General features: G+C 45.7%; 1 long non-coding RNA gene across 1 annotated transcript; it reads left to right on the top strand.

The window, feature by feature from the left end:
- Positions 1 to 71634: 71634 nt before the first annotated feature.
- LOC137304289 (uncharacterized) lies at positions 71635 to 137185 on the top strand. Its single transcript, XR_010958538.1, has 3 exons — positions 71635 to 71732; positions 115075 to 115139; positions 136967 to 137185. It is a non-coding gene; the product is annotated as an uncharacterized lncRNA (long non-coding RNA).
- The last annotated feature ends 6994 nt before the right edge of the window (positions 137186 to 144179 follow it).

Here is a 144179-nt window from a genome sequence, read left to right as displayed (position 1 = left end):
ATTATCTAACAGGGACATGTGGATGTCCTGGGAATGTTACTGATTGCACTCAAACAAGTTCAGCTGTGGAAGCTGCTACAATTTAAATGTTTTTTTTATTCATTCACGGGATGTGGGCGTCGCTGGCAAGGCCGGCATTTATTGCCTATCCCTAATTGCCCTTGAGAAAGTAGTGGTGAGCCGCCGCCTTGAACCGCTGCAGTCCGTGTGGTGAAGGTTCTCCCACAGCGTTGTTAGGAAGGGAGTTCCAGGATTTTGACCCAGCGACGAGGAAGGAACGGCGATATATTTCCAAGTCGGGATGGTGTGTGACTTGGAGGGGAACGTGCAGGTGGTGTTGTTCCCATGTGCCTGCTGCCTTTGTCCTTTTAGGTGGTACAGGTCGTGGGTTTGGGAGTTGCTGTCGAAGAAGCCTTGGCGAGTTGCTGCAGTGCATCCTGTGGATGGTGCACACTGCAGCCACAGTGCGCCGGTGGTGAAGGGAGTGAATGTTTAGGGTGGTGGATGGGGTGCCAATCAAGTGGGCTGCTTTGCCCTGGATGGTGTCGAGCTTCTTGAGTGTGGTTGGAGCTGCACTCATCCAGGCAAGTGGAGAGTATTCCATCACACTCCTGACTTGCGCCTTGTAGATGGTGGAAAGGCTTTGGGGAGCCAGATGAGTCACTCGCCACAGAATACCCAGCCTTTGACCTGCTCTTGTAGCCACAGTATTTATGTGACTGGTCCAGTTAAGTTTCTGGTCAATGGTGACTCCCAGGTTGTTGATGGTGGGGGATTCGGTGATGGTAATGCCGTTGAACATCAAGGGGAGGTGGTTAGACTCTCTTTTCTTGGAGATGGTCATTGCCTGGCACTTGTCTAGCGCGAATGTTACTTGCCACTTATCAGCCCAAGCCTGGATGTTGTTCAGGTCTTGCTGCATGCGGGCACAGACTGCTTCATTATCTGAGGGGTTGCGAATGGAACTGAACACTGTGCAATCATCAGCGAACATCCCCATTTCTGACTTTATGATGGAGGAAAGGACATCGATGAAGCAGCTGAAGATGGTTGGGCCTAGGACTCTATCCTGAGGAACTCCTGCAGCAATGTCCTGGGACTGAGATGATTGGCCTCCAACAACCACTACCATCTTCCTTTGCGCTAGGTATGACTCCAGCCACTGGAGAGTTTTCCCTCTGATTCCCATTGACTTCAATTTTACTAGGGCTCCTTGGTGCCACATTGGGTCAAATGCTGCCTTGATGTCAAGGGCCGTCAATCTCACCTCACCTCTGGAATTCAGCTCTTTTGTCCATGTTTTGACCAAGGCTGTAATGAGATCTGGAGCCGAGTGGTCCTGGCAGAACCCAAACCGTGCATCGGTGAGCAGGTTATTGGTGAGTAAGTGCCGCTTGGTAGCACTGTCGGCGACAACTTCCATCACTTTGCTGATGATTGAGAGTAGACTGATGGAGCATTAATTGGCCGGATTGGATTTGTGCTGCTTTTTGTGGACAGGACATACCTGGGCAATTTTCCACATTGTCGGGTAGATGCCAGTGTTGTAGCTGTACTGGAACAGCTTGGCTTGAGGCGTTATCTGTTTATTTGTGAGCTGCATGGATCACAATATTGGTTCTGATCAAGAAGGCTCTTTAACTAATCTCACCCTCCGAGAATACCTGCTCTGCCATCTTCCCATTACAGCATCTGGCGTTTTAAAAAAAAATCCAATTTCAACCTCAAATCACTCTCCCTAGTGAACTGCTCCAACTGTTGTTCACACTCTGCGTTAAGAAATACTTCCTGGTGCCTTCTCAATCTGTGCAATCCCGTCCTGTTGGTTTGGCCTGTCTGAGAACATTGTTCCAGCTTTGTTTTCTCTTGTTATCCAGTGGCTTCTGCCCGGATATGGCGACTGGGTGAGTTCAGGAATGTGCTCAGCTCTGAAGCCCCCCCCCCCCACATTGTCAAATTGCCCACAACCCCTTGCAAAGCTCACCAATGAAAAATGGCCACTTATGCGAGGTTACATAGAATTTACAGTACAGAAACAGGCCATTCGGCCCAACTTTTCTGTGCTGGTGTTTATACTCCATACGAGCCTCCTCCCTCCTTACTTCATCTCACCCTATCAGCATATCCTTCTATTCCTTTCTCCCTTAAATGCACCTATGCTATTTGCCTCAATCTATGATATTCACCTCAATTCTATGCTATTAGCCTCAACTATATGCTACTCACATAGAGGTACCAGAAGATAACTGGCTTCTGTCTAACCATACCCCAACACAAGTGAGCGCCTTCAGGAAAGGAGGGGATAAAATATATTTAAGACAAGGACAAAAGGCCGTGAGCTACAAACTGAGTGGGATAACGGTGGACTATCGAGAATATGTCGCTTGTCATGTGGCTGGCATGCCTCATTTGGGCCTGTGTCACTTGCACTGGGGAAGCTGCCTCTACCCGACATGTGTCCTCCATCTAACAAACTTGTACATAAAATGTTTTGAGCAGCCAAGCAAAGGAGGAAAGAAACACACTGTGGGCTTTGAGAGAAACATGTGGGCTTGCCTCAGTGGGCACAATGTTCGTTTCCACTACAAAAACACAGGCGGGGATATCGCAAGGAATCTTTGAACTGCTGGACAAACGAGATTTTCTGTCATGCAGCTCACTGTACAAACCCCCGTCTATTACTCACTGCAAATGTATTTGACATCCCCTGTTTTAACAAAGGCTGCTCACACGCCTGCCTCTGGCTTTAGGCCCAAGCCAGTAATTCCTGAGCCGCTGAGTCACACGCCTGTGACTCACATGTGTCATAGTTCCACAGGGAGCAACAAACACTGCGTTGCCGAGGGCAACCAGGCCTTTCACATTCCCATACAGAAACTCAAGTGCAGGAAACTGTAGCTGCATTTACATGATACACATTTTCCAAGGACATACTTGAGTGGTACACGCTGGGAGCAGACAAGAACTATATAATTGCTGCAATATGCTTCAGCCTAGCTATGAGAGTCTAGCACTCCTTTTCCTTTAACCATTATAACTAACTCCTCAGGGTCAAGAATTTTCCAAGATGAAATTATAAAAAAAACCCTTGAGTGTTGTGAATTGCAGATTCACCTATTCTGGTTGATCCCCAGGACTGGTGAGGTGATGGTGATTCCAAACAGCTCAATTATTTTTCTTCAGGAGGAAAAAAAATCTGTTGGGGTCCAACACATAGCAACAGGAGGAGGCCATTCAGCCCCTCGAGCCTGTTCCGCCACTCCAGTTAGATCATGGCTGATCTGTATCTTAACTCAGCCTTGGTTCCATAACCCTTCGTACCCAGTGTCATTTATCACCTCTCCCGTTGACTTGCTGAGATACGTGGTGGGTGGGGGAGGGGGTGAAATTGATCCTCGTGCGAAAGGGGCAATAGCGAATCAGAAGCTCGTCTTACATACGTCTGATTTCCTTTCTCGTAGAGTTGACAGGTTGGAGCCGCTGGAGCCTTGGCCAAGTGACCCTTCACCCTCCGCGTGAATGTCAGCAGGGATCTCATTGGCAGCTTACCCAAACCCTCTCCGCACATCTGCGCTTCCCTGACTGGATAGTGGGTCAAGAGCAGCTGATTTGTCCCCTCCCTCTGCGCTGAAGGCCATCCTTAGCAACCCCCAAATCCCTCCCGAGCTGAGATCAGCTAATTCAGCACAGACTGGCTGTCGAAGGCTGGGACCTTCGTGGTCTGGATGAGTTAGTACCACATCACAGCCAGCCACCAGGGGAGCAGTGGCCTACTAAAACCAACAAGCTCCAGCAGCTAGTTAACAAGGCAGAACCTCATACTTAGGCCACCACACACCGCAGTTCAGTCAGCACCTCAAACAGAAAGATAAATGAACATTTCATATGGGACTGATGTGCTTCTGAGTCATACAGGCCAGAACTATATTCTCTGGAGTTTAGAAGAATGAGAGGTGATCTCATTGAAATGTATAAAATTCGGAGGGGGCTTGACAGGGTAGATGCTGAGAGGTTATTTCCCCTGGCGGGAGAGTCTAGAACTAGGGGGCATAGTCTCAGGATAAGGGGTCGGCCATTTAATACTGAAATGAGGAGGAATTTCTTCACTCAGAGGGTTGTGAACCTTTGGGAATTCTGTACCCCAGAGGGCTGTGGATGCTGAGTCATTGAATATATTCAAGGCTGGGATAGATAAATTTTTGGACTCTAAGGGAATCAAGGGATATGGGGATCGGGCAGGAAAGTGGAGTTGAGGTAAAAGATCAACCATGATCTTATTGAATGGCGGAGCAGGCTCGAGGGGCCTTATGGCCTACTCCTGCTCCTATTTCTTATGTTCTTAGAAAGATCCACCACCTTAAACACCCACTCCCTCCCCCACTGGTGCACCATGGCTGCAGTGCGTACTATCTACAGGATGCACTGCAGCAACTCACCAAGGCTTCTTTGACAGCATCTCCCAAACCCGCGACCTCCACCACCTAGAAGGACAAGGGCAGCAGGCGCACAGGAATAACATCACCTCCAAGTTCCCCTCCAAGTCACACACCCCATCCCGGCTTGGACATATATCGGCCATTCCTTCATCGCTGCTGGGTCAAAATCCTGGAACTCCCAACCTAACAGCATTGTTGGAGCACCTTCACCACACCGACTGCAGCGGTTCAAGAAAGCGGCTCACCGCCACCTTCTCGAGCGTAACTAGGGATGGGCAATAAATGCTGACCTTGCCAGCAACGCCCACATCCCGAGAATGAATAGGCTAGTCTGTGCTGAGTTAGCTGATCTCAAGGGGCGAGGTATTTGGGGTTATAGTCAGTCTTGGCGCTCCTGATGCAACACGAACTTCTCTCTTCTTGTTCAGACGCTAGCCACCCTGCTGTGCCCTTCCAGCATTGCCTGCTTTTTATTACTGGTTTTCTTCTTAATCTCGACAAGGGAAGAAAATAATTCGCTTCTATCAGGACGAGCCAGCTCTCGTCAGGGAAAGTAGTGCAGTTGAAACGAGTCGGGAAGGGTGGCGAGAGGTTTTGTGAACTTTGTCTGGACCAGACATTTTTCTTAAATGAGGCCCGCCTGTTTCAGAGGAGAAATGTCAGCTCTCACGGTGAGCTTATCCAATGAGCAGCTCGGATAGAGAAGGTTCCAAGGCCAACCGCCAATCAGTGCTGAGGTTATTGACAGGGTGGTTGTAGGAGGCCTTGGAGTGACTGGTTTTGGGGTGAGGGGAACCAATGGGCCACGGTTCCCCCGCGATATTGGTGTCCGGAGGCAACGGAATTAGGCTCGGTTGTGAAGATCTCCACATTTGAGTGTCCTGCTGATACTAAATGTTCAGACATCAATAATTCCCAGTTTTGGAGAGATGCCAGTGGCCGTGCAACTGAATTCCCTAGAAGCAATCAGCACCTTCAGGAGGGGAGGAGAGAAAACTAAAACAGGGGGAAAAATAATTGTAAATGTTCTTTTTTTTTTAACAAAAAACTGTAGTGTAAAAGAAGAGAGGTCCCACATATCTGATGCTCCCCCCTCCAACTTGGCTGTAATGAATGACCTGGCAGAGGGTTGGCCTGCCTTCCTGTGCAATGAGGCCATTTTGCACAAGGCCCTGTTAGAGTTCATTATTCCCATTAAATTATAAAGTGTACGGGGGTCATTTTGACTTAAAATTCTCATCTTTGTTTTCCATGGCCTCGCCCCACCACCCCCCCACCCCATCTCTGAAACCTCCTCCAGCCGTACAACCCTCTGAGATCTCTGCGCTCCTCCAATTCTGGCCTCTTGTGCAGCCCAGATTTTCATCGCTCCACCATTGGCGGCCGTGCCTTCAACTGGCTAGGCCCTAAGCTCCGGACTTCCCTCCTTAAACATCTCTACCTCTCTCTCCTCCTTTAAAGACACTGCTTAGAACCTACCTCTTTGACCAAGTTTTTGGACACCTGTCCAAATATCTCCTTATGATGCTCGGTGTCAAATTTTGTCTGATTACGCTCCTGTGAAGCACCTTGGGATGTTTTACAGCGTTAAAGGCGCTATATAAATGCAAGTTATCGTTATAGTGTAAAACGGGTGATAGCAGATCGGCAGCCCCTCTGCACCCCCGTACCCCCCACCCCTGGCACAACTACCCCTCGCACAACAGCCCCCCCACCTCCAAAAGACTGCAGATGCTGGGGGACAATTTGAGCTTCCAAAACTAAGATCGATAGATTTCAGCTCGGTAAGGGTGTCAAAGGATGTGGAATAGCGATGGGAAAAAGGTATTGAGGTGCAGATCAGCCATGATCTAATTGAATGGCAGAACAGGCTTGAGGGGCTGAATGGCCTCCTCCTGTTCCTATCCTGCAACGCACAGAGAAATCGGGAAACATTTCTTCGACAAAGTTGATGGGGCAGAGAGCACCCTGCATTGAAATCATTTCTCTCTCAGAGGAATAAGAGTAAATGTTTTTTGTAGCGATGGAGAGTGGATAGAGAATTTGCATTGGAGTTATTTCAGTTGAGAACGGTTCATTTTCTCTCTCTCTGAAGGGAAGTTCCATGGGATCCAAAAAGAAGTTGTGTGGGACACTCTGGGCTCTGTTTCAAGGGAACAGTTCGAGTGAATGCAGGAGCCTGCCAATAAGCTGTTCTGCTTTGTTTGGGAATGCAAATTTGGTAGATTGTATGGACAGATGAGGAATCGGCTTCCTTTGCCACTTGCCTGTGCTGCTAGTGATCAGACTACAAGGAGGTCCACGAGGGCAGCCTGAGATTCAATAGAAACATCCAATGGGGAATTGGATACGTACTTGAGAAGGAGACATTTGCAGGGCTATGGGGAAAGAGCAGGAGGAGTGGGACGAATTGGATAGCTCTTCCAAAGAGCCGGCAGAGGCATGATGGGCTGAATGGCCTCCTTCTGTGCTGTAAGATTCTATTAATTTTAGGAACGTAGGAACAGGAAGAGGCCATTCAGCCCCTCGAGCCTGTTCCGCCATTCAATTAGATCATGGCTGATTTGTACGTCGATTGTAAGTGTCGTGAATCGACTGTGCTGAACCTGGCTCCTGATTTTCTGATCTGATATGGGATCAGCAATTTTAATGGCTTATGTCTCACAAACATCCAGGACAACGCAATCTGCTTGATCGACACCCCATCCACCAGCTTAAACATCCACTCCCTCCATCACTGTAGCTGCAAGTGTGCACTATCTACAGGACGCACTGCAGCAACTCGCCAAGGCTTCGTCGGCAGCACCTCCCAAACCCGTGACCTCCAACACCTAGAAGGACAAGGGCAGCAGGCGCATGGAAACATCATCATCTCCAAGTTCCCCTCCGAGTCACACACCATCCCGACTTGGACATATATCGGCCGTTCCTTCATCATCGCTGGGTGAAAATCCTGAACTCCCAAACCAAACAGCGCTGTGGGAGAACCTTCACCACATGGACTGCAGTGGTTCAAGAAGACGGCCCATCACCACCTTCTCAAGGGGCAACTAGGGATGGGCAATAAATGCTGGTTTTACCATATCCCGAGAATGAATAATAGAAAAAATTGTTAAAAGTCCTATCTTGTCACCTGTAGGTAATCTGGATACAATATTACTTCACGTCTCCAATCCCATCCTCTGCCGATAATGTGCTTTTATCAGTTATATGTGCGTCAGAGAGGGCCAATAATGGTCTTGGGGTTCCCTCAGACTGTACCATGTGGTGAGGGGACCTCCGATTTGCGTTCACACTTCCCCACATGGTAGTTTCTTTCTGCTTCCAGCTGTGCTGATGTGAGGATGTGCCAAGAAAAAGTCAGCTGGCTCCTCCTCACGTGAAGGGGGAGAAGATCCAAATAAGTCATGCTTAACCCAGCCGCCATTCCTACTGCTTTCCTTGGCAGCAGAGGGTGCGTTGCTTGGGCAGATTTCAGGGAAATAGGGAAAGAGAACAAGAAAGGAAATACGTACAGTGGTTAGGTGGTGCAACAAATGCCAGATCATTTGGAATCATACGAATGTATCACCTCAAAAGGTAAGAAGCCAACGTAAGCAATTGAAAAATTTGGGTCTTTATTTGTACTGAACATCTATCTATCTGTGCGAAATTGGCCTTGGTAGGAGAATTAAGTGGACGATAATTTCAATGGAAAAGAATAGGGCGGAGTGTAAAACAGGTGGCCAATTCACTGTTGCCCGTTTTTGCGTTCTTGCCTGAGACCAATTTTACCCCCTTTGAGATATCTGTCACAATTCAGGTGTCGCACTTAGTCCTGTTCTCAATTTTCCTGGAGTTTAGAAGAACGAGAGATGATCTCATTGAAACAAATAAGGTTCTAAGGGGGCTTAACAGGGTAGATGCTGAGAGCATGTTTCTCCTGGCTGGAGAGTCTAGAACTGGGGTGGCATAGTCTCAGGATGAGGGGTCGGCCATTTAGGATTGAGATGAGGAGGAATTTCGCTCAGAGGGTGGTGAATATTTGGAATTCTCTACTCCAGAGGGCTGTGGATGCTCAGTCTTTGAGTATATTCAAGACTGAGATCGATAGATTTCCGGACTCTAAGGGAATCAAGGGATATGGGGATCGGGCAGGAAAGTGGAGTTGAGGTAGAAGATCAGTCATGATCGTATTGAATGGTGGAGCAGGCTCGAGGGGCCGTATGGCCTACTCCTGCTCCTATTTCTTATGTTTCCTTGCCGCAATACAATGAAGTGTAAAATAAAGAGAGAGAAAACCAGTCATTTCCTGCAACACCCTCTAATTGACCTCAGGACCTGCCTAAGAGCAATTAGCCTCTAACTGACCTCAAAGTGTGTGCATCCTGTGGCCTTAAAGGGACAGACTAGATTGCATGTGGTTACCCCTGAGAAGCAGTATTGGTCGTGCCGCAGTTTAATACTCCTGACCTTATAAAACAGAGTATCCTCTGCCTTTACCGTGAGCGACATCACAGGAGATCAGCTAGCCTTTTAATAAAATGGTCAACTCCCTGAGGCCTAGCAGGTCGTAGCACAATGTGGCGAATGGAGAAAATTGTGGAAATAAAAAAGCTCAAACACATTCTGCTTCATTCCCACACAGGAAATAATACCTCATGCGCGGCCTGGCAGACCCTCCCCTTCTCTCCACCACCCCCCCCCGCGCCCCAAATGAGGTTTGGACTGTCTGTGGCCTAGGGTTGCCTCAGCGACCAGCGTCAGCATCGATCTCTGGGATCAGCTGAGGTGCGGGAGTTTTTTGAGGCCTGCTGAGAACTGGACTTTAGTCAGTGTTCCCTAACTGGAGACAGCCACCGGGCAACTGATCTCTCTGCCACGTGTTTCCCAGATGTCATTCCGACTGACAGTGCTTCCTAAATTCACAGTGTTCTTAAAATAAGCAAAACTGTCTCAATCCTGTTATTTGTTATTCTTTCTATACAAGTTGAAATTCCTCTCTATCAGTCAGGGTGGAAGAGCATTTCCTGTCACTGGTATTAATGTTTCCACCGATTCATGTCAGTCACCAAACGGTGGCTTTTTTTGCTCAATTCTTTTTTTCTCCGTTCTGGAACGATACCAGGGATGAGGGATTTCGGTTATGTGGAGAGACCGGAGAAGCTGGGCCTGTTCTCTTTAAAGCAGAGAAGGTTGAGAGGAGATTTAATAGAGGTGCTCAAAATCATGAGGCGGGGGGGGGGGGGGTCTGGAAAGAGTAAATCGGGAGAGACTGTTTCCACTGGCAGGAGGGTCGGTAACCAGAGGACACAGATTTAAGTTAATTGGCAAAAGAACCAGAGGCGAAACGAAGAGAATTTTTTTTTACGCAGCAAGTTGTTATGATCTGGAACGCACTGCCTGAAAGGGCGGTGGAAGCAGATTCAATAGTAACTTTCAAACGGAAATTGGATAAATACTTGAAAAGGAAAAATCTGCAGGGCTTTGAAAGAGCTATCCAATTAGTCCCACTCCCCGACTCTTGCAAAGAGCTGGCACAGGCACGATGGGTCGAAAGGCCTCCTTCTGTGCTGTATCATTCGATGATTTGTTGTCCAATTAATTTTCTGCCCTCCACTGCTGATTCACCCATAGGTGCTGTTCCCGTGGGAGCTGACAGACCTCGATACCTCTCCCAAGTGGCCATCCTTCGCACGTGAGCCTCTGGGTAGTGAGTGACTGCAGGCTATTCGACTAGTAGGGGCATCATTGCCACGTTCACGGGTGTACTCTCCAGAAGGGAGTCAGTGGATTGCGAGCAGGAGTTGCCGAGGCTAATTGCCCAACTAAGTTCAGCTCAGTACAAACCAAAGTTCAAATCTGGGACTAACCTGTCTGTTATGGCCCGGCGTCAAATTTTGTCTGATAATCGCTCCTGTGAGGTGCCTTGGGACATTTTACTACGTTAAAGGCAGTATAAAAATGCAAGTTGTTGTTGCTGAATGGCTCAGTAGCACATGAACTCATCTAGCAGGGGGTGAGAAAGATTAAATTAGTGGCATTTGTCTCAATTGGGCCTAGTAAGCATTGGATTACAGTGAGGCCTGTATGAGGCTGTGTTGCCTTTACTGGTACACATACAGACCTGCCTGCCAGCATGCACTTTGTTCGTTTAACCAACGGGCTACACATTTTACTGGTAGAAGGAAAGAAGAAGGAAATAACTTGCATTTATATAGCGCCTTTCACGACCTCAGGACGTCCCAAAGTGCTTTACAGCCAATTAAGTACTTTTGAAGTGTAGTCACTGTTGTAATGTAGGAAACGCAGCAGCCAATTTGCACACAGCAAGTTCTTATAAACAGCAATGAAATAAATGACCAGATAATCTGTTTTAGTGATGTTGGTTGAGGGATAAATATTGGCCAGGGCACTGGGGAGAACTCCCCTGCTCTCCTTCGAAATAGTGCCATGGGATCTTTAACACCCACCTGAGAGGGTAGAAGGGGCCTCGGTTTAACATATCATCCGAAAGACGGTACCTCCGGCAGTGCAGCACTCCCTCAGTACTGTACTGGGAGTGTCAGCCCAAGTCTCTGGAGCGGGGCTTAAACCCACAACCTTCGGACTCAGAGGCGAGAGTGCTACCCACTGAGCCGAGGCTGAGAAGCCCAGTTTTTGAACAAGCTGCACTGTAAATGGCATTAAGGGGGCAGAATTGCCCATCGTATTAAAACCTCCAGGCAGATCGGACTCCAGGAATTATCAGGTGTTCCACCCCGCCTCAGATGCTTATATCTCAGCTGCCGTGCAAACGATTCCAATGCGGTTTCGTGATTTTTGTGTTGGTTTTAAAAATACATTTGGTCGGCATAGACACAAGACCTGTTACCACGGCAACAGCACACCTTCCGTCCCAGATTCCACTTCGCGTTACTTTGTCTTTATTTTTGGAGCTTTGACTGAGCCCTGGGGTGGTGCAATAATCCGCAAATGAAGTTCAGGTAACTCAGACGAAACTCAACAGGAAATTCAGGAAAATTATCCAATTGGCAGTAATTAAAGAAGATCACCCGAAGGGGAATCGAGGGGGAGGAGTGCAGAGGGTGCGGTGGGGACGGAGGGTGGCTGTGGCAGGGAGAGGAGGGGGCGGTGTTGCATTGAAGAACTTTCAATGTAAATTGCTTCCTGCCCAAAGGGACTGTTAAGTGGATTGATTTACACGTTGGCTTCTTGAAAGGAGGCATTTCAATTGGTGCAGGTCCAAGGTGAAGCCTGCGGACATGTACATGGTGACGTGCTCCCCTCCCACCAAAATCCCGCTGGATGACTCATCCCATAAGCTTGTCTTAAATTGGTTGGATAACTGAACAGAAACCGTCACTTTTCCACTCTGTGGATGCCATTCCCAAACCTTAAATCAGAGACTCCGTACTGGTCAGGTTAGACTCCTGGAGATTATATAGAGAATAAAATGAGGGCAGATTTTCCTGACCCTTCTATTCTGCCCTCCACTCTTCCAACACCTGTCCTGGGTCCACAGAAGATCCAAAGGTTGAGGTGCCCAGTCAACATTCTCCCAAAAATATGAGGTGGATGCCTGGGGATGGTACTCGAAAGAGGGACGATGTTCCTTTTTTTTTACCTGTCGATGAGGGTGAAAATTCATCCATTTTTTAAAAAATTCTAATCGTTAATTTTAAAACTCAGACTGGCGTTCCAATGCCTCAATATCTACTCCCTCCACCACTGGCGTACTAAGGCTGCAGAGTGTGCGATCTACAGGATGTACTGCAGCAACTCGCCAAGGTTACTTCAACAGCACCTCCCAGCCCCCCAATCTCCATCACCAAGGAGAATAAAGAGCAGCTCATGGGAACACCAACACTTCCAGGTTCCCCTCCAAGTCTCACACCACCCCGACTTGGACATATATCGTCCGTTCCTTCATCGTCGCTGGGTTGAAATCCTGGAACTCCCTGCCTAACAGCGCCGTGGGAGCACCTTCACCACATGGACTGCAGCGGTTCAAGAAGAAGGCCCATCGCCACCTTCTCAAGGGCAACCAGGGATGGGCAATAAATGAGGCCTCGCCAACGCTGCCCAAAACCTGAACACAATTTTTTTTAAAAGTCACTTGTCTAAGGCACCCCGTTCTAATTTCGATGGGCTGAAGGGGTGATGGCCATACACACCCACACACCTGCAATCTAAGCCCTGTTACCCAGGTATAGGCCCACTATTGAGCCTGTCATTGTATTTGGCTCCTGTTTGGAGACATGCTGAGGGAGATGGGACCAGTTGCGTTGAAGGAGGAGCTGCCCTGATTCCCTTCTACAACACATAATCTAGAAGTCAGGACGTGTGAGTTTTTAAGCCAGGGAACCGATGATCCTTTGGCATGCCTATCAGAGCAGTTGACTTGGACCAAATTTGGTGCTTTGTAAGGTTATGAGACTCAATAACAAAAGTCCTGGATAAACAGAGATGTTGTGTAGTAATGCAATATACCTCACTAAAATAGGACTGTAAATTCCCCTTAAAAGGCTTGACAAATAAGTTTTTTTCCCCTAATTTTCCCTTTTACATCTCCAGCTCATGCTGGGTGGGCTCCTCCTTCTTGGATAGCAATCAAGAATGGTGTTCCCTGGGAACCCCTCACTGAAGTACAGTCTACACCAGCGGTTGAATTTGAAAGGTGAGGCAGGACTTGAATTTCGCCATGGAAACAGAGGTCATAGAGGTCGTACCATTGGGTCAGATTTTCTGATGAACAATGACAGACAGGAAAAGACTCTCTGGTCCATCCCAGCCTGTCCCACACAATGGAGATACCTTGTGAATCACAATATATACAATATATTAGTCCAGGTGATCACTTTGTCCCTCATTATTCCATGCAGTACCTCCCTTTTGTAAGAGGCAAACTCCTCCTCGGCCAGAAACAGGCCCAGCTCTTGCTTGAAGAGATGCAGGGAATTGGCATTCACCACATGAGCCAGCAGTCTGTTCCAGAGGGCCACTATTCCAAAAGTGAGGGTGTCCATTCGAAGCAGCCTCCGAGCTCACCCGATGGTCCAGGGGGTAAATGAAACCTCTGCCAATGGCACTGAGCTCCAGAGTGAGCGATCTTTGATCTATATTACATTCACGTGGGGCAGTAGTAGGTGCGTTACCATGGTTTCGGTGTCCGTGGGAGAGAAAATCGGCAAGGTTCCCCACTCCTGATTGCTGTCCAGTGTAGGGGTGGTGTACGACGATCAGATGGACACAATCAGCGACAACTATGATTCCCCCCCTCCCGTAGTCAGAGAGCCCGCTGAGACTCACCAGCCCGGCTCACACATGAAGAATGACCCTTTTGGTGGGGTGGGAGGGGTGGGTGATGGGGGCGGTCTCTGAGGAGCCTTTACAAGCTGCCTCAACATGGGTTGAAGGAAAAATTAAGGGGGGAATAAAATTATTTAGAAAGAAAACCGCCATCAAGTGAGGTGTTATTTGAAGGAAGAAGAGTCCCACGGAATATATCCAGGAAAAGGGCCAGGTGCTCAGTTACAACTTCTGAAACAAATTCACAAACAAGTAGCACTGCAACTCTGAGCAATTCCTTGTCAAGTACCAGTTCTGGTGTGAGGTGATCATATAACCATGATGTGGAGATGCCGGTGATGGACTGGGATTGACAATTGTAAACAATTTTACAACACCAAGTTATAGTCCAGCAATTTTATTTTAAATTCACAAGCTTTCGGAGGCTCCCTCCTTCACCTGAGGAAGGAGGAAGCCTCCGAAAGCTTGTGAATTTAAAATAAAATTGCTGGACTATAACTTGGTGTTGTAAAATTGTTTACAATCATATAACCAGTCAGACCTGTTATAACCAGTAAGTCAGTGCGTTCCAGGGTCATGTACAGCTTGAGTCTGAGTCCTGACCTGTTGCCCATAACAGGATTGCATCAGTTGCCTTTCAAATATGGATTATCAGAGCAGTGCAACGAACAGTGTCTGTTTATACTAGTCCGAGTCTCCAGGAATTGAAGATTAATCTCCAGGACGAGCAGCACCTGGGAGAAAAATCATAGGGCATTAAAAAAAATGGTGTGTTTTTTTTTTCATTTTCTGTTATAAAAATATAGCAGATGGGAAAAGAAAAGGTTGTTTGACTGACATTCAAGGATCATCCAATCGGGTAATGAAGAGTCGTTTTTGCTTTCCAATTGGCCGTGAGAAGGCGGTGCTCTGCGAGGATGGATGTGTTGGGCGACCAATAGTAGGAGCGTGTGGGGGCGAGGCGGTTGGAGGCAGGAAGTCATGTGATAAAACTTTCAGAATTGGCCACCCCTAGTTTCTACCCATATCGCGCAATTGGTAAAGGGTGAACTCCGCCTCAGCCGGAAGCAGGTCCACCTCTCGCTCGAAGGACTGCAGCGAATTGGCCAAATCCACCAGTGACCAGCCTGTGGCACGGGGCCTGCTGTGAGGGTAATTCCCAAGCCAAAAATAAGGTGCTGTTCCTTTGAGACCTTTGCACAGCTACTTTTATTTTCTCTCCCTTTTCTCCTCTCCTTTCCGGAAGGCGCTGACTCATTCTGGATTACGGCTCTACGGGCACTGACCGCTGGCCACCCTCCAGTACCTCAGCCAAGTGGCCCATTCTTCACACGGGACAGCGAATGTTGGCAGGCTATTTGACCAGAGGTGACCGTCACAGTCCAGCCTGACCTCGCCCAACTGGATGACAATCAGGAGCAGAAGCCCCGATCAATTCATTTTAAAAGCCTCCTGAACGTAGGAAGCATAGGAACAAGGAGGAGGCCACTCAGCCCCTCGCTGCTGCTCCGCCATTCAATTAGATCATGGCTGACCTATACCACAACTCCATTTACCCATCTTTGCTCCATAATCCCTTGATACCCTTACCAAACAAAAATCTATCGATCTCAGTCTTGAAAGTTCCAATTCTCCCCTCAGCCTTTTGGGCTGAGAATTCCAGATTTCTAGAACCAGGGGCACTTATATCAAGCATAGTATCTTTGTTTCTGCCTTGGCTGCGATCACCTGACTCAGCTCATAAAAAGAAATGATGTGGAGATGCCGGTGATGGACTGGGGTTGACAATTGTAAACAATTTTACAACACCAAGTTATAGTCCAGCATATTTTATTTTAAATTCACAAGCTTTCGGAGACTTCCTCCTTCCTCAGGTAAATGTTTCAGGATCTCCTCGAAGCCTACGCATTTATACATATAGAACAATACATGGTGTTTACAGACTGCCCCTGCAACTGCCCGTTGCCAAGGCAATCACCGTGTTCAGACAGAGAGGTGTCACCTGCAGAACCCCCGAATACACATTTAACAAAAAAAACAAACAGGGAAAAAAAACAGAGAAGAAAAACAGAGAGAGGCAGAAACATCCGGAAAGAAAGAAAGAAAGACTTGCATTTATAGCCGCCTTTCATGACATCAGGACGTCCCAAAGTGCTTTAAAGCCAATGAAATACTTTTTTGAAATATAGTCACTTTTGTAATGTAGGAAACGCGGCAGCCAATTTGCGCACAGCAAGGTCCCACAAACAGCGATGTGATAATGACCAGTTAATCTGTTTTAGTGATGTTGGATAATTATTGGCCACGACAATGCGGAGAACTCCCCTGCTCTTCTTCGAAATTGTGACGTGGGATCATTTCCGTCCACCTGAGAGGGCAGATGGGGCCTCGGTTTAACGACTCATCCAAAAGGCAGCACGTCCGACAGTGTAGCACTACCTCAGTGTCGGCCTAGATTATGTGCTTAAGTCTCTGGAGTGCGACTTGAACCCACAAAGAGAAGGCTGATGTGTGACCTAATAGAGGCTTTTAAAATTATGAAGGGGTTTGATAGGGTAGATTAATAAATCCAATAAGGAAATTCAGGAGAAACTTCTTTACCCAGAGAGTGGTGAGAATGTGGAACTTGCTACCACAAGGAATGGTTGAGGCAAATAACTTATCTAGCTTCCCCTTAAATGCATCTAAGTACATGAGGGAGAAAGGAATAGAAGGGTATCCTGATAGGTTTAGATGACGTAGAGTGGGAGGAGGCTCGTATGGATCATAAACACCAGCATGAACCAGTTGGGCCGAGTGGCCTGTTTCTATGCTGTACATTCTTTGATTCTATGATAACCTGCCTGTTCCCTTTACAGATGCTGACTGACCTACTGGGTATTTCTGGCTTTTTATTTCAGATCTTCCAACAAATTTGAAATGTCTGTTTGCACAGATTTTACTCTCAACAGCACTGGAAGGCTCGGCTAATGTTTTGAGATGTGACTGTTAAAATCATCATTCTACTTCGACCGAGTATTTTGTTTTTGTTCATTCTTCCTAGGTCAATCTGAGAGGTTCAGCTCCTCATTGAAGAACATGATACCTGACCAGTTGATTCCATACTGATCACAGATGCCCATCTCAGGTATGTAGCATCAGCGGTTAGGTTTAATTTGGATAGTCCATGATTAAAGACCACTGTCCAGAGCCCAGGTTTGCAACAGCTTTGGTCGCAATGGAGCATTTCTCTTTTCTATCTGTTCTCGGGATGTGGGCATCACTGGCAAGGCCACATTTATTGCCCATCCCTAGTTGCCCTGAGAAGATAGCGGTGAGCCTTCTTCTTCGAATGCTGCAGTCCGCGTGACTATGATGCTCCCACTATAGTGTTAGGTCGGGTATTCCAGGGTATTGACCCCGCGGCAATGAGGGGATGGCAATGGACATCCAAGTCATAGGAATACAGGAACAGGAGTAGGCCATTCAGCCCCTGTCAGGATGGTGTGTAACATAGATGGGGAACTTGGTGTTCCCATGATGTTGCTGCTCTTGTCCCTCTTGGTGGTAGAGTTTGGGATACTGGGAGATGCTGTCAATGCAAACTTGGTTAACATGATTCACAAATGTTTAAAAAATTTACTGCTTCAAGTAAACAAGTGGGAAAAAAAAGTCAGCTTATACAATAGGACGTAGAGTAAAATATTTAGAAAATGCTGCCTTTTATGATACAAAAACATGTTAGTACTTTTTAGGGAAGGTGAGGGTTACCTTCTCATCTTTAGACTGTCCCATAAATCAGGAACACTTTATGCCATCCCAATGCATCAATCAGGGACATTGCACAGTTTGTTCCTCTCACTCGTCTCCACTGAATGGGGCCCCTACATCAAGCATTCTATTCACTAAACATTACAGCCATTGCATACCCAACAGATTGCTGTACTAATGAATATGGTTAAGGGTAGTCCTCTGGAGCTCTAACATATTGTGCATGAGGATGTAGGTTCACTCACACTGATATCAAAATGGACTACTGAGTAAAATGGGTTCACATGCCTAGTGTGCTACATTCATGACCTTGAAATGAGAGGTATAGACTAGCCTGTTGAGATGGTGGTTATTGAATTCTGAGGTGACATGAGTGAACTGTTCTTTGTGATATTGTTCCCATACCTGGCATATTGTGGAGGCATTGTAAAACTCCCCTTATTCTGCAATTAACCATCCTATTCCTGACCTAGAAACGAGTGACGCTCGATGCCTGATACAGAAAGTGTTCCATTTCCTTGGAGAGGGGGCAGAGGAGATTTTCCTGAATAATCCCAGGGATCAGGGACTAGAGAAAATGGGATTGTTCTCCTTAGAGCAGAGATGGTGAAGGGGAGATTTAATAGGGGTGTTCAAAATTACGAGGGGATTTGATCGAGTAATTAATGAGAAATTGTTTCCACTGGCAGATGGGTCAGTGACCAGAGGACACAGATTTAAAGTAATTGGCAAAAGAACCAGAGGGAAAATGAGGAGAATTTTTTTTAATGCAGCGAGTTGTTATGATCTGGAAAGCACTGCCTGAAAGGGCGGTGGAAGCAGATTCAATAGTAACTTTCCAAAAGGGTTTGGGTATATACTTGAAAAGGAAAGATTTGCAGGGCTATGGGGAAATAGCAGGGAAGTTAGTCTAATTGGATAGTTCTTTCAAAGAGCCAGTACGGGCACGATGGGACGAATGGACTCCTTCTGTGCTGTAAGATTCTATAAGAGCTACCATCCCTCACATTCAAGAGCACAAGAGATTCTCGAGAAAAAATAAAGTTTAAAAAAAAGAACAGTGAGTAGAGATATGGGACTGTACCAATGCTGCTAAATGGGTCTGAATCCCAACATACACCGAGACTAAAAGGATGCTTTGTAAAGAGCCTTCATTGGGGGAACTTTAAAGTCAAAGAAACTAACAGGATGTGTGAGTGATACATTGAATTTAATTTTCAAAAGAACTATTCTCTGTTCCCATATATCAAAAAAACTTCTCTGTTGTCATATCTTTATGTATATCTGTGTTTGTGTATGTATGAGAGAGATGGTCGTACTGATCAAATTAAAAACATTCAGTTCCATTTAAGACCAATTTTTATTAAATCTTAGTCCTTTCAAAAACTGAGCTTTATCAGATATTTCTGTAGCCGCTGTTACTGACTAATTCCACATCTGAAACAATGTTCTACTGTTCAGTGTGTAGTCCTTTTACATATTTATTTATCAAAGAGGCGTTAGATAAAATATTCCATGTAGCATAGGCTGAAGCACAATAACTTTGGTTATATGATTTCTCTCTTCATTATTCTCTTCTCTCCTGCTCTTATCTTTTCTAACCTGTCTCTAACTTTAAAACTATTTCCTTACTTTTCCCTTCTTCCCCTTGGCTCTCACTGTTCATTGATGTGGTCAAAATCAACCTTTGATGCATTTATTTTTTAATCATCAAACACAGAAAGGTAACCAGTCGACAGACTGGAACAGTAAACTAACCAGTGGCGTTGAAAGGGTTAAGTGACACCGCCTGGTTTTCGATGGGAAGTGATCTATATGTATATTATTAAAATATACCTAATCCCTGTGTGTTATAGTTTATCTGGATTCCCTTCACACATCTGTATTAACATTACATTCTCTCTCATTTTCTTTCTGAATATCCCAAAGCACAAAAAATCTTGATCTTCCTCCTTGCAAACTTGAACAGATTCCGTCAAAAATGCTAGTAAGTAGACACATCGAGCCCCAGTTTTTATTAACTGTTTGCAGACACTCCATCCAGCACAAAGCTTCTGCGCCCCATTGCCATGGTGATACTTTAACAGCAATTTTTCTTTATATTTGTCCTCAGACTGTGGGCGACATTGGCAAGACCGCATTCATTGCCCACCCCTATGGTCCCGAGAAGGTGGTGATGGCCCTTCTTCTTGAACCGCTGCAGTCCCTGTGCTGTTGGTGCTCCCACAATGGTGTGAGGTAGGGAATGGCAGCATGCGGACCCAGTGGCAATGAAAGAACAGCGATTAATGTCCAAGTCTGGACGGTGTGTGACTTGGAGGGGAAGCTGGAGGTGGTGGAGTTCCCACAACAATACTGCTCTTGTCCTTTTCGGTGGTAGAGGTCAAATTGTAGGGGAGTGCTGTTCAAAGTAACCTTGGTGAGTTGCTGCAGTGCATCTTGTAGATTGTATATACTATCTATACGGAGTGTGCAAATGAGATGAATATTTAATCCAGTGGCAGGGGTACTGATCAAGCGAACTGCTCTGACTTGGATTGTGGTCAGCTTGTTAAGAGTTGTTGTGGCTGCAACCACTCAGGCGAGTGTATTTCATTTCACTCCTGACTTGAACCTTGTGGATGGTGGAGAGGCTTTGTGGGGTCAGGAGCTGAGTTACTTGTTGCAGAGTACCCAGCCTCTGCTCTGCTCTTGTAGCCGCAGTGTTGACATGGTTGGTCCAGTTAAGCTTCTGGCCAATGGTGACCTCCAAGATGATGACGTTGAGGGAGTTGGTGACTGTGGTGCCTTTGAAGGTCAAGGAGAGATGGCTGGTCACTGTCTTGTTTGAGATGGTCATTACCTGGTGCAAATGTTACCTAGTACTTGTCAATCCAAGCCTGGATGTTCGCCAGATTGTGCTGTAGGCTGACATGTCCGGCTTAATTATCAGAGGAGTTGTCAATGGAGCTGAACATTCTGGAATCGTCATTGAACAGCCCCACTCCTGACCTTATGATGGAGGGTAGGTCATTGATGAAGCAGCTGACTACGGTTGGAGTGAGGAGGCTTCCCTGAGAAACTCCTGCAGCAATGTCCTGAGGCTGTGATAAATGGCCTCCAACAACCACAACCATCTTCTAAAAGAATAATTTGGAGACTTGTGGAAGTGGTGCAAGGGGAAGTGCATTAGAGAAAAGTAAAGTTAGTCGTTAATAAAGAAGAGTTGTGGAAATCTAGAACTCTCTTCTCCCAAGAAGCTGTTGAGGTTGGGGATCAATTGAAAATTTCAAAACTGAGATTGATAGATTTTTGTTATGCAAGGGTATTAAGGGTTACAGAACCAAGCTGGGTAAATGGAGTTAAGATACAGATCAGCCATAATCTAATTGAATGGTGGAACAGGCTTGAAGGGCTGAATGGCCTACTCCTGTTCCTATGTTCTTCTTTCAGTAAAAGCCACAATTTGGTGGTTCTATTTTCTGTATGTTTTTTTCCCATACAAAGCATCATTATAAACTAAGGACCTGGCCTGCAGAACTTGGGAGGCAGGACATATGGATGAAAATTTGGGTGGTCCCAATCAAATGAAAAGGATTACCAAGTTGTATGGTTTTGCTGCTCCTTTTCCAGTTTTGGCTGCACTCCTAACTGGAGTAATTAATTCTGTAATTACATTTATTTGGCATGAGCTGAACTAGCTTTAAGTAAGGCTGATTGGTTTTGAACTTCATAGAGAAACAATTGAAATCAGCTTTCACCAGAATGTAATTAATAGAAAAGATCCTGACCATCTTTGTGTGATTTGGACTCCCGTTCTGGAGATCATCGCAGTCATGAGATTATCTTGGTGATATAAACATAGAGGTTGAACTGTGAGATATTAAAGTACAAACACTTAACAGCTTCATATGAAATTACTTTGTCCACTATTATAACATGGGCAATAATCAATTTATTATCAGAACATTGGCATGCATTATTGCACAGGGTGATTTCTAGGCTATTTTTATAAGTGGTTGAATTTTAATGTTCATTTACATAGTGAAACCTGTACAGACGGACACTCCCCAAAAAAGGACACCTGCAAAAGACGGACACTTATTGAGAGACCCAAATAACTTACATGGTAAAATATACAAGAGGCACTCTGAAACCAGGGTCACTCGCAAATTACGAATTACGGCCAGCCTTCATTGCACTTAAAAGACGGGACACGCAGGTCAGTGTGAGACGGCAGCGGGTTTTGTGAAAAAAACGGGTTTTGTAGAATGGGGAGCTTTTTACCCAGCATACATAGTGGCAGAGAAACCGCTCTATCTCTGGGATGGAACGCTCGCACGGCTCCATCCCAGGGATAGAGCGGTTTCTCTGCCGCTATGGATGCTGGGCAAAGAACTTTCCACTCGACTGAAATTTTGTACGGTACATACAACAACCATTTTGAAAAGAAGGACACCTGCAAAAAAAGGACAGCTGATGCTAGTCGCTAAGAAGTCCGTAATTTACAGGTTTCACTGTATATTCGTTATATGCTAGGCTTGTATTCCCTTGCGTATAGAAGATTGAGAGGTGATCTGATTGAGGTGTTTAAAATTTTAAAAGGATTCGATAGGGTAGATATGGAGAAACTATTTCCTCTGGTGGGGGAAATCAAGAACAAGGGGGACACACTCTTAAAATTAGAGCTAGGCCATTCAGGAGGGAAATCAGGAAGCACTTTTTGCACATAAAGGGTAGTAGAAATCTGGAATTCTCTCTCCCAAAAGGATGTGGATGCTGGGGGAGAATTGGAGCTTTCAAGACTGAGATCGATGGATTTTTGTCAGGTAAGGGTATCAAGGGATATGGAGCTAAGGCGGGTAAATGGAGTTGAGGTACAGGTCAGCCACAATCTAATTGAATGGCAGGCTTGAGAGGTTGAATGGCCTACTCCTGTTCCGATGTTCTTATGTCTATATAGTATTAAAAAATCTTGTGTAGGGCATGCACTTTCTATCAACAAGCCTTATTTCCTGTTGCCAAAATTTTTGGTCACGCTCTTCTGTCAACAGTCACCATTATAAATTGCTATGTCAACATTTCCCATTCAATTGTGCTGTGTCAACCATCACAATGTAGTTTCGGGCTCTGGCCATTAGGTGGCGCTGTGGACTGAGTTTTCTGAAGCCTCTCTTCCCAACTCCATCGCCATTTTGTATATATAAAAAATTATATTCATCAACACAGAGTGGACAACGCCAAGGGCAATGTGCTGGTAGGTTTCAAATGTATTAATGGGATGCCACCACTCGACCAAAGCTGACCAACTGGCTTCTTGCAAGGTTGGGAATTCACCAAGCAACTTCTTAGTATTTACGTATCCTCGATGGTGTTGGATGATACAAACCTATAGTCTTGAAAAGGGAAGAGATACATCTTTTCAAAGCTTGATCATCGCACTACAATAGAACAGAGTTTTATCCCAGAGTCTAAGGTAAGGAGCTGCTCAATGATCAGATTCATCACATGGTCCAGGTGATTTTAGTGTTTCGATTGGGATTTCAACTGATTGGGAAGCAGTACTGGAACAAGTTCATTCACTCAGGCAGTCAATCATTTTAATAAAGCAAAGACTGGATACCACTAGGCCATCCAGACCAGAAGGGAACCCAGGTTCCATTCCTGGTTAGCTGATTTCTATCTGAACAACATTTGGGGTGCTGGAATGAGCTATTGGCTGGGGAAAGGAAAAGAAATCTGCCAGATGCCCCACTCTCGATCACCCCAGTGTTTTCATGAGCATTTGTTGAGGGCAGAATTGTGCTTAGTTGTGACGCTCCCCACGACCAAATAGCCTATTGACATTGACTGACTAGACCCACTGATGCAGGATGGATACTCAGGTCAGGTACCAAAGGACTGCTGATAAATTCCAGTAAGAATCAGTGCCTTCAGATGAGGAAGGGAGAAGGTGACCCTGGGTGCCTTGGCTCGGTCGTGCTTCTGTCTCACGCTGTCTCAAGGTGGTGTCAACTCAATTGTGTATCATAAACTGACCAGATATTAAATCTGCTCAACTGGGATTTCCAGGGCAAGAGGGAGGGAAGAACATTTGAAAAATCAGTTTAAACAAGATGGAAGGGAGTAGTTGTATTGTTCTGCAGCCTGGTTTGAAGTTTGGGTTGGATGGGCAGTGTACTTATACTCAATGCTCCTCAAAATGGTGAATTCGGCTTAATTTGGTGTGCCTGAGAGAAAATTATGAGGCCTCAAGCAGAAAAATTCGCACTAACCAGTTTAGATTCACATCTACATGACCAACGGCGACTGGTGAGAAAATAAAACCTACTTTTCTAAAATAGTGTGAAATAATGATCAGAGTTCACCTCAGCTTACTCTCTGGGTGAACAGTGGCCATGACACGAGGAGGCCCTGCCTTGATTGGATTGATGCAGTAGCACAACCAACACAGGGCACTATCCGTTCTGTAGTACCACCCTCCACTTTGTTTCCTGTTTTAAGCCATGATGATTGCAATTTGGGGGGAGGGTCTTTTACATTGGTGCAATGCACTTTTCCACTCTTGACAGCTCTGCTAAAATTATATAGTTGTGTGCGTCAGCTAGGCTAATTTGGCAGCACGCTTGCCTCTGAATCTGAATGTTGTGGGTTCAAACCCCACTCCAGGACTTAACTGTATAATCTAGCCTGATATTCTGGTGCAGTGCTGAGGGAGTGTTGTATTGTTAAAGGTTCTGTCAACAACAACAACTTGCATTTATATAGAGGCCAGAGTTGGAGGATCGCGGAATTCTCAGAGGGTTGTAGGGCTGGAGGAGCTTACAGAGCTAGGGAGGGTCGGGGCCATGGAGATAGTTGAACACGAGGGTGAGAATTTTAAATCTGAGCCGTTGCCAGACTGGGAGCCAATGTAGGTCAGCGAGCACAGGTGTGATGGTCGCACGGGATTTGCTGTGAGATAGGATACAGGCAGCAGAGTTTTGGATGAGCTCAAGTTTATGGAGGGTGGAAGATGGGAGGCCGGCCGGGAGAGCATTGGAATAGTCAAGTCTAGAGGTAAGAAAGTAATGGCTGAGAGTAGGATGTTAAGCTTTTTGTTTTATTAGTTCACGGGATGTGGGCGTCGCTGGCAAGGCCGGCATTTATTGCCCATCCCTAATTGCCCTCGAGAAGGTGGTGGTGAGCCGCCTTCTTGAACCGCTGCAGTCCGTGTGGTGAAGGTTCTCCCACAGTGCTGTTAGGAAGGGAGTTCCAGGATTTTGACCCAGCGACGATGAAGGAACGGCGATATATTTCCAAGTCGGGATGGTGTGTGACTTGGAGGGGAACGTGCAGGTGGTGTTGTTCCCATGCGCCTGCTGCTCTTGTCCTTCTAGGTGGTAGAGGTCGCGGGTTTGGGAGGTGCTGTCGAAGAAGCCTTGGCGAGTTGCTGCAGTGCATCCTGTGGATGGTACACACTGCAGCCACTGTGCGCCGGTGGTGAAGGGAGTGAATGTTTAGGGTGGTGGATGGGGTGCCAATCAAGCGGGCTGCTTTATCTTGGATGGTGTCGAGCTTCTTGAGTGTTGTTGGAGCTGCACTCATCCAGGCAAGTGGAGAGTATTCCATCACACTCCTGACTTGAGGCCTAACATGAGGCTTAATCAGGTGAGAGATATTAAAAAGACACAAGATATATGCAAGCCTCTTTTATTCCTAACCAAACCAAATGGCATAAATAATAATCGCAAAGGTGACGGAAAGAAACTGAAAAAAACTTTGATTTATATTGAGCCTTTCATGTCCTCAGGACATCACTAAGCACTTCACAACCAATTAAGTACTTAGGAGTATTGTCACTGTTGTAAAGTAGGGAAACGTGGCAGTCAATTTGTGCACTGCAAGATCCCACAAACAGCAACAAGACAAATGAACAGATAATCTGTTTTAGTATGATTGATTAAGGGATAATGTTAGGCTGGACATTAGGAGAACTCTCCTGCTCTTCTTCAAATAGTGCCTTGGGATTTGTTATGTCCACCTGAGAAGGCAGACGGAGCCTCTGTTTAACAGCTCATTTGAAAAGACGGCACCTCCGACAGTGCTGGAGTGTCAGCCTAGATTAGGTGCTCAAGTCTCTGGAGTGGGACTTGAACCCATGACCTTTTGCTAGAGAAGCAAGAGTTTTACCACTGAGCCGAGGCTGACACAATGGGCAGCTCCTTAAATTTATATAACAGCATTTCACACAACTTAATCCTGGCCTCCCCAGATTGCTGGCTAATACAACAAGGGGACATGTTGGGCTATTGCTTCTGTTGTTTGCTCATGAAACGTTGGTCAGGAAAGTTCTAGCCATCATAAGCATGGTTGGACTGATGGACACCACATCTTTCAGCCAAGGCAAGATTCCTTGTGCATGTTTATTTGACAGGGAGGAGAGGAGCTGAACTTTTCACCCCGATGGGGACAGGAGTTGGCCTGCAAGACATCTGTAAAATGTTGTTCTCGCTTGTTTAGACTACAGGTATGTACGGATGAGGCATGCACCAGACTTCAGGTAGATCTTATCGTCACACAGATCCCTGTTTTCAGGGAGCGATTGCTCCGGGTGTTCTTACCATTCCTCCACCCTAAATCTTGCTGCCGTCGCCTGTATGACCTTAAACTTAGTGCTTGCAACATCTAGAGAAAGCATTTTGTTTCTCGGCAAGCCATGCTGCCTTCCCGGGACAACAGAGGAGGTTTGGGGCCCTTGATCATTGAAAGGAAATTCCAGGATTATGGACGTTTACCTGTGTTCCTTAATGCCCTGCGTAAGGCAAATATCCAGTAATATAACTGAGTTTGCACGAATTTTATGCTCATCGAGGTGCAGGTTAGGCCCAAAGACCTCCCTTGTCTGTAGTTATCTTTGTGATTGTTAGATATCACTTTCTATTTCAGGCCCCGATTTTAAATGGGGGGGGGGGGAGGGGGATGTAGTGAGCACATGCCCTGAAACGGGCGGTGAACCCGGAGAGTCCGGGGGTGTGGAGTCCCGTCCCCTCTCAACGGCTGAGCTCCATTGGAATAACTCTTCTCGGATTCCCTCCCCAATCCTATGTTTGTGTCTCCACCATCAATTCTCTTCTCCATGTTGAACTTAGCTGTTTTGCAATTAATTATCACGTAATTGCATTGGTGACGACCTCGCTAAGCTAGGGAGTGCCTCTCAACCACCGAATGTACGATGCTGTTACATAAAAGTATTCTCTCTTCCTCCATCCCATGAATAATAGAAAGTGGTCTCCCCAATGGCTCAGCAGGTAAATGCACCACTTGATGTGGGACTGAGAGCCAACAGACTAGGAAGGTCCAAAGTTTGATTCCCAGCCTGTGCTCAGAAATTTGACCTCAGCCAGGCCTGTGCTACAAACGCTACAGATGACTTCAATGTCCCTTTGGCTAGGGAGGGGGGGTAAAGCACCCAGGGTTCCTGCTTCTGTGCCCTCTCCAGTGAGCCCAACTGGAAAGTCTGTCAGTGTGGACGCTGGGTGAGAACAGGATCAGGCTAGGGTGCGATTCACCGTGTGTTTGATAAATACTCGTTGTCTAGGATGACACAGGAAGAATGGCCAGTAGGGTGAGGTGTTGGATACTGTGGAACCATACCATAGTATGAGTGAGCAGCTTTAGGAAAGGACAGGGGAAACCCGGGGCAAAAAAATACAGCTGATAAGGCGAGTGTAAACAATATAAAAGAGCAACTCACTGGTTTGATGGAAGTATCTGGAGCCCCATATCACAGAACAATTAACAGTTCCAGAGACCTGCGCACAACATCTGGGCTGACACTTGGTGCAGTACTGAGGGAGTGCTGCACTGTCGGAGGGGGAGTACTGAGGGAGTGCTGCACTGTCGGAGGGGCAGTTCTGAGGGAGCGCTGCATTGTCGGTGAGGCAGTACTAAGGGAGTGCTGCACTGTCGGAGGGGGAGTACTGAGGGAGTGCTGCACTGTCGGAGGGGCAGTACTGGGGGAGTGCTGCACTGTCGGAGGGGCAGTACTGGGGGAGTGCTGCACTGTCGGAGGGGCAGTTCTGAGGGAGTGCTGCACTGTCGGAGGGGGAGTACTGAGGGAGTGCTGCACTGTCGGAGGGGGAGTACTGAGGGAGTGCTGCACTGTCGGAGGGGGAGTACTGAGGGAGTGCTGCACTGTCGGAGGGGGAGTACTGAGGGAGTGCTGCACTGTCGGAGGGGCAGTACTGAGGGAGTGCTGTACTGTCGGAGGGGCAGTTCTGAGGGAGTGCTGCACTGTCGGAGGGGGAGTACTGAGGGAGTGCTGCACTGTCGGAGGGGGAGTACTGAGGGAGTGCTGCACTGTCGGAGGGGGAGTACTGAGGGAGTGCTGCACTGTCGGAGGGGGAGTACTGAGGGAGCGCTGCACTGTCGGAGGGGGAGTACTGAGGGAGTGCTGCACTGTTGGAAGGGGTGTACTGAGGGAGTGCTGCACTGTCGGAGGGGGAGTACTGAGGGAGTGCTGCACTGTCGGAGGGGCAGTTCTGAGGGAGTGCTGCACTGTCGGAGGGGCAGTACTGAGGGAGTGCTGCACTGTCGGAGGGGCAGTACTGAGGGAGCGCTGCACTATGGGAGGGGGAGTACTGAGGGAGTGTTGCACTGTTGGAGGGGGAGTACTGAGGGAGTGTTGCACTGTTGGAGGGGGAGTACTGAGGGAGTGCTGCACTGTCGGAGGGGCAGTACTGAGGGAGTGCTGCACTGTCGGAGGGGCAGTACTGAGGGAGTGCTGCACTGTCGGAGGGGCAGTACTGAGGGAGCGCTGCACTATGGGAGGGGGAGTACTGAGGGAGTGTTGCACTGTTGGAGGGGGAGTACTGAGGGAGTGTTGCACTGTTGGAGGGGGAGTACTGAGGGAGTGTTGCACTGTTGGAGGGGGAGTACTGAGGGAGCGCTGCACTGTTGGAGGGGGAGTACTGAGGGAGCACTGCACTATGGGAGGGGGAGTACCGAGGGAGTGCTGCACTGTCGGAGATGCAGTACTAAGGGAGTGCTGCACTGTCGGAGGGGGCGTACTGAGGGAGTGCTGCACTCTCGGAGGGGGAGTACTGAGGGAACGCTGCACTCTCGGAGGGTCAGTACTAAGGGAGCGCTGCACTGTCGGAGGGGCAGTTCTGAGGGAATGCTGCACTGTCGGAGGTGCCATCTTTCAGATGAGACGTTAAACCGAGGCCTCGTCTGCTCTCACAGGTGGATGTAAAAGATCCCATGGCATTATTAGAAGAAGAGCAGGGGAGTTCTCCCTGGTGTCCTGGCCAATATTTATCCCTCAACCAACATCACTAAAAAAACAGGTGACCTGGTCATTATCACATTGCTGTTTGTGTGTGACATGGTGCTTCAATCATATTACAGAATCACCTCATGTAGCAGTACTGGGTGACACTCCCACTGCGATCCACACTGTTCCTGTTTATATCACAGGGCAAAACCAACATCAACCAGATTCCCCTTAAAATCAAAACGGGTTTCCACGCTGACCTAAAAAAAAATTAATTTTTAAATCATTCTCCAAACTTGTCACTAAAAATTTGCTCGCACAACAGCTCTTTGTGTTTACGGATTGTCAACAAACGATGGAAACAAGTAACTGAGCTACACAAAGGTTTTGTCCAGAGTCAGTAGGAGTTGCTGTAAATGAGCACCAGATGTTACAGTGTGCTCAAACACAAGTGGTTCTGTTTGCTTTGGTTATTGGTGCTCTATGACCTGCCCTCTTTACTTTGCAGGATGATATCAGAGTATTGGTACACAGAAAGTACACGTAGTGTACGCAGTCGCGTACAAACTCATGTCAGTGCGGGATTCGTTTTCGACACTTGTACATATGGCGGTGTCTGTGCTAAAGTTCCAGGGTCACAATCTTCAAGTTGCTGCCTGCACACTTGGTTGTGGCTTTCGTTTTCTGGTTGTGGACTCTCCCTGATGGCTTAGCAAAGTCCATTCAGGCCAATAATGCATCAAACTGTCGTGGTTTTCATCGCTTCACCGTTGGCGGCCGTGCCTTAAGCTCTGGAATCCCCTCCCTAAACCTCTCCACCTCTCCACCTCTCTACCTCTCTCTCTTCCTTTAAGACTCTCCTTGAAACTCTTTGATCAAGCTTTTGGTCATCTGTCCTAATATCTCTTTGTATGGCTCGGTGTCAAATTTTGTTTGATAATCGCTCCTGTGAAGCGCCTTGGGTTGTTTTAACGGCGTTATATAAATTCAAGTTGTTGTTGGTGGCTTGTAAGGCCTGCCTGTGGGCTAGAAATTGTCAACTATCATCTGTTACCATTTGGTGCCAGTGAAATCGTGCCTCCATACTGCAGGGAGAGGCCACCTCTTGAATTGGTTCTCCATGCTGCCCGAGGCTGATTTATTTACCTTACAGCACTGTGGGTGAAGCCAGAATTACCACTAGCAGTATCGCTGGGATATAAGTTGCTATTCTTGAGATTTATCAACATATCTTTCAAGTCCCACTCCAGAGACTTGAGCACATAATCTAGACCAGCACTTCAGTGCTGTACTGAGGGAGTGCTGCACTGTCGGAGTTGCCGTCTTTCAGATGAGACGCTAAATTGAGGCCCCGTCTGCCCTCTCAGGTGGACATAAAAGATCCCACGACATTATTCAAAGAAGAGCAGGGGAATTCTCTTGATGTCCTGACCAACATTTATCCCTAAAAGAGATGATCTGGCCATTTATTTCAATGCTGTTTGTGGGAGCTTGCTGGGGGCAAATTGGTTGCCATGTTTCCTACGATACAACAGTGACTACACGTCAAAAAGTACTTCATTGTAAAGCTTTTTGCCACATCCTGAGGTCATGAAAGGTGCTATAGAAGTGCAAGTCTTTCTTTGTGTAGGCATGATGTGGAGATGCCGGTGATGGACTGGGGTGGACAAATGTAAGGAGTCTTACAACACCAGGTTATAGTCCAACAGCTTTATTTGAAATCACAAGCTTTCGGAGGCTTCCTCCTTCGTCAGGTGACGAAGGAGGAAGCCTCCGAAAGCTTGTGATTTCAGATAAAGCTGCTGGACTATAACCTGGTGTTGTAAGACTCCTTACATTTGTGTAGGCAAACATGGCAGCTAATTTGCGTACAGCAAGGTCCCACATCAGCAAATGAGATAAAAGACTAGTTAATCTCCTTTTTGTAGTGTTAATTGAGGGATAAACATTGGCCATGCTTTTTAGGGAATTCCCCAGTTACTGTTCTTCAAATAGTACCATGGGATCTTTTACATCCACCTGAACAGGTAAACGAGGACTCAGCTTAACATCTCACCCAAGGGACGACACTTCTGACAGTGCAGCACTCCCTCAGCCTAGATTCTGTGCTCAAGTCCTGGATTGGGTTTTGACCCATGGCCTTCTGACTCAGTGGTGTCTAGAAAGGTAAATCTGGAATACAAGTTAAACCATTAGGAGAAGGAGGCACAGCTTCAAACTGCTGAAAGTGGTTGACACTTGGAATGGACTTTTGGAGAAAGAAGTGGAGATAAAAGCCTCGTGGGGTGAAATCGGACCCGAGCGTAGAGGCAAAGCAGGTGGTGTGGCATTGGTCGCCTATTACATGCCCTGCTCGGTATTCAGTCCCATTGACTTCAATAGAAATGAATCCCGGGTGTGTTTTGCATCTCCGCCAAAGTCACGTCATTTAAGAGATAGTTGGATGCGGCTTGGGGAGATGCGGGTTTTTTTTTTTCTGGATGGACGAGCTAATTTGGGCAGGTAATCTTCCTGGTCCATCGCTGTCTTGTGATGTCATCAAAAGTCACACAAAAGGCAGAAATGTGCAGGGGGAGAAAGGAACCAAAAAAGGATATTAAAGTCGATGATAAATTTCCGTGACAGAGTTTCAGCAGTTCATGCGAGATGCCTTTGTTGAAAAAAACAACCGCCCCCGCTTTCTATATGCATAGACCTGACCGCGCACAATGAGAATGGGGAGACATTGCCTGCACAGGCACGACGGGCCGAATGGCCGCCTTCTGTGCTGTAAGATTCTACGATTCTACATTCTGGCTTGCATTCAGTGATGCCTCTCAATAGGGGCCAGGTCGTTGCCAACTCTGGTTGGACGTATTCCTGGAGGTTTCAGCACATGACCTCCCGCCTCCAATCGCCCTGACCAGCCAAAAAGCTTTTTCTCCACCGTCTCCGATAGTTTTACAATTAATAAACTGAAGCGTTGGGGTTAAAATGAAGAAAAAAAACACACAATTGTTTTTTTAATGCCCCTATGATTTCCCCCCCTGGGTTTGTTGCTCGCAGCAGCGTCCAGGAGATTAATCTTTAATTCCTGGAGACTCCAGGGCAAATCCTGGTGGGGTTGGCAACCCTAGGGCCACGGGGTATGGACTTTAACAGGGTGGCTTTGGATAACTCAGTACCGAGTAGCAGCGCCTGCCTAACAAAGCCTACAGATGGCAAGCATCCCATAATAATCACAACAACAATAACCCAAAAAAAAAAGCCTTTCGTGGTCCTGGGCTCCATGTGAGTCACTCGAAAGGAATCTGAGGCTGTCTGGCTGTATGAAATTAGACCCTGTTACAGCACCTTGGCCTGTTTTTCAGTCTTGTTTGCTTGATTCCGATCCATTACCTATAAAGGCCAGTTTGCCTTTGATTTTTTTTTTTCTCTCTCGCTCTCGCTCTGCAAATCGGGCGCTTTGCCAACCCACCTCTGGGGCTCCCTTGGCCTAATTATACTCAGGAAGCCCAGGGGTTGCAGCAATGTAAGAAAAAGCTGGGGCGCCAACCAGGCCCATCTGACAGGCTCCGCTGCTGTTAATGTCTGAGGCCAGCTGTGAGCAGCTGTATTCAAAGGGGGAGCCAGTCTTTGTTGTAATAGTTACTAATAGGCCTGTTATGTTATAAAAGGCACTGGTACATTTAAATCGGTGGTGATATTGAGTGTCAGCTCACTCCTGCAGAGCAGGAACGGATACAAATTTCAACACTCCACTCCTGAATCCTGATCTTTTAAAAAAAAATTATTCTCGGGATGTGGGCGTCGCTGGCAAGGCCAGAATTTATTGCCCGTCCCTAGTTGCCCCTTGAGAAGGTGGTGGTGAGCCGCCTTCTTGAACCGCTGCAGTCCGTGTGGTGAAGGTTCTCCCACAGTGCTGGTAGGTAGGGAGTTCCAGGATTTTGACCCAACGTTGATGAAGGAACGGCTGATCTATTTCCAAGTCAGGATGGTGTGTGACTTTGATGGGAACTTGGAGGTGATGGTGTTCCTATTTGCCTGCTGCCCTTGTCCTTCTCTGGTAGAGGTCGCGGGTTTGGGAGGATCTGAGCCAGATTGAGTGGTGAGGGATTCAGAGGGGGAATGTGGCCTCTTCCTCTAAGGAGGGAGAGAAAACTTACAGTTGGATGGCCTTAGCTTCCAGTTAAAGGGAGCAGTCTGGGAATTGTTGGTAGCACTCCTGACTCTGAGTCAGAAGGTCGTGGGTTCAAGACACACAACAAGAGTTGAGCACATAATCAAGGCTGACACTTCAGTGCAGCTCTGAAGGAGTGCTGCACTGTTGGAGGTGCCACCTTGAGATAAGACGTTAACCTGAGGCCCCCTTCCTGCCCTCTCAGGTGGATGTCTAAAGTTCCCATGGCAGTATTCATAGAGCAGGGGAGTTCTCCCATTATTGGCCAATCCTGGCCTATATTTATCTCTCCGCCAACATCACAAAAAACAGATAATCTGATCATTTATCTCAGAGTTGTTTGTGGGCCATCCGACTGCATTCAGGAAAACCAAGTCTACTTGTGGCCTAAACAACGGTCCTTAAAGGAGCCGCTGCAGGCCGCCACCAAAAAGCTACGTTTTAAAAAAATACTTACCTGAATGTGGAACTGGGAGGTGCACCACGATCCCACAGACCATCGCTGGGCCCCCGGCTGCTCCCACGATTGCCTTCCTTCCCGATCGCCTCCCCCTCCCGATCCCCAACCCTCCCAGTTGCCCCTCCCGATCGCTCCACCCCCATACGATTGCCTTCCCTTCCCCTTTAAGCATTAACCTGATGGCCACTGCGGCGGCCCGAAATTCGAAGCCTCTTTGCCGGCAAGCTGCCTGGAAAAGGCCCAACAGCCATCCGCTGCTCGCCGGTCTCATTTAATCGAGGCCCGAGGCCCAATATCGGGTGCACCTCAGGCCTACTCGTTAAGGTGCAGGTTTCGTTCCCTGACAGAGGACCAGAGGACCAAAGGACATAGATTTAAGGTGATTGGCAAAAGAACCAAAGGCGACATGAGGAAAAAAGTTTTTTTACACCGTGAGTGGTTAGGATCTGGAATACAATGCCTGAGGGGATGGTGGAGGCAGATTCAATCATGGCCTTCAAAAGGGAACTGGATAAGTACTTGAAAGGAAAAAAATTGCAGGGCTACGGGGAAAGGGCGGGGGAGTGGGACTAGCTGGATTGCTCTTGCAGAGAGCTGGCATGGACTCGATGGGCCGAACGGCCTCCTTCCGTGCTGTAAGCTTTCCATGATTCTGCGATTTTATGACAGTCCGGCACGAATTAATTTCTAGGCCTTAAAATCTGATTTTTGAAGATCTAAGCGAATGTTCCGTTTTGAAACTAAGTGTTGTGATTTGGAGGCAATTAGTTATTAAGGTTTACAATGAATATTCGCAATCAGAAAGTGGACATGAGCCATTATGCTACACCCTGTTCGGTTTATGACGTGGCAATAGGGGGGAGCCATTTGCCTGCCTCACAGTCACATTGTCTCTCAGCTGCCAGTGAATATTGGAATCTGACCTGCTAAGTGAAATGTAATAAATTTTCAACAGCTTAACCCAGGTTGAAAAGTGTAAAATGTTATGACTGAGAAGGACCCGGTGGAATTTAAACCAGCCAATTAAAATGTTTAAGTAAATTCGTTACTGTGACAGTTTGATCTTAAACTCTTCTAAGCCCTAAATGTCCCATCCTCACACACACTTCCTCCTTCCTTCATCCCCACTGTGTTGAAATGAAGAGTTATTGTGTTGACTCCTAGCCTAACATCATTTCCTAGGACTGGGAGGGGAGGTGAAACTTCCCATCTCTAGTCAGTCACCCCTCCTACCATCTATAGGCTTTCAAACTCCAGTGTCATCCAACCACAACCTATCAATTCATCTCTCCTGTCCTGGTGGTGACCTTACATTATGGGCAATGGACAATTTTCCAAATGCACAATCCCTGTTCGGAGCCTGGCTCGCTGGGAGCCCACATTGGCAGAACGTGGGGACCTTGATTTTCCGATATCTTGGTGGTCAAGCCTCTGCACAAGGAGCGCGCATTAGGAAAATCATTCGTACACTCCTTTGAAAATATAATAGAGGTTCTGATTTAGTGTTTATGCCCTTTATTGCACTGCACTTTGAAACATCCTGAGGGTGTGATAAGGTACTACATGACTGTGAGCTCTTTCTTTCTTCTCTTACCTAATGATGGGAATAATGTTGTTTTTCAATAGGTGGTTCTAGGCTGGTGAGGGCTGGATATATAGGACACATTATTTATTCAGTGTAATCTGCGGAGGGAATGGCTTGGTTATTTACTTGTACATGAGAGGTGGTATCAGTGGTGTGCTTTATTTTGGACAACAGCAACTTGCATTTATATAGCGCCTTTGACAAGGCAAAGCGTCCCAAGGAGCTTCACGGGAGTGTCATCGGACATAAATTGACAGCCAAAGGTGGAAATGTTCGGACAGGTGACCGAAAGCTTGGTCAAAGAGGTAGGTTTTAAAACAGCGCCTTAAAGGAGGAGAGAGAGGTAGAGAGGTGGAGAGGTTTGAGGAGGGAATTCCAGAGCCGAAGGCACGGCCGCCAATGATGGAGTGAAGAAAATCGGGGATGTGCAAGAGGCCAGAATTGGAGGAGCGCAGAGATCTCGGAGGGTTGTAGGGCTGGAGGAGGTCACAGAAATAGGGAGGGGCGAGGCCACGGAGGGATTTGAAAACAAGGATGAGAATTTTAAAATCGAGGTGTTTCCGGACTGGCGATGCCTCGAAACCTGGTAAATACTTTTTATCATCCGCTGTGAATTCATATTGTCACGGTTGGATTAGTGGCCACATTTAATTTCTAAGATATAAAGGAAAAGGAGACATTAGAAATTGTAAAACGCACGTGTCTGATATTATCCTGACTTAAAATGTTTTCAAAGCAGCAAGGTAATCATAAGCTGCGTTGTTGAATGAACATCTCCACAGATGAAGCAGTTCAAAGTCATGTGACTATGGTTCATACTTTCATATCTGCCCATATGACTTTCCCACATCTGAGACTATGTCTGAGGACTTCAGTGAAACCCATGTCGTCATGTCTGAGAGGCAGGAGGAAGAAAAGGAGAAAACGGAAGTCACTGGTGGCTTGGGCAACCACCCAATACCGAGAGTCAAAGTGCAACTGAAAGACCTCACCTAATAAGAAGACGTTGTTCACAGATTGCCCCCATAAAGCAGAGTGGGGCACATCAGTCATGTGTTCAGGGCATGGCCTGGGCCCCCCGCCACACTCACTCCTTCAGGTAGCAAGAGAAAAGAAAGAAAGAAAGGCATTTATATAACGCCTTTCATAACCTCAGGATAGCCCAAAGCACTTTACACCCAATGAAGTACTTTTGAAGTGTGGTCACTATTGTAATGTAGAAAATATGGCAGCCAATTTGCGCACAAATTACAATCAACACAAACACAACGCAAGGTCCCACAAACAGCAAATGATAATGACCAGATAATCCATTTTACTGATGTTGGTTGAGGGACCAATATTGGCACCGGGGAGAACTCCCTTGCTCTTCTTCAAAATAGCGGCCCTGGGATCTTTTACGTGCACCTGAGAGGGCAGATGGGGCTTCGGCTAAACGTCTCATTTGAAAGACGGCACCTCTGACAGCGCAGCACTCCCTCAGTACTGCACTGGGAACGTCAGTCTAGATTTGGAGTTCAAGTCTCTGGACTGGGACTTGGGGAATGCTGAGAGACCTCACTCAACTGCATACGATACAGGCTATAAATGGCTGGGTAGACAGTTAATTGACCGGGTTTGTGCCATAGCTAATTTGTTCACTGAGCTAGCTTGCCACCTGCTGCTCAGGAACACAGCCAGACTGACCTGCTTTGAGGCCAAGATCACGGCCGGATTATCGGGAGCCGCCTCGATTGTCAGTGGAGCCTCTGATCTGCGGATGACTGTGGAGGCTCCTAGTAATGATGGCGCCTCTTGGAAAATTTACATTACATGCAGCTGCAACTGTTCAATAAAAAACTCAGCTGAGGGCAGCCAGGGCCCATTGAGCTGGGACACAAACTAATTTTGTTGACAAAGGAACAAATTGCATTAAACTTAAGCAATTTTAGTTGCACAATCAAGTCTTTGTTTACCCACAATGACACTTCATGCCTACTGTTTTTATATATATAGATATATATATTAATCTCCTTTTAAAGGGGCACCATGTTCATGATTTAATCTTCAATAAGCCACTTCTGGCTTGGTTCCAAGTACAACACACTGCCTGAACTGAACTGAAACCCATCATCATGTCACTTGTGCATGACATCATGTGATGATGTTGACGCAAAGTTCTTCTGACTGGCTCTCCCGCCTCGTATTTTAAAAAAAACGCCCAACGCTTTTCTTTAAATTCCTTAAATCCGGGCAGTCATTCCCAAAGTGGCAAGAGATTTCAGCTAGAAAGACACATCTGTGCTCCTCTACTGCCTTTCGTGTGAACTTTTCTTTTGGTTCCTCTGTTCTCCGATCCACAATCACTTACCTCTAATGGACGGCTGCTTGTACTGAAGTGTCTAGTTAGCTACGGTTCAAATCAGGAGAATTTTAGAGGCATTTCAAAGAGGCACGTATCATGTGATCTCCTGGATTGGCTTCGATCGCCTGAAGGGGAGAGGAATTTTCCAGAGTTTTTTTCCTTTATTGGCCCTGGGTTATTCTCAGATTTTGTTTTGCTTCTCCCAGGAGTTTGCATTTCTCTTGGTGGGGGGGGTGGGTAGGTCGGGAGGGGGGTTGGGGATGGGAAGTTTCTAGTTCGGATGCTCCAGCCATCATGAGTGTGGGGCAGACTTACTGGACCAACTGGCCCTTACCTGCCCATCATTTTCATATGCCCCTTGACCTTCAATTCAGGATCATTACTGCATCAGTGGCTGTGAAAAACTCTGAAATTCAGTTTGAGTTTGACGGTGATCCTTGAAAGGACTGTAAAGACCAGGAAAACAAAGGAATGGCTCCAACAGTGGCAAAATTGAATAATAATGGATTCTGTCAGTGCTATCTTCAGCCTTGCCAACTCTCCTGCATTCGTGGGATTGTGCTCACCTGCCCTTCGACCCCTCAGAATAACGATTGTGGACATTGCTGGTCATTTCCAGCTCGTCGTTTGCTGTCTGGCATTGCAATAATGGAGGTGGTGGAATCCCAGCATTCAAAGCGGCAATGAAGCCCCTCTATTAAAACTATATATCAAACTAATGGACACAGCTAACCACTTTTAACCACCTTGATGCTTTTGACCATGCCGTCATCGTTGCTGGGTCAAAATCCTGGCACTCCCTACCTAACAGCACTGTGGGAGAGCCTTCACCACACACGGACTGCAGCGGTTCAAGAAGGCGGCTCACCGCCACCTTCTCAAGGGCAATTAGGGATGGGCAATAAATGCTGGCCTTGCCAGTGATGCCCACATCCCGTGAATGAATAAAATAAAACATGAGATGATCACTTAGATTTATGGTCCACAACTGTACAAGTCATAGGATGTGCCTGAATTGAGGCCTACAAACCAATTGAAGGATGGTCCTGTCCTTTTAGGGTGACCTACCTGCCCTCAGTTCCTAGGCTCAGTTTTGAGCAGTGATCCATTGTCACACCTGCCGATAATCCTAAATTCTGACTGATTCATTATTATCCTTTCCGAATAGCACAAGGATATTTTAGTCCAGTTTTCCCACACTGCCTGGACTTGGCAATCATCCTCCTTTCAAAGCAGAGAGAGGTCTCCTTTCATGTCTTCTCTATCGTTGGTTAGGACAGCATTGCCTGCGAGTAGCCGCACAAATGGTTGTCATTTGCTTGCAGCAATGTTGAAGAATTGCCTTACACCACAATGGACACTCAATAATGTGATACTGAGAGAAAGAAGAAAGGAAGAAAGACTTGCATTTATATCAAAACCTCAGCATGTCCCAAAGCGCTTTACAGACAATGAAGTACTTTTGAAGTACTGTTATAGTGTAGTGATGGATCTTCCCTGTTGTAATGTAGGAAACACGGCAGCCAAAATTGCGCACAGTAGGGTCCCACAAACAGCAATGTGATAATGAACAGATAATCTGTTTTTTCTTACTGATGTTGGTTGAGGGATAAATATTGGCCAGGACACAAGGGGAGAATTCCCCTGCTCTTCTTCAAAATGGTGCCTTGGGATCTTTTACATCCATCCAAGAGGACGGACAGGGCCTCGTTTTAATATCTCACCTGAAAGACGGCACCACTGACGATGCAGCACTCCCTTAGTACTGCACTGAAGAGTCAGCCTGGATTTTGTGCTCAGGTCTCTGGAGTGAGGACTATGAACCCTCAAACCTTCTGACTTAGAGGTGAGATTGTTACCCACTGAGCCGTGGTTGACACTCTAAAGGATATTTTACGTTGATCCTGTGCCAGAAATGGGGACCTTTTGCAGCCGATGACAAATTGTAACATGAACAAGACAGAATCCGCACCTCCAAGGGGGTGGGTCGTGGGAATGGAGATCGGACGCGGGGAAAACACGGGGCTGACTTCACTGGCTCTCTGACGGGGATCCAGCGGTACCGTAGAAAGGGGAGAGTGGAGTTCGGTGCATCATGGGTCTCTGCTGCGGCAGTACTCTCCCAGTGTGCCCCAGCAACACTGTAAAAGAACCTTAAGACACCGACACTGTTGTCACATTGATAGATTGCAGTGTGGTTTATTGACCATAATCCTTATGCCATCTGGGAATGATGCACAAGTGTGATATTTGTTTAGACCACGAAGTTTGTAGTTCCTTGCGAGCATTTTCTACTTAAGCAACAACTTTTTAAAAATATCTTCTCGGGATGTGGCAAAGCCAGCATTTACTGCCAATCTCTAGTTACAACTGGGTGGTTTGATGGGCCACTTCAGAGGGCAGTTAAGGGTCAACCACGCTGGTGTGGGACTGGAGTCACGTATAGGCCCAGACCGGGTAATGGCGGCAGCTTTCCTTCCCTAAAGGACATTCGTGAACCAGTTGGGTTTTTACGATAACCCGACAGCTTCATGGTCACTTTTACTGAGACCAGCTTTTTATTTCCAGATATTTTTTTAAACTGAATTCGAATTGTCAAACTGCCCTGGTGGGATTCTCACATTCTCTGGATTATTAGTCCAGTGACAGCACCTGCCTTGATGTAGGATCTTTAACGTAGAAACAGTTCCAGAGCAGAAGTGAGAGAATTAGGAGAGTTGGCAGAAAGTCTAGTAAAGAGTGGGGAGTAAAGTAGCAAGGGGAGGAGGGTCTAAAGTAGAGAGTAGAGACAACTGAATTTCATAGAATTACATTGAGCCTACAGCACAGAAACAGGCCATTCAGCCCATCAGGTCCATGCCCATGTTTATGCTCCACACGAGCATCCTCCCACCCCTCTTCATCTCACACTATCAACATATCCTTCTATTCCTTCCTAGCTTCCCCTTGAGTGCCTCTATGCTATTTGCAACTGAATGCTGTACTGACGGTGAAACAGGGGCTGGGATGGTGGAGAGTGCACAGGAGAGTGGAGTCGGAGGATACAGGAGGCAACGGGAGGCTGGAGGATGTTGGAGAGATGGGGAGGGGTTAAGATCACGGGGAGAATTGTCGATCGGGACTTTTTGAATTTGATGCTTTGCCAACAGGAAGCAGCAAGCTGCAAGTGTTCATTGCTACTTGCTTTATCACAAAGGGCGCACTGCAGTTGGACGGCAAGTTTCAGATGCCACGTGCTGCTGACTTTGCAGAAATGAGCGTGGGCCTCAGGACCAGCAGAGAGAGGAAGGTGACGGTTTAATTATGCAAGTCACGCAAAGCTTCTGGACCACAAGTGGTTTAAAAATAGCGAGTGTGTTGCTGTTTCCTGCATCCTTCACAAGAGAGAAGAGGAATGGGCAGCATAGACACATCTGCATCTGAAACCCTGGAGCGATGAGATGCTTGAAAAATTCAACTTGAACTTCTCAGTTTTCCCTTCCTCCTAAAACCTACGATTTTTTTTAAGTCCCAAGCTCGATCGCGCCTTCTCGGTTTATCTAACCTTCCCTCCCACGTTTCTCAATTTTGGTGGCGTCCTGCACTGGATGCTTCCATCCCTCATGCTGCCCCAGGAAGCTGTGGAAGCTACATCATTAAATAAACTTAAAACAGAAATAGACACTTTCCTAGAAGTAAAGGGAATTAGGGGTTACGGGGAGCGGGCAGGAAATTGGACATGAATTTAAATTTGAGGTTAGGGTCAGATCAGCCATGATCTTATTGAATGGCGGAGCAGGCTCGAGGGGCCGATTGGCTTACTCCTGCTCCTATTTCTTATGTTCTCATTTAATTTTTTTAAAAATGGGAAACTTGGGAAGGAAATGTGATCCACGTTTCTGGAATCACAAAGGGAATCTCTCTCCTGGTTCTTGAAACTTGCGAGTTGTCCGTTGATAAAAGTGACAAGGTCGGAAAAGCAAGATCGTAACGCAGCAGCACACAGGAAGGGCGCCAAGGAAGCCATGGCGCAAGCCAAGGTAAAGGGTGCTAAGAAGCAGAGAGGATCGAGGAAGGAGAGTTACTCGCTCCAAAGAAAGAAAGAACTTGCAATTTATATTGCGCCTTTCATGACCTCAGGACGTCCCAAAAGCACTTTGCAGCTAACGAAGTACTTTTTTTGAAGTGTAGTCACTGTTGTAATGTGGGAAACATGGCAGCCAATCTGCTCAGATCCCACAAGCAGCAATGCGATAATGACCAGATCATCTGTTTCCTCAATGATGTTGGTCGAGGGATAAATATTGGCCAAGACACCGGGAAGAACACCCCAGCTTTTCATTGAGATAGTGCCATGGGATCTTTTACGTCCACCTGAGAGGGCAGATGGCTTTTTCCTTGCATTCTTAAGGGGGAAAATCAAGATTACTGAGCATTTTTTGGTTGTGTTGTTGATCCTTTCAAACCCCCCCCCATCCAGTTTTGAAAATTATTTGCGGGTACGAACCAATCTTCCAATTGCAGAATGAATATATTCTAATAATCGGCCAAACTCGCTAGAAAAAAGGTCAACATTTAAAAAAATATATATATATGTACATATGTTGCTCTATATTCTATCCCTCCCTAACTCTCCTGGGGCCCTTACTTTTACACAGAGTGTGACATTCCCTGACTGGGAGAGCAGGGGGGACTGATCTACACCAGCATCTCTGCAGAATGCAACTGTGTGAATGGTAATGCCTTGCACTGTCGTTCTTCCCTTCCTCTGTGGGGGTAGTACCTCAATTCTGCTCAGTGGCCACCCCCCTCCCCCAGGGGACCTTGTCATCTAAGGGACTGACTGAATTTCCCTCTGAAAATTAAAGAGCCCAGGCAATAGGCCAAAGCCCATGAGGCAAATGGTTACCAAGAGTCAGAGAGAAAACTAAATAAATCAGGAAGTAGTGATTTAGGCCCACCAATCTTGAGTTTTAAAAGCCTGAAGGTTCCATAGGAAGAAAGAACTTGCATTTAAGTAGCACCTTTCATGACCTCAGGATGTCCCAAAACGCTTTACAGCCAACAAAGTATTTTTGAAGTGTAGTCTCTGCTGTAATGTAGGAAAATTACAAAGCATTAATGGGACAGGGCCTGGTTAGGCCTCTTTTTAAAAAAAAAAGTTCAAAAGCAGCAACGTCATTTCCCATGGCAATTTCTTCATTGCAGGAAAAAAAAAACAAGCCAAGCCAAAGCCTCTAGCCACTGGGCTTTCCTTTCTGTGTTTTACTATGAAGAAAGAAATGGGATGTGTTATGAACAGCCTGTTCCACCCACATAATGCCTGACTTGATTAAGCACATTTGGCTAAAACCAGCCCCTCCATTGTACTCAACACTGCTTGCATAAGGCTTGATTTGACACATTATGCAAAAAAAAGTAATTTCTCAATCACCGCGTTTGATGTGTGCCCCTGCCAGCAGTCTCACCTCGGCACTAAATCTGTTCCGACGTCAACTGCAGACAATGCAATTTGACGTGAATGCATCTGGAATGCGCAATGTATAACTTTTGTGGCAGTTTAAATACTATCATTGTGCAGTAAGAGTACTATAATTGACTTGACTACATACCAGCTTGAATATCAGAGCTGCACAATTCAGCTGGGGCAATACCAGAGCCAGATAGGACCCAATAGTGGCAGCGAAAGAGCTTCTGGAAGGTACTTCTTAACATTCAGAATTTAAGCCTTTTTTGTTAGACCTGTAGGGGTGACACTCAGTTGCCCTAGTGTCACCAGACGGGAATAGAAAACATTAAGGCCCAGGCTACCACAAATATGATAAACAAACAATAAATAACTATGTACAATGCAGCGACATTACACAAATAATTATTAAATGATAACGCGGTTGTGTGACGATTACCCACTCTATACCCTGCGGTCCCCACCGGTCGCGGAAGGCCTCAAATGTACCGGCAGACACCGCGCGCTCCCTCTCCAGGGCCACCTGGGCACGGACGAGGCCGCGGGAGAGAGGCAGGCAGCCAGAGCTGTGCCCCGCCCATCCTGGACTTGTGAATGGCTGTTTTAGCAAGTCCTTTCCCAGGAAGGTTATGTTTGTTCATTTGCTACGCTCAACGTCCCATAGCTACAGTAATTGCTGTATTGTGCGGTGAAAAATGTCCTGCATAGCCAGTCAACAGAGGAAAGCAGGAGGTCTAAGGAAATAAATGTGTGAGACAGAGAGAGAAGGTGTATCCTGGTACCCCATTCGTAACTTATTAAAAGAGCAGGAATAGAAGTGCCTCCTCTTTGGGTTGTAACCAGGCACGACCAAAGCAGCAATTATTAACATGTCAGGCAGACCCTGGAAGTGCAATGTGTGGGTTAACGAGGGACGTCAGTCTTAACCAGGTGGGAGCAACTGTACATCTTTGCTGTTTCACAAAATCTAATTCGTTTCATTGCTTCCAGGCTTTTCTTGCTGTGCTTTGTGAGTGCACCTTGGAAAATACAGGAAAAACCGTTAAGGGAAAATAAGTCTGATTGTCTTCTGGGCACCTGAGATTATGTTACCTTCCTGCAGCATAGGTTGGTGTTAAGCCAAGATACATTCTAAATGACTCTCGCAGTTGACTGCTTTGGATGCCCGTGACCGCTAAGGAAATGGCACCATTTCCTTAGAGGTCAGGGGTATTCAGATTTTTTTTCTCCCCCTTATTGGCCCTGGGTCTTTATTTCTGTTTTTTTTTGCCTCTTACATGGCTGTGGGTGGGAGGGTAGGAAGTATCTAGTCAGGACACCCCGGCCATCATGAGTGTGGGACAGGCTTGATGGACCAGCTGGTCTTTTCCTGCCCGTCATTTTCGTATGTTCATTCGATGATGTTCTCATATTTTGGTGGCAGATCTCCCCTGGCATTGCTGACGGTGGATCGGAGGATACGGGTGTTTCATGACAATAGGTTTCGGCCAAAGGATATGGGAGTTGGAAATTCGTTTCTGGGCCTGAAGTGGGCGACGGTCTCAGAGTCAGAGTCCCGAAGCTCACCCGAAATTGGGCCTGAGGCCTTGTGAGCACATTGCTGGCGAGCCGCAGACGCCAATTGGGTGTCCAGAGTTGCTCGTCTGTTCCTCGGACGTACTTGGCCAGTAGCCTCCCTGGCAGAGGCCCTCAGGAAGGCTAGTTATGGTTGGATTTTGGGGTTATACAGGCACAAACTGCTTATGGGATTGTCTAATGCCACCATCTCCGGTAATGGAAATCAGAAACTATCTCCCCAAAAAGCTGGAGAGGCTGGGGGGGTCAATTGAAAATTTCAAAACTGAGATTGATAGATTTTTATTAGGTAAGAGAGAAAGACTTCCATTTATATAAGCGACCTCAAGATGTCCCAAAGCGCTTTACAGCCAATGAAAGGAAATTGGAAAGAAAGAAGAAACTTGAATTTATAAAGTGCCTTTCATGACCTCAGGACGTTCCAAAGAGCTTTACAGCCAATAAAGCACTTCTTTTTTGAAATGTAGTCACTATTTTAATGTAGGAAATGCAGCAGCCAGTTTGCGCACAGCAAGGTCCCACAAACAGCAACGTGACAATGGCCAGATAATCTGTTTTAGTGATGTTGGTTGAGGGGTAAATATCTTGGAAATAGTGCCGTGGGATCTTTTACGTCCAGACAGACCAGATGGGGCCTTGGTTAAACATCTCATCTGAAAGACGGCACCTCCAACAGTGCCGTGCTCCCTCAGTACTGCACTGGGAGTGTCCACCTAGATTATGTGCTCAAGTCTCTGGAGTAGGACTTGAACCCACAACCATCTGACTCAGAGATGAGAGCACTACCCATTGAGCCACGACTGTATGCCAGTTAGTCCAGGATGCCATTCCGAATTGCTATCCAGTGACCCTTGCTGGAATATCGGGAGTGTGGCCTTTGAGTGAGGGCAGGATGGGGTGAGATGCCTGGCATCACTCCGTTGCTTGTGAGCTCCCACTGTTGCGATTCACACAATAAATGGGAGGATACTGAGAGGTGTAGAGGAACAAAGGGACCTTGGAGTGCATGTCCACAGATCCCTGAAGGTAGCAGGATAGGTAGATAACGTGGTTAAAAAGGCATATGGGATACTTTCCTTTATTAGCTGAGGCATAGTATATAAGAGCAGGGAGGTTATGCTAGAACTGTATAAAACATTGGTTAGGCCACAGCTTGAGTACTGCATACAGTTCTGGTCACCACATTACAGGAAGGATGTGATTGCACTAGAGAGGGTACAGAGGAGATTTACGAGGATGTTGCCAGGGCTGGAGAATTTTAGCTATGAGAAAAGATTGGATAGGCTGGGGTTGTTTTCTTTGGAACAAAGGAGGCTGAGGGGAGATTTAATTGAGGTATATAAAATTATGACAGGACTAGATAGAGTGAATAGGGAGGATCTATTTCCCATAGCAGAGGGGTCAGTGACCAGGGGGCATAGATTTAAAGTAATTGGTAGCAGGATTAGAGGGGAGCTGAGGATAGATTCTTCACCCAGAGGGTGGTGGGGGTCTGGAACTCACTGCCTGAGAGGGTGGTAGGGGCAGAAACCCTCAGCACATTTAAGAAGTACTTGGATGTGCACCTGAAGTTCCGTAACCTACAGGGCTACGGACCAAGTGCTGGAAAGAGGGGTTAAGCTAGATAGCTCTTTTTCGGCTGGCACGGTCACGATGGGCCGAATGGCCTCTTTCTGTGCCGTAACTTTCTATAATTCTACGATTCGCAAATAAAGAACAATCATTCGGGCAAGATACTGGGGGACCCGTGACCACGGCAAGGAGTCAATGTTTTTCGGGGAGGGAGAAAACCAGTACAGCAAAAAGTTTTTAATTTGCCTTTGCAACATTCTGCGGTCACCTGGCAACTAGGAAGGTGAAAGATAAATGTCATTTTAATATTGGGAACTGTGAGCAATATCAGGGCAAATATGATTTCACAATGAAGTGTTTTGTCATTAATTAAAGTGACGCAGGTAAAACCTTGTGCTCAAGTTGGCCAGATGTTGAAAGTGCCGCCACATTTGCTTAGAAACAGCTGCCAAAGCAAGTAAAATGTTAGGATGTATCAGTAAAATCACAGTGGGTGCCCAAAGGACATTCAGTGAAGTATCAGTGAGGCCACACTCAAAGTATTTGTACTCGCATCTGGCCAAAAGGTTTTGAAAAGGACTTGAAAGTCAATGGGATGACCAACCAACTATGGAGAGAGGCTTAGAAAGAAAAGAAAGTACCTGCATTTACATAGCGCCTTTCACATCCTCAGGACCAAAGTGCTTCATAGCCAATGGACTGCTTTTGAAGTGCAGTAATCTTCGTTATGTAGCCAAACGCGGCAGACAATTTGCACACAGCAAGCTCCCACAAAAGGGAAATCACCAGTTCATCTGCCTCAGTGGTGTTGGTTGAGGGATAAGTGTTCACAAGATAATTATGGACGAGGAAGGCCATTCGACCCATCTTAATTCATCCATCAAACAAACTTCCAGATAGAACAGGATAGTGGAGGCAAAGATCCTGCAATCGTTTAAGAAACAAATGGATGTGACAATGGGGGCTGGGGTGGTGCACTCTGGAGGCAAGTGACTCCACAATACAGTGCTGCTCCGCTGACAATCTACGCTCGAAATAAGACACGCTACTGTCTGTATCCCCACACAACAACAACAATGTGCATTTATATAGCACCTTTAACGTAGTAAAACATCTCAAGGTGGTTCCCAGGAGCGATTATCAAACAAAATTTGACACTGAGCCACATAAGGAAATATTAGGACAGGTGACCAAAAGCTTGGTCAAAGAGATAGGTTTAAAAGAGCGTCTTAAAGGAGGAGAGAGAGGTAGAGAGGTTTAGGGAGGGAATTCCAGAGCTTAGGGCCCAGGCAGCTGAAGTCACGGCCGCCAATGGTGGAGCGGTTAAAACCGGGAATGCGCAAGAGGCCAGAAATGGAGGTGAGCAGAGATCTCGGAAAGTTGCAGGGCTGGAGGAGATGACAGAGATAGGGAGGGGGGAGGCCATGGAGGGAATTTCCAAACAAGGATGAGAATTTTAAAATAGAGGTATTGCTGGACTGGGAGCCAATGCAGGTGAGAAGGACCCCCCAACACCCTGGACCTATGTCCTGTATTAGCTAACTCCCCTCTCACTTACCACTTCCAACCCATGCTCAGTAATCACTTAATGTCCCACCACATGCTTCCTCCTCCATGTTACGGTGTCCTTCTCCTGCAGTGTGTGTAGTTCTGCTGGTGCCTACTTCAAGTGGGAGTGGTGACAGTCAGGTGCTCAGATGTGTGGTGCTCTTTTGGAGCCAACATGTGGAAAGTTGGGTTCTCCTTGCTCTGTGAAGAGACATTGGCCCAGAATTTGCTGCCAGAATAATGGCGAGTTTAATGGCGCTCGCCGGTATTAACGTGTCGATCATCCAGTAACTTGTGGCGAGGAAGAGATACTCCGTGAATTGTGAATCACCACAGGTTTCTGGGCGATTTGCGCCGCTCCTCCGTTAGCCTGACGAAAATGGCAACTCGCCCTCAACCTCCCCATGAGTTTCATGGAGTTGCTGCGTTTGTTGCCACAGGAAGTTAGGGCTGGAACTTAACAGCGTAAGGACCCTTTTAATGACTAGATTTATGTTCCAGCACCGACAGCTCCCCACAAAACACCCGAAAGATTTTTACACTTTTTTTCAAAATTAATTTGCCCCATAAGGAAAATGTACTTTTGAACAAAAACCATTCGTGTTTTACACGGAGGTTTTCCAAATCCTGAACAATACTGTTCCTTAAAAGGTAAAAGAAAATCCAGTTATTGCAATGGTGCTGGCACAGTCCCTTGGCTCTGACTACGTAAAAAACACATGGATGTATTCTGTCTGCAGGAAAAAAGCTGTTTGAAATTTTGGCTAGTTAACTGTGCCCCTACCAATTAACTGTACCCCTGACAATTAACTGTACCCCTGACAATTAACTGTACCTCTGCCAGTTAACTGTACCCCTGCCAATTAACTGTACTCCAGTCAATTAACTGTACCCCTGCCAGTTAACTGTACCCCTGCCAATTAACTGTACCTCTGCCAGTTAACTGTACCCCTGCCAATTAACTGTACTCCAGTCAATTAACTGTACCCCTGCCAGTTAACGGTACCCCTGCCAATTAACTGTATCCGTGTCAATTAACTGTACCCCAGCCAATTAACTGTACCTCTGCCAGTTAACGATGCCCCTGCCAATTAACTGTACCCCTGTCAATTAACTGTACCCCAGCCAATTAACTGTGCCCCTGCCAGTTAACGATGCCCCTGCCAGTTAACTGTACCCCTGCCTGTTAACTGTACTCTTGACAGTTAACTGTGCCCCTGCTTGTTAATAGTGCCCCTGCTAGTTAACAGTACCCCTAACAGTAAACTGTAACCTTGCCAGTTAACTGTACCCCAGCAGGTAAACTGCACCCCTGCCAGTAAGTCTGGCTGCCAGTACAACAGTATCGAGGTGGGCATGCCAATAAGCTTTCTTCATTTCCATGGGTCCATTTTTGTCTTTACCAATGTAATTTTGCAATGAATATTTTGACAGCAGAGTTTTCCAGCTGGTTTTGTCTTTCTTCCTTTGTTAAAAATTCACTTCCATTTAATTGCACTTCCCTGCCACCAGAAACTTCGTAAAACCCACAAGATGTGTTCAAGTGTCAAAGTTTCAATCGACAGGAGCCTTACAACTTGTCACAAGTCTGTGTTCACAAGGTCGGTTCAGGTGAAGAATACTCTTTGGTTCATTTGATCTCAAGATATCTGGCAGACATCTTCCCTCAACCAAAAGCAGCAACATCACATTATCTGGTCATTTAATTGCCCATTTAGGATGCTGCATTTGCCTACGGGAGAAGAGTGACTCCACAAGAAAGAAAGAAGGGAAAGAAGGAAAGAAAAGACTTGTATTTATGTAACGCCTTTCATGACCTCAGGGTGTTTTACAACCATTGAAGTATTTCTGAAGTGTAGTCATTGATGTAATGTGGGAAATGCGGCAACCAATTTGCACACAGCAAGGTCCCATAAACAGCAATGCGATAATGACCAGGTAACCTGTTTTAGTCAAGTTGAGGGATAAATATTGGCCTGGACACTGGAAGAACTCCCCTGCTCTTCATCAAAATAGTGGCATGGGATCTTTAACGTCCACTTAAGATTGCTGAAGGGACCTTGGTTTAACATCTCAGCCGAATAACGGGACCTGTGACAGTGCAGCACTCCCTCAGTACTGCACTGAAGTGTCAGGCTAGACTATGTGCTCAAGACTTGAACCTACGTCCTGAGATTGCTACCACAGGGCCATGGCTGACACTGAGAAAGGCTGGTGAATGGAGTTGAAGTTCAGATCAGCCATGATGTAATTGAACAGGCTCAAGGGACTGAATGGCCTACTCCTGTCCCCATGTTCTTAATGTGAAAGGCACTATATAAATGCAAGCTCTTTCTTTACCAATCCTACCATGTTTCCATTACAACATCGGGTGCAAGATCAAACATGCAAGCGTGATGTTTAGTAATTGATATGACTAACTGAGCTAATTGGCCATATCAACTTTGAAGGGAATTGATTTATTTACTGATAGGGATAAACTTAATTCACACCTTCAGTTTGGATTTAGAGTATCTGAAATAATGGACAATATAAATAAATAAGAACAGGGTTCGAGCAGGGAGATCTTAGATTCATAGAATCTTACAGCACAGAAGGAGGCCATTCGGCCCATAGTGCCTGTGCTGGCTCTTTGAAAGAGCTATCCAATTAGTCCCACTCTTTCCCCATAGCCCTGCAAATTTTTCCTTTTCAAGTATATATCTAATTCCCTTTTGAAGGCTGCTATTGAATCTGCTTCCATCACCCTTTCAGGCAATAAATTTCAGATCATAACAACTCGCTGTGTAAAAAAAATGTCTCCTCATCTCCTCTGTGGTTCTTTTGCCAATTATCTTAAGTCTGTGTCCCCTGGTTACTGGCCCTCCTGCCAGTCGAAACAGTTTCTCCCTATCCATTCTATCAAAACCCTTCATTCTTCCACTGGACTGCCAAGCAATTAGGTGCATGGCTCCCAATAGCCAAGCAAGAAATCAAATTTTGGCACAACACTAGACGAAGAGGGAGCCAGATAGATGTGCTGGCATTGGACTACGAGGGAATCAGATGCATGCCCCCTCCCCCCAGCAGACAATCTGAGGTTGGCACTAGATAGTTTGGGAGTGAGAAGTATGTTTCATCACTAGTTCACGTAAGCACGTAACTAAAGATCACCGTAGAAAATGGACACATAACCAACAGCAGCACTGATAAAACAGAGAATGGTTAAATTGCTCTGCCTTTAATCAGACAATACCCAATAATGGGCTTTCTGAATCCAAAATGGGCCAAAATGGGACAACATTTGGTTTTGTCAGAATCTAGATACCTCAGATTTAAACTTTGCATTTTTCATCTCTAAAATAACAACTTTAATCACAGCCTTAAATCACAAATTGACTTTGAAGAAAATATCCTCAGATATAATTGCCTCTTCAGTGAAAAGCACTGGAATTTGGGATCTGTTGTTTACACTGGAGCAGATGTTGCAGTTTTCATGCACTCATCTGGTCTCTATCATTTGTGAATTATGGGTGGAACTCTCGATCAAACGCAGATAGCTTGTCTCTGTCATTTGTGTTACCTCTGGTAGAGTTAGCTTCGGGATACACATCAGACACTCTCTATAATGCTCTATAATACCAAACATACGACAAAAGGGAATCTGTAGAGAAGATACTTTGTACGGTTGCTATGTACATGAGGGAGCTTTTGTTTTATTGGGAAGCAGAGTTGAAAGGGCATGACCAATAATGTAAAGAAAGAACTTGCATTTATATAGCACCTTTCACGACCTCAGGACATCCCAAAGCGCTTTACAGCCAATGGAGCACTTTTGAAGTGCAGTCACTGTTGTAATGTAGGAAAAGCAGCAGCCAATTTGCGCACAGCAAGATCCCATAAACAGCAATGAGATAATGACCAGATTGTCTGCTTTTTTAGTGATGTTGGTTGAGGGATAAATATTGGCCAGGACACCGGGAGAACTCCCCTGCTCCTCTTTGAATAATGCCATGGGAAGTAATTCAATAAATCTGATTACTTGTGGGCTGGCACCAGAAAAAATGACCATGAAAACTGCCGGATTGACATAACGACCCACTCATGTCCTTCAGGGAACCTGCCATCGTTACCTAGTCTGGCCTACATGTGACATTAGTCCACATTATGTGCTTGACTCTTAATGTCCTTTGAAGTGGCCAAGTAAGCCATCCAGTTGCCATTCATCCAACTAAGAATAGACAATAAATGCAGCCTCCCAAGAACAAATAAAACAAATGTGAAGTGGGAAAATACAAAAGTCTCATAAATAATTAAGTGACTAATACTATTTGCAAGCTTGTTTAGCCATCCATCACCGGGTCTGGCTGGACTGCATCAAGCAATATTGAGCCTTACTCTCCTCTGCCAAAACCACCCACTGCTCCAGGATCAGCCTGGAGAAAAAAATATAACCTCCAGCTTCTCTTCACTACCAACCATCTTCTTAAATCCCTCTCCCCGGCCCCCTCCAAACTTATCTCCAATAATAATTTCGAGGAGCTCATGCTCTTCTTTGTTGCTCAGATTGAGACCGCCTGGTCAGCTGCCTTTTCTCCTTCCCCCCACACCCCCACCCTTTCCCTAGCCCACCAAGCCAAACCTTCCCCAGGCTGCCTTCTGCCCTAGCCCTGGTCCCATATCCTTCTATAGTTTCTCTCCCATCGCCCCTCATGCCTTATCTTGTTCATGACACCCACCATCTGCTCCGTTGACCCCATTCCCACTAAACTGCTGACCATCCAACTTCCATTCCTGGCTCCAATGCTAGCTGATACTGTAAATGGTTCCCTCTGCTCAGGTACTGTTCCTCCCTCCTGTTCAAAACAGCTGTCATCACCCCCTCCTCAAAAAAACCACCCCCGTCCCCACAAACTACTGCCCCATCTGTAACCTCCCTTTCCTCTCCAAAGTCCTTTAACATGTTGTCGCCTCCCAAATCAAATGTCGTCCTCTGTGACTGTGACCTTAGTGCATTCTCCCTTCCCATCCTTCTCGACCTGTCTGCAGCCTTTGATATGGTCGACCACACCTCCTCCAATGCCTCTTCTCCATTGTCCGGCCCTCGTTTGGTTTTCACTCTTGCCTGTCAAATTGTAGCCACAGCATTTCCTGCCCCCACACCATTACCTCTGGAGTCCCACATGGATCTATCCTTGGCCCCCTCCTCTTCCTCATCTACATGCTACCTCATGGCAACATCTTCTGTAAACATGGGGTCAGTTTCCACATGTGCACTAACAACACCCAGCTCTCCTTGTCCACCACCTCTCTCAAATCCTCCATTGCCTCTGTGTTGTCAGCCTGCTTGCCCAACATTCAGTCTTGGATGAGCTCCAATTTGCTGCAATTAAACATTGGGAAGCCTGAAGCCATCACCTTCGGCCCCCGCCACAAACTCCGCACCCTTGCCACTGATTCCATTCCGCTCCACTGACACTGCCTCAGGTTGAACCAGACTGTTCACAACCTCAGCGTCCTATTCGAACCCGAGCCGAATCTCCAACCTCACACTCTCTCCATCACAAAGACTGCCTACTTCCACCTCTGTAACATCACCTGCCTCAGCCCATTTGCTGCTGAAACCCTCATCCATGTCTATGTCACCTCATTGCTGACTATTCCAATGCTCTCTTGGCCGGCCTCCCATCCTGCACACTGTGTGAACTTCAGCTCATCCAAAACCTGCTGATCTAAACCCCTTCGTTATCAGACAAAAATTACACCAAGCCAAAGAAGGAGACATTAGAACAGGTGACCAAAAGCTTGGTAAACCTTCCCCGGAGCTCTCTTCTGACTCTTGAACCTATAATTAAGGCTGACACGTGGGTTTAGGACCGAGGATGTGATCAGGTGCAATACAAATATGCAAGGTCTTTCTTTCCATTTCTAGGCTTTAGACTGTTATGCAGGGTACAATCAATTGAGCGTCACTCGTTTCTTATCCTGACGTGAATGCTATTCCACAGTATCATAACAGGAGCAAGATTCAGTCCTATCTGTTGTTGCCAAATGCATTACAATGCCAGGGGAGGCACAATTAGGAAGTAAGAAATCTCAAGGATGGAACTCCCAGAGACCCTATGCCACCAGTTGGTCCTCGCTCAAATTCTGTGATTTTTCCGCCCATTAACTTCGAGTGGCTGGAAAGCCACGGGGAGATGGGGAGAAATTCTTCTTGTGCACTGCCTGGAGGGGTGGTGGAAGCAGATTCAGCAAATTTCAGGAGGGAGTTGCAATTTTCAGGGCTGTGCGGAAGAAGCGGGGGAGTGGGTCTCGTTGAGTGGCTCTTTCGGGAGGGCGGGGGGGGGGCCTGCGTGGGTGCGATGGGCCGAGTGGTCTCCTCCTCCTACAGTGACCCCCCTAAAGTCAACTCCCCCAACCCTTCCCAAGCAATAAATTACAACTGACAGAAGACCTACTCAAAAGTCCAAGTCCCAAAATAGCTGGGTTATAATAGACCGTCTTTGCTATATTCAATATTGACATGATACTTGTTTGTTGCCATTAGCAACAGATTAGCAATTCTCAGTTCTAACATATTTGCTGACACAATAGTTTCATCCACTTTCATTTCCGACCTGCCTTTTGTGTGCGTGTGTATTGCGTGCAAATCCTTGCCTCAGGCCCTAGAGCCTGTTGTGTAGTCTTAGATTACGGCCTCCTTCATTGAGGCAACCAGTGACGTCGGTGGGGAGGGGACTAGATGGTAAGCAGCAAGAATGGCTTATTGTTAAGTCTCCATGGTGATCAGTATCTCCGCGAAAGGCATTTATTTGCATTAGCTAGCAGGGAGTTGGCCCGAGTCTGATCGTGACGTCGGTGAAGATAGAATGGTTGATCTTCTGCTAGGCAAGCCAGGAATTTCTAGGTTTCCCCTTTCATTTCTTTAAGCTACTTGCTGTGCACCATACAGGGAGCAGAAAAGAGGGAAAAAAAAGCCCGGCGAGGACAGTAAAATGCAGACCAAACCCACATCCTGTTGGAGTTTACAGTAGTCATGGCAATCCCCTCAGTTTTTGTTCTTTTTTAAAATAACAGATTGAATGTAGGAAATGGGTGTTTGAAAGATATGTTGTACGAAAATGTGCAGAGAGAGTATTTTTTTTCCAACTCCTCAGTTAATTCTAGGATTGGGGGATTTTTTTTTTAAGGCTATTTAAAGCAACGAGGGGGCTGAAAATCCGCAGCGACCGCGACCTATGACCCAGGATGGGCCCCCGCCTTGGACCTCCGGTGCTGACATTGCCAAAGTTTGTGGGGTTAGTGGGGGAGATCCCTAATGTTAGATCCCACTGGTGGGTGCCTGCGTCACTAAGGAGCGTCTATCTAGGGGTGGCCAGCTCTGATTGGACGTATTGCGGGAGTTTTCATCACGTGACCTCCCCCTCCTATTGCCCTCCCCCCACTTACCCATCATCCTCGTTGCTCACCGCCTTCCTGCGGCCAATTGGAAAGCAAACAGACACTTCAAATAAATTCAAAGCAGAAATAGACAGTTTCCTAGAAGTAAAGGGAATTAGGGGTTACGGGGAGCGGGCAGGAAATTGGACATGATTTTAGATTTGAGGTTAGGACCAGATCAGCCATGATCTTATTGAATGGCGGAGCAGGCTCGAGGGGCCGATTGGCCTACTCCTGCTCCTATTTCTTATGTTCTTATGTTCATTACCTGATTGGATGATTCTTGACCGTCAGTCAAACAACCTTTTGTTATTCCCCATATCCAATATTTTTATAGCTAATAAATAAAAGTGTTCACAGAAAATGCTCCTGTGATTTTTCTCCCTGGGTGTTACTCGTAGTTTTGTCCGGGAGATTGATCTTGAGTTCCTGGGAGGATTGGCAACTCTATACCCGCCTCAAACTGCTGGGATATCCCACAAAAGCTGTCGGATCTGGGGGGGGGAGAAGTGCTGGCCCCTTCAGCCTCCTTTGTAAGGGGGCCGATAAATTGACCAAAAAATTGAATTCAGGCCTGGGCCTGCACCCTCAGGTGGCTCGCCACAGCCTCCAATTGGCAGGCCGATATGTCTGACTTCGCTCGACATACCAGCCACTGATTGTGCGCTGAGCTTCTCCCAGGCTGCGGACCCTGTCGTTGGGTTTCCCACCCTAGCGCCATCCTCTCCTACCCCTTCGGCCTTGTGGATCTGGCCTAGTTTGTGTCCCGATCGGGGCACTCTCTCTGGAGTTAGGACGGGGGTGCATTGGAAAGGCTGTCGATGTTTGGCCACAATGTATTTTTAAAATTAACTTGTGAGCCTTTAAAGGTACGACAGACCAAAATTATTCCAGTCACTGAGGCAATAGGAATATCACTTTATAGAAACATTTTTCCCAAACACGGAGAACGAGGGAGGGAAGGATGGGTGAAGTTTCTGTTGAGCCATGTTACTCACTAAGTAGAAAACTTCTATGTGTAATGAAACACATTCTTTATAAACTGAAGTGTGATTGTGTTACACATAGGGCTGATTCCCCACTCAGGCCTTCCCATCAGGGACTAGAGCTCGGAGAGAAAATCACTCGGGAACACACCCCAGCATTTACCACCCATCAAAATGAATGGAGGCAATAGTCCCAAAGAGAAAGCCTTATCAAGGATCACAATCCCAACCATTGATTTATCCAAGGGTCAGTCTCAGAAACGCTACCACAAAGAGTGGGGTCCAAATCTTGACCTTCGATGCTCCTCACACTGAATTCTTGATTTCAACCACTTTAAGCAGTTGTCAAGTAGGCACTTTTCTGCAGGAAGAGAGGGGAAAAATCGACAGGACCAGTTATTCTAGTTTAAGGTGTCAGCCTTGGCTCAGTTGGTGATGCTCTCACTCCTGAGGCAAATGTAAGGAATCTTACAACACCAGGTTATAGTCCAACAATTTTATTTTTAAATCACAAGCTTTCGGAGATTATCTCCTTCGTCAGGTGAGTAGTGAATGAGAGGTTCTCAAATCGCATATCTTATATTCGGCTGGGACACCATCACACCAATCAAAGGTGACGTTGGTGTTCAGACAGGTTAGCCACGGAAAACAGTAGGTCCCAGTATACTGAATACACATTGCGTCAAATTACACAGACAGAGAGAAAGAGACCCGAAAAGCAGAGAGAGAGAGAGAGAGAATTTCCAGTTGTATTAAAAACAGATAGCTTTTTTTTCCCTTGCTGGTGGGGTTACGTGTAGCGTGACATGAACCCAAGATCCCGGTTGAGGCCGTCCTCATGGGTGCGGAACTTGGCTATCAATTTCTGCTCGACGATTTTGCGTTGTCGTGTGTCTCGAAGGCCGCCTTGGAGAACGCTTACCTTCTGAGGCAGGAGGTTGTAGGTTCAAGCCCCACTGCAGGACTTAGCGATGTAATTTCGGCCAACACTTCAGCGTAGCACTGAGGGAGTGCTGCATTTTTGGAGGTGCCAACTTTTAAATGAGATGTTATTTGAGAAACTGAGACCATGTTTACCTTCTCAAGTGGATGTGAAAGATCCAATGGCACTATTTGCTGAAGAGCAGTAGATTTCTCACAGTGTCCCGGCCGACATTTATCCTTTAAACAACACCACCAAGAGCAGATTTAAAGTTCACTCAGCTAATTGCTGTTTGTGGGATCTTGCTGTGTGCAATCGCTACTGCATTTGCCTACAAAACGACGATGACTGCTGTTCAAATTGTGCTATGGGATCGGTTTAATGTCTCATCTGAAAGACTGTACGTCTGACAGTGCAGCGCTCCCTCGGCACTGCACTGGAGCATCAATCTCGATTTTGTGCTCAAGTCTCATGGAGTGGGACTTGAATCCACAACATTCTGATCCAGAGATGAGTGCTACCAACTGAGCTACAAGTTTAACATCCCACATCCATAAATGCAGGCCCTGAGACCAATTGAACAGCAAGTCCACTGAGAGCCTCAGGTGAAGGGAAAGTGAGCTACAAACAATCACTGGGCAGTATTGTGAGTACTAGAAAGACAAAGTGAAACCATTGAATTAGCCAACTTGTAAGACTTTCCTGCACCTTTTAGCAGAATGTCGTACAATTGCTTTGGTAAAGGCCTTGGCTATTAGCTGCTAGGTGTTGCCTTAGATGTGGAACGATGTACATGGAGGGAGTAGCGAACATATAAGATATTTTTAAAACAGCAACAAAGGTTTTAAAAAAACTAGCCAATCTGGAATCGCATGGGCTATTTTAGCTATAACTAAAATGTTTCTGAACTTTGGGACACAAGTCAAGAATTAATGAATCGAGCCCAACTCAGTCAAACTCAATCCCCTGGAGCTTCTGCTGTAGTTCAGTGAAGTTAGCACTCGAGGGGACATGTGTTGACTTCCTTGTTCACCTCGCCTGTTCCTTGCGAGTCAAACTGAGGTGAAAAGGGGCAAGGCCCTTAGGGCAGCAAAGACACCATCAAGTCCGAAAAGAGTAGGCGAGAAGATGAGTTAAATTAAGAAGGCCTGATCAGGTAATGCCAAGGTTAGGTTTCAGAAGCCAAAGGTTGGCAGAAAGTTGAGAGAAATAATGAGTTCCATGGTCATGAGGTCCTGGGAAAGAATGAGTTAGAGTAAAATTAGAAAGAATGAATGCAAATAGCTAATCACGTAGCGTATCAACACATCAATCAAGCTCTTTGACTCCAAACGCTGAGGAAACCATGGAAATATAGTTTGAAGCCAAATAGCAAATGTAATTTATCAATTAATTCATTCCCTCTCAGTACAGCATGTTAACAAGAGTCAAAATATGTGCGGTCCAGGGTGAAGCCAGTAGTGAGCGAGCACTTGATTGAATCTTTTTTACGTTGAGGAACTTTGATGAACGGCCAAGTCTTTTAGTGCGGCACGCTACCAATGCTGCCAAACAAAGAGAGGAGGCAAATTAACAAGTAGTGGTTACAGGATGCCAAGCTTGAATTTGAAAAGCACATTGGTCCCAGAAGGCGGTGGGGGGGAAGGGGGTGGGTGGGGAGTGGGGGGAGGGGTAGGGCTTAAGGTAAGGTGATCCACAGTTTCGGAAAAGAATGAATTAGAGTTGGAGAGAAGGGCCCTCTTCAGGGATACAGCAATACAAAGCTTGCTTAGGAGCACTTATCAACATATTACAGTGCAACAGAGGGCAATAAATGTAATGGAATAAATATAAAATTTATACACAGAATAAAGTGCAGATGATTGCAGCACATAATTCATTGCCTGCACGGTGTTTAATGGCAGTTTCACAGGATGATTGAATTTTCAGAGGTGAGGGAGAGATTGTGTAGAGGGCCGATTTGAACTTTCAGTACATGGCGTACATCTCTCGCACCCTCACTCGCTCTCTCGCACCCTCACTCGCTCTCTCGCACCCTCACTCGCTCTCTCGCACCCTCACTATCTCACACCCTCACTATCTCACACCCTCACTATCTCACACCCTCACTCTATCACAGGGTTATAACAGCGAGAGCGACACTGGACACAAGCCACACATGCAAGCGGTCGCACACCAACACCGTCCGATTCTTTAGGAGTGAGTTTTGTTGTGTGCCTTTCAACGTAAAGGCAGCAGCTATTTAGTCATTCTCAAGGATGTGGGCATCGCTGGCAAGGCCGGAATTTATTGCCCCGCTCTAGAAGGTGGTGATGAACCATCTTCTTGAACCACTGATAGCTGTTTTGATACAAGTGAATGGCTTGGTGTGAAACTGGAGGCACGCACAGCCCAACTGGGTAATGATGGCAGGCTTCCTTCCCTAAAGGACATTAGTGAACCAATTGGGTTTTTAACGACAATCCAACAGCTTCATGGTCACTTTTACTGATACCAGCTCTTTATTTAAACTGAATTCAAATCTTCAAACAGCCATGGTGAGATCTGAACTCACGTTCTCTGGGTTATTAATCCAGGCCTCTGGTTTACTGGTCCAATAATATAACCACTGCACGACTGTGGAGAGAAGCGAAGACTGAAATGAATGAAGAGTTGAGTTTGTTAGCAACGAATATTTTTTTAAAATTCAGCTGAGGTTAAGAAGTTACGTGAAAGCAAAAGTTGCTGTGTGTTGGATTAATGTTGGACTGAAAGGCAGAATTAGGAGCTGGTTTACAAAGAATTGTGTTATCAGCTTCAAAGACAAGTGTTAGTGTTAGTGTTATCAGTGAGTACTGTTAAAGAAAGGGCAGTGGCTAGATTACATTTCCGAGGAAACTGTATAGTAGGGTTTGTGTAAATAAAACTGATTAATAAAAGTGATAGCCAAAATTCAGAACAAATACATCCAAACTGGGCCACTTTAGATTTATTTAGCCTAAATTGGATGGCTTCAGTTAGGAATATATCTTTTGTTTTCTTAAATGGGAGCCACACGCAAGCACACACACAGGACAAGCCCTTGTCCAAGGCCGTTCTATTAATTGGACCAAATATTTGCATCCACGGCAGCAGCTACTGATTGTTGGCGGCAATTGGAGAGGCAGGTGTGTTTTCTTTTACTTGTTTTTGGCTCCTAGGTGAAAAATGCAGTGCCGTTGTGAGTGAGAGGTGCCAGCGAAAGACAGTGAACCATTTTAGCCACTTTTAGCACTCGATGTCGGTGTCAAACCCTCCCAGGGCATGCACAGCACGGTTTAGATCTAAAGGCGAGGGTGCATTTTCTGCTCCAATGGTTCAGGCACTGAACTGTGCCTGAGGGAGCGCCCAACAGCCCCCCACCGTGTCCATTAAAATTAATCGCAAGCTGGGGGGGGTACAAATTCCCGACGCGCATTCCCATCATGCACCAAAGCAAAAAAAAAATCTCTCCTATGGAGTAAAACTTCCAGAGGGTGAATTTCTGGAGAGGTTTCTCCCCGAGAGTCCTCCATATAGCTGCAGCGGAACAGCCGATACGACAAGGGGAGGCGTTGGGTGGGGGGACATCCACACAAGTATCCTGCTGGATGTCAACCCAGAATTCAGAATTCCGGTCTCCACTCGCCAGGACTGTCTGGAGCAGAGTCCAAACCCTGCACCTTCTGACTCAGAGGCAGGAATGCTACCACTAGGCCAAAGGCTCGTGCCTAACTTGTCCACTTATGGTTCTACAATGCCTTCCAGCCATCTTCGCCCAGTGTCCTTCAGAGTTCCTGGCCCAGTCAACAGTAGCTGCAAAATAAGCTGCTACCCTTGTTTCAAGGGCTGTTAAAGTGTTACTTAGGACATATTGTTTAATTTTACCATGTAATTATTCCCCAAAATACACTTCAATTGGAATAAATTATATAACTGACAGAATAGTAAAGTTTTGGAATATTAATCCTGTGGTGACTGTGGTTTAACTACATCTCCTCTCAAAGCCAAGAAATAGTTTGACATTTTCACTCTACGTTGTAAAGTTGAGGCAAGGTTCTTTAAAAGGAGAACCAAAAAAAAAACCCAAGATAGAGATATCTAAAAATACAAGCAGAATAACTCAACAGAAATAAGGGGAGCTGGGAGAAGCTGTCACATCCTGGTTTGGCTTGGATCATTGTTCAGTCTATGTCCCAATGCCTTTTTATTGACGGGGAGTAGCTTAGTATCTGATTTTACCTCACCCAAATTGTCTCCTCCCCTCTTCTCCCCTCGCCCGACGATCTGCCGAAGTTCATTGAGAACTCTGTGCCCGCTGGTTAAAGCAATCTTCGGAGGAAAGCAAGTAGAGGGGTTAGCCCTCAGCATCGCTAATCTGCCGGCCTTGTTTAATCCCTGTCAACGTGTCAAATCGTCAACGGTCTCGAAAGAGTTGTTAACTTCTGACCCCAGTAAGTGCAAGATACACAGCAGTCACGCAGACCTGCCCAATGTTAACAGTTGGGACGTTGGTTTACGCTTCCTCTGACTTTGAAGTTCCTTAACTTACGTGTTCACCGGATCCCATTAAACTGTGGAGCAGGACAGTGCAGGGTGGAAACTCTTCACTGAACTCCTTCAGTAACTTCTGATTCAGTTACATTATTCCACCGGTGTCTACCTGGCCTCCGGCATCTCTCAAAGGTCACCGCTCTTCAAGTGTTGGCAAGCTGTTTGACCACTGTGGGGTGGGGGGAAAGAGGTTCACAAGGGAACCCTGGGCCTGTCCTCAACCAGCATCCGCTTTCCAACTTGGCGGAGGGGGGGGGGGAACGATGCAGTAACAATGAGGAACAGGAAACCTGACTGATTGATTATTTCATTTTCTTCCCTAGCTGAGAGACACTCACCACAACCCCTTGTCCCAGCTGAAATCGGCAAATTCAGCACCAGCAAGTGTTTGAATCTTAGACCTTCCTGAGCTGTCCGTGATCAGTACCATACTGTGCAGTGCTTCTACCCACTGAGCTATCAGGGCATCTCTCAACAAACATAGGCACAATTAGGTACAGTTGTGCAAACTGCACTGTTAAAAAGAAAAAGAAAGATTTGCATTTATATAGCGCCTTTCACAACCTCAGGACGTCCCAAAGCGCTTTACAGCCAATGAAGTGGTTTTGAAGTGTAGTCACTGTTGTAATGTAGGAAACGCAGCGACCAATTTGCTCACAGCAAGCTCCCACAAACTGCAATGAGATAAATGACTAGATAATCTGTTTTAGTGATGTTGGTTGAAGGATAAATATTGGCCAGGACACCAGGGAGAACTCCCCTGCTCTTCTTCAAAATAGTGCCATGGGATCTTTTACATCCACCCGAGAGGGCAGACGGGGCCTCGGTTTAACGACTCATCCGAAAGACAACACAGTGCAGCACTCCCTCAGTACTGCCCTGGGAGTGTCAGCCTGGATTTTGTGCTCAAGTCTTTGGAGTGGGACTTGAACCCACAACCTTCTGACTCAGAAGGTGAGAGTGCCTCCCACTGAGCAACATCTCAGTTATAGAAACATAGGAACAGGAGTAGGCCATTCAGCCCCTCGTGCCTGCTCCGCCATTTGATAAGATCATGGCTGATCTGTGATCTAACTCCATATCTTTGGCCTTTGGCCCATATCCCTTAATACCTTTGATTGCCAAAAAGCTATCTATTGTAGATATAGTTACAGAATCCTACATCCACTTGTCGGTAGTTAGATACTACAGGGGCACTCATTTGCCCCTCCATTGGTGGCGGTGCCTTTAGCTGTCTCGGACCTAAGCTCTGTTAATCCCTCCCTAAACCTCTCCACCTCTCTCTCCTTTAAGACGGTCCTTAAAACCTACCTCTTTGGCCAAGCTTTTGGTCACCTGTCCTAATATCTCCTTACGTGGCTCGGTGTAAAATTTTGCCTGATAATCGCTCCTGTGAGGCGCCTTGGGATGTTTTACTACGTTAAAGGCGCTATATAAATTGTAATGGTAATGAACCTATCAGACTGAGCAAGTCCAAATGGGCAATGATAGCCAAATGATTGAACTAAGGGGCTATCCTGAATTTTTCATGATTCTAACAAGCGTCCAAAGAAGGTGATGGAGGAGGATAATCTTACTCTAATGAATGCAGTTATCTTTTTATTTTAACCTGTGCATATTTCACTGAGGGGAGAGTCAGGTGAAAGTGCCCAATATTTACTGTTATAGATGGTCCCTAATAGTTCCTTAACCACAAGGCAGGTTTTTTTCCGCAGTAATACTGAAAGTACGTTGTCCAGCAAGGCTGATGACGCAGGATTAAGCTCACCCCATCGATCTAGCAATGATTCAGCAGTCACGCTAGGTGTGACCACAGGATTGAGGGCAGAGAAGAGGGAAGCTGGTTACACAATACTGACAAGCGATCGGGTTGAGACGCAGCACTCTCGTCGCGGTGACCTCATCACGCTAACGGACCGCGGGCATGATTGTGCTGATGTGGTTCGTGGCGGCATCAACCACAGCACAAAAATAGCGTCCTGCTCTGTGGCAAGATCGTGAGCGTAATTTTCTTGTGGCACGAAGAGGCTCATCTCCTCTCCAATCCTCGGTCTGTTGCTAAGAAGCAAATATTAAAATACAGGAGCACAGAAAGGCAGAAATTCTACTTGAGACCCCACCTCCCACCCCTCGTAATTAGATTGAGGTCCTTACCAGACCAGCTGTCGGATTGTTGTAAAAACCCAACGGGTTCACGAATGTCCTGTTTTTTTTAATGTACAAACGTTCCGCCCTTACGCGGTCTGGCCTATATGTGACACCATTGTGGTTGACTCTTAACTGCCCTCCGATGTGGCCTAGCAAGTCACTCAGTTGTAACCAGAGGTTGGCAGTAAATATCCAGCCTTGCTGGTGTCAGTAGAAGTGACCCTGAAGCTGTCGAATTGTGGTAAAAATCCAACTGGTTCACCAATGTCCTTTACCTGCTCTCCTTACCCAGTCTGGCCTACGTGTGACTCCAGTCCCACACCCACTTGGTACACTCAGATAATGAAGCAGTCCGTGCCCACATGCAGCAAGACCTGGACAACATCCAGGCTTGGGCTGATAAGTGGCAAGTAACATTCGCGCCAGACAGTGCCAGGCAATGTCCATCTCCAACAAGAGAGAGTCGAACCACCTCCCCTTGACATTCAACGGCATTACCATCACCGAATCCCCCACCATCAACATCCTGGGGGTCACCATTGACCAGAAACTTAACTGGACCAGCCACATAAATATTATGGCTACAAGAGCAGGTCAGAGGCTGGGTATTCTGCGGCGAATGACTCACATCCTGACTCCCCAAAGCCTTTCCACCATCTACAAGGCACAAGTCAGGAGTGTGATGGAATACTCTCCACTTGCCTGGATGAGTGCAGCTCCAACAACACTCAAGAAGCTCGACACCATCCAGGACAAAGCAGCCCGCTTGATTGGCATCCCATCCACCACCCTAAACATTCACTCCCTTCACCACCGGCGCACGGTGGCTGCAGTGTGTACCATCCACAGGGGATGCACTGCAGCAACTCGCCAAGGCTTCTTCGACAGCACCTCCCAAACCCGCAACCTCTACCACCTAGAAGGACAAGGGCAGCAGACACATGGGAACAAGACCACCTGCTTGGAAATATATCGGCCGTTCCTTCATCGTCGCTGGGTCAAAATCCTGGAACTCCCTTCCTAACAGCACTGTGGGAGAACCTTCACCACAAGGACTGCAGCGGTTCAAGAAGGCGGCTCACCACCACCTTCTCAAGGGCAATTAGGGATGGGCAATAAATGCCGGCCTTGCCAGCAACGCCGACATCCCATGAACGAATTAAAAAAAAACTCAGTTGCATCAAACCGTTACGAAGAAAATTGCAGCGGTTCAAGACGAAGGCCCACCACCACCTTCTCAGGGCAACGGCGAATGGCCTCAATAAATGCCAGCCTTGCCAGTGACGCCCACATCCCTGTAAATTAATTAAAAAGGAAGAACTCCTCATGGTTCCCACTCTCGATTGTTATCCAGTGACCCCCCCCCCCCCCTTCTTGTTGGAAGTGCTGGTGTGTGAAGGTTGAGTGAAGACAGGATTGAACTCGACACCCACCCCCCATCCCCCAATCCCCACCCCCACGATCGTGTAGCTTGCTGACTCTCACTGGGTTAACACATGAAAATTGGGCACTAAGGTCAGGCACCAGGGAACATACCTCAGCAAAGAGTCAACACCTTCAGGAGACAAGAGGAGAAAATGTATTGACTCGAGTTTAGAAGAATGAGAGGGGATCTCATTGAAACATATAAAATTCGGACAAGGCTAGACAGACTGGATGCAGGGGGGATGTTTTCCCTGGCTGGGGTGTCCAGAACGAGGGGTCACTCTCAGGATACGGGGTAGGACATTTAGAACTGAGATGAGGAGATATTGCTTCACTCAGAGGGTGGTGAACCTGTGGAATTCTCTACCACAGGAGGCTGTGGAGGCCAAGTCACTGAATATATTTAAGAAGGAGCTAGATAGATTTCTAGACACAAAAGCTATCAATGGGTATGGGAGAGAGCGGGAATATGGTATTGAGATTGATGATCAGCCATGATCAAATTGAATGGCGGAGCAGGCTCGAAGGGCCGAATGGCCTACTCCTGCTCCTATTTTCTATGTTTCCATGTTTAAAATTTGGCAAAGAAAATAAAAGAAGAAAATGCCCTTTTTTATCAGGTAAAGTTAAAGTCGGATAAACGAGATGGATTTCTCCATTGGGTCTTCCCATACAGTGATAATCATAACTGTCACACCCAGCAAGTGACTGTGCGCACATACTGGAACGAAGCTACATTGGGAAACGGTTGTGGGCCATTACTTCCCCTTCCTCTAAACTCGAATCTTCCCCACGCACGAATATGCCAGATGGCGATGAGCTACAGACGGGGCGGGTAACAAAGCCACTGAGTGCGAGTTCTCCTCCAGTACCTTCCTAGCCAATGGGGGCAAATTTAACCAAACGCGCCGGGCGGGAAATCCATGGGATTGGGTGGAAAGCCAGTTTTTACACCGCATCTGATATTACCCTCCGTTGACCTAAATGGAGAATAAAATCAGGCAGGGTGTGAAACCAAAGTTGCACCCGATCTCAGTTTCTCAATTGGCGGATGACGACGACAACAACAACAACAACCACCTGCATTTATATAGCATCTTCGACGTGGTAAAACGTCCCAAGACGCTTCACAGGAGCGATTATCAAACAAAATGTGACACCAAACCACATAAGGAGATGTTAGGACAGGTGACCAAAAGCTTGGTAGGAGTGTCTTAAAGGAGGAGAGAGAGATAGAAAGGCGGAGAGGTTTAGGGATGGAATTCCAGCCTTAGATAGAGTCATAGAGTCATAGAGTCATACAGCACGGATAGAGGCCCTTCGGCCTATCGTGTCCGCGCCGGCCATCAGCCCTGTCTACTCTAATCCCATATTCCAGCATTTGGTCCGTAGCCTTGTATGCTATGGCATTTCAAGTGCTCATCCAAATGCTTCTTGAATGTTGTGAGGGTTCCTGCCTCCACAACCCTTTCAGGCAGTGAGTTCCAGACTCCAACCACCCTCTGGGTGAAAAAGTTCTTTCTCAAATCCCCTCTAAACCTCCCGCCTTTTACCTTGAATCTATGTCCCCTTGTTATAGAACCCTCAACGAAGGGAAAAAGCTCCTTAGTATCCATCCTATCTGTGCCCCTCATAATTTTGTACACCTCAATCATGTCCCCCCTCAGCCTCCTCTGCTCCAAGGAAAACAAACCCAATCTTCCCAGTCTCTCTTCATAGCTGAAGCGCTCCAGCCCTGGTAACATCCTGGTGAATCTCCTCTGCACCCTCTCCAAAGCGATCACATCCTTCCTGTAGTGTGGCGACCAGAACTGCACACAGTACTCCAGCTGTGGCCTAACCAGTGTTTTATACAGCTCCATCATAACCTCCTTGCTCTTATATTCTATGCCTCGGCTAATAAAGGCAAGTATCCCATATGCCTTCTTTACCACCTTATCTACCTGTTCCGCCGCCTTCAGGGATCTGTGAACTTGCACACCAAGATCCCTCTGACCCTCTGTCTTGCCTAGGGTCCTCCCATTCATTGAGTATTCCCTTGCCTTGTTAGTCCCTCCAAAGTGCATCACCTCGCACTTTTCCGGGTTAAATTCCATTTGCCACTGTTCCGCCCATCTGACCAACCCATCTATATCGTCCTGCAGACTGAGGCTATCCTCCTCACTATTTACCACCCTACCAATCTTTGTATCATCAGCGAACTTACTGATCATACCTTTTACATTCATATCCAAGTCATTAATGTAGACCACAAACAGCAAGGGACCCAGCACCGATCCCTGTGGTACCCCACTGGCCACAGGCTTCCAGTCACAAAAACAACCTTCGACCATCACCCTCTGCCTTCTGCCACTAAGCCAGTTTTGTATCCAAAGTGCCAAGGCACCCTGGATTCCATGGGCTCGTACCTTCTTGACCAGTCTCCTGTGGGGGACTTTATCGAAGGCCTTACTGAAATCCATGTATACCACATCCACTGCGTTACCCTCATCCACACGCCTAGTCACCCCCTCAAAAAATTCAATCAAATTAGTCAGACATGATCTTCCCTTGACAAAGCCATGTTGACTATCCCTGATTAATCCTTGCTTCTCCAAGTGGAGACTAATTTTGTCCTTCAGAATTTTTTCCAATAATTTTCCTACCACTGATGTTAGGCTCACTGGCCTAACATCAGTGGTAGGAAAGTGGTAGGAAAGGCCAAGTATCTACGATGGCGTGTGGGCCAGGCTTGATGGACCTGTTGGCCTTTCCCTGCCTGTCATCTTTGGTTAGGTTAAAATTACCCATTGAATCCAACCAGGAGATAGCAGAAAACCAAAGCGGGCGATTTTTTTTAAAGTTCTGTATCATCATTGATTTGGTAAATAGAGAGAAACTATTTCCTCTGGTTGGGGGGAGTCCAGAACAAGGGGCCATAACCTTAAAATTAGGGCTAGGCCGTTCAGCGGTGATGTCAGGAAGCACATCTTCACACAAAGGGGAGTGGAAATCTGGAACTCTCCCCCCTAAAAAGCTGTTGAGGCCGGGGGTCAATTGAAAATGTAAAAACTGAGATTGATAAATTTTTGTTAGCCAAGGGTATTAAGGGTAATGGAACCAAGGCGGGTAAATGGAGTTAAGATGCAGATCAGCCATGATCTAATTGAATGGCGGAAGAGGCTCGAGGGGCTGAATGGCCTCCTCCTGTTCCCGTGTTCCTATGAATCGCATGTCATGGTGAAGAGGCGCCAATCCGCTGGAGCAGAATGCAAACCACCCGCTAGAAGGCAGTCTTTACTGACAGGAAGAAAGAAGAAAATTTGCAGGGCTATTGGCAAAGAGCTCGGGGAGGAGGGTGGGGGGGGGTGTGGGAGGGCTGGGGGGGGAAATGAGACTAATTAGGACAGCACTTTCCAAGAGCCGGCATGGGCACGATGGGCCGAATGGCCTCCTCCTGTGCTTTACCACGGGGTGGGAGAGGGATTCTCCCAGAGGTTTTCTCCCCCCCTTATTGGCCAAGAGCCCTGGGGCTTTTTTTTTTGCCTCTCCGGTAAGATTACACTGCTGCGGAGAGGTGGGGGAGGGAGGAGGGGGTGTAGGAAGTATCTACAATGGCGTGTGGGCCAGGCTTGATGGACCTGCTGGCCTTTCCCTGCCTGTTATCTTCGTATGATTTTATGAGAGAGAATAGACTTTGATCCCACCCTCCCTCTCCCACCTCCCACGCACGGGTTAATCCCTCTCCAAAGCTCAGCACACTCTCCAGGGATGTTCACAGGAGTCAGCAGTCTCGAGGCTGCCCTTGATGGGGTTAATGGTTGAAATCGTGGAGTTTTTATTGTGGCTGGCCATTGCCTAGGCAACGTGTACACATTTTGGATGTCGGTAAAGTAACATTGAGTTGTTGTCTATGTAACAACCTGCTCTGAGGGGAGGAGTAAAAAGTGAACTGCTGATTATCGTGGAATACCGTAATGTTGCATTGATAAGTCGCCTTAAGTTACTGCCACTTTTTGTGTCTTATTTTGCAGGCTTAATTATCATTTCTTTACTGAAATATTTGTGATTTTTATTTAAATGTCTTAATTTCTTTATCTGCCCCCTCTCCCGATTTCAACACCCCCCTCCCCCCGACCTCCTAAAGATGTTGATTGATGTTGGGGTCAGTTCCAAGGATCTTAGCAGTCCCTTGGCACCTTGCCCAAGTAGCCTCCACTGTGAGCGTCTTTGAGCTATTCCACCATAGAGGGCATCACGGCAGAGCTTGACCCTGTGCTCCCCTGGTGGAGACGGTGCAGAAGATTTCCTCTGCGTGTCACATGTAATGAATCTGTAAAGCTGTCTGTAAAGAGCAGGGTTACGATTTCATTAGAGGCACTGCATACAAATTTTTGCCCCTGATGTTCACGTACAAACTTTCCAGGGGTTAGGAGATAACACACACACACTCACAATCACACTCACACTCACACTCACACTCACAATCACACTCACACACACACTCACAATCACACTCACACTCACACTCATACACACACTCACAATCACACTCACACTCACACTCATACACACACTCACAATCACTCTCACTCTCACTCACACTCACACACTCACACACACACTCTCACACATACACATTCACCTACTCTCACACACTCTCACACACGCACATGTGCACACACTCACACACTGTAAATCTCACTCTTAACCATTTCCCAATGTTGACACCTGAGCCTGATTCTCAAGTGATCCTGTTGTCAAACAATGCATTGCTTTGCCCCTGTAAGATGCAATTGGCCAGATGTCACACTGTGCAGTATAGTATACAAACACGTAATGCATTCACATGAAGTGACTGTAGCCTACTTTAACCGGGGTGATTTAAATGGGTTAACGCATCCATTGAAACCCTGGACAAATTAATTCCACATGCACGTATTAAACATTTGCACACAACTTTTAGCCTGGCAAATCCTAACTTCATTTGGTGATTGTATAGTTTTGAGGGTTTACACCGTGTTCTTGCAGATGTATTTGGCTGAATTTTGGTACGTTTCTTTAGGGTGCCAGCTCAGGGAGCCACAGGTTAGTGCTCTTTACCCAAAGGCCCACACACACATGCACCCACACGTGTGCACACACCCACGCACACGTGCACACACACATGCACATGCACACATGCGTGTGCACATGCAGAACTGCAGACACACAGGCACACACAGGCACACACATGCAAACACACGTGCGCACACTCACATACGCTGACACACATGTACAATGCACATACATGCTTATATGAGATTGAAAAAAGACTAACATCAAAACACAAAATACAAGCAAAATCACTCCGAAATTCTATTCCGTTTGACACTTGACCAGGAAAGATGAAAATGACATCTGGCTTCCCTCAATTCACAGGCTTTCTGTCTTCATAGAGAATGTTTTAGGTACTGAAGGATATGTGAGTGAGAGGGTAAGGTGACAAAATCCAATGATATTTTCAGCTCACTAATTTTAAAACTATTTTTCAGTTTCTTTAGGTTCTCATTTTAGATTATCGGGCCTCCCCGCACCAGCCACATCCAACATTGTACACGTGGGCCAATTCTAAGCAACATGTAAAATGGGTGCCAAATACATCCTGTGCGTGCCAGATGTGTGCTCTCCTCCCCTACCTCCTGCATCGTCCCTTCTTCATTGATAGACACAAACACCAACTGGTGGCCTAGTCGGATTCAGCTTCCCTGTGTTTCAGTGGGTAGTTGCACTGCAAGGAGCTGTACTGTGCCATCAATACCAGGCGCATCTCTCCCTCAGTGTGAGCTGGCTGGGTGGCAGTAAAGAGGCAACGACAGGCCCGTGAGGGTTAAAGATTTCAGCCGGGGCTCCTGCCTTAAAGAGATGTGCGCGTGTGCGGGAAGGGGCAGTGAGGATAGGTTCGGGGTTGACTGTGGTGCCTGTCATGGCCAAGTAGCCTAAATTGCTCACACATGAAGAATGGACACTTGGTTGAATCATAGAAAGAATCATAGAATCATAGAAAATTTACGGTACGGAAGGAGGCCATTCGGCCCATCGTGTCCGCGCCGGCTGAGAAACGAGCCACTCAGCCGGATCCCACTTTCCCGCATTTGGTCCATAACCCTGCAGGTCACGGCTCTTCAGGCGCACATCTAAATGAGTTGAGGGTTTCTGCCTCTACCACCCTCTCAAGCAGTGAGTTCCAGACCCCCACCAGGAATTGGGGGAACGGCCTTTGTCCGTGGGACTGTAGCCAAGGTAGAGTCAGCATCTTCAGGAGAGGCGTGGGGGGAAAAGGTGAATCTTTGAAAATAGGAGAGGGAAGGAGCAGAAATGAATTAATAGCAGAACAAAAGATGCATGTGTTAAGCCTGTTTTTGTTTCTCTATACAAATTTAAATTACAGGAGGAATAATTACAATATGGATCACATTAGGCAGCGTAGCATTCCACACACTGCCAGGAGTTTATGGTCTTTTGGAAACTAAGTGAGCATTTTCCCCTTTGTCAGAAGTGTCTAATTTAGTCCCAGGCCTCGGAGCCAGACAGGGCCCCTGCCGGCTTTATGTGCTGGTTAATGAGAATTTGAGTGAGAATTTCCCTGGAGCAGTGCGTGGGAGCCAGAGCTCGGCCTATATACCCGATATTACAGCAGCTGCTTTGTGGCACAGCCCACGCATATGTCTGGTCTGCCCTATTGAATGCAGTGGGAGGTGACTAGCGTTTTAAAAAGGAAATCCCTTTTAAGAGTAAAGTCACAGAAGAGAATCAGAAGTTTGTGTCTGGCTATATAAGGTTTACTGTCCTGCACTGTGGAGGAGGGATGGTGTCTGTCAGGAATGCTGGCTTCTAAACCTTGAGCACACCACAAGGGTAAGTAGGAGTTTTCCTTTATTTTTCAAACAAATAATTACAATAAATTTATTCTATTTGCCATCGGGTAAACGTTAAGTGAAATTAAAATGTTAATTCTCCGTTTCAGCTTAGAGGAGACTAGTTAGGGTCTGCTTTTGAACGGCTGGTTGCATTAGCTGCTAATCTGATCATAAATTAAATGCACAGACACTGCTGTTTGAAGGGGGTAAGGGAATTAATTGACATTACGGCCCAGATTTTGTTGGAGTGGGGACGTGCCCAGTGAGTTGGATTTTTTATCCCTCACCCGTCGAGCTTTTTTTTTGCGCTGCAGATTTCTGAAAGTGCAAGCTGATAACCGCGAGGGCAGCAGGGCATCTGGGACTTGGTGAACGATGGGACCAACATTTAGCCAAAGAGACTTAAGACCAAAGAAACAGAAGAACAACGGAGAAGGAAATAGGGCGAATTAGAGTCAACTTAGGTGCAGAGAAAGAAATAGAGAGAGAGGGAAAGAAAGATTGGATTAAGAGTGAGAGAAAAAAACGGACAGAAAGGAAAAGTAGGGAAAAAAAATTAAAATTTAAAGTTTAAAAAACCTCTAGGAACAATTTACTCCCTGCAGGAATGAGACGCCACAATTTCAATTGTTCCCTTTCTGGGCTGGAGAGGTTGAGTGACATTGCAGGAACAGAAATCTCATCATTAAAAAGGTCTTTATGTCGTTAAGTTTCAGCCCTACCTTTCTGCGGCGGGTTTAATTGGTATCCACGGCACAAAATGCAGCAATTTCTTGAAACTGACGGGGAGATTTCGCGAGGCTAACGGCCGAGCGGCGCAAACCGTCCAGCAATTTGTGGCGGCTCGCAACTCACGGCGTATCTCTTCCTCGCCACAAACTGCTGGGTTTCCAACGCACTAATAACGGCAGGCGCCATTAAACTCGTCGTTATTCTCCCAGCGAATCCTGGACCCTGCGCGAAACTCGCTCCAGCTGTAACAATTTCAGCTTGCCGTTTTGTTCGACTGTGGTCCGTCCCTCCTTGTTCATAAAGGCGAGCAGTCCTCGACTTTTATCCTTTGATCTCTTTAATTGATGTGCGAATCAAACCTTCTCGGAAAAAAAAAGCGGCCCGGGAAATAATGAATAGGGATGTCAAATCGTTTTGCTCTAAGCTTAGCCTGGGGTGTGACAGTGTTAACAACAGTTTGGAGAAGCCTGGGCTGCAGCTATATTAGGACATGGCTGCAGGTTCATAGAGCTCCTTAACCAGCAGATTTCTCCCTCAGACTTCGCTGGTCTCAATCTATTTTCTGATCAAACAGCCAGAGCAGAAATCCAGAGAATACTCCCCTGAAGACCAACTTTGGATGCGAGCACAGGGTTACGCTTGGAAAATCCTGCTCTGCTCCCGAGGAGAATTGGCTGGGCTTGGTTCCTGTGACATTCCAGACTGCAGTGCACATTCCTCAGTCACCAATCTGCATTTAGGTTGAGCGGTGAGAGGACTTTATGACACGGCCAGCTGGTCAGTGTGTGTTTTGCGAGACAGATAACAATGAGAGAGTACATGTGTGGCGGCATGGTTCAAAGGAATTTACCTCACACCTAACTCACAGTATAAGCTGTTCATTTGTTTTAAGGTAAAATTAAATGAGCCTTAAGACATCTCAAAGTTCTAAATACCGATCTTTATTTAAAACATCAAGTCACTTCCAATAAAGATTGAAGGTTGTTCACCTGCTCCAGGAATTAAGGAGAGGTTTCAAGTACTCACCTTCTTGGAAAGAGTCTCTTAATGTTTTGTCAACACCAAGAAGTCGTTCGGAAACACCGAGGCAAATTGGGAATTGCATCCCCCCAAGCCAGCCCTATCGCCCACCCAAAGTCAAGATTTGTTGCTGGCAAAAATCTCGGCAAAAATAGTAAAGTCGCCGAGCCCAGTGCCGTGCGGTTTCTGCTTTCGGTGAAAGGGCACATCACAGAGAGCTGATGCAAGCCACCTGAGTCTGTGATGGCCACCACTTGAAAAACAGACACACACACACACACACACCAGAAAATGGTGCTGCGGTCTACGTGGCTAGGCGATAAATGAAGTTAGAAATCTCCTCAACAGTGCTAAATTGTTGCTGGACTGAGTCTCAGTGACATGGCTGCTCTCGGGGCAGCTTATGAAACCACTTGGATCTGTGAATGGTGTCTGTGGTGGTCAGCCGGGTAATGTGGGTTTATATTTACATTGTACATTTCAGACCCAGCTTCATAACGCAAGGGTGAGTTATAAGGAGGGAAAAGGGGAGAGAAAGAGTGAATGAGAATAGGTTAAAAAAAAGAGAGAGAAGGGCGTAAAAGAATCTGAGAAAGGAAAAGAGAGAATTAATTAAAAAAGGTAGGGAAAAAATGAACAAGAGTAGATTAAAAAGAGGGGAAAGAGTCTGAGAAAGAAAAAAAGAGAATGAGTTAAAAAAAAAGGAAGGGAAAGGATGGCTCATGAGAGCAGATGAAAAAAAGGAGGGAAAAGAGCGTAGAAGAGTCTGAGAAAGGAAAAGAGAGGATGAATTTTTAAAAATGGAGGGAAAAAGGATGACTAAAAGCAAAGGAAAGCCAGGGGAAGAAACAAGGAATAAAGAGAGAAATACAAGGAAGATGAAGACGGTGGAAAAGAAAAAAGAGAGCGACAGAATTAAAAAAGGAAAGAGAAAAAATTAAAGTCCCCTAATTTTAATTTCATAGCATTTCTGAAAATGTAAGTGTTCATTTTACATTTTAGCATCTTCCAACCAGATTTAAAATAAGCTTTAATTCTCGGCATAGTTTAATACAGTCTGCTCAAAATGTTAATCACAGCACAATCTAGTCCGTCTGTTTTATCTCTATTACTCAATATACAAGATAAAACCAGAATTAACTAACATTAATTAAAGTTACACAGCTTCCTCCCATTCATCTTTCTTCCCAATAATTCATTACAATAATTTAAATAATTTATGAGGGGGAAAAAGTCCAGTTTCATTGCGATTTTATTTCATTCAATTAAAGGCATCTTCTATTTTTGGAGCCGTGGACTAGCTGCACTCCAGGACTCTTGGTTTAGGGTGTGACAGCGTCTGTGTGTTAAAGAGTCTCCCTCCTTATCATGCAAATACTTTCATCTCTTAAGCCAACTCTCGGACTCAAGTGACCAGTGTAGAAACTATTTGACAAGTGCAAGTGCGAACAGCGGGGGACGTGGAAACTTGTAAAAATCAGTCGTTCTTTAAAACTAAACTGAACTTTAAAGAGAAAGAAAAGGTGTTCTGAATTCTATACTGATTTGCACATTTTCTTGCAGTAAATTTACAGGAAAAATACAATAATCCATGAAATTCACTGGGGTGGGTGTAATGGAATAATGGTGTCACACAGTTATGGCTCAGAGTATATTTAGTGCCAATAAACCAAACTTTTTTTTTAGTATGTGTGTGTGTATAACTTTGGCATTCGAATATTGAAGGAAGGGAGACTCTCCAACACACACACTGACACACCTTAAAGCATAATTCCTGGAGCTAGGCCACGACTCAAAAAATAAAATATAACTAAATTGAAGGACAGAAAAGTGCAATGAAACTGGATTCTTTACAGTAATTAAAATAATGAATTATTGGGAGAAAATGATAAATGTTAGGAGGCTGTATAACTTTAATTAATGTTGGTTAATTCTGGTTTTATCTTATATGTCTTCAAACAAGGGCCGCTAAGATAAAAACTAAGAGTGTTCGTAATGATAATTAATTTGAAATAATCTTCAGCTTTTAACTTCAAAGAATGAAAATGAAGTATTTCAATAGAAATGAATTATCCTCTCGATTTTTGTTCAATTATTTATTGTTGACCTTGTCCTTGCACCTTCTCCGAGTCGGCCATAGCACAAACCTGTTAAATAGGGTCAGCCAGGGACAAGTCGTCACAAGGCAAAAGGAAAATGAGGGCAACGGAAACCCTTTGGTAAATCTCAGAATTAGGCTGTGTGAACAACTCAGAAAGCTGCAAATTAGTAAGAGGGCTCATTACATCCACACCAAGTGACAAGCGGGGTTCACAAGATTCGGAGAGACACTAAAAACATAAAGATCTCCCTTTGCAAACAAAATAAAGGCAGCGTGACTAAAATAGTACTTTTTTTTGTCTCCTTTACAATTATATGTGGCTGAATTCTGTCTCTCAGTAATATTCTGGTTTATATATCATATAGTGAAAGGTCTTATTTCTCCGCAGCCTCTCTTTTCTGTTTGGTCGCTTTTAATTTTTCTGATCTATTACTATTTTTTTTTATATAAGCATGTTAGTATGTGTCTCACCTCAAGGGGGGATGGTGAATCGACCCTGAGTTGCCACTATTCCTTCGGCCCATGTGTTGCCTAAAAACCCTCATAAATACCAGAAAACGCCTTACCAGGACCGATGGGGTTCGTTCGTGAGAATGTAAAGATTGAGGGCGTTTGCAATGTTGGCAGGAGGATGTAGCCGAGCGGCACGATGTGCGTGATGTTCTTAGGTGTAGGTGTATAAAATCGACTTACATTTTTAGAATGACACGGCTATTTCTATTTGATCAACAAGAAAAATAAAATCCGCCCAAGCCCTGGGTGAAAATAGTGAGAAGGCTTTTTGAATTTCATTCATGCCACACCTTTTAAGAGGGTATAAATATCGAGCTTGTAATTGGCAGCCAGTACAGCAAAGCCTTACATAGTCACGGGAGGCCTAGGACGATAACTTGAGGTTTGAGGCTGGGCTTGCCTCTCGAATTTAGCAGTGTTGCAATGGGACTGTTGGCTTCATCATGAGATGGTTTGACTGTATCACGGATAATAGAGGGTAAGTTTTCTGCCTCCATGTACCCGCCACTACATTTTGGGAACTTGCATAGTAGCAGCCTGTGATATTCGATCCATTCGAATAAATAGATGGGATACACGTAGAAGTTTCTAGAATACGCATTCCCAGGACTCACCCTTCGCAAGGCGGTTGGTGATTCCCACGCTGTGATTTCCAGTAAAATTATTACATTGAGTTTACAGCACAGACACAGGCCATTCGGCCCAACTGGTCCATGCTGGTGCTTATGCTCCCCACGAGCTTCCTCCCGCCCTACTTAATCTAACCCTATCAGCATAACCTTCTACAACTTAAACAGAAAATGCTGGAATCACTCAGCAAGTCAGGCAGCGTCCGTGGAGAAAGAAACAGAGCCAACGCCCCAGATCGATGCCCCTTCGTCAGAGCCTTCTATTCCTTTCTCCCTCATGTACTTATCTAGCGTTCCTTTAAAGACAACTGTGTTATTCACCTCAACTACTCCATATAATAGTGAGTTCCACATTCTAACCACTCTCTGGGTAAAGATATATCTGTTGAATTTTTTATTGGATTTATTAGCGATTATCTTACATTTATGGCCTCTAGTTTTGGACTCCCCCATAAGTAGAAACATCGTCTCTACGTATCAAACCCCTTCATAATTTTAAAGACCTCTATTAGGTCATTCTCAGCCTTCTCTTTTCTAGAGAAAAGACCCCCAGCCTGTTCATTCTGGAAAATTTTCCAGAGCTTTGGAAAAATGTACATTTTTTGTTATTTTTTGCATGTCGTCGAACACTTGTAGGGAAATTGTATTTATTTGCTGACAGCTTCCCAACTGGGAGTGGTAATTTGGACCCTAATTTCTAATCTCACCGAAGAAAATCTCTCCATACGGAGAGAGGACTCTGAGGATCGCTCTCAGTAAATCAGGAATGTTTTGAAGTTTTTTTTTTGCCAGATGTAAAAAAAGAGACAGGGAGCTTCCTTTACCAGCTGTGGAAATATGTAATATTTAGAACAGCATTCAATATCAAAAATGCATGCACGCACACAGGGAGACGGGGATTGAAAAGAAAGGCTTGCGTTTGTGTAGTATCCTGATATACCTCTCCGAAAGGCCTCGAAGCCTTTCAGATGCAATCAATTATTTCGACGTGCAGTGACTGTTGATATGTAAGCAAAGTGCCGCAGACATTTTGCACACAGCAAGGTCCCACAAACGGCAGTGAGGTGCCTGAGCAGTTAATCTGTTTTTGGTGTTGTTGCTTGAGGGAGGAATGTTGGCCAGGACGCCAGGAGAGTTCCCCACTCTTCCTCAGGTGCTGGCCTGAGATCTTTAATGTCCATCTGAACCACGGGAAGGGGGCCTCAATTTAACATCTCACCCGATAAAATATTCTGCTTTCCTCCAGAAATGATCTTGTTAGCCGAGATAAATAAAGATGTGTGACGTTTCAGACACAATCGATTTTAACGCAAGGGGATTGCTCCTTTTGAAATAAGCCTGCCGCAGTTTCAAAGGTGCAGTCTTTTGATCCATGGACAGATTAGTGAATTGGCAGAAACATATATCAGAGGTTTCCAAACTTGAGTCCCTGGACCATAGGGGCTCCCCGAGGGCATCCCTGCCAGATGTCTGCACATCTGTCATCAGAATTCTGTATTTGTTGCTTTACTGGTGTCGTATGGGCTCAATCTATAAGGCAAGGTGTCAGCCTTGGCTTAGTGATAACAATCTCACTTATGACCAATAACTCATGGGTTCAGAGCCTCACTCCAGACACTTAAGTACATAATCTAGGCTTGGGGAGTGCTGCACTGTTGGAGGTGCCGTCTTTCAGATGAGACGTTAAACCAAGGCCCCGTCTGCCCTTCTCAGGTGGAAGTAAAAGATCCCATGATGCTATTTGAAGGCAAACAGGGGAGTTCTCCCCAGTGACCAGATTATCTGGTCATTCATCTCATTACTGTTTGTGGGATCTTGCTGTGCACAAAATGGTTGCTGCATTTCCCAATATTACTACAGTGACTACACTTCAAAATATTTTGTTGGCTGTGATGCACTTTGAGATGTTGTGAAAGGTGTTAGGTAAATGCGAGTTCTTTTTTTCTGTATTTAAATTTATGTTTTCTATAATCAATGTGCTGTTTTGCTTGGGGTGGCTGACACTGTTGTTTGTAAGTTAGGACCGAGTGTCCCTGGGAACATGTCGATATTTGCAGGGGGGGGGGGTCCCCAAGAGTGTGTCAGTATTTACAGGGGGTCCCCAGGAGTGTGTCAGTATTTACAGGGGGTCCCCAGGAGTGTGTCAGTATTTACAGGGGGTCCCCGGGAATGTGTCAGTATTTACAGGGGGTCCCCGGGAGTGTGTCAGTATTTACAGGGGGTCCCCGGGAGTGTGTCAGTATTTACAGGGGGTCCCCGGGAGTGTGTCAGTATTTACAGGGGGTCCCCGGGAATGTGTCAGTATTTACATGGGATTCCCGGGAGTGTGTCAATATTTACAGGTGGTCCCCGGGGGTGTGTCAATATTTACAGGGAGTCCCCAAGAGTGTGCCAGTATTTACAGGGGGTCCCCGGGAGTGTGTCAGTATTTGCAGGGGGGGGTCCCCGGGAGTGTGCCAGTATTTACAGGGGGTCCCCGGCAGTGTGTCAGTATTTGCAGGGGGGGTCCCCGGGAGTGTCAGTATTTGCAGGGGGGGGTCCCCGGGAGTGTCAGTATTTGCAGGGGGGGGTCCCCGGGAGTGTCAGTATTTGCAGGGGGGATCCCTGGGAGTGTGTCAGTATTTACAGGGGGGGTCCCCGGGAGTGTCAGTATTTGCAGAGGGGGGTCCCCGGGAGTGTGTCAGTATTTGCAGGGGGGATCCCTGGGAGTGTGTCAGTATTTGCAGGGGGGATCCCTGGGAGTGTGTCAGTATTTACAGGGGGGGTCCCCGGGAGTGTGTCAGTATTTGCAGGGGGGGGTCCCCGGGAGTGTCAGTATTTGCAGGGGGGGGTCCCCGGGAGTGTCAGTATTTGCAGGGGGGATCCCTGGGAGTGTGTCAGTATTTGCAGGGGGGGGTCCCCGGGAGTGTCAGTATTTGCAGGGGGGGTCCCCAGGAATGTGTCAGTATTTGCAGGGGGGGTCCCTAGGAGTGTTTCAGTATTTGCAGAGGGTCCCCGGGAGTGTTTCAGTATTTACAGGGGGTCCCCAGAAGTGTGTCAGTATTTACAGGGGGGGGGGTCCCTGGAAGTGTGTCAGTATTTGCAGGGGGGGGGTCCCCGGGAGTGTTTCAGTATTTACAGGGGGTCTCCGGAAGTGTGTCAGTATTTGCAGGGGGTCCCCAGGAGTGTGTCAGTATTTACAGAGGGTCCCCAGGAGTGTGTCAGTATTTACAGGGGGTCCCCAGGAGTGTGTCAGTATTTACAGAGGGTCCCCAGGAGTGTGTCAGTATTTACAGGGGGTCCCCAGGAGTGTGTCAGTATTTACAGAGGGTCCCCAGGAGTGTGTCAGTATTTACAGGGGGTCCCCAGGAGTGTGTCAGTATTTACAGAGGGTCCCCAGGAGTGTGTCAGTATTTACAGGGGGTCCCCAGGAGTGTGTCAGTATTTACAGAGGGTCCCCAGGAGTGTGTCAGTATTTACAGGGGGTCCCCAGGAGTGTGTCAGTATTTACAGAGGGTCCCCAGGAGTGTGTCAGTATTTACAGGGGGTCCCCAGGAGTGTGTCAGTATTTACAGAGGGTCCCCAGGAGTGTGTCAGTATTTACAGGGGGTCCCCAGGAGTGTGTCAGTATTTGCAGGGGGTCCCCAGGAGTGTGTCAGTATTTGCAGGGGGTCCCCAGGAGTGTGTCAGTATTTACAGGGGGTCCCCAGGAGTGTGTCAGTATTTACAGGGGGTCCCCAGGGGTGTGTCAGTATTTGCAGGGGGTCCCCGGGAGTGTGTCAGTATTTACAAGGGGTTCCCTCGTACAGAAAACTTCAAAAAAAACTACCGGTGTGGGTAAACATCAAGGCCACATTGTTGATATTGATCAAAAACATCGTTACTCCAAAATAGATGAAGTGAAACGGAGGCAGTGACGTGAAGGACCGAGGGCCATAGCACGGGACACCATTGGAGTTCGAAAGAGCAGAAGAGAAGGGGAGACAAGTCACAAATCAGTAGTTAGTTAATGCCAACCTTGGCTTTTAAAAGTTTGTCAATCGTAGCTGGGAAGACTGAGGGAGCTAAGGCGATAGAGAGAGTGGATAGAGAGAAAGAGTAAAATAAAGGCCTGCAATTACCTTCAAGCACTGGGACATCCTTGTAGGATTTAGGATAAGACATCCTTGTAGGACAGAATAGGACATCTTTGTAGGATTTAAGATAGGACATCCTTGTAGGATGGAAATTAGAAGAATATTTTCATACAGAGGGTTATTAGAATAGGGAATGCTTTACCCAAGTGGCCACATAGACAGAGACTATAACATCATTGGAAAGGGAATTAGCTATTTAAAAGGGAGGAATATAAAAGGATAAGGAGAAAGGGCGGGGAACTCGAATTAGAGTAGACAGCTTCAGCTGAAGAGCTAGCACCAGCATAGGTGCAATGGGCCAATTGGCCTCCTTCTGAGCTGTAGTTTCTAGGATTCGGCAGCTTTTGTGAAAGGCTGCGATGCCTATCCCAGGAGATAAGAGCAGATCTATCACCTGTTGTTGGACTTTATAGTGTCCACCACATCCCACCAGCTGAGTCAGCCATACATCTCCATATGACCAGCCGTCACAGTACAGGTCAGCTATGGGTTTACCTCTAGATGACACTCTCAGTGTAAAACCCCATGAAATTCCTTCATACACCAAAGAGTGTGAAGGGGAAGGCATACCGACCAACTTTGGACCAATGTAGTCCAAACAGACAACGTACTGTCACCAAAATGTAGATCCACATCCATTCAAGAATCAGTCAGAGTGACTGCACCACCACAGACAGTGGGATATTCAGCTAAACCACCCTCCCCCTCCCATTAATTGGCTCTATGGATTCATATCTTTATGATGTGCACCGATAGGTTTGCTGCTCTGCTCTCTGTACCTTTGATAATTCAGATGTAAATTCAATCACGTCAATATGGGGCAGGGCTCAAACTTGAAACAGGCCATTTTATGAAATCTCAATCGTTTTTATGCAAATACTCTTTTCTTTAAACTTCCTCCCCTCCCATCCCTCCAGTGCCTCGCCTCTGTGCCTGTTTCCAAGTATGAATTGGATGTTGGCAATCTATTCAACGGAGGAGGGCATGAGAGCCAAGCCTGATCCTGTTTTCACCTGGCGTCTGCACCGCGAAGCAAATTATTCTTTAATTGAGGATCCAGAATTGTAGCTCCAGCATGGAGCCAGTGTGCCTTTTGCCTGTACAGGTAGAGAGAGTTTGTCTGAAGCACAAAGTAATAGTCGAGTACTTCAGACAGATGGAGCATCCCTTATCCTAAACACTGCGGCCGTTAAAGAAAGAAAGAGCTTGCATTTATATAGCGCCTTTCACAACCTCAGGACGTCCCAAAGCGCTTTACAGCCAATTAAGTACTTTTGAAGTGTAGTCACTGTTGTAATGTAGGAAACACGGCAGCTAACTCACACCCTTCAAACAACCATGAGATAAATGACCAATTAAACTGTTTTAGTGATGTTGGTTGAGGGATAAATATTGGCCAGGACACCGGGGAGAACTCCCCTGCTCTTCTTCAAAATAGTGCCATGGAATAACGTAAGGCATGGTTTGAATTTTTTTTAAAGTCCTCAGGCGTGTTAATTCTGTTAAAAATGCCTGTTATACGTCCTACTTTGAAATTTAAATTAGGGTTTTGGAACGTCAGCCTGAACCAAGGATTAATGTGAATTTTGCGGCTAAGCAGAATTATTTCTGCTGATTACCCCTTAATGTAAGATGATCCCTTTCATTGGTGATAACTTATATGGAGATTTGACCAAAACCCATTGTTGCGGGTATTAACCTGTAATTAGATTGGCCTTTCTACACGAAGCGTTCACAGTGGATGACAGTGACCTGGTTAATGTAGCATCATTCAATTAGTTTGACTATAGTAGAGAAAAGAGAAGGAATCATTGTTATAAAGTATAATTAGCAAATATAGAAAATAAGACTAAAAAAGCTTCCTGATATCTGCAGCCTACATAGGGGTTGCCAACTCTGATTGGACGTGTTCGTGGAGGTTTCATCACATGACCTCCCACCTCTGACCCCTCTCCCCCCCACAAACCCCGGTCCAGTCAAATAGTGACTACCCTTTAAAAAAAGTACTTCATTGGCTGTAAAGCACGTTTGTCACATCCTGAGGCCGTGAGAGGTGCTATATAAATGCAAGTCTTTATTTTTCTTTCTTTCTAAGGGTATTTCTTTGAGCGGACAAAATAAGTCATATGGTAGCACTCTGGGTTAGAGTGTTCACTTCAGGCCTTGATCATGTAACCATAGAACCAGACAGCAGTGCAGCTCCTTAATTCATGACACAGTCCAGTAACTATCTGAGACATCGGGCAGTTTTATAAAATATTTTGAATTCAGTTCTGTAAAACTTCTCAAGCTGCTACGAATGAAAGTAATTTGAATTCCGTTTTGGAAGGAGCTATGTTTTTGATCGAGGTGTCAGTAGTTGAAGATACAGAGGATGGAAACATATTCTGTATCAGGAAATGCGAGCATCAGCCATTACGGGAACGCATGTAAAGCTCAGGATTGTAACAACTGCGGGCGGGACCCACCCCAGAAACCAGCAGGATTCCCGATACCGAACATCAGCCAATTGTCCTCTCGACTCCCTTTGAACTACACGACGGGAGATCTGCCCGTAGAATGAATGGAGTTTCCACTTCATGCCTCAGTCAACCAGTAGTCTGTATCAGTGGGGGGGGGGGGGAAGAGGGAGTCAAATGAGGAAATGTTTCAATAAAATTGAAATAAGTGCCGAGTTAATCAGATTGGCTGAAAAGTTTCCAGGAGGGGCTCCCGTTAACAGAGACTGAAAAGCAAAGAATTTTAATCTGTGCTGCGTAGGTTATTGAGTGGATAAATGGGTCGGGCGTGTTTTCACCATAATGTTAACCTGCCCAAGCATCATGTAGTAAAGCCTGGCTGTGCAGCAGAGGCAAATCCAAGTGGCATATTGAATGGTCCAAATATTTGCTAAATCTAATGGGCTGTCAAAGGCTTTTACTGAACACTCGCTAAGAAGCTGAGAGATAGCTTTGCAATGTACTTTTAAGCTATGGATTAGGGAAACGAGCCTGCTTCCCACGTGGGGCCTTCTCTTCTCTCTAAGCCTTAGGTTTAAGGGACACGGCGACGCCCTGCTTCGTAGCATTAGCAAAGATACAAATGGGCCCACCGAAGGCACGTTTGAATCAGAAGGTTGTGGGTTCAAGTCTTGAGTACAAAATCCAGGCTGTCACTTCAGTTCAGTATTGAGGGAGTGTTGTATTGTTGCGGATAAGACATTAAACCGAGGCCCTGTCTGCCCTCTCAGGTGGATGTAAAAGATCCCAGGGCACTATTTCGAAGAAGAGCAGGGGAGTTCTCCCCGGTGTCCTGGCCAATATTTATTCCTCAACCAACATCACTAAAACAGGTTATCTGGTCATTATCACGTTGCTGTTTGTGGGATCTTGCTGTGCGCAAATTGGCTGCTGCGTTTCCTACATTACAACAGTGACTACGCTTCAAAAGTACTTCATTGGCTGTAAAGGGCTTTAGGACCTCCTGAGGCCGTGAAAGGCGCTATATCAAAGCAAGTTCCTTCTTTCTTTTTACTTTTCCACCAGTCGTGAATTACGTTTCGGGAGAGCGACCTCCGCGAGATGCTGCCTCACTTCAAGGCGTCAAGTTGGGCGCTGGTATTCTGCTGGCACAGACAGCCTGGGTGTGTTCAGCGACGGGTTAGAAAGAGAAAAACTTGTTTATAAGTCAATTGGTAACTGAGACTTTTAAACGAGTCTTTCCCTTGCCCGCCTCACAGGGAAGTGGCTTCCTTAATCCGATGGAAAGTTCAATCCCGTCAGTTCCCGGAGCTCCGGCTCATTTCCCCCTGATGCAACTGCGGGCAACAGAGGGAGAACCGGGGTGCTGGGGGGGGGATCTGACTCTGGCTGAACTTGTAGTAGAGATGATTCGGAGATGAGATGCTCCCAGTTTGATATGGCCCTTGCGATGATCCCTGATTTCCTTCGCTCCACCATTGGCGGCCGTGCCTTCAGCTGCCTAGGCCCTAAGCTCTGGAATTCCCTCATTAAACCTCTCCATCTCTCTCTCCTCCTTAAAAGCGACCTCTTTGACCAAGCTGTCCTAATACGTCCTCATGTGATTCGATGTCAAATTTGTGTCTGACTACACTCCTGTGAGGCGCCTTGGGCCGTTTTACTGCCTCAAAGGCGCTATATAAATGCAAGCTGTTGTTGTGGACTGTATCTAGGAATATTGCACAATCCGCCATGTCCCGTCTGTTAAAGCCAACGGACAGCCCGCTACCTCCTGGGAAGCACGCCCTGCTTTGAGGATCGCGGAACCATCCAGACGGTGGAATCTGGAATCCCTGTACCTCTGTTGGAGTTACAACAAGAAGAATAATCTGCAAAGGCACAATTCACCGAGCCCCAGACTTTTTTTTATTGTTTTGTCTAACTTTACAATTGAAATGTTCTTTCCTTTTTAAAAAAAAATAGTGCGGCCCGCGTGGGTCGGAGACAAAGCTTGCTCTGAGCGCGTTTAAAATAAAAACACACAACCCCACGAGGCCCCAGTGTCCGCATTAAGGAAAGTCTGTGAATAATACATTCATGTCTACTGGCACGGACTGCCTGGGTGTGTTCAGTGACGGGCTGGAAAAAAGAAAGCTCGTTTAAAAGTCAATTGGTAACTGAGACTTTTAAACAAAAAAAAACTTGATTTCCAAAAAAAAAATTACTTTAAACCTTTAAGGACTAAATCACGGTTATAAAACCCTCCAATATTTTAGCTGAAAATATGACCTATATTTTATATAAAGTTATTTTCACGTGATTTTTTTTATTTGTTGAGTTGAATTGCTTTATGGTAACAAGGTGTTTCGCGACAGTTTTAAAAAAATAACATTTTTACTTGTCAAATTGATGTTGGTGCTGGGGAATGAAACTTCCCATTTGGGATAGCCTCTGGCAGTATTGAGCGCTTCCAGATCAGGTATGACTTAATTCGATGCGGAGTGAAGTTCCCTCCGCATTGCCCCAATAATCTGCCTCAGCCACAGCCTCAGAAGAGTATCCCCAATTGCACAAGTCCGGCACTTTTTACATAAGAGCATAAGAAATAGGAGCAGGAGTAGGCCATCCGGCCCCTCGAGCCTGCTCCGCCATTCAACAAGATCATGTCTGATCTTCTACCTCAACCCCATTTTCCTGCACTATCCCTTGATGCCTTTAATATCTAGAAATCTATCGATCTCTGCTTTGAATGTATTCAATGACTGATCCTCCACTGCCCTCTGGATTAGAGAATTCCAAAGATTCACCACTCTCTGAGTGAAGAAATTTCTCCTCATCTCAGTCCTAAATGGCCGACCCCTTATTCTGAGACTGTGACCCCTGGTTCTAGACTCCCCGGCCAGGAGAAACATCCTCCCTTCGTCTATCCTGTCGAGCCCTGTAGGAATTTTGTATGTTTCAATGAGATGAAATTGATGATTCTTCAATTCCCACACCAGCCATTCTGTGCCAAGTTGATGGGTAACCTTCCACTTTTTGCGAAAAACGTCACACGAAGGGAGGGCATGTAGTATAGGCTACGGGAGCCCAATGGTTAAGTCAACTCAAAGCCCATGAGTTGGTAATTCAGGGAAAACTGTGAAAGTGAATTCATTGTATGTGGGCTGGCACCAGATAATGACCATGAAAAAGCTTCTGGGTTGTCGCAGAGACCTGATTGGTTCACCAAGGTCCATCAGTGAAGGGATCTGTCACCCTTATGACTCCAGTCCCTCCAGGGTAACTAAGGATGGGCAGTGTTGTTAACATCCCAAGAACAAGAACAAATTGAAGAAGAACATTGAGCAAGGGGAGAGCAGCAAAGCCTATTTTCTGTCCATTTATTTAAATGGATGGAGTATCAGGTGTGCTGTATAAGGGAGGCACAAAGCTCGTTTCCCCAAAATTCTGATATGCCCACCTGCAATGCAATGGGCACAAAAATGGAAAGTTTACCTTTTACTTCCAGTGAATGTCACATTAACAGCACATGGTTTATACACATTGAAATTTCCTTTCCAACTCAATGGGTGCAATTTTGACTTTGGGCGATAGTGATAACAAGGCAATATCGGATAGGCCGCCCATTGTACATCTCTCCCGATTCTCATTTCCACTGAGGTCAATGGCTTTCCGAATCCATGTCATCCTGTTTTACACCATTGCCCAAAGTCAAAATTACTCCCCACTCTGAGGTGGTTGGGCTCTTCATTGGAGCCTGGAACCACAGCTCAGCAAAGAACTGTTATAAAAATTGCCTTTTCAATTCATTACTTGGAAGATAAGACCATTCTCCCCGGTGCCCTGGCCAATGTTTATCCCTCAACCAACATCACTAAAAACAGATCATCTGGTCATTTATCTCGTTGCTGTTTGTGGGACCTGGCTGTGCGCAAATCGGGTTTCCTACATTAAAACAGTGACTACACTTCAAAAGTACTTAATTGGCTGTAAAGCGCTTTAGGACATACTGAGGTTGTGAAAGGCGCGGACTCCTGCTGGTTCTGTAGGCATCGGCCGCCCTTCCCCACCTCACCAAAGCGGTCATTATCCATGCGATGTTATCTGCTTCTAAGCAGGTTTGGAGAGGTGCGAATTAGTGTCATGACCCAAGCATTATTACAAGGGTTTCACTAAATCGAGTGAGTCATTTCTGTGCTTTTTTCCCTTCTCTTTCACAATCATATTTATAATTACGTTAGTTAGTTAAAAGGCCAGTTCTGGACCCCTTTGGATTGGGAGTGGGAAGAAAGACTTGCATTTATATAGCGCCTTTCACGACCTCAGGACATCCCAAAGCGCTTTACAGCCAACGAAGTGCTTTTTGATGGTGTTGTTTGAGAGTCCGCAATGCTGGCGGGGGGATCAGAATCTCAGGCTTGCTCTGTCCATGACTTGCCAACCGTGATCATGGGCACTGCCCAAATTTCTGATCTGTGCAGGCAAGTGGACAAGGCTCACGTCCCTCAACAGATCAGTGGACAACTTCTTGAGTGTGTTCACCTTCCCCTCATCTTGTCTTCATCCGTTGTTGAGGTCAACCCACTTTGTGGGTCTTTTATAGACGTTAAACTTTGCTCTTCTCCATGTCTTGTCTTCCTGTCATGCGGTGTCAGTGTCATGTTTTTAGAAAGTTTAGATTAATCACTTTACCTCATGAATAACACTCATCTTGGAGTTCCATGTGCACAGTTGCATTATAAAGTGGAGAGTAAGCTGTTCTAGAATCATAGAATCTTACAGCACAAAAGGAGGCCATTCGGCCCATCGTGCCTGTGTCTGCTCTTTGAAAGAGCTATCCAATTAGTCTCACTCCCCCACCCTTTCCCCGTAGCCCCACAGATTTTTCCTTTTCAAGTATATATCCAAATCCCTTTTGAAAATCACTATTGAATCTGCTTCCACCACCTTTTCAGGCAGCGCATTGCAGATCGTCACATCTCGCTGCGTAAAAAAATTTCTCCTCATCTCCCCCTCTGGTTCTTTTGCCAATCCCCCAGGTTCTTGCTCCCGATTGCCATCCAGTGACCGCTACTGGGAAGCAAATGTGAGGCACGATGCCTCCACCACATAATGGCCACATATCACTGTCTAGACAGACATGATAAATGATGTGGGCAAGGTACCAAAGGGATGTGAGCATCTGTGGGACTGTACCACTGTATGAGTCAGTATGATGAAAAGAAAAGAGAAGGCTATCATTGAAATGAGTAACGGGTGTGGAAAGTTGGAGGAAATCATGACTGTTTAATGTATACTGGGCAAGGCAGGAGCTGACACTACCACATACATAAGCCACACAGTACCAAGCAGGAGTGAATTGTCCCATCTAACTGTAGGACAAGAGCTGAGACATGAGCCAGCCATAGAGCACCAAACAGACTTGTTCCTTTTTTTTTCATTCATGGGATGTGGGCGTCGCTGGCGAGGCCGGCATTTATTGCCCATCCCTAATTGCCCTCGAGAAGGTGGTGGTGAGCCGCCTTCTTGAACCGCTGCAGTCCGTGTGGTGAAGGTTCTCCCACAGTGCTGTTAGGTAGGGAGTTCCAGGATTTTGACCCAGCGACGATGAAGGAACAGCCAAGTAGGTGACTTGGAGGGGAAAGTGCAGGTGGTGTTGTTCCCATGCATCTACTGCCCTTGTCCTTCTAGGTAGTAGTGGTCGTGGGTTTGAGAGGTCTGTGGCATTTACCTGGTGTGTGCTGCACATGTACAGGAGCTGACACTGAGACACACATAAGCCATACAGTATCAGCTGGACATAAAGTGTCCTCTTTAATTGGCATGCACTGTACATATACAGGAGCTGACACTGAGAAACGGAGCAGCCGCTGATTACCAGGCGGGACTGGTCCATCATTTTATAGCCATTGGCTCTAGTTGGGTTTGATATTTAACTTTTTTTCCCCTAAGTAAAATATCAAAAGAATACTTACCTGAATTGATATAAACAGCACTCTCGGAGTGAATTCCAGAGCCTCCATTGGCAAAAGTACAAATCCAATGCAGTTTGTTAAAGGGGAAGGAGGATGTGAAGGAAACAGGATTTATGGTGCTTTTTAAAAGAATGTTTACTTCAGAAAAATTAATTTTGAGTCAGGAGCCATGCCACATGCCAGCATTAAAGACAGTGCAATCTTAGAACTCGGTAAGAAAGTCTGATCTGTGGCACTGATTGCCACACTGTCACCAGATTAAGTGGTCAGATAGAGTCCTCTCTCGACAGACAAGATATTACTTTTATAAGGTTTTTTTTTAGCGGCAATAAGATTAACCATAAAGGGACAGGGGTTACGGTAGTGGTTTTGTCACTAGACTAATAATCCAGAGAACATGAGTTCAATTCCCGCCGTGGCAGTCTGAGAATTTGAATTCCGTTTTAAAAGAAAAATCTAGACATATAAAGCTGGTAAAAGTGACCATAAAATGCTGTCAGATTGCCGAACCCAACTGGTTCCCTTTAGGGAAGGAAACCCCTGCCATCCTTACCTGGTCTGGCCTATATGTGACTCCGGGCCCACTGTGACTCTTAGAAATCCTTTTGAAGTGGCAATAAATGCCAGCCTTACCAACGACACCCACATCCTGAGAACGAAAAAGATCTGCGGAAAAGTGCACATTTTCTTTCCTTTTTAGCGCACATGCAGCACAGGAGAATTGACGACACAGCCCAGAACCTCAAATGAGTGGAATCTGATTAACAAGGTAGCCCTGCAGTCTGTGGAGAGACACGCAGAGCTCAGTTGTGACTGTGGTCAGTCCAGGTCGAACCTGGGACCACATTGGCCGGTCTACCTTACTAACTGAGCCAGTGGGAAAGGCTCTTCTCTGTGTTAGTGAAAGGAACCCAAGAATGATGAGAGATAAAAAGGATATGTTATTAATTCATGGAGAATATTCACTGGTGACACAGCCAGCAGAATTGGTTGTATATCAGAGAATGTTACAGAAGTTAGAGTTAAGAACTTAAGAACAGGTGTAGCCCATTCAGCCCCTCGAGCATGTTCTGCCATTCAATCAGATCATGGCTGATCTGTCCCTCAACTCCATTTTCCTGCCTTTGCTCCATATCCCTTGATACTCTTATCTAATAAAAATTTAACGATCTCAGTCTTGAAAGTTCCAATTGTTCCCCAGGATTTGGGGGAAGGAAATTCCAGTAATATTTATTGAGAGGGTTTTTAGCAATGGAGTCAAAAGCAATTGTTACAGTCGTGTTTTATATAATGAATGTGGGGACAAATGCTCACTTGGTAACCGTACTACAGCTGTAGGGCTGAGCCATATAGACCAGGAAAGTCCCAGCTTTGATCCCTGTTCTTTGTTGTGTTCACTGGGCTAAGCAGGACAGCGACTTGGGTCCTACAGCTTCTATACCCATGGGCTAAGGAGGGGAATAATCACCCAGGATCCCTGCACCTGATTACCATCCAGTAACTCCTGGGTGAAATGCACGGGTAAGGACAGAGTCAGGCTCGTCTCTGAATAGGTAACTAGCCCGCTGACGCTGGGCGTCTAAGCTTGCATATGAAGAATGGCTACCTTGGCGCGGTACCAGAGTGACACCAAAGGGACCGAACTCCACGGTGGTGGGAGGGGGTCCCCGCCAACTGAAAAGTTCACCCGCGAGCAAACATCTCGCCCCTCCTTCTCCCCCCACCCCCTCCTGGTCGAATAGTCTGCCCGACACTCATTACCTGGTCTCAACAATGAAGAATGGAGGGGTGGGGGACGTTACCAGAGGGATGTCTGACACGGCGATGCTGAGCCCTAGAAGAAGCCAGTGCCTTGTCAGGGGAGCAAGAAATTGGAGTGAGGAAAAAAATGGCGGACGCTCAAGCAATTTGTGTTTATCAAGCAGTGTAATCGTGAGTGTGTTGTGTGCGTGTTTACCAGTTTTACTATCAACAGCGAGTCCATTAACAATGCCGTAGTGTATCAGAGCGTCTCTCTTTGAGAGCTCGCTGTATTATTAACAATCTGTTGAATATCCTTTTTGCAGATGTCATTTAATAGGAACCACATGTGCTGTGAAGCTACAAAGGATGTTTAGGTCTCTGAAGGTTAACTTTGTATATGACAGTTTTCCAAACCTGGTGTTTTTTCACATAAATTTGTTGAGGCCTGAGAGCTGGGCAGCCAAGAATAACATGAGCAGCTATTTCCCACCTATGCTGGATGGAGGCCGCACATAACCTGTAGTATCTCAGCATGCCACGTATGTTGTCCCTATCCCGCTGGGGTCAGAGTTCAGGCAGCCATTTTGTGATGGCCCACCTGTTGTTTAAATGTCCTATAAAGTGCCTTCTACTGCTTCAAGAAAAAAAACTCACCAAAGCCTTTCAGTGTGTGACTGTGAGTGAGGTGTCGGTCTATCTGGGACTCCATCCCAGATGTACAGTTTCTTTTGTAGCAATGGTGAATGAGAGGAACACCCACTGAGCAGGTAGTGAGACATACCCTGTGCACACACGGGGTTTCTTAATGATCACAGCAGGGGCTGTGCATGGTGTTTTCCAAACTCTGTTATGGGAAAGACTTTGCAACACTTTGGACATCCTCCCTTTCCCCTTTCTAGGCGCCTTCCACATCCAGCGCCCTTCATCATTCGACCAGATGGGAGGCTTGTTACTCAGTTGCTTTACGCTTTGCCAGCTGGAACAGTAGTACTTTATAATTAGCCTAGGTGGAAGAGAGACAGGCAGATAGACAACTGGGGCCAGATGGTTATGGAGATAGGAGATAGTTAGTCATTAAGATAGATAGTCATTAAGACAGATAGGTTTAGACAGTCATTAAGACAGATAGGTTTAGATAGTCATTAAGACAGATAGGTTTAGATAGTCATTAAGATAGATGGGTAGGTTTAGATAGTCATAAAGATAGATAGTTATTAAGATAGGTAGGTGATAGATAGTCATTAAGATTGACGTATAAATAGTCAGATGAGTAGAGAGATGATAGATAGGCAGAAAAGTAGAAATATGGACAGAAAGATAGGCAGAAAGTCAGATGGATAACTATGTCAGTTGGTCCTCGTTCTCTGATTTAGGTTTTCTCACACACCTCCAAGAGGCCTGTTACCGAGCATTGTTTTTCAAAGGCCTGGTAATAGCTTGCCCATCTTTACGGGGCGATTTCCTCTTTACAATCCTGATGTTCAAAGCACCAACTTGCTTTTAAGGAAACTGATTAAGGTGCAGCACACTGAGCACATGACCAGTCCAGCCCGACATTGCTGATGGGCAGGCCTGCTAATTAACATATTCAAATTGCATATGCAAGGGGCCCAATGCCTGCTTGAGGCAGCTGCCAGGGACACCTATATGTCGCCCGAACCAATATGGCACCGGACGTACATGAGGCGCTGTTTGGGCGCGGAACCAAGGCCCTTGTGAATTTGGTGCTTTTCTTGCCCCGTTCTACACCCGAGAAACAGACGGAATGGGGTCCAAATCTGCCCCCATAAACGCAACATGGAGCTAAAAATCAGTGCACACCCATAGAATCGTAGAATGATATAGCACAGAAGGAGGCCATTTGGCCCATGTATTCTATCTCCATGCTTTAAGTTGAATTAGCAAATGCACAATCTGCGCGGTGGGGTAAATGATAGAGCACAGACACTTTATCTGGGGCACTGAGTTTAAGTATGCAACACTTGTTGCCCGGGTTACACATTTCAACACAAACATAGAGTCTTTTAATACTTCCTAGTCTAGACTGAGAGGTATTTTTAACCTAGCCCCGTCTGGTGGGACACAGATGCGATCGGATCAGCCTCCTGTTTAACACCCCTACCCCATTTTAGTCTCCACTTTTATCATGACCCCCCCTGAGTGTCTGATCTAGGATGAGGAAAAACTTTATGCTGAATTGGACACTTACAGTGTAAAGACACCTGACCTGCTTAGTTTTGTGAGGGAGGGGATGGGATCTTTGCATTTTTAGATAAAATTCAAATCATTACAATAACTTACAAATACATCAAAAGTGCAAACGCATCATCTCCAGTTGACTGTGAGCAGTATGAGATAACTTTCTCCAAAATGCAATCAGCTCAGAACGTAGGAACATTAGGGCCTTTCACTCCCTCGAGCCTGCTCCGCCATTGAATTAGATCATGGCTGATCTGCACCTCAACTCCATTTGCCTGCCTTCGTTCCATTTCCCTTACCTAACAAAAATCTATCGATCTCAGTCTTGAAAGCTCCAATTGTCCCCCAGAAACCACAGCCTTTTTGGGCAGAGAATTCCAGATTCCCAATAACTTAAATAATAGCCTCGGTGCAATGCAGGGAGAAGTACATCCCTTTATGAATTAATGTTTAATTATCTAATGATAGTTGCAGTTTAAATAGTAAAATGAATGTTAACCTTCTTAGAACAGGAATCCACTTTATCTCCCGCTTGATTTTATCTGAAATTGGTGTGTTAGCCATATTGTTACGTTGGAAAAGGCCGTGTGCATGCATTTTGTTCAATCAGTGTATCCCATTTAATTTTTTCCGCCCCTGTGTTATTAATATAAAAACACCCTGTCTCAAGTATCATTTTATGGTCACAACATAATGTAGAATCGGCTTCAAGCATTGGCCTGGCTCAGTGGTTGCTCTCTGACCTCTGAGTCAGAAGGTTGTGGGTTCAAGGACAAGCAGACATAAACCAGGCTGACACTCCAGACCTGCATTGATGGAGGTTCTGTACTCTGGGTAAGACATTAAACCCATTCAGGTGAACGCCTTCTTTTAAAGGACTAGTAATAGACCAATTCTGTCTTTAAAAGGATATCCTGTTGGTTAGACTCCCTCTCTTTAAAAGGGACGGGCAATATCGGATCGGCCGCCCGTTGTACATCTCTCCCGATTCTCGTTTCCATTGAGGTCAATGGGTGTCTGAATCCATATCGTCCTGTTTTACACCATTGCCCAAAGTCAAAATTACCCCCCACTCTGAGGTGGTTGGGCTTTTCATTGGAGCCTGGAACCACAGCTCAGCAAAGAACTGTTATATAAATTACCTTTTCAATTCATTACTTGGAAAGTAAGGCTGTTGTCAGGGGAGTTCTCCCTGGTGTCCTGGCCAATATGTATCCCTCAACCAACATCACTAAAAACAGATGATCTGGTCATTTATCTCATTGCTGTTCGTGGGAGCTTGCTGTGCGCAAATCACGTTTCCTACCTTACAACAGTGACTACACTTCATTGTCTGCAAAGCGTTGTCCTAGAAGTTTTTTTTTATTCATTCATGGGATGTGGGTGTCACTGGCAAGGTCCAACATTTATTGCCCATCCCTAATTGCTCTCGAGAAGGTGGTGGTGAGCCACCTTCTTGAACTGAGTGGTTTTTGCTAGGCTATTTCAGAGGGCAGTTAAGAATCAACCACATTGCTGTGGGTCTGGAGTCACATCTAGGCCAGACTGGGTAAATCTGACCCTAAAGGATATTAGTGAACCAGATGGGTTTTTACAACAATCTGGTAGTTTCATGGTCACCAGCTTTTTAGTCCAGATTTTATTTAATTAATTGAATTAAAATTCCCCAGCTGTCATGACAGAGATTTGAACTCATGGCTCCAGATTACTAGTCCAGTAGCATAACCACTATGCTACCGTACCCTATTTATTATGTTGTTAAAAGCGCTGGATAAATGCAGGTACTTTCTTTTTTTCTTTCTTAACAGGGATCCCGATGTCCAGCACAGCACATGCATCATCCCTTCCTCAGAACTGGTGACTCAGACGCCCAGTTCTTTCCAAAACCAGGTTCCCAACCACTTCCCACTTCACAAGCTGTTTTGCTGGCAGACGAGGCCCTGGTTGTTGGTGACCAACCAGCGGTTTGAACTGCCACCAATCAAAAGACATAAGAGCTATTGTTAAAAAAGAAACGTTTAAGTATAAAAATAAAAGGATTTGTTTTGTCCGGTTACACTCTCAATATTCCCAAACCCTTTCATTTACTTTAATGGCGGTTTTCAACTTTAATTGAACATCATTGCGTTTTCTCATGGTTAGAAAGACTGCTTCAAAAGCTCTGGAATCAAAGCATTCTTTAAGCATTCTAACCTTTAATACAGGAACATCACTCCTTTAAGTGCCATTTAAAGGTCTAAGGCGATTTCCTGTTCCGTTCTGTACAGTATAAAATAACGAAGGGCAGTGTTTGCTTTAAGTGCATGCTCCTCAAGTCCACACCCCTGTGCTCACAAATGTAAATGCTAATTTGGGCCTTGACTATCTAATTGGGGTCTCTTCCAGGAAGGCACCATGACATCCCCAAGGGATGGAAAATTGAAAGGTTAGTTATCCTGTGACACTTCTGAGAGGACGAGTTGCAAGAAACGGAAAAACATTCACCTTGAATGCATTTAACAATTATCACTACAAAAAAGTGACCAGAGCAGTTCCCCACTCCCCACCCCACAACCGCAGGGGTATAATTAGAGGTAGATTAGACGATCCCATGTGCCAAGTGGGGACCGTCCCTTGACTGGAGTGCGGAGCAGAGATAGGGCGACAACAATGATTCCCCCCACTGGTACTCTGGCTGTGTGAAGCTCGTCCCCGGAAGCACAGTTGAATTTACCTTATAGAAGCCCAGAACCGATCTTCAGCAAGTCCTTTCGCCTGGCACAGGGATGCACTATGAAGTGAAAAAAATTGGGAGGTGAAGAAAGAAAGAACTTGCATTTATATAGCGCCTTGCACGTCCTCAGGACGTCCCAAAGTGCTTCACAGACAATGAGTTACTTTTGAAGTTCAGTCACTTGTGTAGGAGACACGGCAGCCAATTCGTGCACAGCAAGGGCCCACAAACTGCAACGAGATAAATGACCAGTTAATCTGTTTTAGGCCATATTGTTTGAGGGATAAATGTTGGTTGTGAGAAGTCCCTGATCTGCTTTGAAGAAGTGCCATGGGATCTTTAACGTCCACCTGAACAAGTAGACATGACCTCAGTGTAAGTGTCCTCAAGGCCCAGCACCTCCAGCAATACAGCACTCCCTCAGTACTGCACTGAAGATGAAGGAAAAACCCCTATTTCATTGTATAACTTTATAATAAGAGCTCTTCATGGACAGTTTAGTATACTGTATATAACAATTATACCAAGCCCTTTTATCACTGATTAAGAGACGAATGAGGAGCTAAGAAAGGCATTAGATGACATGCTGGCCCATCTCAGTCACTGATGGAGGCTGCTTCCTTCCTTCCAAGAAAGATATCTTTACTCCCTTGGCAAGGTGCGGAATTTTCAGAACGTTTAGTTGGGTCCTGACTCCAAGGTGTGGATGAAGTGTAAAATGGGCACACTGACATTCAAATCACAAATCTTTCCCTCTTCTGCTAAAACAGCGGTTTCCGCTAAAAATAATTTGCTAGATTTTTTGTTTGCTGAATGTATTTTTGCAGGAAACTGTATTTTAACAAGTGTGAAGCTTTCTGCGATTGGGCTTTTTTTGTCTGCTTGCAGAGCTGCTGCTAAGCATTTAGCAGTCATTAACCAGCAAACGGAATCTGTCTTTCTTTAAACGTCCATATCCTGGTTGGTGGATTTTACTTGTTACAAGTACTTTTAGCAACTTTCCGTTTAGGTATCGTGAGTTGATGGTTGCTGAATAAAAGTTTCGTGATTCAAATATTCTTCATATGCTCCAAGCGGTGAGATTCCGATCTCAGCCCTAATGTCCGACATGGTCCTGAGTGAATCCTGCAGGTTTCCCACTGGGATGGAAGTGGATGTTGGCTGGGATGAAGAGAAAGAGGTGGGTGGGAAATTACTTCATACGCCCATGAACTATCAAGGATTGCAAAAGCTGAGGCCTGCTAACCCTTTCTCGTCTAGTCATTGACTGCACTTAACATTGCATTCTGACCTATCAGGAATCAACAACAACTTGCGCCTTTAACGTAATGAAACGTCCCAAGGCACTTCACAGGAGCGATTATCAAACAAAATTTGACACCGAGCCACATAAGGAGATATTAGGACCAAAGCTTGGTCAAAGAGGTAGGTTTAAAGGAGCATCTTAAAGGAGGAGAGAGAGGTAGAGGGGCGGAGAGGTTTAGGGAGGGAATTTGAGAGCTTAGGGCCTAGGCAGCTGAAGGCACGGCCGCCAATGGTGGAGCGATTAAAATCAGGGATGCGCAAGAGGCCAGAATTGGAGGAGTGCAGAGATCTCGGATGTTTGTAGGGCCGGAGGAGGTTACAGGGATAGGCCTCAAGAAGCAAATTGAATATTTGTGTCCTTTGAGGCCAAGTTCTGCCACAGAAACGCACAAGATGTACCCTGAATATCAGGCAAATGAGAGAGACATTAGCCAGGCAGCTAATGTAGATCACAAATTCAACACAAAAACGTTCAGAAAATGGAGATTCAGGATCAGAATCTTTAAATCAAGGCCACCTTGACTATAAGAGAATAGTTGGCATGGCAATTGTGTGCATTGGGACCTAACATTAAATCGTGACATGTATTTTGTGTACATAGTAACCTGGTTACCCGAGCAACGTGGTAAAGAAAAAATATTTTCTTAGTGTCAGCGAGGATTTGACCATGTCTTGTGCCAGTTCATACATTTACTCCGATGCCTTTCTCTAGCATCGATTTCTTTCAGACGTGAGCAGGATTTTCCAACAGAATTCTTGGTTTTTTTTTTAAATAGGTGTTTTTCTTTCAGGGAAATAGAAAAAGGAAAAAAAAAACAAGGTATCCATTGATGATTTTAGTCCTGATACATTTGTTTAGTCAAGGGTTTACAGAGCCACGCAGTTATATTTCAAGTCAAGTTCTTTATACCGTTGCCTGTACTGCCTCTATCGGATGAGGCACCCTACCTGACATAGAATTTACAGCACAGAAACAGGCCATTCGGCCCAACTGGTCTGTGCTGGTGTTTATGCTCCACACGAGCCTCCTCCCACCCTATTTCATTAAACCTATCTGCATATCCTTCTCGTCCTTTCTCCCTCATGTGTTTATCCAGCTCCCCCTGAGCTGCATCGATGCTATTCGCCTCAACTACTCCATGTGGTAGCAAGTTCCACATTCTCACCACTCTCTAGGGAAAGAGGTTTCTCCTGAATTCAGTATTGAAGTCAAAGGAACTGTATATCAGAAGGGTTGTATGACAGGCAACCGATAGGATTCTGCCTGTTTTGCATCCCTGCCCATGTCCAATTTCTCCCCCAATGTGTTGAAATCAAGCCTCATCACACTGTCTCCTACTCAACGCATTCTTTCCCAAAACCTCAAAACTGTGTCAACTCTTCACCTCCCTCAGTCTCCCTTTCCTCCTACGATCTACAGCCTGTTAAAACCAAAGCTGGAGATAATCATTACATCTTCTCCCCTACTCATTAGGGGGCATTAACCCTTAATCTAGGTCTCTCTCAGTCATAAAAGACCCATTGAAGTGGGCTCCCTACCTCATAGGCAGCCCACATAAAATACCCTCCTCACTTTAACATATTTTATTGCACTACTCTCAAAGATGGCCTGGCAAAGCAGCTCAGCCACGTGCCGTGTTCGGAGATAGTCGTATGTAAGTCATCTTATTACGAACATACAAAATTGATGGGCAGGAAAAGATCAGCTGGCCGATCAAGCCTGCCCCATGCACCATAATGGGCACCATGATGGCTAAACACTTCGTCCCATCTTCCCCCATCCCCCCACCCCCCCCCCCCCCCCCCCCCCCCCCGCAACCCTGCAGCCATGTAATCTCCTGGGAGAGGCAAATAACCAGAGAAACAACCCAGGGCCAATAAGGGAAAAAATATTCTCGAAAATTCCTTCCCGACCCCCTCAGGTGATCGAAACCAGTCCAGGAGATCGCACGGGCCAAGTGTTACCCATAAAGACACTTACCTTCGACGTGATGCTATCTCTGCCCCGATCAGGAACCAGTCCAGCTCCCTCTTGAAGGCATTACTTAAATATTTCATGCAAATAAACAACGTCCAGGTAGCTGGCAGAGACGAGCACCAGCATCTAGTTTCCAGGTTACACTTAGATTAGTGTCATTCAGGCAGCATGGGCACACAAAGTGTAAGAAGTGCAAACGGACAGTGCTGCCAGATGGTGAATTATGGGTTCGTGCCCACTAGTGGCCGGTCTGCTGAATGGGCGCATTCCGCTGGCCCTGCCTTGGGAACGTCTCAACAGGAGGCCCGAAGCCCGGCTGCAAGAGGGGGCAAAACTCGGAATATAAGTCAGCTCCTCTTGCATGGATTCTGGTGCCCAGCTCGAGGGAGAGGCCCATAGCTTTTGGCTGCAGTTGGGGTAGCCCAGAGAGGCGTGATCGAGGGGAAGAAGAAAATAATACTTCATTAACTCGATGGCACCCCAGCGGTAAAGGGGAAGTGAGCAAATCCAATAAGGAAAATTTCACCAGAGCCGCCTAGGGTCGCTAACTCCGGTTAGACATAATCCTGGAGGTTTCATCACATGACCTCCCGCTTACAGCCTTTTTCCCCCCATCTCCAATATCGTTATAATTAATAAATGAAAAGTATTCAATGAAAATGAACAAAACACGCCCATTTTTAAATGGCCCCCTCATTTTTTGTGGCTCGCAGCAGTGTCCAGGAGATTCACTTTTAATTACAGGGGTGGGGGACTCCAGGACAATCCTGGAGGGGTCGGCAACCCCAAGTACCACCGGAGGTAGCACTACCCTCAGAGACGGGGAAGCAGCCATCTTTTCAGTCCGTTTTGCTGCACGGCTGAGCCTGCTCTATACGGGCCAGAGATTCGAGTTGTCACAGGCTGGCCCCGCCCTGCGCAGACGCTCCCCAGCCATAGGGGAGGGTATGGCAGCCAGAAACAAAACTCCTACGTGGGCCTGGCTCCACGGCAGCAGGAGCATCAGGCCATACTGCGGCGCCATTTCTTAAAGCAGTTCCGCAACTACAAGTCCAAAAGAAAAAGAAGGAAAGTCGCAAGGGAAACAGGAGTAGGAGTCAGCATCCTTAAAAAGGAAATTTCTCTCATGTGACCGTGAGGTTGTTACAATAATAAATAATACAGTGTAATTTATGACAACATTATTCAGTTATTAGAGTAATGGCGTTTGGCAATGCAGTACATTCCTTCGTCTGATAGGCCCGTTTCCTCCTAATCTCAGACAAGTCTTCTGAGGCCTGAGGAATGATTAATGGACCAGGAGTTGGGGAGGGGAAGGAAGCTTTCTGTTTTTGGTTTGAAACGAGACATTAAAATGTGGAATATTAAACTAAATTGCCCAGAGCACAACCATTCTTTGATTTGTGGTAAGTCAACAGTTATCCCATGCTTTTCCATGTCTGTAAATAAACTTGCAGTGGGGACTTCCAGTACGGTTGCAATTTACTGGCAGGAAGACATGACTGAGGTAAAAAGAAGACATTTTTCTAGGACTGCCCGTGTTACATGGATCAACGGGAACTTGGAGTGATTACATGGCGGCAATCTAATGACGAAAGCAAAGCTTAAATGGTTTAGTCAAAGTTGGAGATTAGGCTGCCTTTTCAAAATCATTCCCTGGTATCTCATTTCCAAAAAAAAAGTGACAAACACGGTTTTGATTTTTTTTTTGGTGTGTGGCGGTTTACTCAGCTTTTGGTCCGATTTCATGCCAACGGTGGCTGCCAGTGTTGACCACAGCAACCACCAAGCTCAGAGTCATTGATACCTAGGGGCGGTCGCTCTGGGAGAGGCGGGCTCATACTCTTGATGTCCTCTGTGCCAATGCGTCAAAGCATAATCTGTAATTGATTACGGAAAAATTCAAAAGGCCCTGTGTACATAATGATACGTCTAAGTAATGTCATTTGCTTTCACGTCACCTGGAAATCAGCCGAGTTATCATCTCAGAAGGTTGCTGGGTCAGCACGACATCTCAGCTGCTGTCATATTTTGTATAAAGTGTCAGCTGTGGCTCAGTTGGTAGCACTGCTGCTGAGTTAGAAGGTTGTGGATTCAAGACCCACTCCAGAGAGTTGAGTACAAAATCTAGGCTGATACTCCTAGTCTAAGCACTGAGGGAATGCTTCCCTGTCAGAGGTCCTGTCTTTCAGATGAGATGTTAAACTGAGGCCCCCACCTGCCCTCTCAGGTGGATGTGAAAGATCCCATTACACTATGTTGAAGAAGAGCAGGGGCGTTCTCCCCGGTGTCCTGGCCAATACTTAACCCTCAACCAACATCACTAAAAGAGATTATCTGGTCATTATCACATTGCTGTTTGTGGAACCTTGATGACAGGTTTCCTAAATTACAGCAATGACTCCACTTCAAAAGTACTTCTTTGGCTGTGTCGTGCTTTGGGATGTCTTGAGGGTGTGGAAGGCGCTTTATAAACGCAAGTCTTTCTTTTTTATAGTTCATGTTTATTTTCTGGGATGTCAAGCTTTTAAAGAAATTCATCGCAATTAATTGCGCGATTGAAAATTTTAATCTCAGTTAATCTTGGTATTAATCGCATATTTAATTGATACAGTTACTGCATCCATCTCTCTCAAGTTTGTTATCACCATTGACTGACACTGCTACGCTCACATTGCACTGTCATCCCGGAAACAGCGCACTGACGCAAAACAAAATGGGCCACACGTGCCCAGATGTGGATGAGTTTCGCACGTGCCCAGATGTAGATGAGTTTCGCACGTGCCCAGATGTAGATGAGTTTCGCACGTGCCCAGATGTAGATGAGTTTCCCACATGCCCAGATGTAGACGAGTTTCGCACGTGCCCAGATGTAGATGAGTTTTGCACGTACCCAGATGTGGATGAGTTTCGCACGTGCCCAGATGTGGATGAGTTTCACACGCGCCCAGACGCTCTGGTGAGGGATTGTGAGGGATACAGGAAGCTCCAGGGGTGATGGGCCCGAATCGTTCAAATGATGACTGTATCAGGCCAATGACTGATTGTAATTAAAATTGTAACAAACTTAAAATTCCTACCAAGCCAGTTAACTTCTGTGACGAACGCATGTTAAAAAGATTAAATTTCCCCAAAACTGAACGTGTTAACCACAGAATAACTGCAAGTAATTGACAGTGCTAATTTGTTTGAAATGCAGAAATATCTTTCACCTCGCTCAAAGTTTTGCCCTTGCCTGCCACCCTCCTCTCACTAGGCCTGAAAGACGAACAAGGCATCGGGTGTTACCAGGGCTGCCGGGCATTGGCAATTCCCCATCTTGATTGGCTGGCACAATCCGAACCGGCCATGGCCAGATGGGATGCCTCGGTTACCAGGTGGCACTACAGGCGCCCCTCCACCACCCCTCAAAAGCCCACATGCACGGAGAACTGGATCGAGCTCAGAGGCGATGCCTCCAATGGTCAAAGAGCCTACCACTTACTATCTAGGCTCAGACAGGAAGAACGGGCAGTTGGATGAGGCACGGGAGACCTATAAAACCACACCCCTGCACAAGTTAGTGCCTTCAGGGTAGTACGGGAGAAAGAAACAAAATGATGATCAGGGTGAGTGCCAACGTTGCCCCTTTAAAGAGCACACCTCACCTTTAAGATGGACAATATAACGAGAAGATGTTGTTGACCGATTAAAAAAAAAAGCCTAAAGACGCCTTGAGAATGAAAACGGGGTTGAAGGAGTTAATGTGTGGGGCTGATCGCTTACAAACACATTTCTGAGCCATTCCAGCACTCAGTCACATGCTGCCTGCTGCTCCATCAGATGCCACACTGCAGCACGCAATCACAGGCTAAACATCGCACATGACCAGAAAAGGGAATGAAATGGAAATTGCAAATTTCCTTTTCTTTTACCAAATTAGTAAAACTCAACAAACGTCGATTGTTTTGCGAGTTGTGTTTTTTTTTTAAATTATCATCATTCTAAGCATTGTGACCAAAGCATCACCTAATAAGCTGTGGTATGTGAAGTGGCTTTTCACTCGCAGTGGGTGTTTTAATCAGGACTAGTCGGGGCCCTCGCTGCTCCTGCTGTGCCTGCTCCCAGATCTCTGTAACCTCCTCCAGCCCTACAACCCTCCGAGATCTCTGCGCTCCTCCAAATCTGGCCTCTTGCGCATCCCCCGATTTCCATCGCTTCACCATTGGTGCCTTCAGCTGCCTGGGCCCTAAGTTCTGGAATTCCCTCCCTAAACCTCTCCACCTCTCTACCTCTCTCCCTTCCTTTAAGACGCTCCTTAAAACCTACCTCTTTGACCAAGCTCTTGGCCACCTGTCCTAGCAACTCCTTGTGAGGCTTAGTGTCAAATTTTGTTTGATAATCGCTCCTGTGACAGGCCTTGGGATCCTTGGGATGTTTAACTACGTTAAAGGTGATATATAAATGCAAGCTTTGTTGTTGTTGCTCAAGTCATACAGTACCTTCTATTCCAATTGTGTTTATAGATGGGATTGGGCGTTCAGTGTGAGTCAGAATGCTTGGACCTGACCACATTTCGGTGATCACACTGAGCAGTGGCATATGTGCACTAGGAAAAATAACTTGCATTTATATAGCGCCTTTCATGACCTTAGGATGTCCCAAAGCACTTTACAGCCAATTAAGTACTTTTTGAAGCATAGTGAATGTTGTAATGTAGGAAACGCGGCAGCCAATTTGCGCACAGCAAGCTCCCACAATGTGACAATGACTGATTTTGTGATGTTGGTTGAGGGATAAATATTGGCCAGGACACCGGGGACAACTCCCCTGCTCTTCTTCGAAATAGATTCACCAGGATGATGCCTGGAATGGGGTGATATAGGTATGGGGAGGGATATGTGATCCTGCAACTATCACACTTTCCCCTGTCACACATTCCCCATCTGGGTTTGGTAAACTGATGTAGCCATAGGCAAAGATGAACTTTCACCTCACTCGGATAGCTTGTCAACCTTTCAATGCCCCATGACAATCACTCAACCCTGTTTACCGTTGCATTGTTTATAAAGAATAAATAAATAATAGTTCTATTGAGATTCTGCCTGATTATATTGTTGAAATGTCTCAAAGTATTTCACACAGTGATTTATTATTGGAGTGCATTGCTTGTTGTTATGGAGTTAATTGTGCTATATTTATCTATTAATATATTGAAAGTCTTGCATTTAGCATGTAAGTGTAACACTTACTTCCTGTCACACTTTTCCCTGTCACACATCCCCCATCACATTAAAAAACAGTGGGGGTAATTTTCACCTTGCCTGCCTGGTGGTAATCAGTCAGCTGATTTTCATCCTATTGATTCCAATTGGATGAAAATCACAAGGGTTCTATAACTGGCGGGAGATTCACTCCGCCAGATTACCACCAGGCAGCAAAGGTGAAAACTGCCCATGGCACCTTCTCTGACTCATCATGAGCAATGCCACGGGAGGTCTGCTAGTATAGGTATATATAAAAATCTTCCGTTTAGCTCATCTCCAATACAGTTCCAAATATCAACAAAAAAAAAAGAAAGACAGTGATTTCCTGTTTTCTTTTTTCTGACCCTGATAACTTGAACTCTCCCCAAGGCCAGGAGCCAGGAATTTACAAGCAGCTGCCAATCTACAGAAATTTCTCCCCACAATTAACCTCTAATTGATCTCACGATGTGGTTGCCTCTCACTGGCCAGCTTCATGCACTTGGACCACCCTCTTACCCATTTTCCATTGGTCGGTCATCCAGTCCATGAATGAGTTAACAAAAAAAGTAAAACTTCCAAGACAGGTGAAAATTTGACTGAAAATCGAGGTGTTGTTGAAAAGAAAACCGTATGGAAGATTTTTTTAAAAATTTGTTTGCAAGCATTTTATTCATTACAAGCAACTAACTGGAGACAGGTCAATGTAAAGAGCAAGCAGTGATTACGGGTTAGAATGCAGTCGCGCAGTTTTGCACCCGACGGGTGGAGACCCTTTCAATTGTTATGTTGGTTTGGAAAGAGCTGACTGTTCAGATCGGTGGTTGCACTCTTGACTCTACCCCGCCCACCAATCCTTTGAGGGAGACATCACGGATACACGATTGATGTCTTGAAAATGCTGTGAGGCACAGGCGATGTCGAAAGCTATTTGACTTGGACTGGGAATGCAGAGATAGAGGACACAGGTTCAAAATTAATAAGCCTCAAAGGAGACTGGAGATCAGAAGAATTCTATTTCTCCTACGGAGCAGGGGATCGTTTCAACAGACTCCCAGCCAAGGCAGCTGTAGCTGTGTCAATTTAAAATGGCTCCCTCACTGATAAAGACCTCTTAGATGCCTCTGTTGATCACATGGCTGTTGTACTGCTCCCAAAGATAATGTTCAACTTTTTAATTCCGACTCATAAGTACATTATCCTTGAACCAGAAAAGGCCCGTCAGCACATTCCTCCAGTACATTATCTCTCCCATTGAAGCCTATCCCTCCAGCTGACTATCTCTCTCATCAAAGCCCATCCCTCCAGTTCATTATCTCTCCCATCGAAGCCCATCCCTCCAGTTCATTATCTCTCCCATCAAAGCCCATCCCTCCAGTTCATTATCTCTCTCATCAAAGCCCATCCCTCCAGTTCATTATCTCTCTCATCGAAGCCCATCCCTCCAGTTCATTATCTCCCCCATCGAAACCCATCCCTCCAGTTCATTATCTCTCTCATCAAAGCCCATCCCTCCAGTTCATTATCTCTCCCATCGAAGCCCATCCCTCCAGTTCATTATCTCCCCCATCGAAGCCCATCACTCCAGTTCATTATCTCTCTCATCAAAGCCCATCCCTCCAGTTCATTATCTCTCCCATCGAAGCCCATCCCTCCAGTTCATTATCTCTCCCATCGAAGCCCATCCCTCCAGTTCATTATCTCTCCCATCGAAGCCCATCCCTCCAGTTCATTATCTCTCCCATCGAAGCCCATCCCTCCAGTTCATTATCTCCCCCATCATGATGTCTGATTACATTTTGTTTTTTTTTGCATGGTCGAATGTTCCAAACATTTCTCACCCTTTGAGTTAAAGTATTTACCTGATCTCTGTTGTAAATTTACTTTTCACTAATTCTCATTTATGCCCTACATTCTTGACTTGCTTTGTGGTAAAATTTTGAGTTTGCCATATCAATATATTATTAAAAAATTTATGGCATCAAACAGGAGGCAGGTTTGGACCCACTTCCTGATTCTCTCCTTGTTTCTCCCGTGGCACGGTTAATTGGCACAGCAGGGCACCATGCCACCTCAGCAAGGTTAAGTATTATTACACCGTGTATTTAAGGAACATTTAGAAACTACGGGAGATTCCTTCAATCAGTACATTCTCAGTATGGATTCCAAAGGGGGAACTTGTAAGAATTTTAATTGAAAGCTACCTGCAACCTCAAAGAATTAGAGCTTAAATGAGAAACGTCTGCATGCAACAAAACTGCTGAACCCTGCTAATTATATTAGCCAAGAATTTTTTTTTTTTTTGCTTAGATCAGGATTCAGGATTATCTGTGGATCAAAAATTTTACATAATGAGGGAGGTTGAGGATGGTACATTGTAATTTTACAGCTGGATCAAGTACTTGACTATAATACAGACGATTCCTCTAATCCTATGGAAAATTCAGTGCTGCATTTCCCATCCTAGCAGATGCCTTATAATGGGCATTTGTCTTAAAGGAATACTGTGCCAATGAGATGCTTAAAGGAGCATTTTTGGCAAACTTTTTGTTTGCTTGTTTAACATTTTTTTAGAAACATGAGAAGCCAATGAGGCCCAAGAAGTCTGATCTTTTTTCAGAGGCCAACCCCAGCGATCTACCTTCTTACCATGTCCATCAACCCCATCTCTTCCCAGAAATACACCTAGTTATCTCTTGAACCCATTTATACTGTCTGCCCCAATGGCCTTCCCTGATAACTCATTCCACTGTTGCACTTGGAATGAAAAAGTCCCACCTTAATTCTAACTTTTTAACTCGTGTCCTCAGAATATTTGAACCCATTTGGCATGGTAAACAATTTGACTGGATCCATTTTGTCAGTTCTCTTCATAATCTTGAGTGGGGGTGTGGGGAGGTGACACTCTGTCCTTTCTGATGTATATACCCACATATGTACACACGCACATTCCAATGGGAGTCACCAGGAGCAGGAATCCTGGCTGGTTCTTCCCTTCCCTAGCCTTGGGGCACTGAAAGAATTACAGCATGCCAGTTTGCACCCCTACAGACTATATGAAGAATGTGTAGGCTAGTTGAGTGGTGTATTGAAGGAGAGCTGCCATATTTCAGACCATGTCCCAGCAAGAGTTCAGGGGAAGAAGGCAAGATGGGACAAAACAAAGATGTTGTGCTGAAGGGGTCTTAATGCTAAGTTTTATATCAGTCATCAAAGACCTTTAAAAACACAGGTCCGTAAGTTAACCATATAATAATGAATTGGCTACCCCGCCAGTCTTGTGGGAAAACGGTGGATGTATAATTAAGTTAATGTTCAAAGTTTCCACTTCCGACATCTTGAGTAACATTGCGAAAAAGATGTCAGAGTCAGAGATTCCGTTTACATTAATGGCATGTTTTTCATTAAGGAAAGTCCATGGTAAGTGGATATGTTCAAATCAGCTATTTATATGGAGTGAATCAGACCCAAGGCCGTTCCAAGCCTCTGACTCATCGTGCCATGTCCTATCCGTTCTGATTCTTCGGCACTGCCACAAAATGACTGTCCTGTAACGTCCGGAAAGCTCTCGAAAAGAAGATCAAATTTCTTTTTTTGCACCCTTCCTCTCCTGGGGGCACTGACCAATGGTGGGTGTGGTTTCACCATGCTCAAATGGCAACTCTCCAACGTGCGAACCTGGCCAGTGAGTCAGCAGGCTATTTTGTCACGGAGGGGTGTGGGGGAGACGCGTCGCAGACAAGCCCGACTCCTGATCCGACATTCGCACGTGCTCGTTTCCCAACAGGAGGCACTGGGTAGCAATCAGAACACCAGTTTATTTTTTCCTCTCCCTAACCCAATGAAGCCAATTGCAGCATCCCAACTGTTACCCTGGCTGAGCTCGGCCAACATAGAAGGGAATGAGACTCGAACCTGAGACCTGACCAATATTTATCCCTCAGCGGCAGGAGGGTCGGTAACCAGAGGTCATTGGCAAAAGAACCAGAGGCGAGATGAGGAGACATTTTTTTTACGCAGCGAGTTGTTATGATCTGGAACGCGCCTAAGTGAAAGGGCGGTGGAAGCAGATTCAACAGTAACTTTCAAAAGGGAATTGGATAAATAGTTGAAGGGGAAAAAATTTGCAGGGCTATGGGGAAAGGGCAGGGGAGTGAGACTAATTGGATAGCTCGTTCAAAGAGCTGGCACAGGCACGATGGGCCGAAAGGCCTCCTTCTGTGTTATATTGTTCTATGCTTCTGATTCTATAACCAACACCTAAAAACAGATTACCTGGTCATTATTACATTGCTGTTAGTGAAAGCTTGTTGTCTGCAAATTAATTGCCGCATTATAATAGTGACAAACTTGGAAAGTACTTTAGTGGCTGGAAAGCACTTTGGGGCGTCCCGAGGTCGTGAAAGGTGCTATATAAATGCAAGTTCTTTTTTCTGGCCTGTGTGGCGCTCATACTAAACCAGGGTGGTGCCTATACTCATTAGTCCATCAGGGAACCTAATGTAATGACTTCTATGGCTACCTGTAATATTTATCACTCAAGCAAACTCTCAGCGGGTACGTGGCTCTGTCTGTGGGATGAATGTCATGTATTCATGCCTGTCAATGTTTCCACTGTTATAAGTTGGACAGCCAGGTAGTGAAGGATCGAATACTAGAGCCTGATCTTCAGTTGCTTCCGAGCCTTTATTCACGGAGATCAACAATACACACTCCACACTCTAGATCAGCTCTCTTATAAATGGATGCAAGCGAGTTCCCAATTGATACGCACCACCTGAATACAATTAACATTAATTGATATAAATCACATGGATACAGTTAACATCCACTACCCATGTGCACTGTTGGCATGGGGTCCAGGGACTGCTGAACTTGCCCCATTATGCATTGCACGTTATCTCTACTAGACATGCATGAATGGGGGCTGAAAACAGTGGCATTCAAGTGAAAAACAGACTGTTGTGTAAGGAGAAATTTCTCTTCAATAATGTTTTTGTGTTGTGGTGTCTACACCACTAAACCACAACTGCATGCCCCAATGTAGCTGCTGAGGTATCTAGTTAATGAATCCCTAGTCACCTCTTTAAGAGGCTTTAGCCTCACTACAAGGCCTATTGTTAATGGATGGTATTAACAACAGGCCTTTGTTAAAGCAACTTTCAAAATATAAAAGATAATATTTTGGAGAAAAAGAAGAAACCATTTCAACTGCTTTAGTAGTCAGTAAATACTATCAATTCATTCACTTACTGTCTGTTCACTATTGCCTGTTTTGCACGACTGCCCAAGACCAATTTCACCCGCTGTGTCTTTTGTCACTACTGGTGAGATTCTCCTTCACTCCCGTGTATTAATTTAACCATCACCGCAATTACCAACAGTTCCAATCATGTTTTTACATCGATACCTGGTGTGGTAGAACCCTAAATAAAGTTCTCTCCCCACATTATCAGCAGATATAAACTGCACTATAAGCTCCGTGCTGTAGGAGAATTAGTGACTGACTAGATGCAATCAAGGTCTTTTTTAAACCAGGGATATCACTGGAATGTTTACCCTTCCTCTTAGCAGAAGGATTAATTTTACAACAACTTCACAAATCGTAATATATATTGAGCATTGTATAAAGTCTTGCGTATAGTCTGTGTCGCTCTTTAAATGTTTCTGTAGTACAAAAAAATTATAATTTACTAGATGGAATGGTACCAGGGATGAGGGACTTCTGTTACGTGGAGAGACTGGAGAAGCTGGGGTTGTTCTCCTTAGAACAGAGAAGATTAAGGGGAGATTTGATAGAGGTGTTCAAAATCATGAAGGGTTTTGATAGAGTAAATAAGGAAAATCTGTTTCCAGTGGCAAAAGGGTCGGTAACCAGAGGACACAGGCAATTGGCAAAAGAACCGGAGGTGAGTTGAGGAGAATTTTTTTTGCACAGCAAATTGTTATGATCTGGAATGCACTGCCTGAAAGGGCGGTGGAACCAGCTTCAATAATAACTTTCAAAAGAGAATTGGATAAATACTTGAAAAGGAAAAATTTGCAGGGCTGTGGGGAAAAGGCAGGGGAGTGGGACTAATTGGATAGCTCTTCCAAAGAGCCGGCACAGGCCCGATGGGCTGAATGGCCTCCTTCTAAGCTGTAAGGTTCTAAGATTCTATAATTTTCTGATTATTCTTGAGAAATTTGAACCAATCAAAAAAAAAACACGTCACCACCATCCACTTAATCCTGATTGTCTCACGTTTTCCGAGATCCAATCAAAAGACATTTTAACCGGGATCTGTTTCCTTCAACTGTCTCACCAGATCTCTCACAAACGGGTGAACTTTCCCGGGAGACCCACTAGTGTGTTCAAACATACAAACGCAAGAACGTACAAAAATGCCAGGCAGGAAAAGACCAGCTGGTCCATCAAGCCTGCCCCATGCTCATGATGCCCGAAGCATCATTACTAGCCTCTTCCTAACCCTCCTTCAGGTCTACGAGATAAGACACCACAGTGTTGGGCCAATTGCATACTTGAAGGCCTAATTCCAAAATGGTGCTGCTAGGACAGTTAGACCAAGAGGAAGTGAATAAAATAAATTCTTTTGGGAAGGGGGGGAAAAATTACCGCAAGTAAAAATAAAACGCAAATTGGGTAATTATCAACTTTGACGGCCGATGAGGAAAACTGTCAGAATCGGATCAGGTGCCCATCATATACCCCACCTGATTCTCCATCCTATTGCCGTCAAAGGACAGTCAGGTGGTGGGGGGGGGAGGGGTATAACAGGCAGCCAATCCACTACCGCCCCCATCAGTGTTGAAAATGACCCCCGAATTGTTTGGACAGGATTTTTTAACGATCTGAACTGGGGCGTACAGCACTGTTAAATTCAGCCCTGAACCTGATAACTGAAGAGATTCAGTAATGTCAAATGTCAGCTCCATATTATCTTAATTTCCAGTACAAGCTGTTTCATTATTCACTTAGAGAGTCTTTCCTCTGGGCACTGTTCTTGATGAAACTTTCAAAATTCAGTGCTATTTATCCCAAAACCTACTGTCAGTATTAATGGCCCTGAATTTCCTCAGACTTTCTGACGATACTCCGGTGTATCTTTGCCGGAAACGCCGGCAAATTTACAGCGGTGCAGCGACAGAAAGCCACTAAGGGAATTCAGGCCCTAAACTTTAGAGTTTAGCAGAACTGAATGATTCAGAAAGTATCTTAAATAAAGTGAATACTTAAGGGGATGCAAGGGCAGTAACCCAATTAAAGGGAACAGGTCATGTCATGAAGCGTGAGAGCAAATCTCAAGCAGTTTAAGTTCATGATCTGAGACCTGAGATCGGATTACGGTCTTCGACTGGATTCGGGTCGGTGCTGAGCCAACTCATCTCAGCTGAGGATCCAGTGCAAACTGGAGGAGGGGAAAAATTAGCTCCCATTTCTGATCGCTATCCAGTGACCCCCACCCCCACACTGGAAAGTTCACCCGATGACAGGCAGGATTGAGAATGGCAGTGGCCAAATCATCAACCAACGCTCAACGTCTCGGCTCAGTCATGAAATATGGCCACTTTTGGGTGAGGTACTGGGTAGTAGACATGGTGGAACTGTACCTCAATATAAGTCATCACCTTCAGAGAACGAAGGAACTCCCATTTTTATAGCAACTTTCACATTTTCTGGACATCCCAAAGTGCTTCACAGCCAATTAATTACTTTTGAAGCTGTTGCTAGGTAGACAAACACAGCAGACAATTTGCACACGACAAGGACCCGCAAATAAGAATGAAATAAATGACCAGGCAATCTATTTTAGTGGTGTTGGCTGAGGGATAAATGTTGGCCAGGACAATTCCCCAGCTCTTCTTTGAATAGTGCCATGAGACCTTTTACATCCCCCTGAGATGGCAGATGGGGCCTCAATTCAACATCACTTTAAAAAGGCAGTACTTCCAAGAGTGCCGCACTCCCTCAATATCAGCCTAGATTATGTGCTCAGGGCTCTAATCCCATAACCAGCTCATAGCTCAGAAGCCAGAGTGCTACCGTCGAGCCAAGGGTGACACTTGAGAAGGGACAGAAAAAGATAGGAGAGGATAAAGCCCAGAGAAACTGACTGAGAGGGGGATATGGCATTATTTAGAATGTCTACATATAAAATGTAGCAATTTTCATGTAATGTAATTTACTGCCAGTGAGGATGCTAATTGAAGACAATCGCTTTCTTTAATCTCACGATCTTCTTGGAAGACTTACATTGTGTAACACAAGATTTAATGGGACAGGACTTTTATGATCTAGAGTTTTGCGAAGTTGTTTTGTTTGGTGAACTATAATATTCACTACCCCTTGTAACCAAGAATAATGAATACCCGGGAGCAACTGCAAAAAAGGTTAATTACAAAGGGTTTCAGACAATATGATTCCTAACACCAACGTTTGAGCAGTTTATAACTGTCACCTGAGCTGTAGGATTATATTGCAGCCTTGAAATCCCGTCAGGATATTTACTGAGTTTCATAAGATTTTATCAATTTTGGGTCTTTTTTCTTGTTGCCAATGTCAGATATCATGATGACAGCTGATGCATAATGACATTGACAGTGAAGGGTCAATGATTGTGACATAATCACTGGAAGTTTATCGAGTGATAATTTACCTGTTCCTCCAATGCTCCAGTTACACCATCCAACTCATGCCTCCTCCTTCCTGTATCCTCACTTTGTTGAATCCAAGACCCATCACTCTTTCCCCCAGCCTCAAACCTGTAGAACTCTTCACCTCCCCCTCTGCACCTCCCCCTCTTCACCTCCCCCTCTTCACCTCCCACTATTCACCTCCCACTATTCACCTCCCCCTCTTCACCTCCCCCTCTTCACCTCCCAGTCCTCTTTTCCCTCTCTTCACCTCCCAGTCTTCTCTTCCTCCTACAATCTACAACCTTTTAAAACCCAAGCTTGCTGATGCAGTACCAGCACTTCTTGATTTTCTTTGCCTCCTACTATTTTCAGGGTCGGTGGTGTCCTGCACTATGGGTCTTGGTCCTTTATCTAGGTCTATCAGTTTAAAAAATGTCAACCCTACCATCAAAATGTTGAAGCGAATGAGTTTTGTGTTGTGAAAGGCAGAGTTGACACTTGTGAATACCTCTGTGTATTTAGAGTAACAAATGTCTTTGAGGGTTCCTAGTGAAGCTTCAGAATCAATAAGGAGGATAATCCTGCCCAGTGCAATAACTATGTTGACTGTTAGGGGCTTCAACACTCATGTGCTAACCCCTGCCTTGGTTGCTATCCAGTCACACCCTGCCACAAAGTGTTTTTTTTTATTTATATTTTATTCATTCTTGGGATGTCGGCATCGCTGGCAATGTCAGCATTTATGGCCCAGCCCTAGTTGCCCTTGAGAAGGTGGTGGTGGGCCTTCTTCTTGAACCGCTGCAGTCCGTGTGATGAAGGTACTCACACAATTCTGTTAGGTAGGGAGTTCCAGGATTTTGATTCAGCGACACCCCGCTAGAAAGTGTGCACATGTATGTTTGGACGGTGGGTGAAGACAGGATCGGGTTTGTTTGTGATGCCCTCAGGGGAGAAGAGATCACCGCTAATCATTGTCAGACTCAGTACTAAAAGGTTTTACAAGGATCCTTTGGAGACAGTAGAGTGCAAACACTGTAGATAGCTGTCACTGGCAGTGCATGAAGGCATTTCTATTTCCTGCCCATGGGTGAATTTAGTCCTCAGCCCTCCAGCACAGACCAACAGTTCTCACCTGCCCCTATGGGCTTTCTCCCAGCTAGCCCAGCAGGCAGAAAAGAAATGGGCAATTGCAGTTTTCAAACAGGTGCAAGTTTTTGTAGCATCACAGGGGCTGTGCATTCGACTTCACAGTGTGGTCGATTCTACAGCATCGAAAGCCTCGGTGTATCGCAAAGCCCCATCTACACGAACCAATTCTGGCACATTATACTGTTAGCTGTGGCTCAGTTGATAGTGCTCTTGCTTCCTGAGTTAGATGTTCATGGGTTCATGCCCCTCTCTAGAGACTTAAGCACAAAATTTTGGCCAACATTCCCAGTGCAGTACTGAAGGAGCGCTACACTGTCGGAGGTGCCGTCTTTCGGCTGAGATGTTAAACCTCTCTGGTGGACGTAAAAGATCCCATGGCAATTTTCAATAGAAGAGCAGAGGAGTTCTCCCTGGTGTCCTGGCTAATATTTAACCCTCAACCAACATCACTAAAACAGATTATCTGGTCATTTATTTCATTGCTATTTGTGGGACCTCTGTGCGCAAATTGGCTGTCACATTTCCTATATTACAACAGTGACTACACTTCAAAAGTACTTAATTGGCTGTAAAATGCTTTGAGACATCACAAAGTGGTGAAAGGTGCTATATAAATGTAAGCCTTTCTTTATTATACTCTGAAATGTTGCAGCGATACATCAAAGTGTTAATATTGTCAGAATATTGCAACTGTGAAGGGAACTCAGTAGTAGGTGGGTCAGCATTTGGGTCTGAGTGGTGCTTAAGCAGCCATGGAGCTGGGAAGGAGGTATCCTCAGTAACAGTGGCATGACCTAATTGTGTAACAGAACATCAGAGAACTATCATGTGATGCTGACTCACACTAGTTACTGTTTTGTCCTGACAGAGATGAAAGCCCAGCGCCGACTGGAAGAATGAGCTACGCACAGACCAGCGAGACCCTCGGACTGGGTAAGAGAAGCTTGTGATCATTAAAAGGAGCAAGCAAGCAGGGCTTTTACCTGCTTGGAGCAGTCAGTTGATTTTATCCAGATGCTTTTGGTTAAATCCCTATTAGCAGCTGCAAAGGTCACTTATTATATCTATTAAAAAAAATTCAATGTAGTAAGAGTCATGGCAAAAAAATAAATCAGCATTAGATTGTGCCCTTTGGGAAAACAGTGATACAGTAGTTGCTTAGGAACATACAAAACAATGATTATAATACAATTGAAAAGTAAGGATATAAAATCTAATGTTTGCAAACCATTAAACAAATAGGATCATGTACATTCAATGAAGCAGTGTACTAGACCACTGATGCACTGCTCCATACAGGAATGGGATGCATGATTTTTTTATTGATGGGTTTTAGTGTTGGGAAATGGAATATTATTCCAGGCGCCCAGTCCCAGCATCAAGCACTCCCAAGCCAGGTGTGGAATGCCTTTGATGCAGAGTGTAGCTCTATACTGCCCCAACAATTTACTGCAGCCCCAAATCTCGAAAGAGCACCTCATACTGCATGAGTATGATCTCGTTCCATTTGCCGTACAACCTCTTAGCAACATAGGAACAGGAGTAGGCCATTCAGCCCCTCGAGCCTGTTCCACCATTCAATTAGATCATGACTGATCTATACCTTAATTCCATTTACTCGCATTGGTTCAATATCCCTTCATATCCTCACCTAACATAAATCTAGCAATCTCAGTTTTGAAATTTTAAATTAGCGGCAATTGATGCTAGTTCAATTGCTAAATTTAAATCTGAGATAGATAGCCTTTTGCCAACCAAAGGTATTAAGGGCCAAAGGCAGGTATATGGAGTTAGATCACAGATCAGCCATGATCTTATCAAATGGCAGAGCGGGCTCGAGGGGCTGAATGGCCTACTCCTGTTCCTATGTTCCAGCCTCAACAGCTTTTTGGGGAGAGAGTTCCAGAATTCCATCACCCTTGTGTGATGAAGGGCTTCCTGACATTGCCCCTTGACTTCTTTTGCCTCTCTCAATGACAGTGGTAATTTGTGCTGAATAAGCATCATTTATGTTATGTTATGTTACCATGCCCACTGGGAACTGTATCGGTCCTTACAAGATTGAGAAGATTTTCATCCCATTAGTTTGGGCCATTTGGGAACCCAGCTCCAGAAATGAAAGTTTGGCGTCTAACCCATTGCACCCATGATTGATCAGTTCCATTGACTTACTGACCTTAGCTGGAATGAAGTAAGGAGACACCAAGGATACCAAGCAGCCCTACAACACAGAAGTCAAATCAGGAGAGTCAACCTCAGCCTACAGTCTCACAGTGCCTAGTGAATGGCTCCCGTTAGCATTGGCTGCCATTGTCTTGGAAATTGGTTACTTGTCCACAGTCGATATGTAGCCTTTGGAGACCAAGGGCAACTGGCAATATAATAGAGGAAGAGGCTTGGAGGTGACCTAACTGAGGTTCTCAAGATTATAAAGGGAATTGATAAAATTGATCTGCACAAATTCTTCATTATAGTGAACAGTTCAAATACTAGACAGTAAACATCAGGCAGAAGTAGGGAGGAACCTTTTCACTCAAAATATAATCAATTTGTGGAATAAATTACACGCAAAGGGCATGATAGTGGAACAGTATGAGTTGTTTGAAGAAACAATCGGATGTTTTTCAAGGAGAGAGAAATAATCTGGTGAGGAGATTGGTAAGTGGCATTGAGGGACCTGGTGAGATGGTGGGCAGGTGGGTGGAGATCTGTCAAGAGGGATAGGCTTGCTGGACTTTATTGGCCTTTTCTTGTTCACAAAAATGATTACGTTCTTAAGTTGATAAATTTTACCTCGTCCCCCCATGGCGGACCTGTTAAAGACAACATGTATGGACCAGAAGGTTCGATTTTTACTTTGCACTGAGTTTGTTCATCTCAACTGGGACGTAAGCAGAGCTGACACAATTGGCTTCGGAGTGCCTGGGCTAGGGAGGGGAACGTACCTGCTCTTGAGTGGTTCAATAAGCAGGGGCGAGGACTTCAGGTGAGGAGAGGCTCAGGTTCTGCTGTAGCGAGTGTCACAATAAATAGTCTGTCGGCGTTCTGTCCCTAGGCTCACACATGAATGAATGCCCACTTGGGCAAAGTACCCCAGTAGGAGTCGGTGCCTTCACGAGAGTGGGGGGCGAGGATAAAATTAGCGAAATTTCATACCTTCAAAATGAAAACACACTTCTGATCATTACCAGTGACTGTAGTGTGTGCAGCTCCAAATGTTTTCACACAGACACTTTATAGAATCCTTGCTAATTGGCAGATTTTTTTTTTAAAAAGAAGAGAGGGGGCGGGGGAAGGGACAAGAACAGATTGTGTCACAGTTTGTGCGAGCCCCTGACTGGAATTTGGAGAATGCTTCTGAGTGGGTGATAGGAGCTGGCTTGGCAAATCTATCACTTAACAGCGGGACGAAAGGGAATTCGAGGCTTCGGATAGAGAAAGGGAAAGAGGAAAATCCGGGAGATAAACCCAAGCGTTGAGGGAGGTTTGCCATCTATACCGGAGCACGACCCGGAATGGGTGAGTCACAGGGACAAGGCCTTTGATTCTGCAGTACGTTCCTGCCCCACAATGTAAGCAGATGGGCATGATAAAAAAAATCACAGTAAAGCCAAACCTGCTGTGTCACTGGAACACACCTGCAGATCCGAACTCGGCGGTCACCTGTACCACATCTTATCACAGCTTAGCTCAGCCACATGCTGATCCGTGCTGGGAAGATGCCATGGAAATAGCAACCGAGACTGGGGCGTTGGGAGTGTCAGACAAGTCTGGGCCTCATAAGATGCATTGCAGCTGAGACTGGCAGATTAAAGTGCCAGGTCACCTGAACACCCCTCTCATCCTCAGATTGCTGAGGTTATTGAGGCTTCCTGTTGGCAGAAACCTCTTGTTGTTGCTGGTCTGAACTCAAAGGATCTGTTTTACACGAACTGCTTTTTGCCCAGTGAAGTTTCTCACATATAAGTTCTCGCACCAAGTCCTGCTCACCCGTCACCCCTGTGCTCGCTGACCTACATTGGCTCCCGGTCCGGCAATGCCTCGATTTTAAAATTCTCATCCGTGTTTTCAAATCCCTCCATGGCCTCGCCCCTCCCTCTCTCTCTGTAACCTCCTCCAGCCCTACAACCCTCCGAGATCTCTGCGCTCCTCCAATTCTGGCCTCCTGCGCATCCCCTGATTTTCATCGCTCCACCATTGGCGGCCGTGCCTTCAGTTGCCTGGGCCCTAAGTTCTGGAATTCCCTCCCTAAACCTCTCTGCCTCTCTCGCCTTCTTTAAATCGCTCCTTAAAAGCTACCTCTCTGACCAAGATTTTGGTCACCTGCCCTAATATCTCTTTATGAGACTGGGTGTCAACTTTTCTCCGATTGCGCTCCTGTGAAGCACCTTGGGACGTTTTATTACGTTAAAGGCGCTGTATAATTGCAAGTTGTTGTCAAGGAGGCTTTTAGCCTAAAACTGTCATGGGGTTAGCGTTGTGATTTAGCCTGTCACAACAGAAGTCACCTTTTGTCGATGAAGACGGTGCTGTTTGATAGTTTTTCCATGGAATTCAATGTTAATGGAAATATGCTGATTGGTGCAGGACCCTCATCTAAACCTCCGCGGCTATTAAATTGTGATCGATGATTTATTGTCTTTTCTCTGAAGCCAAAATGTGTTGTTTTCTTTTCCTCTGACACTTTTTGCCATACGTTATACTGACGACTTTCTGAGATCGCACTGCCCGCAGGGAGGCCACTCCCCCCTCTAGGCATGCTGGGAAATCAGAGGCAGCGCAACCTACTATTTCCCGATGTGTGTGGCCCAGGTTAGTAGGCTGTCCGCAGAACAACTCAGGAAATTGGCCCTTATATGTTAAAATAAAAATGAGATACTTACCGTTTAGAAAGGCCATTATTCAGGATAACACACAGGCTGCAGTGTGTTATGTACAGGATAATGGACAGTCTACAGTATGTTATGTACAGGATAATGCACTTGCTGCAGTGTGTTATGTCCAGCCTAATACACAGTCTACAGTGTGTTATATACAGGCTGCAGTGTGTTATGTACAGGCTAATGCACAGGCTACAGTGTGTTATGTACAGGCTAATGCAGAGTCTACAGTGTGTTATATACAGGCTACAGTGTGTTATGTACAGGCTAATGCGCAGGCTACAGTGTGCTATGTACAGGCTAATGCAAAGGCTGTAGTGTGTTATGTACAGGCTAATGCACAGGTTGTAGTGTGTTATGTACAGGCTAACACACAGTCTACAGTGTGTTATATACAGGCTGCAGTGTGTTATATACAGGCTAATGCAGAGTCTACAGTGTGTTATATACAGGCTTACAGTGTATTATGTACAGGCTAATGCACAGTCTACAGTGTGTTATGTACAGGCTAACACACAGTCTACAGTGTGTTATGTACAGGCTAACACACAGTCTACAGTGTGTTGTGTACAGGCTAATGCACAGTCTACAGTGTGTTATGTACAGGCTAACACACAGTCTACAGTGTGTTATGTACAGGCTAACGCACAGTCTACAGTGTGTTATGTACAGGCTAACACACAGTCTACAGTGTGTTATGTACAGGCTAATGCACAGTCAACAGTGAATTATGTACAGGCTAACACACAGTCTACAGTGTGTTATGTACAGGCTAATGCACAGTCTACAGTGTGTTACATAAAAGATAACTGACAGGCCAGAGTATGTTGCATGAAATGCAAAGATAGACAAGAATTGTGCATTTAACCAGCAGGAATTGTGCCCCAGTCGATACTGTTTGCTGGGAATGCCCTACATCATTGCATAATAAGTAAACTGTATCTCAGTGTACTTTCAATCATGCCAATTGGAGGTTGTAAAGATGAACATTTACACTGCCTACAATTTTGTTTTAATCTACATCCATTTCAACAACTTCTTCCACTGTGGTTTTGCCTCTTCCGAGGCTCTGAATCCAACCAGTTACCTAGTTGGGGGGAGAGATATACTTGAAAGAGGAGAGGAGCCAATTTAATGCTGTGGGTACGTGCCCACTAGGAGCTGGGCAGAGACTGCCAAACTCATTTCATGTAAAGCCAGCAGATAGATGAGGCAGTCATCCGATCTGTCTGGATTGAATTCCTAGAAAGGTCAGCGTCCAATCTTCAGCACTACTTAGTCCCACTTATACCGAGCTTCATAATTTCAACCAAGCACGGTCAGATCCTCACAAGATGCTACTGACGATCTTTGTAGGTCAGTAAATAGCTGCCCTCAGTGTGTCAGCTGTGGCTCAGTTGGTAGCATTCTTGTCTCTGAGTCAGAAGGCTGTGTGTTCAAGTCACACTCCAGAGACTTTGAGCACAAAATCTAGGCTGACACTCCCAATGCAATACTGAGGGAGTGCTACACTGTCAGAAGTGCTGTCTTTTGGCTGAGATGTTAAACCCAGGCCCCGTCTGCCCTCTCAGGTGGACGTAAAAGATCCTGCGGCACTATTTGAAGAAAAACAGGGGATTTCTCCCTGGTATCCTATCAACCAACATCATTAAAATGCATTATCTCATTGCTGTTTGTGGGACCTTGCTGTGTGCAAATTGATTGCTGCGTTTCCTACATTACAACAGTGACTGTAGTTAATTGGCCGTGAAGCACTTTGGGACGTCCTGACTTCATGAAAGGTGCTATATAAAAGCAAGTCTTTTATTTCTGCCTCCACCACAGCCTGCAAATGAGTGTATTCATCGTATCCATAAGAACGTTTAATGCTTCCGATAATATCCATTTGTCCTCTATTACAACGGAGGCATTAATCCATTAACATTGTCATAAGCAATCATTTCTGATGTGTTCAAGACATTGCAGATACGATGGGAAGATTTCTGATCGCTAACTCTAGCCAAATCGCAAGTACCTTCTTTTAGAGAACATCTCCTCCACTCAGTGCAAAACCCCCATTCTGAAAGTTAGAATCATACAGCAGGGAAGTAGGCCATTCAGCCCATAGTGCCTGTGCCAGCTCTTTGAAAGAACAATCCAGTTAGCCCCACTGCCCCTCCTGCTCTTTCCCTATAGCCCTGCAGATTTTTCCTTTTCAAGTATTTATCCGATTCCCTTTTAAAAGTTACTATTGAATCTGCTTCCACCGCCCTTTCAGGCAGCGCATTCCAGATCATAACAACTCACTGCGTAAAAAAAAAATAATTGTCCTCATCTCCTCTCTGGTTCAGTTGCTCTCGCTGGTGTAGATGAAATGATAAAGATTGAATTCTGCTGCAACTGGAGGTTGGCACAGTGTTTGTGCATCGCGTACAAGTTACTTGGTGCCTGCAGTTTCTCTTTGATAGGAACTTATGGAAAAAGTGATTGAGTTGATATAAAGGAGCATAATTATGTGTAAACAGTTTGAGGCTTTTCGATTTCCATTTGCTTCCCAACAATTTTCAATTCGGCTTTAAGTTCACAAACCTCGTTTGAAATCATTTCTATTGTAATTGCACTATTATTATTCCCTCAACAGTCTTAGTCTGAAATCACCGGAAATCCACCTCCCAATGAGTGATCCCAATCTTTCTATCCCTTCCCTTTCTTCACAATTTTTTTCTTCTACTTTCCTGGAGGTGCTGACCCACACTGGGCTAGAGCTGAGTAGAAGCAGCTGTTCTGCATGGGCCTCGGCAGTGATGGCTATTTGACTGGGCAAGCCATCATAGCCAAAGTCTGTTGTCAGGCTTGACTTTTGCAGCAAGGGGCACTGATCAACACTCAGGAGTAGGCAAAAAGCAGTACAACTTGCATTTATACAGCGCCATTAACGTAGGAAATCGTCCCAAGGCGCTTCACAGGAGTGTAATCAGACAAAAATTGACTCCGAGCTAAAGGAGGAGACATTAAGACGGAGAGATGGGTTTTTAAGGAGGATAGGGAGGTGGAGAGGTTTAGGGAGGGGATTCCAGAGCTTAGGGCCTAGATAGCTGAAGGTATGGCCACCAATGGTGGGGCGAAGGGTGTTGGGGATGCACGAGAGGCCAGAATTGGAGGAAGACAGAGTTTTCGGAGGGTTGCAGGGCTGGAGGAGGTTACAGAGACAGGGAGAGACGAACCCATGGAGGGATTTGAACACGAGGATGAGAATTTTGAAAATGGAGGCATTGGTTGCCTGGGAGCCAATGTAGATCAGAGGCGATGGGTAAGTGGTACTTGGTGCGGGTTGGACGACGGGAGGCCGGCCAGGAGAGCATTGGAATAGTCGAGTCTGGAGGCAACCTAGTTGTTGCTCTTCTTCCTAGCTATGGGACGCCAGAGCTAATGGTAGCATCCGTGCCCGCCTCGGCTGGGATTAGATAACCCAACAGAGCGCGAAATGACTCCTGGGATCTCCCTGGCGTCCGCGGCTCGGTTACACAATGAGCAGTGCCTCTTTTCAGCTGAGCTGCCTGGGATGCCTGCGCTGCTTAATGGTCAAAATTGAACCGTCGAGAGGTGAAGGAGAATGAGAGGGCCAGCCGGTTTTTCTTCTGTGCGCTTGTGTTTTATTTTTTTTGGTCGATTTGGTGCCTCATCTGATATACAACCACTTCCAGCAGAGCGTTCATCACCGGGGGGACCTGTCGCTGGTGCGTTACAGGCTTCCTCTGTTACAGCCCGTGGAAGTCTGAGGAAGAGGAAGTAGGTGTCTGGACAAGACAAATTAAAAGAATGCTTTGATGGCGGTACTTCTGCAAAGTAAAAAAACTAACATTTCTTTGACAGATTGACAAGCAAGGGGGGTGAATCTTTTCAGATCAACAAGTTATCGAGATGGCAGCTATTGTTCTTTTTCAGTTTCTGACCCCCACCTAGTTACAAAAAAGTGATGTAAATGCATTGAAAAGGGCGTTTGAAAATAAACATTCGCAGACTATTGTTCCTGATGATTGTCCTCTCAAAGAAAAAAAGAGGAAAATTACAGCAGTTTAAAAATAAATTATATAGTTTAAAAAGTATTTTGAAAGCATTTCCTTTTTTTCTCCCCCTTTGAAGACATGAAGGGGCCTCTCTCTTTCAAATCCCAGGGTAGGACTACTGTGGAGTTATACAGCGGAAAGTATTGGCCCATGAAATCTACATGAAACTGATCATGTTGGTTTCCTCTGTCACTGGGCTCGAGCCAGCCAACAATCAGGATAAATCGTTCCCCTGCCTCGTTTTTATGTAGTCGTTTGTTTTGTTGACTAGTTTTTATGCTGATAAATGCTGGTTCATTGAACAGTGCTGACATTCTGGGAACATCTGGTGAATCCTGAGAGCCTAACGATTAATTCATGTTGGCATCAGAAGTCTTCCAGTTACGTTCTGTGCACTTCAAGGTGAGGGATGTTAGATACTGGGGGTGGGAATATTTTTCATTTCAGGCACCCACTGCCAGCATCGAGCATTCCCATGGTTTGAGGAAGACAAAAGCTCACTCCATTCTGTCCCAACAACAGCCCTCAGTCCCAACCTCAGAACAGCAACCCCACTATTGCCCCAGTGTGACATTTGCACTAGTTTCAGAATCAGCTGTCCTTTGTCCTAGCTGACTGCTGATTTAGTGCTCTGGGCCCCGGGGAACTGCCCAAACTCACTTTGGCTGTGACCCTCAAAGCCTAACAGAGGAGATTTTCATCCCATCAGTCTTTGGTGGATTTGAACGCAGGTCCAAGAAGAAGAACTTGCATTTATATAGTGCCTTTCACGACCTCAGGACATCCCAAAGCGTTTTACAGCCACTTTTGAAGTGTAGTCACTGTTATAATGTAGGAAACACAGCAGCCAACTTGCGGACAGCAAGCTCCCACAAACAGCTATATGGCAATGATGAGATAATTCTTTTTTATTGATGTTGGTTGAGGGATAAATATTGGCCAGGACACCAGGGAGAACTCCCATGCTCTTCTTCGAAATTGTGTCAAGGGATCTTCTACATCCACCTGAAAGGGCAGACGGGGCCTCAGTTTAACATCTCATCCGAAAGATGGCAACTCCCTCAGTACTGCATTGGAGTGTCAACCTAGGTTTTGTGCTCAAGTCTCTGGAGTGGGGACTTGAACCCACAACCTTCTGACACAGACGGAGAGTGCTACCCACTGAGCCCCGGCCGACACCTAAAGTGAGAGGTGGGTGTCTACGCCACTGCACCATCCAAATCTAATTCTCATTGACTCACAACACCTCGAACTGGCAACAAAATTGGCATTCTTACAGAGTAGCCATGGTGACTGGTTTGAGAAATGGAATATACCACATCAACGATAGAAGGGGTGCCCTTCCGAGTTGGGAGATGGGGGGTGTTAAGAAATGTCATTGCAGCAATCCAAGCTTTACCTGACCATCGACACCAGTTGCAGCTTGTGTAAAAATATTCTATTCCCCAAAACAGATGCCTTCACCTTGACAAACACAAACTCCGTCCCGGTATTTTAAGGAATGTTTTGGTTAATAGACGTGTTGAATTTGATTGTGCAGACCACTTGTCATAAAACCCAAAGGTCATCAAGGCTCCAGTGACTTTCATTGGTTTAATCTTTGAGTAACATTGAAAAGTTTTCACAATTATGACAGGAACTAACAAAGTTGACATAAGCAAGTTGTTCACCGCAGTCAAGGATTAAAATCATCAGACACAAGCATAGAAGCAGTGTGAATGGATTCAAAAGGCAATTCGCTATCCCACTTTGCACCCTCTTTAAATTTGAGTTCATCCAAAACTCTGCCCGTATGCTAACTCGCACCAAGTCCGACTCACCCATCACCCCTGTGTTCGCTGACCTACATTGGCTCCCAGTTCGGCAACACCTCGATTTTAAAATTCTCATCCTTGTATTCAAATGCCTCCATGGCCCTCGCCCCCTCCCTATCTCTGTAACCTGCTCCAGCCCGACAACCCTCCGAGATCTCTGCGCTCCTCCAATTCTTGGTCTCTTGTGCATCCTCAATTTTCATCACTCTGCTATTGGCAACCGTGCCTTCAGCTGCCTAGGCCCTAAGCTCTGGAATTCCCTCTTTAAACCTCTCCGCCTCTCTCCCTCTCTCTCCTCCTTTAAGACACTCCTTAAAACCTATCTCTTTGACCAAGCTTATGGTCACCCGTCCTATTTCCTTATGTGGCTCAGCGTCAAATTTTGTTTGATAACCCAACCCATGAAACGCCTTGGGGCGTTTTACTACTTCAAAGGCGCTATTCGTTAAATGTTTTACTTTGTTTCATTCCCCAGTACTAACATTCCTCACCTTGGCGAGCACACAAAAATGGTCATTAAAAAAGCGACCGACTACTTGGGGCTAATGGTCTTTTTCTGGACCTAGGAACATTAGGAGCAGGAGTAGGCCATTCAGCCCCTCGAGCCTGTTCTGCCATTCAATTAGATCATGGCTAATCTCCACTTACCCACCTTGGTTCCATATCCCTTGATACCCTGACCCAACAAAAATCTAGCGATCTCAGCCTTGAAAGTTCCAATTGTCCCCCAGCATCCACAGCCTTTTGGGGGAGAGAATTCCAGATTTCTATTACCCCTTTGTGTGGAAAAATGCTTCCTGACATCCCTCCTAAATGGCCTGTCTCTAATTTTAAGATTATGTCCTCTTGTTCTTGATTCCCCCCTCCAGAGGAAATAGATTCTCTCTATCTATGCAACTTTTAGTGCTTATAATATGCCGTGTGCAGTCTATACCTTGTTGCGACTTGTATTAATCACTTTTTGCTTGAAGTGTCAGGTATAGATCTATTTGCAATGAACTATCCTTTAACTCTCTGGCAATCTATGAGTTGTATTCTAGGACATGTCCAAAAGCAAATAACATGCACCATGGACTAAAGTGAAGATCGTAACATGTCGACTAGGCATTGTTGAGATTCTTGCGCTGGTGGGAAGAGACTTTATAGACTCTTCGCACCTGTCCTGCGAGAGAGTTATGGGCCTCCCACGCTCGTTAAGTAACTTTTTCCGCACAAATCGCTGGGGCTTTGTTTATTGTTCGTATGTCGAGGTGGGTGGGGTAAGGGCCAAAATCTGTGAAATGCAAACAAGGTACAATCACACCCATGGAACAACCAAATTATTCCCATGGGACGGCTCTCTGCTCACTTGCCAGTTTGACGATAGATGTTTGCCAGCTTTCTGGATCAGAAGCTAACTGGAAGGAATAAAACGCAAGATTGCGGGGGAGGGTGGGGGGCACGGTTATAGTCCTGTTAAACTGCATCTCTTTTATGGTCTGTTTCATTCACTAAACACTATGCAGCTGAGGAATGTTATTGCTAGCAGAAAGCAGCAGTTAAATCCAAACTATAGATTTCTGTGAAAAGCCAAATGAAAGGACTGCAAGCAAAACATTAGCAGACGTTTAAAATAAACTCTCCCACACCACCATCACCCAGGAGTGTACTTTTTTTTCCAAATTCGGAGAGCCCCTTGATCAAAATCCAGTGCTTAAACCTCTCGATCTGCGCCTTAGATTGTATGACCAAAGTTCTGTTGCTCCCTCCCTTTTTATTTGTATGGACTGTTCCACTGGCTGGTTGTGATTGCACTTATGACATCATAAGTGGAATAGCCCATTGAGAACAAGGTGGGGAGCATCAGTTTGACAATATAGTTCCAGTTCTGACGATAGATCATCGGCCTGAAACGTTAACTCTGCTCCTTTCCCCACAGATGCTGCCTGACTTGCTGGGTATTTCCAGCATTTTCTCTTTTTAGTTCAGATTTCCAGCATCCGTATTATTTTGCTTTTTGATATAATTGAAGGAGCAGATCATTCCCATGAACCTTTCACAAGGAGCCAGCACAATGTGCGGCTCGCTGCTCCTCATTGCACATGGTGCCCAAATTCACTTCATAAAACGTTCATATTTTTGTCAGAGCATTTTTTAAAGTGATGAGAGAATGGAATTAAACGTTTTATTTTGAAGAATTAGATAGATTTTTACAGCACAGAAACAGGCCATTCGGCCCAACAGGTCTGTGCTGGTGTTTATGCTCCACATGAGCCTCCTCCCACCTTACTTCATCTCACCCTATCAACATACCCTTCTATTCCTTTCTCCCTCATGTGCTTATCTAGCTTCCCCTTAAATGCATCGATGCTATTCATTCACGGCCTGCTCGGATGTGGGATTCTGGGTGAACTGGGATTCAGTGCTGCTCTCATCTTTTCCTGTTCTCCAGCAAACGAAGGGAAGAGAATAGCCATCAGCGAACAGCGGGTATTCGTACACCAATTGAAATGACCCCACTGAAATAGCACTGTTTAATAGAGCCTTTAATCCTGTAGTTCCACTTTTCCCCCTTGGGAAATGCTTAGTCTTTGCTTCATAATTCATAACAACTTCTGGGTGTCGGTTAATAAAACTCTACTGTGTTTTATTGGAGATCCAGTTCCCCATAGGAAGTGCTAGCATTTTGCAAAGTCAAGATCCAGCGCAGTACCATAAAAGGGCTTCACGCTATCATATGCTTTGGGTATGAGGTTGCAATCCTTATACATATACTTATGCAAGGAAAAATTTGCAGGGCTATGGGGAAAGAACAGGAGAGTGGGACTAATTGGATAGCTCTTTCAAAGAACTGGCACTCCCGTGCTACATGATTTTTTAAAATCACTCTCAGGATACGGGCTCTGCTGGCAAGGCCGGCATTTATTGCCCACCCTCGGTTGCCCTTGAGAAGGTGGTGGTGAGCCGCCTTCTTAAACCGCTGCAGTCCGTGTGGGGAAGGTGCTCCCTCAGTGCTGTTGGGAAGGGAGTTCTAGGACTTTGACCCAGCGACGGTGAAGAAACGGGCGATATATGGCCAAGTCAGGAGGGCATCCTGGAAGCGATGGTGTCCCCATGCACCTGCTGCCCTTGTCCTTCTAGGTGGTGGAGGTCGAGGGTTTGGGAGGTGCTGTGCAAGAAGCCTTGGCGAGTTGCTGCAGTGCATCTTGCGGATAGTACACACTGGGTGAAAGGTATCACATCTGGTAGTCTATGGAATATTTGGTTAAGCATATTCCAGAGTGTTAATGCCCTCCTGTAGAGCACATTGCTGGCCCACCCACGTAGGAGCTGAGCTGAGCCTTGTTTTCTTTTCTGGTGAGGGAGTTGCCACTTGTATGTCTGGCATCTCGGATGTCTATGAGAGCCATAAAACTGGCAGTTTTTGCTGCACCAGTCGCCCACACAAATGGGGCACAGCTGGCATGCAGATCCTGTCAACAGGAGAGGCCGGATAAAACCACTTCATGAACTCCACAGCATTTATTACAAAAAAAAAGTATCCCATAACGCGAAGGCTATAATCTCCCTGTGAGCTTCAGACCTTAGTTATAAAAAGATCAAGATTCTGAACCCCATCCCCCGGCCAATGAGATAAGTTGTGTTGTAATCACGTCTTTTGGACTCTACTTACATAGTTCCCCCTTCTTTTAGGTTTTGCCCCTCCCAAGGGCTGAACATTCTGCCATGAGGCTAACCAGGGGACTGTCTCCTAGGCTTTCGCCTGAGGTGCAGGCCGCAGGGAGTGTTTAGAGTGAAAACCACCCAACCTCAGCTCAGTGGCCCCCTGACTCAGGAAGGTCGGTCTCAAAATCAGTCAATTTTTGTCCGATTACGCTCCTGCGAGGTGCCTCGGGGCTTTTTACTATGTTAAAGGCGCACTATAAATGCACGTAGCGGTTGTTGTTCCCACCCTACAGTTACACAGTCTGAGATAGAGGTCACCCTGAGGAGAATTGTGTGGATTCCAATGAGGTCCAGTAGGTTGGTGGGCTTAGACCACCATCAGTTTCATCTCCTGTGGTGCGCACTCCTCCCCCACCCCACAGATTTGCTGAAACCACGGGGAGCAATTTTAACCTAACCCGCCCGTCGGGCCGCAGGGACTTCTTGTGTTCTTTAGATTTGTGGTTGGGATCAGATCAGCCATGATCTTATTGAATGGCGGAGCAGGCTCGAGGGGCCGATTGGCCTACTCCTGCTCCAATTTCTTATGTTCTTATGTTCTTATGTAACTGACGGGATGGGGTGCAGTGCTGGTTTTATACCCCACCCGATTTTACACTCCATTTAAGCCAACGGGAGGGGTAATATCGGGCGGGGTGTCATACCGACATTCCATCCGATCCTGTGGGATCCCCGTCCGGCAAGTTAGCTCAAAATGATCCCTCCCACGATTTTAGTGAGATATGATCCTATTCCATTTCTACTGGTGACTCACACAATTATTGTGGCCATTGTGCATAACCAGGAGGGTCTCTAATGAAGCATGGATGGAGAAATGACTTAACAGTTTTGAAATGTGTCACTCTCAATGCCAATTCATCTGCTAAAAGTTGCTGTAGTTGATATAAAAGGAAATGATATCAGCAGACTCACGAACCCTGTAGTTCCTGATTGCAGTATCAGCAAAGCAAAAAAATCAGCCAGAAAAGGAACAGCATAATGCTGAATATGGAATCGGACAGCTTTAATTCTTCCCTTTTGTCCGTGGGAATTGAAACATCCACTGACCGGTGGATTCCTCACTGCTAAACATACAACTAGAGAAGGGAATCATCCTCTCAGAAACCAACCTCAGAAGAGAGCGTCTACTGTGCCAATGCGAGTTCTTGCTCTTCCCATGCCAGCTGTCCTTTCCGGATGGGGTTGCTAATTAGGTGTCAGCCGTGGCTCAGTGGGTAGCACTCTCGCCTCTGATGGCAGAAGGATGTGGGTTCTAAAGTCCCAATCCAGAGACTTGAGCACATAATCCGCACTGACACTTCAATGCAGCACTGCGGGAGTGCTGCACTGTCGGAGGTGCCACCTTTCAGGTGAGATGTTAAACCGAGGCCCTGTCTGCCCTCTCAGATGGATGTAAAAGATCCCACGGCACTGTTCGAAGAAGAGCAGGGGAGTTCTCCCCGTAGTCCTGGTCATTCCTCAACCAACACCCAAAACAGATGATCTGTCATTTATTTGTTGTTTTTGGGAGCTTGCTGTCCGCGAATTGGCTGCCACGTTTCCTACATTACAACAGTGAGTACACTTCAAAAGTACATCAATGGCTGGGACGTCCTGATGTCGTGAAAGGCGCTATATAAATGCAAGTATTTTTTCTCTTTCTTAAGTGCCGGTTTGGTACTGTGGCCTTATGCCCACAAGTTGAACGGCACCAACAGTGGGCAGCATCCTTCTGATGTCGGCCGACCCTCTCTGCTGCTTACAGCGAGACCTGAGCGCAACCCGGTGTGATGAGATTGGGCCCCAGCAAAGACAGCACTACATTCATATATTTACAACATAAGCTTTCTTTCATGGAAGAATTCAAAATAGCAGGTGGAGAATGGAAAACTCTTTAAACATTCCCGTTCCCTGGCCCCTGCTTTTTATAGCCAACGTTCCTCTTCCAGTCTTAGCTACAACACTGAGAGAAATGAAAAAGCTATTGGAATGACACCGGGTCTAAAAGAGGTTAAATTATGAGGACAGGTTGCATTGACTAGGCTTGTATTCCCTTCAGTATAGAAGACTAAGGGGTGATCTAATTGAAGTGCTTAAGATGATTAAAGGATTTGATAGGGTAGATCGAGAGAAACTATTTCCTCTAGTGGAGGGGAGTCCAGAACAAGGGGGCATAACCTTAAAATTAGAGCTTCAGGGGTGATGTCAGAAAGCATTTCTTCACACAAAGGGTAGTGGAAATCTGGAACTCTCTCCCCCCCAAAAAGCTGTTGAGGCTGGGGGTCAATTGAAAATTTAAAAACTGAGATTGATGGATTTTTGTTAGCCAAGGGTATTAAGGGTTACGGGACCAAGGCGGGTAAATGGAGTTAAGATACAGATCAGCCATAATCTAATTGAATGGCGGAATAGGCTCGAGGGGCTACTCCTGTTCCTATGTGACTCCTTCCCCACACAACAAAAATGGATGTTCAGCAACAACTGGCAGAATAATCAACGTGTTTGCCTGTTTAGTCTCTCTGTCCCATACACCAATACCCGCCTAAGGAGCTATTTCCCAGCATCCTTTCACCGCTAGTCTGTAATTGGCCATTTTGATGTCTATGAGACAGAGCCCCATTGACCTGCCCTCTAAGTTAACCTTCTTGGCTGAGATCATTGAATCCAGACTGTGCCATACCATGGGGTGGCAACACAAAACGTCATGCCACCAAGTTGTCTTGCGAAAGATTAATTACCTTGCGCTCTTACCACACTTTATCTTAATAGAGTTGATTTATCTGATGTTAAATCGTTGCTGGGAAGCATGACGGTGATAAACTTGAATGCGATTCAATAACCATAAGCCCCAGTGAACAAACGGGAACTGCAAAACCTTTTGAAGAAATGTTGCTGTGAAAGCACCCAGGAGGTTCACCAAGAGGTTGCTGACTTCACAGAAATAACTGGACATGTTCTTTGTTAAGCTCTGACAAGAGGGTCTTTGGTTCGGTGTCAATTTTTTTTTGTCTGATTACGCTCCACGTTAAAGGCGCTATATAAATGCAACTTGTTGATGATGTTGTTGTTTTGTGCACATCAAGGTGAAAAATATCGATGCTTGCCAGTGGAACATTTTTTTTCCCAATTTCGTGACCCAGTGTCATCGAGTGCTTCCAGGTCAGGAATAGGCTTAGAGCTAAAGCTCTCTTTACTCATTTAGCCCCAGTAAAGAACCTCAGCTCCAACCTCAGAGGATGACCCCCAATGGCATCAACGCGACATTCTTCCTTTGCCTGTAGCGGCCAACCTTATGGTCTCTCTGAATGAGTTGGCCAGTTTCGTTCCAATTGGTGTCAGTTTTGTGCTATGGCTCCATACTCACTGGGAAGTCAGTTTAGATTGTGCAAACTCATTGCATTTAGGACACAGAGCAAGTAGAGAAGGGAGACTTTCACTCCATTAGTTACGGCTAAATTCAAACCCAAGCCTGGGACAAAAGGGCATTGTGTTGGCCTATTATACCATCCAGCCACCTGAGCTAGATTCATTAGTCTGAGACACAGTCTCAACCATGGGCACGTAACACACCTGAACTAGAAGGAAAGTAATATGAAGTTTCTGATGTCAGAATGTTCAAAAAACACATTCATCCCCTTCTGCAAAAATACTGGAATACTCATTAGGCTATCAGTTTGTGTCCTATTCCAATCTTTAATGCTGTAGGGCGTCCTACAGGATGTTTTGAGCCAATACCTCCAGTGTTCATCAAATTCCAACTCCACTTCAAATGCAGAGGAAACTCGGAAAGGCTTGAGGAAGTGAGTCAAAAGATCTTGGAAATATTTCCGCACAGCACTGCAAATGGGAATTAAATGGACTATAGCATGTATAAAATATGAGGGAAGGGGGCATCAAGGATCTCTTGAGGTGCAGATGCATACAGAAGCTCAATACAGAACCTCTGTCAAATCAAGGCATTCCTCAACTTTGTTTGCACATGCCTAATAGGATTAAATTCAGGTTTGCGCAGTGTTCTGTTAGCATATATTTCTGGTACAACAGCAGAGAGAATCTGCAGACCATGCGTTTGGCAGATGTTTTGAGATAGAAAACATGTAGATTTCTTTTGGTGAAAGCTTCAAAGGAAATGTACTCCTCAAAGGATTAACCCATTTAAGTACAACAGGAGCTTGTCATAGCTCATATATATGTGTGTGTGTACATATACCCAGTGTTACCTTTCACCATTAATTACCAATGGCTGTATGAAATGGTCCAGATGGTGCTGCCTGCTGATGCTCATGTATCTTGTGATTTGGCATGGGAGGATGGATACAAGTTTAGTCCTGCCATTCCGTCCATGATGAGTTCTTAATCTCAACCGTGCCATTAGGGGAATTGGTGAGAGGAGAAATGGAAAGCTAGTGGGCAAGAAGAGTAAGAGTACGCATCGCTGACTTAATTCCCCTTAAAGGTAAAATTCTCATCCTTGCGTTCAACTCCTTCCTTGGCCTCGCCCCCATCACTGTAACCTTATCCGGCCGTACAACTCCCTACTAACTCTACAATCCTTCAATTCTGGCCTCGTGCACATCCCCAACTTCCTTCGCCCCACCATTGGCGGCTGTGCCTTCAGCCGTCTGGGCCCTAAGCTCTGGAATTCTCCTCTAAACCTCTCCGTCTCTCTACCTCTCCTCCTTTAAGACGCTCCTTAAAACCTACCTCTTTGGCCAAGCTTTTGGTCACCCGCCCTGATGACTCCTTGTGTGACTTGGCGTCAAATTTTGTCTGATAACGCTCCTGCGAAGCGCCTTGGGACATTTTACTACATTAAAGGGACTGTATAAATGCAAGGTGTTGTCCCCAGCACTAATCCTGCTGCCTCTTAAAACCTCCGAGCAACAAGATCAGCAAATGAAGAAATCAGCTGACGTGCCACTCACGTGTCGTGCCTCTGCACCCACTTCAAACTCCACTTCCTGTGAGCTGTTCTAATTCTGACACTGCAAGCAGCTATTATCTGCTGGGTGGTCAAAGATTCTTTCACTAAAAAGGACTTTCACCCCCACGTGTTGTCCATTAAGGCATGGGGTGCGACAGATGCAGTTTATAAGGGTCTATTCACATGGGGAGACCTGCGAGTTTAAACAAAATCGACAAGGTTCTATAGAGACCGGAAACACTCAGCAGCTCAGTCAGCATCTATGGAGAGTGAAACAGGGTTAATGTTTCAGGTCGATCACCTTTCGTCAGAACTGGAAGAAATTACAGATTTAGCAGTTTTTAAGCAAGTGCGTTGAAGGGAACCTATTAATTCTCTAACTTCTTCCAGTTCTGACGAAAGGTCATCGACTTGAAATGTTAACTCTGTTTCACTCTCCACAGATGCTGCTGAGTGTTTCCAGCATTTTCTGTTTTTATTTCAGATTTCCAGCATCCGCAGTATTTTGCTTCGGTTAAAGAAACAAAAAGATGGGTCCGGAGGAGATGTAAATGGTTAGAGCAGAATACCATCGACTGTCTGAGAAAATGGGAGCGGTGATTATGATCTAAAGGTTGTCCAGAGGGATGGGGCAGAATGCTAATTCAGTCCTGCACTATCACTTTGTACCTTCATTGGAGTCTTACCTCTCACCCAGCCTAGATCCCTGTTTAATCATTCACTTTATAGGGAAGAAAGCATTTGCGGGAGTAGCTCACAAGGGCTGGAACGTACTCGAAGAAACTGGATTGCATCATGAACAATGAAAGCAAAGGTCAAGTGCTTTATGAATTGAGTCGGTGAAGGGCTGAGGTCCACAGTTTAGCATGCCAAAGTTGAAAAGAAACAGTAAAAGAGAAGGAAAGGTGAATCAAGAAGTAGTGGTTAGGTGACACCAGAGCTTGGTTTAGAAAGAGGAAAGTAAGACTAAGAGGGCTACTGGATTTCTGAGTAAATGAGTCAGAGCAGGTCTTGGTGTGTTGATTCTTTATTACAACACAGTGAGGATAAAGGGTGGAGGAAGAGTGTAACAGGTAGTGTAAGTGTTGCTCTGAAATCAGAATATAACCCGTATTATTTTAGACTGTGTATTGTCGCTCTCATTCTGGAAGTCTTTAGGCTACTGCTCGATGGCACTGTGTGGTGACCAAAGGCCACTCCCCTGATCAGTTTGTGCTTCAGTCACATGATAGAGGGACAGGGATTTAAAGGCACTTTGAGGCTTCAGAAGCACAGCTGAGCGCAAACACATAGGTACCCCTCAATTGGCTGCACTCTATTGGTGGCTCAATGAGTTGCACTCTCACCTCTTGAGTCAGAAGGTCACAGCTTCAGAGTCCCACTCCAGAGACTTGCAGCACAAGATCTAGACTGACCCTCCCAGTGCAATACTGAGAGAGTGCCACACTGCCGGAGGTGCCGCCTTTCAGATGAGACATTAAACCAAGGCCCCGTCTGCCCTCTCAGGTGGACGTATAAGATCCCATGCCACTATTTCGAAGAAGAGCAGGGCAGTTCTCCCCAATGTCCTGGCCAATATTTATCCCTCAACCAATATCACTAAAAAAGATTATCTGGTCATTGTCACATTGCTGTTTGTGGGACCTTGCTGTGTACAATTCACTGCTGCGTTTCCTACATTACAATAGTAACTACACTTCAAAATTACTTAATTGGTTGTAAAGCGCTTTGGGACGACCTGAGGTGATGAAAGGCGCTATATAAATGCAAGTCTTTCTTTATAGTGTAAGCACTTGGACTCTAGGAAATGATTATATCATAGACCCACAAAGACGTGCATCTATAACACTGCCCTTAAGGATAAGGGATCCTTATTCAGTTGCATAAACGCGGGGAGCCAATCCTGAGCATTTGCTGGTCACTTGCGGAGAATTATAGGCTTTTGCTCCATGAATACTATAAGCGAATGGCCTCGTCCATATCATCACACAATTTATCAGAAGAGGACATTAAAACATGAATAAAGTGCCGTTGAATTTTACGGTTCAAATTTGGACGATCCAGTAGATCAAGAAATCATAGAATTTTGGAGTACAGATGGAAGCCATTCGGCCCATTGCACTAGTGCCAGCTCTCTCTGAAAGAACGATCCACTTACTCCCATTTCCTTGCCCTTTCCCCAGACCATTTCAAAGTTTTTAATCAAATATTTATCCGTTTCCCCTTTATGGATTCTGCTTCCACCACTTTTCTGGTCAGGCATTCCGTGTCCTAACAACCCTCTGTATTAAAAAAAATCTCCTAATTTGACCTTTCATCCTTTCGGTAATTAACTTAAATTTGCGCCCTTGAATTATTGACTCACTGATTAGAGGAAGTAATTTTTCACTGATTACCTTATCAAAACCATCATAATTTGGAACACCCTGATCTGATCTCCTCTTAACCTTCACTGTTTTAACGAAAAGAGCCCCTCGTCTCTTCTTGTGAATTCTGTTTTGTTACGGTGCATTGCGGGTGGGAGGGAGATGACTAACACTGCAGCCGGGGTGCAGGTGGGATTAGCGTTCCAAACCACAGGGCCCCCGGTCTCAGCTGTGCTGGGGAAGGGGAAGAGCCAAATACAAGGCCAGGTGGAAAGCGGAAGGGTCTAAGGCAGGATCCATCGGGGGGGGGCACCCTCATCCGCTTGGCGTCTGGTTCAGAGTGATGCTGCTGGAAGTCCAGGAGCAGCTTGCTTGCCTCCTTCCCTCTCAGCCATGGTTGGCACAAGCCTAGGGTTGCCAACTTTTGGTTGGACGTATTCCCAGAGGTGTCATCATATGACCTCCTGCCTCCAACCTCCTCGCCCCCAAACCTCCCACTATTGGTCGCCCGACATGTCCAACCTCATCTTTCTATCGCAAATCGGAAAATAAGCAGACTCTTAATTACCCAATTGGATGATTCTTAACTGTCAGTCAAACAGCCTTTCTTCCCCATAGCTGATACTTTTATAACTAATAAACAAAAGTGTGCAAAGAGAATTAAAAGAAAGCACAATTTTTTATTGCCCCTATGATTTTTCTCCCGGGTGTTTGCTTGCAGCTGTGTCCTGCAGTTTAGTCTTTCATTCCTGGAGACTCCAGGCCAATCCTGGAGGGTTGGCAACCCCCTATACAAGCCCAGTGAAAGCAGGACGAAGGAGAAAATAAATGATGAGGGTTAGAACAAAAAGAGAGAGGGAGCAGATAACCGTCAGATTGCAAACGGACTCAGCAGGCAAGGGGTTAATTAAAGGGGACCACAAGTGGGTGACAACAGAGAGCACCGGTGTGGGTTCTCTCAATTCATCAATGAAATGTTAAGTGTGCAAAGGTTTTTGCAGAGAAAGTGGCCCCCTTCTGACAGATGGCTTTTCTCGTTTTTCCAGCGAATTCAAGAAGTGGTTTCGAAACGATACAATCAGTGTTTCCAGGAAACAGCCTTTCTTTCGGACTAACTTCAGCACTGGAGCTTTGAAGTTGAGCAGCGACCCAGCCACAGATAAAAGGATGAAAAGGACGTCTCATCAAAGGGTGGCTGAGGATTCCGAGAATCTAAGCGGCAGCATTTTCTTGAAAGTTGTGCGACAATAGCCAGCACTCAATTTGGCAACCAAAAGTGGAGTGCGTTTCAAAGGTGGGCCTGTTTTCAATCATCTTTTTATGAAGGCATCCATTTCAAAGTGTCTTATTTAGAATTTCTTGAAATATATTGGGCCTAGAGATTCCTGTGGGGGTGGTCCAGCTCCAATGGCGTTAGTAAGGCAGAAGCATCCCACTCGCCTAAGGCCGGAGACCCTTCCCCAAATTCTTTGGGGGGGGGGGCGGGGATCGTTTGCAAAGCCGTGGCGGACCGCCAGGGTCAGCAAAGACGCAGCAGCAGCTGCTTCCCCGGCCTAAAGTGGTCCACCCTTGTCAGGTAGAGCAGAGCCATCTGGAAGCCCAAACTGACTGACTTTTCAGCTCCCACCGGAGACATTCCAACTGCAGGATAATAATTGATCCCCTCTGGAATCGATTAGTTACTCCAGTAAAGGTTTGTGGCCTTAGAAGTCCCCCACTCCACTTGATACGTGGGGCAGGTGAGCAAAAGATCCACCCACGGTCCCTTTGGCCGGAGTTTAAAGGTCCAGTCCAAATGGGCCAGAATCTCGACAGCACTGGGACCCACCTTTCCTTCCTTGCCCCCACAAGGTCGGCTTATGCCCTCACCAGCCCAGGAATTTCAAGGCCATTCAGTCTAAGTGCAGTGGATTTTTATTTTTTAATTTCATTTTTTTTTTTGAGAGTCCAAATTTAAACCCAAAATACAATAGATGCCTTGAAATAGATTTTCCTCCATGGATGCTCCTGGGCCTCAACGGGCACACAGTATCTGAGGTGCACCCGAGGTTCCTGTGCTGGCTATTTGCACGACCCGGGCACACTCCTGGCACAAGCCCAGCCCTGGCAGGGCCTTCCGCTGGCATCCAGAGGTGGAACGTAATCACAGGCTTGAGCGGTCAGTAACTGGTCAGCTGTTTTCATTTGCTGTGTGGGGATCACAGTTTCCTTATTACTTAGAATTATATAAAATTTACAGCACAGAAACGTTCGGCCCAACTGGTCTATGCCGGTGCTTTTGCTCCACACGAGCCTCCTCCCACCCCTTTTCATCTAACCCTATCAGGATATCCTTCAATTCCTTTCATGTGCTTATCTAGCTTCCCCTTAAATGCATCTATGCTATTTACCTCAACTACTCCTTGTGGTAGCGAGTTCCACATTCTCACCACTCTTTAGGTAAAGAAGTTTCTCCTGAATTCTCTATTGGATTTATTAGTGACTATCTTATATTTATGGCCCCTAGTTTTGGTCTCCCCCACGAGTGGAAACATTTTCTCTATGCCTGCCCCATCAAACCCTATCATTATCTTAATCAGGTCACCCCGCAGCCTTCTCTTTTCTAGAGAAAAGAGCCCCAGCCTGTTCAGCCTTCCCTGATAGGTACAACCTCTCAGTTCTGGTATCTTCCTTGTAAATCTTTTTTGCACCTTCTCCAGTGCCTCTATATCCTTTTTCTAATATGGAGACCAGAACTGTGCACAGTACTCCAAGTGTGGTCTAACCAAGGTTCAATACAAGTTTAACATAACTTCCCTTATTAGAAGTGTTTTGTTGGTTATCGTATGACTGTTTCTTCCTGAGGACTTTTTGAGGCAGGGATAGCCAATCCAGGTGCGTTTCCCATATCTGGATACAAACCGTATCCGAATTCCTTCCGTTACTCGCTCGAACTGAATGGATGCAGAGCAGATGTCAAGAAAATAGAACCGGCAAATATTTGGTTTTGCTGCAAATGCTTTTAGGATCAGGGAGGAATTTCACACACCTTCCTCCAATGAGAAGTATTAACTCTACTTAGTTGCCTCACTTAGGAGACAAAATAAACGATGGACATTCCGTGACAGTGCATAGTCCATCGGAAGGAGCAGGTTTGATAGGCCAATTGGTTGTTCCTTCTTGTAGATCCTTAGCTAGGCTTGTCAACTCTTGGGGCTTGAAATTGCACTGCACGGATATTTGTAAACCCTTTCACGGATTTGGGTGAAAGTTGCTACGTCCACCATTTTAACTTGTTTAAAATGGGTCAATACCTGTTAAAATGGCAGACAAACTGTGTGTTGGTTTCAATCAGTCGCATTCTGACTTCTGGGATCATGAGATTGTGGGTTACATAGAATTACATATTATGTACAGCACAGAAACAGGCCATTCGGCCCAACAGGTCCATGACGGTGTTTATGCTCCACACAAGCCTCCTCCCTCCCTACTTCATCTAATTGTACCAGCATATTCTCCTATTCCTTTCTCCCTCATGTACTTATTCTAGCTTCCCCTTAAATGCATCGATGCTATTCGCCTCAACTGCTCCTTGTGCTAGCGAGTTCCACATTCTAACCACTCTCTGGGTAAAGAAGTTTCTCCTGAATTCCCCATTGGATTTATAACCTCACACTTGGGGGTTTGAACCTCACTCTAGGATTCAAGCATCTAGTCTAGAATGACATTCCAGGATTGTCTAGTTGGAGGTGTTGTCTTTCAGGTGAGACTTTAAACTGCTTGCCTGTTCAGGTGGATGTTAAAGAGTCCCCTGGCACTATACAAAGAAGAACTGGGAGTTTTCCCTGCCTACATTCCACTCTCAACCAACAACACCAAAAAAAAATATTAAATATTGATTCCTCTCAATCCTATTTGTGGTAAGAAAAATGACACACAACAGCCAAAAGAAAGTAAGACTTGCCTTTCATGACCTCAGGGCCTCCCAAAGCGCTTTACAGCCAATGAAGTACTTTTGAAGTGTAGCCACCATTGTAATGTAGGAAACGCGACAGCCAATTTGTGCACAGCAATAAATATTGGCCAGGACACCTGCTCTTCTTCAAAAATAGTGACATGGGATATTTCACATCTACCTGCGAGGGCCTCGGTTTAATCTCTCATCCAAGATGGCACCTCCAGCAACGCAGCACTCCACAGGTATGTCAGTCTAGATTTGTACTCAAGTCTCTGGAGTGGGACTTGAACCCACAACCTTCTGACTCAGAGGTGAGAGTACTACTGAGCCATGGCTGACACGGCAGTCCAGATTGAAGTGCTTTGAGACGTTACCAAGAGAATTGATAAGGCGCTACATAAATGCAAATCGTTCTTCCATTTTTTGTCATTTTACAGCATGCGATGAAAAGGCAGGGAACGGTTCCTGATCTAGTTCAGTCACACCCACTAATTTTAGAGGGTTCAGCTTGTCCCTTCTGTCAGGTTTTGGACTGATCCGATCTTTTGGTTTTGTTTCCTTTTGCCTTCTAGGTAAGGGACGCCCACACAGCAATTGCAGCTTCTCTCTGACCACACGATGATATCTGCCAGAAACTTCTACGTAGGAACAGGGGTAGGCCATTCATCCCCTCAAGCCTGTTCTGCTACTCAATGAGATTGTGGCTGATCTGTATCTTAACTCCATTACCTGCCTTGGTCCCGTAACTATTAATACCCTCGCCTGACAAGAATCTATCAATCTCGGTTTTGAAATTTTCAATTGACTCCCAGCCTCAACAGTTTTTTGGGAGAGAGTTTTTCAGATTTCCACTACTTCATAACCCCAACTATGCTGGAGAATTCTGCCCACTGCTTTTTAGCTTTGCCCAAGGAGGTGAATAAATAAAGATACCAGTCAGCCAGCTAGCGAGTCACACTAGTACGTTTGACCCTCGATCGTCCAAACCCGTGTAATTCCTTTCTCCCATCTGCTGTTGCATCTAATCCTCTGAGACCATCTCCTCCCATGGATTCTCCTCTATATGAAGAGCTGTGTTGATAGGATCATAGAATCATACGGCACAGAAGGAGGCCATTCGTCCCATCGTGTCTGTGCCGGCTCTTTGAAAGAGCTATCCAATTAGTCCCCCTCCCCTGATCTTTCCCAGCAAATTTTTACTTTTTAAGTCAAGATCCAAATAAAACAGGGTTCCTGCTCCTGATTGTTATCTAATGGACGCCCCCCCCGGAAAGTGTACGTTTATGGATGTCGGTTGAACACTGGGTAGGACACTTACTGTCTAGTCTCAGAACTGAAGAGTGGACACCTGGGCGAGGTACTGAGGACAGCCAGCGTCCAAGGAACTGCTCCCCAGCGTGGATCAGCACTTACAGGAGAGGAGTGGCGAGACCCGGGGAGAAAAAAAAAAGTTTTAATAACTATGTTCCGGTAAGTGAAATATTAATTTGGTTGAACTTGAAATGAACGCACAGAATCTTATAATAGAGCAGCTTCCTGCATCATTTCGGCAATGCCGACTGTCTAGGTTCAGTCTCACTAGACCCACTAAGATCAAGATCCTAACAAGCTATTGAACATCATCGCAAAAAACAACGTTCTAGCGAACTGAATGTTCTACCATTGAAGCACAGGTCTAATATGCAAAGTCTGGGGTTAAAAGGGCGAAAATTGCAGCGCTATGGGGAAAAAGCAAGGGCAGTGGGCCTAATTGGATAGCTCTTTCAAAGAGCCTGCACAGGCACGATAGGCCGATTGGCCTCCTTCTGTGCTGCATGATTCTATAATTTGCGTCTGAGGTCCACACCGACTGGGTCTTAAATTGCTACTTTATTAACAAGAAGACAAAGCAAAGAACTATAGGAGTCTCGCTCATTGTTCCCTGTTTGGTTTCTTCAGTTGCCTGCTCCGTTTCCACTGTTGCTGAGGGGGATTCCTGGTGACGTGATTTTATACAAAACATGGAATCACATTGCCAGGGATTACCAATTGGTGACAAGTGCTGCTTCGTCAATCTGAAAACTGAAGTTACTGCTACTGTTCGAAGTCTTTTAACGTTGATAAGAAACCTGAATTTAAATTTGAGGAACTATTTCGTCCCAGTCATTTTGATAGTGCTGTTCTATTTAGTACTGGCAGCTCTGTTTCTACTGGCAGGAGGGTCGGTAACCAGAGGACACAGATTTAAAATAATTGGCAAAAAAGCCAGTGGGGAGATGAGGAGAATTTTTTTTTACTCAGCGAGTTGTTATGATCTGGAATTCACTGCCTGAAAGGGCGGTGGAAGCAGATTCAATAGTAACTTTCAAAATGGAATTGGGTAGATACTTGAAAAGGAAAAATTTGCAGGGTTATGGGGAAGGGGCAGGGGTGTGGGACTAATTGGATAGCTCTTTCAAAGAGCCAGCACAGGCTCGATGGGCCAAATGGCCTCCTTCTGAGCTGTATGATTCTATGATTCTAAGAGTTAATGGTTGGATGAATTTCAAGAGGTTGACTTCTTATTGCGTTCAGAAGGTTAGATAGAGGCAGACTAAGAGCACCTCCTTTTGCCAAGTCCAAAACTGGTCATTGAGCAAGTCAGAGAGTGGGGTCTAGTGGGGTTGTCTGCTGACGAACACTCATCAGAAAATTTCATAATTATTGCCTCCAGATCATGAAGCCCAAGAGCCTTAAATAAAATTGACTTTTAATCCTTTTTTAGAGGAAATTTCTGGTGTCTGGCTCATGCTTAGTAGTTCCCAGGCAATCCACTTAAAACCAGGACAATCTAATAGAAAACCAGGTTTCCATGGTAATGGTGGTGGTGGGCCTTTTGGACGCTGAGTGACCAGGGGTAATTTCTCAACACCATTCCACACTTGAGTTCCCTCCCTCAGCCACTGCGAGGAGGTAATGAGCTGAGGCCATGCGATTCCCTGCGGGAAGGAAGCATGGAGGGAAATTTTTAGGCAGAGGCAAGGGAGCAGGACTGCTGCCTTATCACTGGCGATGGAAGGAAAGGTGGGACACCAGGGGTGGGGGAGGAATGAAATATTTCACAAAACATCAGAATGGATGCCCAACAGGGAGTGGCTGTCCCAATCTGGATGATGACAAAAGAAATTCTTGAGTTTAAAATGTGTTTGCTTTGTAAATAGTTCCTTCTGGAAGAGCAACTAGAGCTGCATGTCACTTTCATCCGATAAAGCAGAAACGTTTGTCGTGATAATGCACTGCCTCTCTTTCTTGAGCCAGCCCGCAGCGGTACAGGGCTTAGCGAACTTGTGAACAGAGCTGTAATCGTCTCCTTGTTCACAGTGGCTAAGTTCCGCACCTCTCGAGCAAAAGTCAACGAGAAGAGAGACTCACTGCCCAGCCGCTGAGTGTCGGTGGACATCCCAATTCCGTTAGCTTGATCATCCAATTGTGAACCGATGGGTATTGCTTTTGTACAGAGTCCTTGTTTTGTCATGTGGATGTAAAAGGGGACAGAGGTTTGTGACACCACTGGGTGAAGCTGCTGAAATGGATGTAATAAATAGGACTTCAGGATGAGGCAATTGATGAGTCATCAACCCCCCCTTCAAATCAAATGGTTCAACCCATCTATTATCTTATCTACAACAAGGTCAAATGAAATCAGAAGGAAAGGGAAGGTGACCAGGCACTTTAGAAAGAAAAAAGAAAACTAGCATTTATATAGCGCCTTTCACGATCTGAGGAGGTCCCAAAGAGCTCCACAACCAATGAAATACTTTTAATGTCACTGTTGTGATGTAGGAAACAGGCACAGCAAGATCCCACAATCAGCAACGAGATAATGACCAGGTAATCTGTTTTAGCAATGTTGGTTGAAGGATAAATATTGGCCAGGACATCAGGGAGAACTCCCCTGCTCTTCAAAAGAAGAAAACAGTCCCATGCGATCTTTTATATCCACCCGAGAAGGCAGACGGGGCCTCGGTTTAACGTCTCATTCAAAAGACGGCACCTCCCTCAGTGCAGCACTCCCTCAGTACTGTACTGGAGTATCAGCCTAGGTTTTTGTGCTCAAGTCTCTGGAGGACGGGCGATGAATGTATGGGAAAGACCACCTGAAGAGGCTGTAGAAGCGGGCAATGCTTCTATATTTGGCAGAGAAAGAGATTAAAGGGTATAAGAGACAGAGGAATGCATTTCCTCTGGGATCAGCTCTGGAGATGTCTCTTCTGATCCATATATGTTTAATAAAATAATAATGTTATGTTACTGGAGATAAAGCTTCAGACGTAGAGTGGGTGAACAATGTGCTGGGATAGCAG

This window comes from Heptranchias perlo, chromosome 37 (genome assembly GCF_035084215.1).
Source record: "Heptranchias perlo isolate sHepPer1 chromosome 37, sHepPer1.hap1, whole genome shotgun sequence".
Classification (NCBI taxonomy): Eukaryota; Metazoa; Chordata; class Chondrichthyes; order Hexanchiformes; family Hexanchidae; genus Heptranchias; species Heptranchias perlo.
Note: the sequence above shows the minus strand (reverse complement) of the source record. Positions and strands in the feature narration are given on the sequence as shown.